The sequence below is a fragment of the Coregonus clupeaformis genome, unplaced genomic scaffold, assembly GCF_020615455.1.
Source record: "Coregonus clupeaformis isolate EN_2021a unplaced genomic scaffold, ASM2061545v1 scaf0182, whole genome shotgun sequence".
NCBI classification, from domain to species: domain Eukaryota; kingdom Metazoa; phylum Chordata; class Actinopteri; order Salmoniformes; family Salmonidae; genus Coregonus; species Coregonus clupeaformis.
Window position 1 is genome coordinate 17,769 of NW_025533637.1, and position 144,179 is coordinate 161,947.

Here is a 144,179-nt window from a genome sequence, read left to right on the forward strand (position 1 = left end):
ATGAGAACCTGTTCTCAACTGGCTTACCTGGTTAAATAAAGGTGAAAAAAAAAATATATATACAGCTCTGTAGCAGTAGCATTAAGCTAGCCTGGTTATATACAGCTCTGTAGCAGGAGCGTCAAGCTAGCCTGGTTATATACAGCTCTGTAGCAGTAGCATTAAGCTAGCCTGGTTATATACAGCTCTGTAGCAGTAGCATCAAGCTAGCCTGGTTATATACAGCTCTGTAACAGTAGCATCAAGCTAGCCTGGTTATATACAGCTCTGTAGCAGGAGCATCAAGCTAGCCTGGTTATATACAGCTCTGTAGCAGGAGCATCAAGCTAGCCTGGTTATATACAGCTCTGAAGCAGTAGCGTTAAGCTAGCCTGGTTATATACAGCTCTGTAGCAGTAGCGTCAAGCTAGCCTGGTTATATACAGCTCTGTAGCAGGAGCGCAAGCTAGCCTGGTTATATACAGCTCTGTAGCAGTAGCGTCAAGCTAGCCTGGTTATATACAGCTCTGTAGCAGTAGCGTCAAGCTAGCCTGGTTATATACAGCTCTGTAGCATCAAGCTAGCCTGGTTATATACAGCTCTGTAGCATCAAGCTAGCCTAGTTATATACAGCTCTGTAGCATCAAGCTAGCCTGGTTATATACAGCTCTGTAGCATCAAGCTAGCCTGGTTATATACAGCTCTGTAGCATCAAGCTAGCCTGGTTATATACAGCTCTGTAGCAGTAGCGTCAAGCTAGCCTGGTTATATACAGATCTGTAGCAGTAGCGTCAAGCTAGCCTGGTTATATACAGCTCTGTAGCAGTAGCGTCAAGCTAGCCTGGTTATATACAGCTCTGTACCAGGAGCGTCAAGCTAGCCTGGTTATATACAGCTCTGTACCAGGAGCGTCAAGCTAGCCTGGTTATATACAGCTCTGTACCAGGAGCGTCAAGCTAGCCTGGTTATATACAGCTCTGTAGCAGTAGCGTCAAGCTAGCCTGGTTATATACAGCTCTGTAGCAGTAGCGTCAAGCTAGCCTGGTTATATACAGCTCTGTAGCATCAAGCTAGCCTGGTTATATACAGCTCTGTAGCAGTAGCGTCAAGCTAGCCTGGTTATATACAGCTCTGTAGCAGGAGCGCAAGCTAGCCTGGTTATATACAGCTCTGTAGCAGTAGCGTCAAGCTAGCCTGGTTATATACAGCTCTGTAGCAGTAGCGTCAAGCTAGCCTGGTTATATACAGCTCTGTAGCATCAAGCTAGCCTGGTTATATACAGCTCTGTAGCATCAAGCTAGCCTGGTTATATACAGCTCTGTAGCATCAAGCTAGCCTGGTTATATACAGCTCTGTAGCAGTAGCGTCAAGCTAGCCTGGTTATATACAGCTCTGTACCAGGAGCGTCAAGCTAGCCTGGTTATATACAGCTCTGTACCAGGAGCGTCAAGCTAGCCTGGTTATATACAGCTCTGTAGCAGGAGCGTCAAGCTAGCCTGGTTATATACAGCTCTGTAGCAGTAGCGTCAAGCTAGCCTGGTTATATACAGCTCTGTAGCAGTCATGTGGATGTGATTAGCTGGTTGACAGGTCATGTGGATGTGAATAGCTGGTTGACAGGTCATGTGGATGTGATTAGCTGGTTGACAGGTCATGTGGATGTGATTAGCTGGTTGACAGGTCATATGATGTGATTAGCTGGTTGACAGGTCATGTGGATGTGATTAGCTGGTTGACAGGTCATGTGGATGTGATTAGCTGGTTGACAGGTCATATGATGTGATTAGCTGGTTGACCGGTCATGTGGATGTGATTAGCTGGTTGACAGGTCATGTGGATGTGATTAGCTGGTTGACAGGTCATGTGGATGTGATTAGCTGGTTGACAGGTCATGTGGATGTGATTAGCTGGTTGACAGGTCATGTGGATGTGATTAGCTGGTTGACAGGTCATGTGGATGTGATTAGCTGGTTGACCGGTCATGTGGATGTGATTAGCTGGTTGACAGGTATGTGGATGTGATTAGCTGGTTGACGGTCAGTGGATGTGATTAGCTGGTTGACGGTCATGTGGATGTGATTAGCTGGTTGACAGGTCATGTGGATGTGATTAGCTGGTTGACAGGTCATGTGGATGTGATTAGCTGGTTGACGCGTCATGGGATCAGTGATGGTCTTATGTGATTAGCTGGTTGACAGGTCGTGTGGATGTGATTAGCTGGTTGACAGGTCATGTGGATGTGATTAGCTGGTTGACAGGTCATGTGGATGTGATTAGCTGGTTGACAGGTCATGTGGATGTGATTAGCTGGTTGACAGGTCATGTGGATGTGATTAGCTGGTTGACAGGTCATGTGGATGTGATTAGCTGGTTGACAGGTCATATGATGTGATTAGCTGGTTGACAGGTCATGTGGATGTGATTAGCTGGTTGACAGGTCATGTGGATGTGATTAATCAATCAATCAATCAATTTTATTTTATATAGCCCTTCTTACATCAGCTAATATCTCGAAGTGCTGTACAGAAACCCAGCCTAACACCCCAAACAGCTTATTCATGCAGGGTGTATAAACACGGTGGCTAGGAAAAACTCCTAGAAAGGCAAAACCCCTAGAAAGAAGCCCAGAGGAACCAGGCTATGAGGGTGGCCCAGTCCTCTTCTGGCTGTACCAAGGTAAGTTATAACAGAACCATGCCAAGATGTTCAAAAATGTTCATAAGTGACAAGCATGGTCAAATATTAATCAGAATAAATCTCAGTTTGGCTTTTCATAGCCGATGTTTAAGTTTTAAAACAGCAGGTCTGGGACAGGTAGGGGTTCCCGTAACCCCAGGCAGACAGTTTAAACTGGTGAATATGCAGCAAGGCCAGGCGGACTGGGGACAGCAAGAGTCACCACCACGGGCGGTGGTCTGGCAGTATGGTCTAGGGGCTCAGGTCTCTCGTTTGCTTTTCTGCGTCGATGCCCAGGTTGAAAACAGCTAGGTCTGGGACAGGAGGGGTTTCGTCCGCAGGCAGAACAGTTGAAACTGGAATAGCAGCAAGGCCAGGCGGACTGGGGACAGAAGGTGTCATCGTGCCCGGTGGTCGGACGTGTGGTCCTAGGGCTCAGGTTCTCAAAACGAGAAATTAGAGAGAGCATACTTAAATTCACACGAAACGCACTAGATAAGACAGGAGAAGTACTCCAGGTATTGCTCAACTAACCCCCAGCTCCCCAACACATAAACTACTGCAGCATAAATACTGGAGGCTGGGACAGGAGCGGTCGGAGACACTGTGGCCCCATCCGAAGAAACCCCGGACAGGAGCCAAACAGGAAAGGATATAACCCACCCACTCCGCCACTTCCAGCCCCGCACCACTAGAGAGATATCCCCAACCACCAACTTACAATCCTGGGAAAAGGCCAGTATAGCCCACAGGGGTCTCCACCACAGCACACAACCAAGGGGGCGCAGCCCGAACAGGAAGATCACGTCAGTAACTCAGCCCACACTCAAGTGGCGCTTACCCCTCCCAGGGGCCCCGGCATGAAAGAGCACCCCGCAAGCCAGTGACTCAGCCCCTGCAACAGGGAGTTAGAGGCAGAGAACCCCAGTGGAGAGGAACCGGCCCAGCAGCAGCAAGGCTGGTTTGCTCCAGCCTTTCATTTCCCCACCTTCACACTCCTGAGCCAGACTACACTCCAATCATATGACCTACTGAAGAATAAGTCTTCAGTAAAGACTTAAAAGGTTGAGACCGAGGAGTCTGCGTCCTCTCACATGGGTGGCAGAGTGTTCCATAAAAATTGAGATCTATAAGAGAAAGCCCTGCCTCCGCTGTTTGCTTAGAAATTCTAGGAAGGACAATTGGAGCTCGTCTTTGTGACCGTGCGTCGTATTGTATGTCGGCAGGGACCAACTCGGAAAGATAGGTAGAACAAGCCCATGTAACCGCTTTATGGTTACAGTAAAACCTTGAAATCAGCCCGCTGCCTTATACTAGAAGCCAGTGTAGGGAAGCTAGCACTGGGAGTAATATGATCAAATTTTACTTGGTTACTAGTCAGATTCCGGGCCGTATTTAGCACTAACTGAAGTTTATTTGGTGCTTTATCGAGTAAACTCGGAAAATAAACATTACGGTAGTCTAACCTAGAAGGTAACAAATGCATAGATTAATTTTTCTGCATCATTTTTGGACTAAAATTTCTGATTTTTGCAATCATTCGTAGATGGGAAAAAGCTGTCCCTAAAACAGTCTTGATATATTCGTCAAAAAGAGATCAGGGTCAGGAGTGCGCCTAGGTCCTTCACAGTTTTTGTTGAGCGACTTTACAACCATCTAGATGTTGTCAAATTTAACAGAAGATCTCTTTGTTTCTTAGGACCTAGAGCCAAGCATCTCTGTTTTGTCGAGTTTAAAAGTAAAAAGTTTTCCAGCCATCCACTTCCTTATGCTCCGAAACACAGGCTTCTACGAGGAGCAATTTTGGGGCTTCACCATGCTTCCCATTGAAATGTTACAGCTGTGTGTCATCAGCCTAGCAGTGAAGATTAACATTATGTTTTGAATAACATCCCAAAGAGGTAAAATATATAGTGAAAACAATAGTGGTCCTAAACGGAACCTTGAGAACACCGAAATGTACAGTTGATTTGTCGGAGGACAGACCATTCACAGAGAAACTGATATCTTTTCCGACAGGTAGGATCTAAGACAGGCCAGAACCATCGCCGTGTAGACCAATTTGGGTTTTCAGTCTCTCCCAAAGAATGTGGTGATCGATGGTGTCAAAGGCAGCACTAAGGTCTAGTAGCACGGGGACAGATGCAGAGCCTAGGTCTGGCGCCATTAAGGTCAATTTTTACCACCTTCACAAGTGCAGTCTCCAGTGCTTGATGGGGTCTTAAAACCAGACTGAAGCATTTCGTATACATTGTTTGTCTTCAGAAAGGCAGTGAGTTGCTGCGCAACAGGTCATATAGATGCAATTGTAAGCTAGTTGACGGGTCATGTAGATGTGATTAGCTGGTTGGCAGGTCGTATGGATGTGATTAGCTGGTTGACAGGTCATGTGGATGTGATTAGCTGGCTGACAGGTCATGTGGATGTGATTAGCTGGTTGACGGGTCATGTGGATGTGATTAGCTGGTTGACAGGTCATGTGGATGCGAGTTAGCTGTTTGACAGGTCATATGATGTGATTAGGTGGTTGACAGTCGTCATGATGTGATTAGTGGTTGGCGGGTCATGTAGATGTGATTCGCTTTGGTTGACGGTCATGTGGGATGCTGGAGTGCTTAGCTGGTGGACCCGGTCGTGTGGAGTGTAATTAGCTGAGTTGACCCGGTCATGTAGATTCGTGATTAGCTGGTGTGGAACCCGGTCATGTGGATGGGTCGCCAGTAGCTGGTTGGGTTCGGTCATGTAGATGTGATTAGCTGATTTGAGGTCATGTGGATGTGGTTAGCTCGGTTGACCGGTCATGTAGATGTGATTAGCTGCGTTGTCAGGTCGCGTGGATGTGATTGCTGGTTGATTCTAGTCGCCAGTAGATGTGATTGCTGGTTGACAGTCATGTGGATGTGATTAAGCTGGTTGACGGGTCATGTGGATATGTGATTAGCTGGTTTGACTAGGTGTGTGGATGCAATTAGCTCGTTTGACAGGTCATGTGGATGTGGTTAGCTGGTTGACAGGTCATGTGGATGTGATTAGCTCGTGTGGCGGTCATATTGATGTGATTAGCTGTTTGACAGGTCTATGGGATTGCTCGGTCGACAGTCATGTGGATGTGATTGCTGAATTTGACTGTCATGTAGATGTGATTAGCTTGGTTTGACTAGGTCATGTAGATGTGGTATGCTGTGATCTGTGATTAATGTAGCTGGTTGACGTCATGTAGATGTGAGGTAGCTTCGGTTTGAGGTCATGTAGATGTAAGTAGCTTTGGTTTAACAGGTCATGTAGATGTAATTAGCTGGGTGGCTAGTCATGTGGATTGCATTCGCTGAATTTGACGGTCATGTAGATGTAATTAGCTGGATTTGACGAGGTCATGTAGATATGATAGCTTCGTTTGACAGGTCATATGATATAATTAGCTGGGTCGACGGGTCATGTAGATGTGAGTCGCTTCGTTGGCGGTCATGTAGATGTAAATTAGCTGATTTGACAAGTCGGTAGATGCCAGTTAGCTCGAATTTGGCCGGTCATGTTAGATGTGATTATGTTTGACGGTCATGTAAATCGCGAATTAGCTGAGTTGACGGTCGTATGAATGTGAGTTAGCTGGTTTGACATGGGTGTAGATGTAATTAGCTGATTTGGCTTAGGTCGTGTGGATGTAATTAGCTGGTTGACTCGTGGATAGATTACTTTGACGATGTAGATGCGATATTAGTGGTTGACGGTCTGTGGTATGTGATTGGCTGGTTTGACAGGTCGTGTGGATGTGATTAGCTGGTTGACAGGTCATGTGGATGTGATTAGCTGGTTGACGAGGTGCAGTGGATGTGATGAGCTGGCTGACAGGTCACTTATGATGTGGTTAGTGGAATTGACGGGTCATATGATGTGATTAGCTGTTTGACAGGTCATGTGGATGTGATTATGCTGAATTTGACAGGTCATGTAGATGTGATTAGCTGAATTTGACAAGTCATGTGGATGCTTTGATTAGCTGGTTGACGTCATAAATTGGTTGACAGTCATGTGGATGTCGGTTAGCTGGTTGACGGGTCATGTGATGTGATTCTGGTTGGTCCTGTGGATGTGATTAGCTGGGTTAACCCGTCATGTAGATGTCATTAGCTGGTTGACTAGTCCATGTGATGTCGGTGGCTTTACAGTCAATATGATCGTTTGTTGAGGTCATGTGGATGTGATTAGCTGGTTGACAGGATGTTTCAGTGGTGTGGAACCCATAATTACCCTATAGGCCACGCTGAGTTCATGTTGTTCTCTAGTTGTCCTTATGATCACAGAGCGTTTGATTCCGATCATTCTGAACACTGCTCTGCCTGTGTCTCGATTACTAAACACCAGCCATTCTCCTGTCCCTCCCCCTCTCTGCCCCACCCCTCCTCTCCCCTCTCCGCCCCACCCCTCCTCTCCCCCTCTCCGCCCCACCCCTCCTCTCCCCCTCTCCGCCCCACCCCTCCCCCTCTCTGCCCCACCCATCCTCTCCCCTTCTCGCCCCACACCTCCCCTCCCCTCCCCCTCCCCAACCCCCTCTCCGCCCCACCCCTCCTCTCCCCTTCTCCGCCCCCACACCTCCCCTCCCTCCTCTCTCCGTCCTACCCCTCCACAGCGAGTTATCAGGCCTGGATGTAGAGTGGGAAATTATCAGACCACTACGTGTCTCCACCCGGCTCCTCCAAGAATGTGTTCCCACCCTCCAGAACCACCATGTCTCCAGGAGCTGCACCGCACCTGCACCTAGCAGAGCACTCAGGCCATGCACAAATACACCACACACACACACACACCCCTAACACACGCACACACACACACACCCCTAACACACACACACACACACACCCCTAACACACGCACACACACACACAACACCCTAACACACGCACACTACACTAACACACGCACCTAACACACCAACACCCCTATACACACAACACATTGGCATAGTTGGTATTAGCAGTACCATCATTCAGTCAATAGTAATTAACCAATCATCTACTGGATCTGCGATATCTATCTACACTCCTCTACTCTGTCTTTGCTTGTCTGTGAAATATATTTTATGTTCAGAGGATTGTTTTCATGCATGTCTTTTTGTTTTGCCTCGTTCCTCTTAAAGGCTTTTCAGGGAGACGAGCCTCCCGCCGTAAAGACCTGTATCTCCTATTTGGAGAAAGTAACATACAAGCGCCATCTAGTGTATCAATAGAAACACAACACTCCAGATAGTATGGTGATATTACAGTAGTATAAAGATAGTTCAATATAGTACATAGATAGGGATAGTATATAGTACAGTAGTATGGTGATATTACAGTAGTATCTGGTGATATTACAGTAGTATGGTGATAGTAGATATAGTACAGAATAGTATGGGATAGTAGATATAGTACAGTAGGATGGGGATAGTAGATATAGTACCAGTAGGATGAGGGATAGTATGATATAGTCAGTAGGATGGGGATAGTAGATAAGTACAGTAGTATGGTGATAGTAGATATAGTACAGTAGAATAGGGATAGTAGATATGTACAGTAGGATGGGAAAATATATACATTAATAGATATACATAGTATGGTGATATTACAGTAGGATGGGGATAGTAGATATAGTACAGTGGGATGAGGATAGTAGATATAGTACAGTAGGATTGGGGATAGTAGATATAGTACAGTAGTATGGTGATAGTAGATGGTACAGATAGGATGGGGATGTAGATATAGTACAGTAGTATGGTAATATTACAGTCAGTATGGATAGTAATATATACAGTAGGATGGGATAGTAATATAGTACAGTAGGATGGATAGTAGATATAGTACAGTAGTATGGTGATAGTAATATAGTACAGTAGATATGGTGATATTACAGTAGGATGGGGATAGCCAAATATAGTACGTAGGATGGGGATAGGAATATGTACAGGATAGGATAGTAGATATAGTACAGTAGGTGGGGATAGTAGATATGTACAGTAGTAGCTGTGATAGTAGATATAGTACAGTAGATATGGTGATATTACAGTAGGATGGGGATAGTAGATATAGTACAGTAGGATGGGGATAGTAGATATAGTACAGTAGGATGGGGATAGTAGATATAGTACAGTAGTATTGGGGATATTACAGTAGGATGAGGGATAGTAGATATAGTACAGTAGGATGGGGATCGTAGATATAGTACAGTGTATGGTGATAGTAATATAGTACATAGGATAGGGTAGTAATATATACAGTATGGGATTTACAGTAGGATGTGATAGTAATATTACAGTAGTATGGTGATATTACAGTAGGATAGGGATAGTAGATATAGTACAGTAGTATGGTGATATTACAGTAGATAGGATAGTAGATATTACAGTAGGATGGATAGTAGATGTACAGAGTATGGTGATAGTAGATATAGTACAGTAGTATGGGGATAGTAATATATACAGTGTATGGGGATATTACAGTAGGATGGGATGAGATACAAGGGTATTTCGTGTGGTAGTAGATATAGTACAGTAGTTGGTGATATTCTGGTGGGGTAGTAGATATAGTACAGTAGATGGGGATAGTAATATAGTACAGTAGTATAGGTGTTCGTAGATATAGTACAGTAGTATGGGGATGTTACAGTGGATGGTGATAGTAGATATAGTACAGTAGTATGGGCGGTATTACAGTAGGATGGGGATAGTAGATATAATACAGGTGGATAGTAGATATAGTACAGTAGTATGGTGATATTGGTACAGTGGGATGGTGATAGTAGATATAGTACAGTAGTATGGTGATATTACGTAGGATGGGTGATAGTAGATATATACAGTAGTATGATGATATTACAGTAGATGGGGATAGTAGATATAGTACAGTAGGATGGGGATAGGAATTGTACAGTAGTATGGGGATAGTAGATATAGTACAGTAGATGGGGATAGTATATATAGTACAGTGTATGTATGTAATATATACAGTAGTATGGTAATATTACAGGTATGGGATGTGGATATAGTACAGTAGGATGGGGATAGCAATATAGTACAGTAGGATTGGGATAGTAGATATAGTACAGTAGTATGGGGATATTCAGAGGATAGGGATTAAATATAAGTACAGTAGGATAGGATAGTAGATATAGTACAGTAGTATGGGATAGTAATATAGTACAGTAGGATGGGGATAGTAGATATAAGTACAGTCAGTATTGGTGATATTACAGTAGGATGGGGATAGTAGATATAGTACAGTAGGATGGGGATAGTAGATATAGTACAGTAGGATGGGGATAGTAGATATAGTACAGTAGTGGGTGATTTCAGTGGTTGGGGATAGTAGATATAGTACAGGGATGGGGATAGTGATATCATTACAGTAGTATGGGATAGAAATATACAGTAGGATGGGGAAGTAGATATAGTAATGATGGGATAGTAGATATAAGTACAGTAGGATGGGGATAGGGATATACAGGAATGGGGATTAGTAAATATTGTATAGAGATAATATATACAGTAGATAGGAATAGTAGATATAGTACAGTAATGGGGATAGTAATATATTACGGTAGATGGGGATAGTAATATAGTACAGTAGATGGATAGTAAATATATACATAGATGGGGATAGTGTATAGTACAGGGATGGAGATATTATGGGGGAGTATATAGTACAGTAGGATGGTGATAGTAGATATAGTACAGTAGTATGGGGATAGTAGAATAGTACATAGTTGGGGATATTACAGTAGATGGGATAGTAGATATATACAGGATGGGGATAGTAGATATAGTACAGTAGTGGTGATATTACAGTAGTATGGGATATTACCGTAGTATGTGATAGTAATATAGTACAGTAGTATGGATAGTAATATAGTACAGTAGTATGGGGATAGTAGATATAGTACAGTAGGATAGGGATATGTAGATATAGTACAGTAGGATAGGGATAGTAGATATAGTACAGTAGTATGGTGATATTACAGTAGTATGGGGATAGTAATATAGTACAGTGGGATAGGGATAGTAAATATAGTACAGTAGTATGGGGATAGTAGATATAAATACAATAGGATAGGGATAGTAGATATAGTACAGTAGTATGGGGTATGATATTACAGTAGTATGGGATAGTAGATATAGTACAGTAGTATGGGATAGTAGATATAGTACAGTAGTATGGGATAGTAATATAGTACAGTAGATGGGGATAGTAATATAGTACAGTAGTATGGGGATCGTAGATATAGTACAGTAGTTGGTGATATTACAGTAGGATGAGGATAGTAGATATAGTACAGTAGGATGGGGATAGTAGATATAGTACAGTAGTATGGGTAGTAGATATAGTACATTAGTATGGGGATAGAAATATACAGTGTATGGTGATATTACAGTAGTATAGGGATAGTAATATAGTACAGTAGTATGGGATATATATATAGTACAGTAGTATAGGGATAGTAAATATAAACAGTAGGATGGTAATATTACAGTAGGATGAGGGATAGTAATATAGTACAGTAGGATGGGGATAGCTAAATATAGTACAGTAGGATGGGGATATAGATATGTACAGTAGATGGATGGAGATATAAATACAGTAGTATGGGATAGGAAATATAGTACAGTAGTAAGAGATAGTAGATATAGTACAGTAGGATGGGGATAAATAGATATAGTACAGTAAATGGTGATATTACAGTAGATAGATAGTAATATAGTACAGTAGTATGGTGATAGTAGATATAGTACAGTAGTATGGGGATAGTAATATAGTGCAGTAGTTGGGGATATTACAGTAGGATGGGGATAGTAGATATAGTACAGTAGGTGATAGTAATATAGTACAGTAGGATGGTGATAGTAATATAGTACAGTGGAAGGGAATAGTAATATAGTACAGTGGGATGGGGATGGTGAGATATAGTACAGTGGGATGGGGATAGTAGATATAGTACAGTAGGATGGGGATAGTAGATATAGTACAGTATGATATTACAGTAGGATGGGGATAGTAGATATAGTACAGTAGGATGGGGATAGTAGATATAGTACAGTAGGATGGTGATATTACAGTAGGATGGGGATAGTAGATATAGTACAGTAGTATGGTGATAGTAGATATAGTACAGTAGTATGGGGATAGTAGATATAGTACAGTAGTATGGGGATATTACAGTAGGATAGGATAGTAAATATAGTACAGTTTAGGATGGTAATATTACAGTAGGATAGGGGATAGTAGATATGTACAGTAGGATGGGGATAGTAATATAGTACAGTAGGATGGTGATATTACAGTGGGATGGGGATAGTAGATATAGTACATAGTATAGGTGATAGTAATATAGTACAGTAGTATGGGGATAGTAATATAGTACAGTAGTATGAGGGATATTACAGTAGGATGGGGATAGTAGATATAGTACAGTGGGATGGTGATATTACAGTGGGATGGAGATAGTAGATATAGTACAGTAGATGAGGGATAGTAGATATAGTACAGTAGATGGTGATATTACAGTAGGATGGGGATAGTAGATATAGTACAGTATATGGTGATAGTAGATATAGTACAGAGTATGGGTAGTAATATATACAGTTATATATTACAGTATGGGGATAGTAAATATGTACAGTAGATGGGGATAGTAATATAACCAGTAATGGTGATAGTAGATATAGTACAGTAGGATGGGGATAGTAATATCGTACCAGTAGTATGGTGATATCACAGTAGGATGGGGATAGTAGATATAGTACAGTAGTATGGGGATAGTAGATATAGTACAGTAGGATGGGGATAGTAGATATAGTACAGTAGGATGGGGATATTACAGTAGATGGGGATAGTAGATATAGTACAGTAGTATGGGGATAGTAGATATAGTACAGTAGTATGGGGATAGTAGATATAGTACAGTAGGATGGGGATAGTAGATATAGTACAGTAGTATGGTGATATTACAGTAGGATGGGGATAGTAGATATAGTACAGTAGGATGGGGATAGTAGATATAGTACAGTAGTATGGGGATATTACAGTAGGATGGGAATAGTAGATATAGTACAGTAGGATGGGGATAGTAGATATAGTACAGTAGTATGGGGATATTACAGTAAGTATGGGGTAGTAGATATAGTACAGTGATGGGAGATAGTAGATATATTACAGTAGGATGGGGATAGTAGATATAGTACAGTAGATGGGGATATTAGATATAGTACAGTAGTATGGTATATTACAGTGGGGATGGGGATAATAAATATAGCTTACAGTAGATGGGATAGTAGATGTAGTACAGTAGGGGGGTAGTAGATATAGTACAGTAGGATGGGGATAGTAGATATAGTACAGTAGGATAGATAGTAATATAGTACATGTATGGATAGTAGATAAGTACAGTAGTAGGGTGATAGTAGATATAGTACAGTAGTATGGATAGTATAGTACAGTAGGATGGGGATAGTAGATATAGTACAGTAGGATGGTGATATTACAGTAGGATGGGGATAGTAGATATAGTACAGTAGGATGGGGATAGTAGATATAGTACAGTACGATGGTGATAGTAGATATAGTACAGTAGGATGGGGATAGTAGATATAGTACATAGATGGGGATAGTAGATATAGTACAGTAGGATGGTGATATTACAGTAGGATGGGGATAGTAGATATAGTACAGTAGGGATGGGGATAGTAGATATAGTACACAGTAAATGGTGATATTACAGTAGGATGGGGATAGTAGATATAGCACAGTAGTATGGTGATAGTAGATATAGTACAGTAGTATGGGGATAGTAGATATAGTACAGTAGTATGGGGATATTACAGTAGGATGGGGATAGTAGATATAGTACAGTAGGATGGGGATAGTAGATATAGTACAGTAGGATGGTGATAGTAGATATAGTACAGTAGGATGGGGATAGTAGATATAGTACAGTAGTATGGGGATAGTAGATATAGTACAGTAGGATGGGGATAGTAGATATAGTACAGTAGTATGGTGATATTACAGTAGGATGGGGATAGTAGATATAGTACAGTAGGATGGGGATAGTAGATATAGTACAGTAGGATGGGGATAGTAGATATAGTACAGTAGTATGGGGATAGTAGATATAGTACAGTAGGATGGTGATAGTAGATATAGTACAGTAGGATGGGGATAGTAGATATAGTACAGTAGTATGGGGATAGTCAGGGTGGGGATAGTAATATAGTACAGTAGAGATGGGGATAGTAGATATAGTACAGTAGTATGGTGATATTACAGTAGTATGGGGATAGTAGATATAGTACAGTAGGATGGGGATAGTAGATATAGTACAGTAGTATGGTGATATTACAGTAGTATGGTGATATTACAGTAGTATGGTGATAGTAGATATAGTACAGTAGTATAGGATGTAGATATGTACGTATATGATGAGATATAGTACAGTAGGATGGGATAGTAATAATACAGTCGGAGGGGGATAGTAGATATAGTACAGTGGTATGGTGATATTACAGTAGTATGGGATAGTAGATATAGTACGTAGTGGGGATAGTAGATATAGTACAGTAGTATGGGGATAGTAGATATAGTACAGTAGGATGGGGATAGTAGATATAGTACAGTAGTTGGTGATATTACAGTAGTATGGGGATAGTATTTACAGTAGTATGGGGATAGTAGATATAGTACAGTAGTATGGGGATAGTAGATATAGTACAGTAGGTGGGGATAGTAGATATAGTACAGTAGTATGGGGATGTAGATATAGTACAGTAGTATGTGATATTACTGTAGGATGGGGATAGTAGATATATACAGTAGATGGGGATAGTAGATATAGTACAGTAGTATGGGGATAGTAGATATAGTACAGTAGTATGGGGATAGTAGATATAGTACAGTAGGTATGGTGATATTACAGTAGTATAGGGATAGTAATATAAGTACAGTATATGGGATAGGTATATATAGTACCAGTAGTATGGGGATAGTGATATATAGACAGTAGTGGGGATATTACATAGGATGAGGGATAGATAGATATAGTACAGTAGGAAGGGATGAGTAGATATAGTACAGTAGGATAGGGATAGTAGATATAGTACAGTAGGATGGGGATAGTAGATATGTACAGTAGTATGGGTATAGATATAGTACAGTAGTATGGGGGATATAGATATAGTACAGTAGGATGGGGATAGTAGATATAGTACAGTGGGATGGTGATATTACAGTAGGATGGGGATAAGTAGATATAGTACAGTAGTATGGTGATAGTAGATATAGTACAGTAGTATAGGGGATAGTAATATAGTTCAGTAGTATAGGATATTACAGTAGGATGGGGATCGTAGATATAGTACAGTAGGATGGGGATAGTAGATATAGTACAGTAGGATGGTGATAGTAGATGTAGTACAGTAGGAAGGGAATAGTAGATATAGTACAGTAGGATGGGGATAGTAGATTAGTACAGTAGATGGATAGTAATATAGTACAGTAGATGGGGATAGTTTAATATATACAGTAGATGGGATATTACAGTAGGATGGGGATAGTAAATATAGTACAGTAGGATGGGGATAGTAATATAGTACAGTAGGATGGTGATATTACAGTAGGATGGATAGTAATATAGTACAGTAGTATGGTGATAGTAATATAGTACAGTAGTATAGGGATAGTAGATATAGTACAGTAGGATGGGGATATTACAGTAGTGGGGATAGTATATGTACAGTAGGATGGGGATATTACATAGGATAGGGGATAGTAGATATAGTACAGTAGGATGGGGATAGTAATATATACAGTAGGATGGTGATATTAAGTAGGTGATAGTAGTTAGTACAGTAGTATGGTGATAGTAATATAGTACAGTAGTATAGATATAGATATGTACAGTAGTATGGGGGATATTACAGTAGGATGGGGATAGCAGATATAGTACAGTAGAATGGTGATATTACAGTAGATGAGGGATACAGATATAGTACAATAGGGTATAATATATACAGTAATGGTGATATTACAGTAGGATGGGATAGTATATAGTACAGTAGTATAGTGATAGTAGATATAGTACAGTAGTATGGGGATAGTAATATAGTACAGTAGTATGGGATATTACAGTAGGATGGATAGAGATATAGTACAGTAATGGGTAGTAATATATACAGTAGGATGGTGATAGTAGATATAGTACAGTAGGATGGGGATAGTAGATATAGTACAGTAGTATGGTGATATCACAGTAGGATGGGGATAGTAGATATAGTACAGTAGTATGGGGATAGTAGATATAGTACAGTAGGATGGGGATAGTAGATATAGTACAGTAGGATGGGGATATTACAGTAGGATGGGGATAGTAGATATAGTACAGTAGTATGGGGATAGTAGATATAGTACAGTAGTATGGGGATAGTAGATATAGTACAGTAGGATGGGGATAGTAGATATAGTACAGTAGTATGGTGATATTACAGTAGGATGGGGATGTAGATATAGTACAATAGGATGGGGAAGTAGATATATAAGTATGGAGATATTACAGTAGGATGGGGATAGTAATATAGTACAGTAGGATGGGGATAGCTAGATATAGTACAGTAGTATGGGGATATTACAGTAGTATAGGGATAGTAGATATAGTACAGTAGATGGGGATAGTATATAGTACAGTAGGATAGATAGTAAATATAGTACAGTAGATGGGGATATTATATAGTACAGTAGTATGGTGATATTACAGTAGGATAGGGATAGTAATATAGTACAGTAGGATAGGGATAGTAATATAGTACAGTAGGATGGGGATAGTAGATATAGTACAGTAGGATGGGGATAGTAGATATAGTACAGTAGGATGGTAGTAGATATAGTACAGTAGTCTGGGGATAGTAATATAGTACAGTAGTAGGGTGATAGTAATATAGTACAGTAGGATGGGGATAGTAGATATAGTACAGTAGGATGGGGATAGTAGATATAGTACAGTAGGATGGTGATATTACAGTAGGATGGGGATAGTAGATATGTACAGTAGGATGGGGATAGTAATATGTACAGTATTCGATGGTGATAGTAGATATAGTACATAGGATGTGTAGATATATACAGTAGGATTGGGATAGTAGATATAGTACAGTAGGATGGTGATATTACAGTAGAGATGTAGTAGATATAGTACAGTAGGATGGGGGTAGTAGATATAGTACAGTAATGGTAATATTACAGTATGGGATAGTAGATATAGCACAGTAGTATGGTGATAGTAGATATAGTACAGTAGTATGGGGATAGTAGATATAGTACAGTATATGGGATATTACAGTAGGATAGAGATAGGAATATAGTACAGTGAGATAGGGATAGTAGATATAGTACAGTAGGATGGTGATAGTAGATATAGTACAGTGGGATGGGGATAGTAGATATAGTACAGTAGTATAGATAGTAAATATAGTACAGTTAGGATGGGGATAGTAATATAGGTACAGTAGTATGTATATTACAGTAGATGGGGATAGTAATATAGTACAGTAGGATGGGGATAGTAGATATAGTACAGTAATAGGGATAGTAGTATAGTACAGTAGTATGGGGATAGTAGATATAGTACAGTAGGATGGTGTAGTAGATATAGTACAGTAGGATGGGGATAGTAGATATAGTACAGTAGTATGGGGATAGTACAGTGGATAGGGGATCGTAGATATAGTACAGTAGGATGGGGATAGTATATATACAGTAGGATGAGGGATAGTAGATATAGTACAGTGGGATGGGGATAGTAGATATAGTACATAGAGGGGATAGTAGATAGTACAGTAGTATGGGAAGTAGATATATACAGTAGGATGGGGATAGTCGATATAGTACAGTAGGATGGTGATATTACAGTAGGATGGGTGATAGTGATATAGTACAGTAGGATAATAGTAGATATAGTACAGTAGTATGGGGATAGTAATATAGTACAGTGGGATGAGGGATATTTACAGTAGGATGGGGATAGTAGATATAGTACAGTAGATGGGAGATAGTAGATATAGTACAGTAGGATGGGGATAGTAGATATGTACATAGGATGAGGATAGTAGATATAGTACAGTGGATGGTGATAGTAGATATAGTACAGTAATGGGATAGTAGATACAGTACAGTGGGATGGTGTATTACAGTAGGATAGAGGGATAGTAGATATAGTACAGTAGGAGGGATAGTAGATATGTACAGTGGGATGGTGATATTACAGTGGATGGGATATAGATATTACAGTATATAGTAATAGTGATATAGTACAGTAGTATGGGGATAGTAGATATTACAGAGTATGGGATATTACAGTAGGATGGGGATAGTAATATAGTACAGTAGGATGGGGATAGTAGATATAGTACAGTATGGTGATCAGTAGATATGTACAGTAGATGGGGATAGTAATATAGTACATAGTATGGGGATAGTAGATATAGTACAGAGATGGGGATAGTAGATATAGTACAGTAGGATGGGGATAGTAGATATAGTACAGTAGGATGGGGATAGTAGATATAGTACAGTAGTGTGGTGATATTACAGTAGGATGGGGATAGTAGATATAGTACAGTAGGATAGGGATAGTAGATATAGTACAGTAGATGGGGATAGTAGATATCGTACAGTAGTATGGGGATAGTAATATAGTACAGTAGGATGGGATAGTAGATATAGTACAGTGGGATGGGGATAGTAATATAGTACAGTAGGATGGGGATAGTAGATATAGTACAGTAGTATGGTGATATTACAGTAGTATAGGGGATAGTAGATATAGTACAGTGATGGGGATAGTAGATATAGTACAGTAGTATGGGGATAGTAGATATAGTACAGTAGGATGGGATAGTCGAGATATAGTGCAGTAGTATGGTGATATTACAGTATATGGGGATAGTAATATGTACAGTAGTATGGGATAGTAGATATAGTACAGTAGTATGGGGATAGTAGATATGTACAGTAGGATGGGGATAGTAATATCAGTACAGTAGTATGAGGATAGTAGATATAGTACAGTAGTATGGTGATATTACAGTAGGATGGGGATAGTAGATATAGTACAGTAGGATGGGGATAGTAGATATAGTACAGTAGTATGGGGATAGTAGATATAGTACAGTAGTATGGGGATAGTAGATATAGTACAGTAGTATGGTGATATTACAGTAGTATGGGGATAGTAGATATAGTACAGTAGTATGGGGATAGTATATATAGTACAGTAGTATGGGGATAGTAGATATAGACAGTAGGATGGTGATATTACAGTAGGATGGGGATAGTCGATATAGTACAGTAGGATGGGGATAGTAGATATAGTACAGTAGGATGGGGATAGTAGATATAGTACAGTAGGATTGGGATAGTAGATATAGTACAGTATATAGGGGAAGTAGATATATACATAGTTGAGGATAGTAGATATAGTACAGTAGGATGGGAGATAGGAGATATAGTACATAGGATGGTGATATTACAGTAGGATGGGGATAGTAGATATAGTACAGTAGTATGGTGATAGTAATATAGTACAGTAGTATGGGGATAGTAGATATAGTACAGTAGTATGGGGATATTACAGTAGGATGGGGATAGTAGATATAGTACAGTAGGATGGGGATAGTAGATATAGTACAGTAGGATGGTGATAGTAGATATAGTACAGTAGGAAGGGAATAGTAGATATAGTACAGTAGGATGGGGATAGTAGATATAGTACAGTAGGATGGGGATAGTAGATATAGTACAGTAGGATGGGGATAGTAGATATAGTACAGTAGGATGGGGATATTACAGTAGGATGGGGATAGTAGATATAGTACAGTAGGATGGGGATAGTAGATATAGTACAGTAGGATGGTGATATTACAGTAGGATGGGGATAGTAGATATAGTACAGTAGTATGGTGATAGTAGATATAGTACAGTAGTATGGGGATAGTAGATATAGTACAGTAGTATGGGGATATTACAGTAGGATGGGGATAGTAGATATAGTACAGTAGGATGGTGATATTACAGTAGGATGGGGATAGTAGATATAGTACAGTAGGATGGGGATAGTAGATATAGTACAGTAGGATGGTGATATTACAGTAGGATGGGGATAGTAGATATAGTACAGTAGTATGGTGATAGTAGATATAGTACAGTAGTATGGGGATAGTAGATATAGTACAGTAGTATGGGGATATTACAGTAGGATGGGGATAGTAGATATAGTACAGTAGGATGGTGATATTACAGTAGGATGGGGATAGTAGATATAGTACAGTAGGATGGGGATAGTAGATATAGTACAGTAGGATGGTGATATTACAGTAGGATGGGGATAGTAGATATAGTACAGTAGTATGGTGATAGTAGATATAGTACAGTAGTATGGGGATAGTAGATATAGTACAGTAGTATGGGGATATTACAGTAGGATGGGGATAGTAGATATAGTACAGTAGGATGGGGATAGTAGATATAGTACGTGGATGGGGATAGTAGATATAGTACAGTAGGATGGGGATAGTAGATATAGTACAGTATGGTGATATCACAGTAGATGGGAGATAGTAGATATAGTACAGTAGTATGGGGATAGTAGATATAGTACAGTAGGATGGTAGTCGTAGGATGTTACATAGGATGGGGATAGTAGATATAGTACAGTAGATGGGGATAGTAGATATAGTACAGTAGTATTGGGGATAGTAGATATAGTACAGTAGGATGGGGATAGTAGATATAGTACAGTGTTGGTGATATTACAGTAGGATAGATAGTAGATATATACAGTGATGGATAGTAATATATACAGTAGTTGGGAGATTTAGTGGGGAATAGTGTATAAATGGTATAATATAGTACAGTAGTATGGGTATTACAGTATATGGATAGTAGATATAGTACAGTAGGATGGGGATAGTAGATATAGTACAGTAGGATGGGGATAGTAGATATAGTACAGTAGGATGGGGATATTAGATATAGTACAGTAGTATGGTGATATTACAGTAGGATGGGGATAGTAGATATAGTACAGTAGGATGGGATAGTAGATATAGTACAGTAGGATGGGGATAGTAGATATAGTACAGTAGGATGGGGATAGTAGATATAGTACAGTAGGATGGGGATAGTAGATATAGTACAGTAGTATGGGGATAGTAGATATAGTACAGTAGTAGGGTGATAGTAGATATAGTACAGTAGTATGGGGATAGTAGATATAGTACAGTAGGATGGGGATAGTAGATATAGTACAGTAGGATGGTGATAACAGTAATGAGATAGTAATATATACAGTAGATGGGATAGTAATATAGTACAGTACGATGGTGATAGTAATATAGTACAGTAGGATGGGGATAGTAGATATAGTACAGTAGGATAGGGGATAGTAATATAGTACAGTAGGATGGTGATATTACAGTAGGATAGGTAGTAGATATATACAGTAGGATGGGGATAGTAATATAGATACAGTAGGATGTGATATTACAGTAGGATGGGGATAGTAGATATAGTTTGATAGTCGATATAGTACAGTAGGATGGGGATAGTAATATATACAGTAGGATGGGTGATATTACAGAGTGGGGATATAATATATACAGTAGGATGGGGATAGTAATATAGTACAGTAGGATGGTAGATATTACAGTAGATGGGGATAGTAGATATAGTACAGTAGTATGGTGTAGTAGATATAACAGTAGTATGAATATAGATATAGTACAGTAGTATGGGGAATTACAGTAGAATGGGGATAGTAGATATAGTACAGTAGGATGGGGATAGTAGATATAGTACAGTAGGATGGTGATAGTAATATAGTACAGTAGGATGGGGATAGTAGATATAGTACAGTAGTAGGGTATCCAGTAGGATGGGGATAGAATATATACAGTAGATGGGGTAGTGATATAGTACAGTAGGATGGGATAGTAGATATAGTACAGTAGGATGTATACAGTAGATGGGGATAGTAGATATGTACAGTAGGATGGGATAGTAGATATGTACAGTGATGGGGGATAGTAGATATAGTACAGTAGGATGGGGATAGTAGATATAGTACAGTAGATGTGATATTACAGTAGATGGGTGTAATATAGTACAGTAGGATGGGGATAGTAGATATAGTACAGTAGTATGGGGATATTACAGTAGGATGGGAATAGTGGTTGTACAGTAGGATGAGGTAGTGATATGTACATAGTATGTGATATCACAGTGGATAAGGGATAGTAAATATGCTACAGTAGGATGGGGATAGTAGATATAGTACAGTAGGATGGGGATAGTAGATATAGTACAGTAGGATGGGGATATTATATAGTACAGGGTAGTATGGTTGATATTACAGTAGGATTGGGGATAGTAGATATAGTACAGTGGATGGGGATAGTAGATATAGTCACAGTAGGATGGGGATAGTAGATTAGTACAGTAGGATGGGGATAGTAGATATAGTACAGTGGATGGGGATAGTAGATATAGTACAGTAGTATGGGAGATAGTAGATATAGTACAGTAGGATGGGGTAGTAGATATAGTACAGTAGGTGGTGATAGTACAGTAGATAGGTGTAATATGTACATGATAGTAGACATAGTACAATAGATAGGGATAGTAGATATAATACAGTAGGTGAGATAGCCAAATATAGTACAGTAGGATGGGATAGTAGATATAGTACAATGAATGGTGATATTACAGGATGGGGATAGTAGATATAGTACAGTAGGATGGGGATAGTAGATATAGTACAGTAGGATGGTGATATTACAGTAGGATGGGGATAGTAGATATAGTACAGTAGTATGGTGATAGTAGATATAGTACAGTAGTATGGGGATAGTAGATATAGTACAGTAGATGATACATAGGATGGGATAGTAGATATAGTACAGTAGGATGGGGATAGTAGATATAGTACAGTAGGATGGTGATAGTAGATATAGTACAGTAGGATGGGGATAGTAGATATAAGTACAGTAGTATGGGGATAGTAGATATAGTACAGTAGGATGGGATAGTAGATATAGTACAGTAGTATGGTGATATTACAGTAGGATGGGGATAGTAGATATAGTACAGTAGGATGGGGATAGTAGATATAGTACAGTAGGATGGGGATAGTAGATATAGTACAGTAGGATGGGGATAGTAGATATAGTACAGTAGGATGGTGATAGTAGATATAGTACAGTAGGATGGGGATAGTAGATATAGTACAGTAGTATGGGGATAGTACAGTAGGATGGGGATAGTAGATATAGTACAGTAGGATGGGGATAGTAGATATAGTACAGTAGGATGGGGATAGTAGATATAGTACAGTAGGATGGGGATAGTAGATAGTACAGTAGGATGGGGAGATAGTAGATATAGTACAGTAGGATGGGGATAGTGATATAGTACAGTAGTATGGGGATAGTAGATATAGTACAGTAGGATGGGGATAGTAGATATAGTACAGTAGGATGGATATTACAGTAGGATGGGATAGTAGATATAGTACAGTAGGATGGGGATAGTGATATAGTACAGTAGGATGGGGATAGTAGATATAGTACAGTAGGATGGGGATAGTAGATATAGTACAGTAGGATGGGGATAGTAGATATAGTACAGTAGTATGGGGATAGTAGATATAGTACAGTAGTAGGGTGATAGTAGATATAGTACAGTAGTATGGGGATAGTAGATATAGTACAGTAGGATGGGGATAGTAGATATAGTACAGTAGGATGGTGATATTACAGTAGGATGGGGATAGTAGATATAGTACAGTAGGATGGGGATAGTAGATATAGTACAGTACGATGGTGATAGTAGATATAGTACAGTAGGATGGGGATAGTAGATATAGTACAGTAGGATGGGGATAGTAGATATAGTACAGTAGGATGGTGATATTACAGTAGGATGGGGATAGTAGATATAGTACAGTAGGATGGGGATAGTAGATATAGTACAGTAGGATGGTGATATTACAGTAGTATGGTGATAGTAGTAGTACATATTGGTGATAGTAGATATAGTACAGTAGTATGGGGATAGTAGATATAGTACAGTAGTATGGGGATATGTACAGTAGGGATGGGGATAGTAGATATAGTACAGTAGGATGGATAGTAGATATAGTACAGTAGGATGGGATAGTAGATATATTACAGTAGGATGGGGATAGTAGATATAGTACAGTAGTATGGGGATAGTAGATATAGTACAGTAGTATGGGGATATTACAGTAGGATGGGGATAGTAGATATAGTACAGTAGGATGGGGATAGTAGATATAGTACAGTAGGATGGTGATAGTAGATATAGTACAGTAGGATGGGGATAGTAGATATAGTACAGTAGTATGGGGATAGTAGATATAGTACAGTAGGATGGGGATAGTAGATATAGTACAGTAGTATGGTGATATTACAGTAGGATGGGGATATAGATATAGTAAGTAGGATGGGGATAGTAGATATAGTACAGTAGGATGGGGATAGTAGATATAGTACAGTAGTATGGGGATAGTAGATATAGTACAGTAGGATGGGGATAGTAGATATAGTACAGTAGGATGGGGATAGTAGATATAGTACAGGATGGGGGATAGTACAGTAGGATGGGGATAGTAGATATAGTACAGTAGGATGGGGATAGTAGATATAGTACAGTAGGATGGGGATAGTAGATATAGTACAGTAGGATGGGGATAGTAGATATAGTACAGTAGGATGGGGATAGTAGATATAGTACAGTAGGATGGGGATAGTAGATATAGTACAGTAGTATGGGGATAGTAGATATAGTACAGTAGGATGGGGATAGTAGATATAGTACAGTAGGATGGTGATATTACAGTAGGATGGGGATAGTAGATATAGTACAGTAGGATGGGGATAGTAGATATAGTACAGTAGTATGGTGATAGTAGATATAGTACAGTAGTATGGGGATAGTAGATATAGTACAGTAGGATGGTGATATTACAGTAGGATGGGGATAGTAGATATAGTACAGTAGGATGGGGATAGTAGATATAGTACAGTAGGATGGGGATAGTAGATATAGTACAGTAGGATGGGGATAGTAGATATAGTACAGTAGGATGGGGATAGTAGATATAGTACAGTAGGATGGGGATAGTAGATATAGTACAGTAGGATGGGGATAGTAGATATAGTACAGTAGGATGGGGATAGTACAGTAGTATGGGGATAGTAGATATAGTACAGTAGTATGGTGATATTACAGTAGGATGGGGATAGTAGATATAGCACAGTAAGATGGGGATAGTAGATATAGTACAGTAGGATGGGGATAGTAGATATAGTACAGTAGGATGGGGATAGTAGATATAGTACAGTAGGATGGGGATAGTAGATATAGTACAGTAGTATGGTGATATTACAGTAGGATGGGGATAGTAGATATAGTACAGTAGGATGGGGATAGTAGATATAGTACAGTAGTATGGGGATATTACAGTAGGATGGGGATAGTAGATATAGTACAGTAGGATGGGGATAGTAGATATAGTACAGTAGGATGGGGATAGTAGATATAGTACAGTAGGATGGGGATAGTAGATATTGTACAGTAGGATGGGGATAGTAGATATAGTACAGTAGGATGGGGATAGTAGATATAGTACAGTAGGATGGGGATAGTAGATATAGTACAGTAGTATGGGGATAGTAGATATAGTACAGTAGGATGGGGATAGTAGATATAGTACAGTAGTATGGTGATAGTAGATATAGTACAGTAGTATGGGGATAGTAGATATAGTACAGTAGGATGGGGATAGTAGATATAGTACAGTAGTATGGGGATAGTACAGTAGGATGGGGATAGTAGATATAGTACAGTAGTATGGTGATAGTAGATATAGTACAGTAGTATGGGGATAGTAGATATAGTACAGTAGGATGGGGATAGTAGATATAGTACAGTAGGATGGTGATATTACAGTAGGATGGGGATAGTAGATATAGTACAGTAGGATGGGGATAGTTGATATAGTACAGTAGTATGGGGATAGTAGATATAGTACAGTAGTATGGTGATATTACAGTAGGATGGGGATAGTAGATATAGTACAGTAGGATGGGGATATTACAGTAGGATGGGGATAGTAGATATAGTACAGTAGGATGGGGATAGTAGATATAGTACAGTAGGATGGGGATAGTAGATATAGTACAGTAGTATGGTGATAGTAGATATAGTACAGTAGGATGGGGATAGTAGATATAGTACAGTAGGATGGGGATATTACAGTAGGATGGGGATAGTAGATATAGTACAGTAGGATGGGGATAGTAGATATAGTACAGTAGGATGGGGATAGTAGATATAGTACAGTAGGATGGGGATATTACAGTAGGATGGGGATAGTAGATATAGTACAGTAGTATGGGGATAGTAGATATAGTACAGTAGGATGGGGATAGTAGATATAGTACAGTAGTATGGTGATAGTAGATATAGTACAGTAGCATGGGGATAGTAGATATAGTACAGTAGGATGGGGATAGTAGATATAGTACAGTAGTATGGTGATAGTAGATATAGTACAGTAGTATGGGGATAGTAGATATAGTACAGTAGGATGGGGATAGTAGATATAGTACAGTAGTATGGGGATAGTACAGTAGGATGGGGATAGTAGATATAGTACAGTAGTATGGTGATAGTAGATATAGTACAGTAGTATGGGGATAGTAGATATAGTACAGTAGGATGGGGATAGTAGATATAGTACAGTAGGATGGTGATATTACAGTAGGATGGGGATAGTAGATATAGTACAGTAGGATGGGGATAGTTGATATAGTACAGTAGGATGGGGATTTTACCCCTGAGGGGCCCCCGTGTTGAGGATCAGCGTGGCAGATGTGTTGTTACCTAACCTTACCACCTGGGGGCGGCCCGTCAGGAAGTCCAGGATCCAGTTGCAGAGGGAGGTGTTTAGTCCCAGGGTCCTTAGCTTAGTGATAAGCTTTGAGAGCACTATGGTGTTGAACGCTGAGCTGTAGTCAATGAATAGCATTCTCACGTATGTGTTCCTCTTGTCCAGGTGGGAAAGGGCAGGGTGGAGTGCAATAGAGATTGCATCATCTGTGGATCTGTTGGGGCGGGATGCAAATTGGAGTGGGTCTAGGGTTTCCAGGATGATGGTGTTGATGTGAGCCATGACCAGCCTTTCAAAGTACTTCATGGCTACAGGTGTGAGTGCTACGGGTCGGTTATCTTAGTGTCCTTGGGCACAGGGACTATGATGGTCTGCTTGAAACATGTTGGTATTACAGACTCAGTCAGGGACATGTTGAAAATGTCAGTGAAGACACTTGCCAGTTGGTCAGCACATGCTCGGAGTACACGTCCTGGTAAGCCGTCTGGCCCTGCGGCCTTGTGAATGTTGACCTGCTTAAAAGTCTTACTCACATTGGCTACGGAGAGCGTGATAACATAGTCATCCGGAACAGCTGGTGCTCTCATGCATGCTTCAGTGTTGCTTGCCTCAAAGCGATCATAGAAGTGATTTAGCTCGTCTGGTAGGCTTGTGTCACTGGGCAGCTCGCGGCTGTGCTTCCCTTTGTAGGTCCTTTGGGAACGTCACCTCCTTACCTTCAGGCTCTGATCAGACCCTGCACTCAAACGAGGGCACTACGTTCATCCACCTCTGGCCTGCTGGCCCCCCTACCTCTACGGAAGCACAGTTCCCACTCAGCTATTCGCTGCTCTGGCACCCCAATGGTGGAACAAGCTCCCCCACGACGCCAGGACAGCAGAGTCTCTGACCACCTTCCGGAGACACTTGAAACCCTACCTCTTTAAGGAACACCTGGAATAGTCTAACAGTAATCCTTCTACACCCCACCCCCTCCCCCAGTGGTGGTTGTCCCACTGGCTATCCTAAGTAGTCCATTGTAGTACGATTCGATCTTAGTCCTGTATTGACTCTTTGCCTGTTTGATGGTTCGTCGGAGGGCATAGTGGGATTTCTTTTTGAGCGTCCGGGTTAGAGTCCCGCTCCTTGAGCGGCAGCTCTACCCTTTAGCTCAGTGCGGATGTTGCTGTAATCCATGGCTTCTGGTTGGGGTATGTATGACGGTCACTGTGGGGGGCGACATCATCGATGCACTTATTGATGAAGCCAGTGTCTGATGTGGTGTACTCCTCAATGCCATCGGAAGAATCCGGGGAACATATTCCAGTCTGTGCTAGCAAAACAGTCCTGTAGCTTAGCATCTGCGTCATCTGACCACTTTTTATTAACGAGTACTGGTGCTTCCTGCTTTAGTTTTGCTTATAAGCAGGAATCAGGAGGATAGAGTTATGGTCAGATTTGCCAAATGGAGGGCGAGGAGAGCTTTGTATGTCGTCTCTGTGTGTGGAGTAAAGGTGGTCTAGAGTTTTTTTCCCTCTGGTTGCACATTTAACATGCTGGTAGAAATGAGGTAGAACGGATTTAAGTTTCCCTGCATTAAAGTCCCCGGCCACTAGGAGCGCTGCCTCTGGATGAGCATTTTCCTGTTTACTTATGGCCTTATACAGCTCATTCAGTGCAATCTTAATGCCAGCATCGGTTTGTGGTGGTAAATAGACAGCTATGAAAAATATAGATGAAAACTCTCTTGGTAAATAGTGTGGTCTACAGCTTATCATGAGATACTCTACCTCAGGTGAGCAAAACCTCGAGACTTCCTTAATATTAGATTTTGTGCACCAGCTGTTGTTTACAAATATACACAGACCGCCACCCCTTGTCTTACCGGAGTCAGCCGTTCTATCCTGCCGATGTCAGCTGTATGTTGTCCATGTCGTCGTTCAGCCACGACTCGGTGAAACATAAGATATTACAGTTTTTAATGTCCCGTTGGTAGGATAACCGTAATCTTAGGTCGTCCAATTTGTTCTCAAATGATTGAACATTGGCTAATAAGATTGATGGAAGAGGCAGATTACTCGCTCGCCGTCGGATCTGTACAAGGCACCCCGACCTACGTCCATGATATCTCTGTCTCTTTCTCATGCGAATGACAGGGATTTGGGACTTTTCGGGTGAATATCCTTTGTGTCCGACTCGTTGAAGAAAAAATCTTCGTCCAATACGAGGTGAGTAATCGCTGTCCTGATATCCAGAAGCTCTTTTTGGTCATTAGAGGCGTTAGCAGAAACATTATGTACAGAATAAATTACAAATAACGTGAAAAAACACACATAATAGTACAATTGGTTAGAGGGCTGTAAAACGGCAGCCATCTTCTCCGGCGCCACTTCTATCATGGCATGGGGATATTCATTGACAGATATGTATTTGTTTAAAATCTTTCACTTGGTTTCATTTCAGAGAGACAATCCTATTTTTTTGCAAAATGATATATCCGCCTCACTCTTAGAGAAATGAGTAGTACTGCTAGGTTTTACAAAGTTAAATGTAACACGTTACTATATTTTTATAAAGAAATGTACAAATGATATGTTGGACATCAATATATATATAAAGAAAAATAATAATATTCAATACAGTAATATAAGCTCTGTATGTAAAACATTTACAGTTTACATTTTAGTCATTTAGCAGATGCTCTTATCCAGAGCGACTTACAATAAGTGCATTCATTTTAAGATTACTAGGTGAGACAACCACATAACAGTCAAATATACAGGACAGAACATTCCATTCCAGATAAGCATTGGATATAGAGCGTTTTGGAACAACAACAAAAAACATCCACACTAAAGTAAATGAATTAAAAATATGAGAACAGTAACATTTTACATAACCATGAAAGTACCTATAATCATTTCTGATGGAAAAAAAACAAATGAGAACATTTGGTGGATATAGCGTTTTGGAAATTCTCTTCATATTGTACGGGCGGCAGGTAGCCTAGTGGTTAAGAGCTTTAGCCCAGTAAGCGAAAGGTCGCTGGTTCGAATCCCCGAGCCGACAAACCTGCTGATGTGCCCTTGAGCAAGGCACTTAACCCTAATTGCTCCTGGATAAGAGCGTCTGCTAAATGACTAAAATGACTTTTTTTTTATGTAAATTGTGTTAATCATGTTTCACTGTTTTCATTGCTGAAAGATGTTACGTGTGTCTGTGTGTCAGATTACCAGCAGAGACAGCGAGCGAGCAGCAGAAGACGCAGAGTGACCATCGCTGTCTCGGTGGCATCCCCTATACCCATGTACCCCTCACCGCACTCTGTCAGGAGGAGACAGCAGAGGGGCCGGAGTCTGACTACGGTAACACAACTTCCAACTTATGGATAACAGACATATACTTACTTATACTTACAGACATTCTCTATGATAAAACCTCCAGGGCCACAGCATGTTGAGTCGTCAGTGTATCTGTTTGCTAGTTGACCATGGTGGTCTGATGACACATGTTCCATCCTCACACAGGGACTCCTGGCAAATCAAATGTTATTTGTCACATGCAATACAACAGGTGTAGACCTTACCGTGAAATGCTTACTTACAAGCCCTTAACAACAATGCAGTTTAAAAAATATTTACAAAATAAACTAAAGTAAAAAAAAGTAACACAATAAAATGACAATAACGAGGCTATATACAGGGGGTACCGGTACCGAGTCAATGTGCGGGGTACAGGTTAGTCCAGGTAATATGTACATGTGTCACTTCAAGTTTTCTTCTCCTTTCTTTGGTTCTCCATCTATGTCCTCTGTAGCTCAGCTGGTAGATCACGGCGCTTGTAACGCCAGGGTAGTGGGTTCGATCCCCGGGACCACCCATACACAAAAATGTATGCACGCATGACTGTAAGTCGCTTTGGATAAAAGCGTCTGCAAAATGGCATATTATTATTATTATATTATTATTATATTATTATTATTATTATATTATTATTATTATGTGTCTGTGGTAATAACATCGTAACCTTATTATTTTTCCTCATTTTGTTACGTTACAGCCTTATTCTAAAATGGATTAAATAGTTTTTTTCCCTCATCAATCTACACACAATACCACATAATGACAAAGCAAAAACAGTTTTTTTTTTTTTTTTAATTTGCAAAAAGAATCACACAAAAAACATATGACATTTACATAAGTATTCAGACCCTTTACTCAGTATTTTGTTGAAGCACCTTTGGCAGCGATCACAGCCTCAAGTCTTCTTGGGTATGACGCTACAAGCTTGGCACACCTGTATTTGGGGAGTTTCTCCCATTCTTCTCTGCAGATCCTCTCAAGCTCTTTCAGGTTGGATGGGGAGCGTTACTGCACAGCTATTTTCAGGTCTCTCCAGAGATGTTCGATCGGGTTCAAGTCCGGGCTCTGGCTGGGCCACTCAAGGACATTCAGAGACTTGTCCCGAAGCCACTCCTGCTTTGTCTTGGCTGTGTGCTTAGGGTCATTGTCCTGTTGGAAGGTGAACCTTCGCCCCAGTCTGAGTTCCTGAGTGCTCTGGAGCAGGTTTTCATCAAGGATCTCTCTGTACTTTGCTCCTGACTAGTCTCCCAGTCCCTGCCGCTGAAAAACATCCCATTTTACATTACATTTTAGTCATTTAGCAGACACTCTTATCCAGAGCGACTTACAGTTAGTGAGTAGTGCATACATGCTATTTTTTCATTTTTATTTTTTTATACTGGACCCCCGTGGGAATCGAACCCACAACCCTGGCGTTGCAAACGCCATGCTCTACATCCCACAGCATGATGCTGCCACCACCATGCTTCACCGTAGGGATGGTGCCAGGTTTCCTCCAGACGTAATGCTTGGCATTCAGGCCAAAGAGTTCAATCTTGGTTTAATCAGACCAGAGAATCTTGTTTCTCATGGTCTGACAGTCTTTAGGTGCCTTTTTGGCAAACTCCAAGCGGGCTGTCGTGTGCCTTTTACTGAGGAGTGGCTTCCGTCTGGCCACTCTACCATAAAGACGTGATTGGTGGAGTGCTGCAGAGATGGTTGTCCTTCTGGAAGGTTCTCCCATCTCCACAGAGGAACTCTGGAGCTCTGTCAGAGTGACCATCGGGTTCTTGGTCACCTCCCCGACCAAGGCCCTTCTCCCCCGATTGCTCAGTTTGGCCGGGCGGCCAGCTCTAGAAGAGTCTTGGTGGTTCCAAACTTCTTCCATTTAAAAATGATGGAGGCCACTGTGTTCTTGGGGACCTTCAATACTGCAGAAATGTTTTGGTACCCTTCCCCAGATCTGTGCCTCGACACAATCCTGTCTCGGAGCTCTACGGACAATTCCTTCGACCTCATGACTTGGTTTTTGCTCTGACATGCACTGTCAACTGTGGACCTTATAGACAGGTGTGTGCCTTTCCAAATCATGTCCAATCAATTGAATTTACCACAGGTGGACTCCAATCAAGTTGTAGAAACATCTCAAGGTTGATCAATGGAAACAGGATGCACCTGAGCTCAATTTCGAGTCTCATAGAAAAAGGTCTGAATACTTATGTAAATAAGGTATTTTTGTTTTTTATCTTAATACATTTGCAAAAAATTCTAAAAACCTGTTTTCGCTTTGCCATTATGGGGCATTGTGTGTAGATTGATGGAAAAACATAATTTAATACATTTTAGAATAAGTCTGTAACGTAACAAAATGTGGAAAAAGTAAAGGGGTCTGAATACTTTCTGAATGCACTGTAAATGTGTGGTCCACTCATCAGTTATTGTGAAAATATGTGTTTGTTCACAAAACACACAAAAAGGTTGCATCAGTTTTTCATTTTTCATTTCCAGATGCACCTGTCTGCATGTGTCAATTCAAATTAATTTATACTACTTAATCCTGAAATGCAGCATTTCTTTGTTCATTTCCATTGAGATGCATGTGAATGATGAAATATTCCTGTATTTCTGTGCCATGTATGTTTCTCCTCTTCATCAGCAGGGGAAACCAGATCAGCAGTTAGAACAGACCAAGATAAACAGGAAGAATAAGGGTTACCAATGTGTTCCTTGGGTTTGAACTCTGCATCCTGTTCAGTTTCTCCTCAGTCATTCATGGATCTGGGAAGCGTCTCAATAATCCTTCATCTTGCAGGTGATCAGAGGTCCTGGGTTCCTGGGCCGTTCTGTCTGCTCTGTAATGTAACTCGTTTATTTAGCTCTCTTTCAGGACATAAACAAACACCTGGTGACTCTCTCTCCTCTATCTAGCTGCTCTCTCTCCCTCTATCTAGCTGCTCTCTCTCCCTCTATCTAGCTGCTCTCTCTCCCTCTATCTAGCTGCTCTCTCTCCCTCTATCTAGCTGCTCTCTCTCCCTCTATCTAGCTGCTCTCTCTCCCTCTATCTAGCTGCTCTCTCACCCTCTGTCTAGCTGTTCTCTCTCCCTCTATCTAGCTGCTCTCTCTCCCTCTATCTAGCTGCTCTCTCTCCCTCTATCTAGCTGCTCTCTCACCCTCTATCTAGCTGCTCTCTCTCCCTCTATCTAGCTGCTCTCTCTCCCTCTATCTAGCTGCTCTCTCTCCCTCTATCTAGCTGCTCTCTCTCCCTCTATCTAGCTGCTCTCTCTCCCTCTGTCTAGCTGCTCTCTCTCCCTCTATCTAGCTGCTCTCTCTCCCTCTATCTAACTGCTCTCTCTCTCTCTATCTAGCTGCTCTCTCTCCCTCTATCTAACTGCTCTCTCTCTCTCTATCTAGCTGCTCTCTCTCCCTCTATCTAGCTGCTCTCTCTCCCTCTATCTAACTGCTCTCTCTCTCTCTATCTAGCTGCTCTCTCTCCCTCTGTCTAGCTGCTCTCTCTCCCTCTATCTAGCTGCTCTCTCTCCCTCTATCTAGCTGCTCTCTCTCCCTCTGTCTAGCTGTTCTCTCTCCCTCTATCTAGCTGCTCTCTCTCCCTCTATCTAGCTGCTCTCTCTCCCTCTATCTAGCTGCTCTCTCTCCCTCTATCTAGCTGCTCTCTCTCCCTCTATCTAGCTGCTCTCTCTCTCCCTCTATCTAGCTGCTCTCTCTCCCTCTATCTAGCTGCTCTCTCTCCCTCTATCTAGCTGCTCTCTCTCCCTCTATCTAGCTGCTCTCTCTCCCTCTATCTAGCTGCTCTCTCTCCCTCTATCTAGCTGCTCTCTCTCCCTCTATCTAGCTGCTCTCTCTCCCTCTATCTAGCTGCTCTCTCTCCCTCTATCTAGCTGCTCTCTCTCCCTCTATCTAGCTGCTCTCTCACCCTCTATCTAGCTGCTCTCTCACCCCTATCTAGCTGCTCTCTCTCCCTCTATCTAGCTGCTCTCTCACCCTCTATCTAGCTGCTCTCTCTCCCTCTATCTAGCTGCTCTCTCTCCCTCTATCTAGCTGCTCTCTCACCCTCTATCTAGCTGCTCTCTCTCCCTCTATCTAGCTGCTCTCTCTCCCTCTATCTAGCTGCTCTCTCTCCCTCTATCTAGCTGCTCTCTCTCCCTCTATCTAGCTGCTCTCTCTCCCTCTATCTAGCTGCTCTCTCTCCCTCTATCTAGCTGCTCTCTCTCCCTCTATCTAGCTGCTCTCTCTCCCTCTATCTAGCTGCTCTCTCTCCCTCTATCTAGCTGCTCTCCATCCTGCACCATGATTCTGAGTTTTCCTTTATGTCTCCATTTTCTGGTGTATTGTGGCTCAATAACCCTTCTGAGTCTGAATCATTTCTATTTCATCATTTGTTCATTGTGTTATCCTTTTGTTTTTGCCTTTGATGTTGTAGTTTGACAGCCCCGCCCCCCGTTCCTCCTCCCCCACCGAATGTTGCCACTTCTCTCCCTGGAGCAGAAAGGTATCTCTCCTCGCCTCCTCTCTCCTCTCTCCTCGCCTCCTCTATCCTCTCCTCTCATCTCTCAGGGCTTTATTGGCATGGGAAACATATGTTAACGTTGCCAAAGCAAGTGAAGTAGATAGTAAACAAAAGTGAAATAAACAATACAAATCTCTCTCTGCCTCTCTGCCTCTCTGCCTCTCTGTCTCTGCCGCTCTGTCTGTCTCTGTCTCTCTGTCTGTCTCTGTCTCTCTGTCTGTCTCTGTCTCTCTGTCTGTCTCTGTCTCTGCCTCTCTGTCTGTCTCTGCCTCTCTGAAACAAACCCTTTACTTCTGGTATCCAAGCTGAAACAAACCTTTTACTTCTTTCTGGTATCCAAGCTGAAACAAACCCTCTACATGTGGTCTCCAAGCTGAAACAAACACTATTTCTGAATGAATGAATCTGGTTAAAGAGCTCTTACCTTCAGATCTTAACAGAGAGGTACATGTGGGTTCAACTGGTTCCCACCCTCCTCTACCCTCCTCCATGTTAAAGTAGCGCTCTCCTCTCTGTGTGTCAGTTCCCAGCAGACTGGAGAGGCCACAAAAGGAACCGTCTCCTTGGAAACATCACGCAAATAGTAAAACAAATCAAAGAGAACATTTACAGCTGATTTGGAGAGGGAGAGAGGAGAGAGGAGGGAGAGAGAGAGAGAGAGAGAGAGAGAGAGAGAGAGAGAGAGAATCTAAAATACAGTGACCCCCTCATCATTACCAAGCTGCGCAATCAAACCTCTTTTACTGACACACTGAAGCCTCAGAACATCCAATCAATTAGAATAAACCAAATTACAACACAGTCAAAACAAAACCTATTGGGAAACACAAGCACAAAGCAAAATGCAGTGCTATCTGGCCCTAAATCGACAGTAGACCGTGGCTAACTATTTGACCATGGTTACTGATCAAAACCTTGACAAAGTACAGGCTCAGAGAGCACAGCCTTGCCATTGAGAAGGGTAGACACAGGAAAACCTGCCCCCCTGTAGAGGAAAGGCTGTGCCACTACTGCACCACAGCAGAACCTGAGACAGAGCTGCATTTCCTGACAAAATGTCAAAAATATAAAACTATTAGAGAGAGTCATTTCCCCAAATATGAAACCCTTATTCAAGGTTTCAAAGACCTCTCTGATGAGGATAGGCTACCCGTCCTGTTGGGGGAGGACTCAGGCTACCCGTCCTGTTGGGGGAGGACACAGGCTACCCGTCCTGTTGGGGGAGGACTCAGGCTACCCGTCCTGTTGGGGGAGGACTCAGGCTACCCGTCCTGTTGGGGGAGGACTCAGGCTACCCGTCCTGTTGGGGGAGGACACAGGCTACCCGTCCTGTTGGGGAGGACTCAGGCTACCCGTCCTGTTGGGGGAGGTCTCAGGCTACCCGTCCTGTTGGGGGAGGACACAGGCTACCCCGTCCTGTTGGGGGGAGGACTCAGGCTACCCGTCCTGTTGGGGGAGGCCGCAGGCTCCCCCGTCCTGTTGGGGGAGGACACAGGCTACCCGTCCTGTTGGGGGAGGACTCAGGCTACCCGTCCTGTTGGGGGAGGTCTCCGGCTCCCCGTCCTGTTGGGGGAGGACTCAGGCTACCCGTCCTGTTGGGGGAGGACTCAGGCTACCCGTCCTGTTGGGGGAGGACGCAGAGAGCTGTGGGTTGGCAGGATAGGCTACCCGTCCTGTTGGGGGAGGACTCAGAGAGCTGTGGGTTGGCAGGATAGGCTACCCGTCCTGTTGGGGGAGGACACAGGCTACCCGTCCTGTTGGGGGAGGACTCAGGCTAGCCGTCCTGTTGGGGGAGGACACAGAGAGCTGTGGGTTGGCAGGATAGGCTGCCTGTCCTGTTGGGGGAGGACACAGAGAGCTGTGGGTTGGCAGGATAGGCTACCCGTCCTGTTGGGGGAGGACACAGAGAGCTGTGGGTTGGCAGGATAGGCTACCCGTCCTGTTGGGGGAGGACACAGAGAGCTGTGGGTTGGCAGGATAGGCTGCCTGTCCTGTTGGGGGAGGACACAGAGAGCTGTGGGTTGGCAGGATAGGCTACCCGTCCTGTTGGGAGAGGACACAGAGAGCTGTGGGTTGGCAGAGATAGGCTACCCGTCCTGTTGGGGGGAGGACACAGAGAGCTGTGGGTTGGCAGGATAGGCTGCCTGTCCTGTTGGGGGAGGACACAGAGAGCTGTGGGTTGGCAGGATAGGCTACCCGTCCTGTTGGGGGAGGACACAGAGAGCTGTGGGTTGGCAGGATAGGCTACCCGTCCTGTTGGGGGAGGACACAGAGAGCTGTGGTTGGCAGAGCAATACATTGCTGCCTGCCATAAGATGAGGGACAGTGTCTGACAGACCAACCAACCTGCACATGTCCTCTATATTGTTATTGTTCAATGTATGGTTATTTTGACCCTTGATTATTGTTGTTACTGTTGTCCCGTTGACAATTGTAAATCTCCAAAGTAAGCTTTGTCAATATGTACATTGTTACGTCTTGCCAATAAAGCAAATTGAATTGAATTGAGAGACGGAGAGGCAGACAGGGGCGCAGGGGCAGACAGGGGCAGACAGGGGCAGACAGGGGCGCAGGGGCAGACAGGGGCGCAGGGGCAGACAGGAGGCCAGGGGGCAGACAGGGGCAGCAGAGGCAGACAGGGGCAGACAGGGGCAGACAGGGGCAGAGGCAGACAGGGGCAGACAGGGGCGCAGGGGCAGACAGGGGCAGACAGGGGCAGACAGGGGCAGACAGGGGCGGGCAGGGGCGCGCAGGGGCAGACAGGGGCGCAGGGGCAGACAGGGGCAAACAGGGGCGCAGGGGCAGACAGGGGGCAGACAGGGGCGCAGGGGGCGAGACAGGGGCATAGGGGCAGACAGGGGCAGACAGGGGCAGATAGGGGCAGACAGGGGCAGACAGGGGCAGACAGGGGCAGACAGGGACGCAGGGGCAGACGGGCGCAGGGGCAGACAGGGGCAGACAGGGGCGCAGAGGCAGACAGGGGCAGACAGGGGCGCAGGGGCAGACAGGGGCAGACAGGGGCGCAGGGCAGACAGGGGCAGACAGGGGCAGACAGGGGCAGACAGGGGCGCAGGGGCAGACAGGGGCGCAGGGGCAGACAGGGGCAGACAGGGGCGCAGGGGCAGACAGGGGCAGACAGGGGCAGACAGGGGCAGACAGGGGCAGACAGGGGCAGACAGGGGCGACAGGGGCAGACAGGGGCAGACAGGGGCAGACAGGGGCAGACAGGGGCAGACAGGGGGCAGACAGGGCGCAGGGGCAGACAGGGGCAGAGAGGGGCAGAGAGGGGCAGAGAGGGGCAGACAGGGGCAGACAGGGGGCAGCAGACAGGGGCAGACAGGGGCGAGCAGGGAGCAGACAGGGCGCAGGGGCAGACAGGGGCAGACAGGGGCAGACAGGGGCAGACAGGGGCAGACAGGGGCAGACAGAGGCGCAGGGGCAGACAGGGGCAGACAGGGGGCAGACAGGGGCAGACAGGGGCAGACAGGGGCAGACAGGGGCAGACAGGGGCGCAGGGGCAGACAGGGGCGCAGGGGCAGACAGGGGCAGACAGGGGCAGACAGGGGCGCAGGGGCAGACAGGGGCAGACAGGGGCAGACAGGGCGCAGGGGCAGACAGGGCGCAGGGGCAGACAGGGGCAGACAGGGGCAGACAGGGGCGCAGGGGCAGACAGGGGCAGACAGGGGCGCACAGGGGCAGACAGGGGCAGACAGGGGCAGACAGGGGCAGAGAGGGGCAGACAGGGGCGCAGGGGCAGACAGGGGCGCAGGGGCAGACAGGCAGAGAGGCAGAGACAATTCAAATCAAATTGTATTTGCCACATGCGCCAAATACAACAGGTTTAGAGCTTACAATGAAATGCTGACTTACAAGCCCTTAACCAACAATGCAGTTTAAAGAAAATAATAAGTGTTAAGTAAAAAATGGATGAGTAAAAAATAACAAATGATTAAAGAGCAGCAATAAAATAAAATAACAGTAGGGAGGCTATATACAGGGGGTACCGGTACAGAGTCAATGGGATATAACAGTAGGGAGGCTATATACAGGGGGTACCGGTACAGAGTCAATGGGAAATAGCAGTAGGGAGGTTATATACAGGGGGGTACCGGTACAGAGTCAATGGGAAATAACAGTAGGGAGGCTATATACAGGGGTGTACCGGTACAGAGTCAATGGGAAATAACAGCAGGGAGGTTATATACAGGGGGTACCGGTACAGAGTCAATGTGCGGGGGCACAGGTTAGTCAAGTTAATTGAGGTAATATGTGGTTAGAGTTAAAGTGACTATGCATAGATAATAAACAGAGAGTAGCAGCAGCGTAAAAGAGGGGGGGGGGGAATGCAAATAGTCTGGGTAGCCATGATTAGCTGTTCAGGAGTCTTATGGCTTGGGGGTAGAAGCTGTTAAGAAGCTTTTTGGACCTATACTTGGCGCTCCGGTACCGCTTGCCGTAGCAGAGAGAACAGTCTATGACTAGGGTGGCTGGAGTCTTTGACAATTTTTAGAGCCTTCCTCTGACACCGCCTGGTATAGAGATCCTGGATGGCAGGAAGCTTGGCCCCAGTGATGTACTGGGCCGTACGCACTACCCTCTGTAGTGCCTTGCGGTCTGAGGCCGAGCAGTTGCCATACCAGGCACTGATGCAACCAGTCAGGATGCTCTCGATGGTGCAGCAGTTGAACTCTGTAGGATCTGAGGACCCATGCCAAATCTTTTCAGTCTCCTGAGGGAATAGGCTTTGTCGTGCCCTCTTCACGACTGTCTTGGTATGTTTGGACCATGATAGTTTGTTGGTGATGTGGACACCAAGGAACTTGAAGCTCTCAACCTGTTCCACTACAGCCCCGTCGATGAGAACGGGGGCGTGCTCAGTCCTCTTTTTTTCTCTGTAGTCCACAATCATCTCCTTTGTCTTGATCATGTGGAGGGAGAGGTTGTTATCCTGGCACCACACGGCCAGGTCTCCAACCTCCTCCCTATAGGTTGTCTCATCATTGTCGGTGATCGGGCCTACCACTGTTGTGCCGTCGGCAAACTTAATGATGGTGTTGGAGTCGTGCTTGGTCATGCAGTCATGGGTGAACAGGGAGTACAGGAGGGGACTGAGCACGCACCCCTGAGGGGCCCCCGTGTTGAGGATCAGCGTGGCAGATGTGTTGTTACCTACCCTTACCACCTGGGGGCGGCCCGTCAGGAAGTCCAGGATCCAGTTGCAGAGGGAGGTGTTTAGTCCCAGGGTCCTTAGCTTAGTGATGAGCTTTGAGGGCACTATGGTGTTGAACGCTGTTTACAGTTGAGTTGCCCTGGTTGTGTCAGTATACACTAACCTTAAAGAGCAACTGCCCCTAAAAAACAACTTCTCATTTAGAAAACAGCCTATGTGGCATTTATATAAGTCAAACATTTATTCTGCTGTCAAAATTGACTACAAAGTGTAAAAAGGATAATTTTGGTCATAGTCAGTCTAGTCCAAAACAGAGTTTTTTAAGACTAGTGGTCGTGATGTAAATGAAGGTTGGATATAAGGGAGTAAAACGTTTTGAGAAGAATTGAAGCCGAAAAAGACAGGAAATTCAAAAGCTAATTTGATTTACAGTCGAGGTCAAATGTTTGATGTGTGTGTGTGTGTGTCTGTATGTGCGTGTGTCTGTGGTGTGTGTCTGTGGTGTGTGTGTGTCTGTATGTGTGTGTGTGTCTGTGGTGTGTACAGTCGTGGTCAAAGGTTTTGAGAATGACAAGTATTGGTCTTTACAAAGTTCGCTGCTTCAGTGTTATGAGATATTTGTCAGATGTTACTATGGTATACTGAAGTATAATTACAAACATTCCATAAGTGTCAAATGCTTTTATTGACAATTACATTACGTTTATGCAAAGAGTCAATATTTGCAGTGTTGACCCTTCTTTTTCAAGTCCTCTGCAATCCGCCCTGGCATGCTGTCAATTAACTTCTGGGCCACATCCTGACTGATGGCAGCCCATTCTGGCATAATCAATGCTTGGAGTTTGTTAGAATTTTTGGGGTTTTGTTTGTCCTCCCGCTTCTTGAGGATCGACCACAAGTTCTCAATGGGATTAAGGTCTGGGGAGTTTCCTGGCCATGGACCCAAAATGTCGATGTTTTGTTCCCCGAGCCACTTAGTTATCACTTTTGCCTTATGGCAAGGTGCTCCATCATGCTGGAAAAGGCATTGTTCATCACCAAGCTGTTCTTGGATGGTTGGGAGAAGTTGCTATCGGAGGATGTGTTGGTACCATTCTTTATTCATGGCTGTGTTCTTAGGCAAAATTGTGAGTGAGCCCACTCCCTTGGCTGAGAAGCAACCCCACACATGAATGGTCTCAGGATGCTTTACCATCCTTGTGGGTCGGCTAAGGAGTATTGGTGTCTCAGGGGTCTTTGGCCTGGTTTGCTAACTACCTCTCTCAAAGAGTGCAGTGTATAAAGTCAGAACATCTGCTGTCTCAGCCACTGCCTGTCACCAAGGGAGTACCCCAAGGCTCCATCCTAGGCCCCACGCTCTTCTCAACTTACATCAACAACACAGCTCAGGCAGTAGGAAGCTCTCTCATCCATTTATATGCAGATGATACAGGCTTATACTCAGCTGGCCCCTCTCCCGATTTTGTGTTAAACGCTCTACAACAAACCTTTCTTAGTGTCCAACAAGCTTTCTCTGCCCTTAACCTTGTTCTGAACACCTCCAAAACAAAGGTCATGTGGTTTGGTAAGAAGAATGCCCCTCCCTCTCCCCACCGGTGTGATTACTACCTCTGAGGGTTTAGAGCTTGAGGTAGTCACCTCATACAAGTCCTTGGGAGTACGGCTAGACGGTATCCTTCTCTCAGCACATATCAAAGCTGCAGGCTAAGGTTAAATCTAGACTTGGTTTCCTCTATCGTAATCGCTCCTCTTTCACCCCAGCTGCCAAACTAACCCTGATTCAGATGACCATCCTACCCATGCTAGACTACGGAGACGTAATTTATAGATCAGCAGGTAAGGGTGCTCTCAAGCGGCTAGATGTTCTTTACCATTCGGCCATCAGATTTGCCACCAATGCTCTTTACAGGACACATCACTGCACTCTATACTCCTCTGTAAACTGGTCAAATCAAATTGTATTTGTCACATGCACACGTTTAGCAGATGTTATAGCGAAATGCTTATGCTTCTAGTTCCGACGTGCAGTAATATCTAACAAGTAATATCTAACAATTTCACAACATATTCCCAATACACACAAATCTAGTAAGGAATGGAATTTAAGAATATATACATATATGGACAAGTAATGACAGAGCGGCATGGACTAAGATACAGTAGAATATTATAGAATAGAATGCAGTATATACATATGAGATGAGTAGTGCAAGATATGGAAACATTATTAAAGTGACTAGTGTTCCATTTCTTAAAGTGGCCAGTGATTTCAATAGGCAGCAGCAGCCTCTAATGTGCTAGTGATGGCTATTTAACAGTCTGATGGCCTTGAGATAGAAGCTGTTTTTCAGTCTCTTGGTCCCAGCTTTGATGCACCTGTACTGACCTCGCCTTCTGGATGATAGCAGGGTGAACAGGCAGTGGCTCGGATGGTTGATGTCGTTGATGATCTTTTTGGCTTTCCTGTGACATCGGGTGCTGTAGGTGTCTTGGAGGGCAGGTAGTTAGTTTCCCCCGGTAATGCGTTCGGCAGACCGCACTACCCTCTGGAGAGCCCTGCGGTTGTGGGCGGTGCAGTTGCCGTACCAGGTGGTGATACAGCCCGACAGGATGCTCTCAATTGTGCATCTGTAAAAGTTTGTGAGGGTTTTAGGTGCCAAGCCTAAATTGAGAGCATCCTGTCGGGCTGTATCACCGCCTGGTACGGCAACTGCACCGCCCGCAACCGCAGGGCTCACCAGAGGGTGGTCTCTGTATATCTGTCGCAAGATCCACTGGTTGATGCTTATTTATAAAACCATCTTAGGCCTCACTCCCCCCTATCTGAGATACCTACTGCAGCCCTCATCCTCCACATACAACACCCGTTCAGCCAGTCACATTCTGTTAAAGGTCCCCAAAGCACATACTTATTTTCCACCATAATTTGCAAATAAATTCATTAAAAATCCTACAATGTGATTTTCTGGATTTCTTTTTCTCAATTTGTCTGTCATAGTTGACGTATACCTATGATGAAAATTACAGGCCTCTCTCATCTTTTTAAGTGGGAGAACTTGCACAATTGGTGGCTGACTAAATACTTTTTTCCCCCACTGTATATGTCTATTATTACTTTGATCGTCGGTATTAGCTACTCTTTGGCCATATTCACCTACTGGACCTCCTTAGCACAAACAAGAATATGAAACAAAGATGATTCACTTTATTTTAAATGACGACATAATGGTGGAGGAATCACACATTGTTAAATGTGGTAGCAGCAAGATGTCTGTTTACCTCCATCAGTCCAATCACCAAAGACTGCTAGAGGGAGAGAGGTTACAAGAGGAAAGGGTGGAGGGACTAGACTGCTATAGTAGAGGGAGAGAGGTTACAAGGGGAAAGGGTGGAGGGACTAGACTGCTATAGTAGAGGGAGAGAGGTTACAAGAGGAAAGGGTGGAGGGACTAGACTGCTATGGTAGAGGGGAGAGAGGTTACAAGAGGAAAGGGTGGAGACAGACTGCTATAGTAGAGGGAGAGAGGTTACAAGAGGAAAGGGTGGAGGGACTAGACTGCTATAGTAGAGGGAGAGAGGTTACAAGAGGAAAGGGTGGAGGGACTAGACTGCTATAGTAGAGGGAGAGAGGTTACAAGAGGAAAGGGTGGAGGGACTAGACTGCTATAGTAGAGGGAGAGAGGTTACAAGAGGAAAGGGTGGAGGGACTAGACTGCTATAGTAGAGGGAGAGAGGTTACAAGAGGAAAGGGTGGAGGGACTAGACTGCTATAGTAGAGGGAGAGAGGTTACAAGAGGAAAGGGTGGAGGGACTAGACTGCTATAGTAGAGGGAGAGAGGTTACAAGAGGAAAGGGTGGAGGGACTAGACTGCTATAGTAGAGGGAGAGAGGTTACAAGAGGAAAGGGTGGAGGGACTAGACTGCTATAGTAGAGGGAGAGAGGTTACAATAGGAAAGGGTGGAGGGACTGCTATAGTAGAGGGAGAGAGGTTACAAGAGGAAAGGGTGGAGGGACTGCTATAGCAGAGGGAGAGAGGTTACAAGAGGAAAGGGTGGAGGGACTAGACTGCTATAGTAGAGGGAGAGAGGTTACAAGAGGAAAGGGTGGAGGGACTAGACTGCTATAGTAGAGGGAGAGAGGTTACAAGAGGAAAGGGTGGAGGGACTAGACTGCTATAGTAGAGGGAGAGAGGTTACAAGAGGAAAGGGTGGAGGGACTAGACTGCTATAGTAGAGGGAGAGAGGTTACAAGAGGAAAGGGTGGAGGGACTAGACTGCTATAGTAGAGGGAGAGAGGTTACAAGAGGAAAGGGTGGAGGGACTAGACTGCTATAGTAGAGGGAGAGAGGTTACAAGAGGAAAGGGTGGAGGGACTAGACTGCTATAGTAGAGGGAGAGAGGTTACAATAGGAAAGGGTGGAGAGACTGCTATAGTAGAGGGAGAGAGGTTACAAGAGGAAAGGGTGGAGGGACTAGACTGCTATAGCAGAGGGAGAGAGGTTACAAGAGGAAAGGGTGGAGGGACTAGACTGCTATAGTAGAGGGAGAGAGGTTACAATAGGAAAGGGTGGAGAGACTAGACTGCTATAGTAGAGGGGAGAGAGGTTACAAGAGGAAAGGGTGGAGGGACTAGACTGCTATAGTAGAGGGAGAGAGGTTACAAGAGGAAAGGGTGGAGGGACTAGACTGCTATAGTAGAGTGAGAGAGTTTACAAGAGGAAAGGGTGGAGGGACTAGACTGCTATAGTAGAGGGAGAGAGGTTACAAGAGGAAAGGGTGGAGGGACTAGACTGCTATAGTAGAGGGAGAGAGGTTACAAGAGGAAAGGGTGGAGGGACTAGACTGCTATAGTAGAGGGAGAGAGAGGTTACAAGAGGAAAGGGTGGAGGGACTGCTATAGTAGAGGGAGAGAGGTTACAAGAGGAAAGGGTGGAGGGACTAGACTGCTATAGTAGAGGGAGAGAGGTTACAAGAGGAAAGGGTGGAGGGACTAGACTGCTATAGTAGAGGGAGAGAGTTTACAAGAGGAAAGGGTGGAGGGACTAGACTGCTATAGTAGAGGGAGAGAGGTTACAAGAGGAAAGGGTGGAGGGACTAGACTGCTATGGTAGAGGGAGAGAGGTTACAAGAGGAAAGGGTGGAGGGACTAGACTGCTATAGTAGAGGGAGAGAGGTTACAAGAGGAAAGGGTGGAGGGACTAGACTGCTATAGTAGAGGGAGAGAGGTTACAAGAGGAAAGGGTGGAGGGACTAGACTGCTATAGTAGAGGGAGAGAGGTTACAAGAGGAAAGGGTGGAGGGACTAGACTGCTATAGTAGAGGGAGAGAGGTTACAAGAGGAAAGGGTGGAGGGACTAGACTGCTATAGTAGAGGGAGAGAGGTTACAAGAGGAAAGGGTGGAGGGACTAGACTGCTATAGTAGAGGGAGAGAGGTTACAAGAGGAAAGGGTGGAGGGACTAGACTGCTATAGTAGAGGGAGAGAGGTTACAAGAGGAAAGGGTGGAGGGACTAGACTGCTATAGTAGAGGGAGAGAGGTTACAAGAGGAAAGGGTGGAGGGACTAGACTGCTATAGTAGAGGGAGAGAGGTTACAAGAGGAAAGGGTGGAGGGACTAGACTGCTATAGTAGAGGGAGAGAGTTTACAAGAGGAAAGGGTGGAGGGACTAGACTGCTATAGTAGAGGGAGAGAGTTACAAGAGGAAAGGGTGGAGGGACTAGACTGCTATAGTAGAGGGAGAGAGGTTACAAGAGGAAAGGGTGGAGGGACTAGACTGCTATAGTAGAGGGAGAGAGGTTACAAGAGGAAAGGGTGGAGGGACTGCTATGGTAGAGGGAGAGAGGTTACAAGAGGAAAGGGTGGAGGGACTAGACTGCTATGGTAGAGGGAGAGAGGTTACAAGAGGAAAGGGTGGAGGGACTAGACTGCTATGGTAGAGGGAGAGAGGTTACAAGAGGAAAGGGTGGAGGGACTAGACTGCTATAGTAGAGGGAGAGAGGTTACAAGAGGAAAGGGTGGAGGGACTAGACTGCTATGGTAGAGGGAGAGAGGTTACAAGAGGAAAGGGTGGAGGGACTAGACTGCTATAGTAAAGGGAGAGAGGTTACAAGAGGAAAGGGTGGAGGGACTAGACTGCTATAGTAGAGGGAGAGAGGTTACAAGAGGAAAGGGTGGAGGGACTAGACTGCTATAGTAGAGGGAGAGAGGTTACAAGAGGAAAGGGTGGAGGGACTAGACTGCTATAGTAGAGGGAGAGAGGTTACAAGAGGAAAGGGTGGAGGGACTAGACTGCTATAGTAGAGGGAGAGAGGTTACAAGAGGAAAGGGTGGAGGGACTAGACTGCTATAGTAGAGGGAGAGAGGTTACAAGAGGAAAGGGTGGAGGGACTAGACTGCTATAGTAGAGGGAGAGAGGTTACAAGAGGAAAGGGTGGAGGGACTAGACTGCTATAGTAGAGGGAGAGAGGTTACAAGAGGAAAGGGTGGAGGGACTAGACTGCTATAGTAGAGGGAGAGAGGTTACAAGAGGAAAGGGTGGAGGGACTAGACTGCTATAGTAGAGGGAGAGAGGTTACAAGAGGAAAGGGTGGAGGGACTAGACTGCTATGGTAGAGGGAGAGAGGTTACAAGAGGAAAGGGTGGAGGGACTAGACTGCTATAGTAGAGGGAGAGAGGTTACAAGAGGAAAGGGTGGAGGGACTAGACTGCTATGGTAGAGGGAGAGAGGTTACAAGAGGAAAGGGTGGAGGGACTAGACTGCTATAGTAGAGGGAGAGAGGTTACAAGAGGAAAGGGTGGAGGGACTAGACTGCTATAGTAGAGGGAGAGAGGTTACAAGAGGAAAGGGTGGAGGTAGACTGCTATAGTAGAGGGAGAGAGGTTACAAGAGGAAAGGGTGGAGGGACTAGACTGCTATAGTAGAGGGAGAGAGGTTACAAGAGGAAAGGGTGGAGGGACTAGACTGCTATAGTAGAGGGAGAGAGGTTACAAGAGGAAAGGGTGGAGGGACTAGACTGCTATAGTAGAGGGAGAGAGGTTACAAGAGGAAAGGGTGGAGGGACTAGACTGCTATAGTAGAGGGAGAGAGGTTACAAGAGGAAAGGGTGGAGGGACTAGACTGCTATAGTAGAGGGAGAGAGGTTACAAGAGGAAAGGGTGGAGGGACTAGACTGCTATAGTAGAGGGAGAGAGGTTACAAGAGGAAAGGGTGGAGGGACTAGACTGCTATAGTAGAGGGAGAGAGGTTACAAGAGGAAAGGGTGGAGGGACTAGACTGCTATAGTAGAGGGGAGAGAGGTTACAAGAGGAAAGGGTGGAGGGACTAGACTGCTATGGTAGAGGGAGAGAGGTTACAAGAGGAAAGGGTGGAGGGACTAGACTGCTATAGTAGAGGGAGAGAGGTTACAAGAGGAAAGGGTGGAGGGACTAGACTGCTATGGTAGAGGGAGAGAGGTTACAAGAGGAAAGGGTGGAGGGACTGGACTGCTATGGTAGAGGGAGAGAGGTTACAAGAGGAAAGGGTGGAGGGACTAGACTGCTATAGTAGAGGGAGAGAGGTTACAAGAGGAAAGGGTGGAGGGACTAGACTGCTATAGTAGAGGGAGAGAGGTTACAAGAGGAAAGGGTGGAGGGACTAGACTGCTATAGTAGAGGGAGAGAGGTTACAAGAGGAAAGGGTGGAGGGACTAGACTGCTATAGTAGAGGGAGAGAGGTTACAAGAGGAAAGGGTGGAGGGACTAGACTGCTATAGTAGAGGGAGAGAGGTTACAAGAGGAAAGGGTGGAGGGACTAGACTGCTATAGTAGAGGGAGAGAGGTTACAAGAGGAAAGGGTGGAGGGACTAGACTGCTATAGTAGAGGGAGAGAGGTTACAATAGGAAAGGGTGGAGAGGGGGGAGGACTGCTATAGCAGAGGGAGAGAGGTTACAAGAGGATAGGGTGGAGAGACTGCTATGGTAGAGGGAGAGAGGTTACAAGAGGAAAGGGTGGAGGGTGAGGGACTGCTATAGCAGAGGGAGAGAGGTTACAAGAGGAAAGGGTGGAGAGACTGCTATAGTAGAGGGAGAGAGGTTACAAGAGGAAAGGGTGGAGGGACTAGACTGCTATAGTAGAGGGAGAGAGGTTACAAGAGGAAAGGGTGGAGGGACTAGACTGCTATAGTAGAGGGAGAGAGGTTACAAGAGGAAAGGGTGGAGGGACTAGACTGCTATAGTAGAGGGAGAGAGGTTACAAGAGGAAAGGGTGGAGGGACTAGACTGCTATAGTAGAGGGAGAGAGGTTACAAGAGGAAAGGGTGGAGGGACTAGACTGCTATAGTAGAGGGAGAGAGGTTACAAGAGGAAAGGGTGGAGGGACTAGACTGCTATAGTAGAGGGAGAGAGGTTACAAAGAGGAAAGGGTGGAGGGACTAGACTGCTATAGTAGAGGGAGAGAGGTTACAAGAGGAAAGGGTGGAGGGACTAGACTGCTATAGTAGAGGGAGAGAGGTTACAAGAGGAAAGGGGTGGAGGGACTAGACTGCTATAGTAGAGGGAGAGAGGTTACAAGAGGAAAGGGTGGAGGGACTAGACTGCTATAGTAGAGGGAGAGAGGTTACAAGAGGAAAGGGTGGAGGGACTAGACTGCTATAGTAGAGGAGAGAGAGGTTACAAGAGGAAAGGGTGGAGGGACTAGACTGCTATAGTAGAGGGAGAGAGGTTACAAGAGGAAAGGGTGGAGGGACTAGACTGCTATAGTAGAGGGAGAGAGGTTACAAGAGGAAAGGGTGGAGGGACTAGACTGCTATAGTAGAGGGAGAGAGGTTACAAGAGGAAAGGGTGGAGGGACTAGACTGCTATAGTAGAGGGAGAGAGGTTACAAGAGGAAAGGGTGGAGGGACTAGACTGCTATAGTAGAGGGAGAGAGGTTACAAGAGGAAAGGGTGGAGGGACTAGACTGCTATAGTAGAGGGAGAGAGGTTACAAGAGGAAAGGGTGGAGGGACTAGACTGCTATAGTAGAGGGAGAGAGGTTACAAGAGGAAAGGGTGGAGGGACTAGACTGCTATAGTAGAGGGAGAGAGGTTACAAGAGGAAAGGGTGGAGGGACTAGACTGCTATAGTAGAGGGAGAGAGGTTACAAGAGGAAAGGGTGGGGGACTAGACTGCATAGTAGAGGGAGAGAGGTTACGAGAGGAAAGGGTGGAGGGACTAGACTGCTATGGTAGAGGGAGAGAGGTTACAAGAGGAAAGGGTGGAGGGACTAGACTGCTATATGGTAGAGGGAGAGAGGTTACAAGAGGGAAAGGGGTGGAGGGACTAGACTGCTATAGTAGAGGGAGAGAGGTTACAAGAGGAAAGGGTGGAGGGACTAGACTGCTATGGTAGAGGGAGAGAGGTTACAAGAGGAAAGGGGTGGAGGGACTAGACTGCTATAGTAAAGGGAGAGAGGTTACAAGAGGAAAGGGTGGAGGGACTAGACTGCTATAGTAGAGGGAGAGAGGTTACAAGAGGAAAGGGTGGAGGGACTAGACTGCTATAGTAGAGGGAGAGAGGTTACAAGAGGAAAGGGTGGAGGGACTAGACTGCTATAGTAGAGGGAGAGAGGTTACAAGAGGAAAGGGTGGAGGGACTAGACTGCTATAGTAGAGGGAGAGAGGTTACAAGAGGAAAGGGGTGGAGGGACTAGACTGCTATAGTAGAGGGAGAGAGGTTACAAGAGGAAAGGGTGGAGGGACTAGACTGCTATAGTAGAGGGAGAGAGGTTACAAGAGGAAAGGGTGGAGGGACTAGACTGCTATAGTAGAGGGAGAGAGGTTACAAGAGGAAAGGGTGGAGGGACTAGACTGCTATAGTAGAGGGAGAGAGGTTACAAGAGGAAAGGGTGGAGGGACTAGACTGCTATAGTAGAGGGAGAGAGGTTACAAGAGGAAAGGGTGGAGGGACTAGACTGCTATGGTAGAGGGAGAGAGGTTACAAGAGGAAAGGGTGGAGGGACTAGACTGCTATAGTAGAGGGAGAGAGGTTACAAGAGGAAAGGGTGGAGGGACTAGACTGCTATGGTAGAGGGAGAGAGGTTACAAGAGGAAAGGGTGGAGGGACTAGACTGCTATAGTAGAGGGAGAGAGGTTACAAGAGGAAAGGGTGGAGGGACTAGACTGCTATAGTAGAGGGAGAGAGGTTACAAGAGGAAAGGGTGGAGGGACTAGACTGCTATAGTAGAGGGAGAGAGGTTACAAGAGGAAAGGGTGGAGGGACTAGACTGCTATAGTAGAGGGAGAGAGGTTACAAGAGGAAAGGGTGGAGGGACTAGACTGCTATAGTAGAGGGAGAGAGGTTACAAGAGGAAAGGGTGGAGGGACTAGACTGCTATAGTAGAGGGAGAGAGGTTACAAGAGGAAAGGGTGGAGGGACTAGACTGCTATAGTAGAGGGAGAGAGGTTACAAGAGGAAAGGGTGGAGGGACTAGACTGCTATAGTAGAGGGAGAGAGGTTACAAGAGGAAAGGGTGGAGGACTAGACTGCTATAGTAGAGGGAGAGAGGTTACAAGAGGAAAGGGTGGAGGGACTAGACTGCTATAGTAGAGGAGAGAGAGGTTACAAGAGGAAAGGGTGGAGGCGACTGCTATAGTAGAGGGAGAGAGGTTACAAGAGGAAAGGGTGGAGGGACTAGACTGCTATAGTAGAGGGAGAGAGGTTACAAGAGGAAAGGGTGGAGGGACTAGACTGCTATAGTAGAGGGAGAGAGGTTACAAGAGGAAAGGGTGGAGGGACTAGACTGCTATAGTAGAGGGAGAGAGGTTACAAGAGGAAAGGGGTGGAGGGACTAGACTGCTATAGTAGAGGGAGAGAGGTTACAAGAGGAAAGGGTGGAGGGACTAGACTGCTATAGTAGAGGGAGAGAGGTTACAAGAGGAAAGGGTGAAAGGGTGGAGGGACTAGACTGCTATAGTAGAGGGAGAGAGGTTACAATAGGAAAGGGTGGAGAGACTGCTATAGTAGAGGGAGAGAGGTTACAAGAGGAAAGGGTGGAAAGGGTGGAGGGACTGCTATAGCAGAGGGAGAGAGGTTACAAGAGGAAAGGGTGGAGAGACTGCTATGGTAGAGGGAGAGAGGTTACAAGAGGAAAGGGTGGAGGGACTAGACTGCTATAGTAGAGGGAGAGAGGTTACAAGAGGAAAGGGTGGAGGGACTAGACTGCTATAGTAGAGGGAGAGAGGTTACAAGAGGAAAGGGTGGAGGGACTAGACTGCTATAGTAGAGGGAGAGAGGTTACAAGAGGAAAGGGTGGAGGGACTAGACTGCTATAGTAGAGGGGAGAGAGGTTACAAGAGGAAAGGGTGGAGGGACTAGACTGCTATAGTAGAGGGAGAGAGGTTACAAGAGGAAAGGGTGGAGGGACTAGACTGCTATAGTAGAGGGAGAGAGGTTACAAGAGGAAAGGGTGGAGGGACTAGACTGCTATAGTAGAGGGAGAGAGGTTACAAGAGGAAAGGGTGGAGGGACTAGACTGCTATAGTAGAGGGAGAGAGGTTACAAGAGGAAAGGGTGGAGGGACTAGACTGCTATAGTAGAGGGAGAGAGGTTACAAGAGGAAAGGGTGGAGGGACTAGACTGCTATAGTAGAGGGAGAGAGGTTACAAGAGGAAAGGGTGGAGGGACTAGACTGGGCTATAGTAGAGGGAGAGAGGTTACAAGAGGAAAGGGTGGAGGGACTAGACTGCTATAGTAGAGGGAGAGAGGTTACAAGAGGAAAGGGTGGAGGGACTAGACTGCTATGGTAGAGGGAGAGAGGTTACAAGAGGAAAGGGTGGAGGGACTAGACTGCTATAGTAGAGGGAGAGAGGTTACAAGAGGAAAGGGTGGAGGGACTAGACTGCTATGGTAGAGGGAGAGAGGTTACAAGAGGAAAGGGTGGAGGGACTAGACTGCTATAGTAGAGGGAGAGAGGTTACAAGAGGAAAGGGTGGAGGGACTAGACTGCTATAGTAGAGGGAGAGAGGTTACAAGAGGAAAGGGTGGAGGGACTAGACTGCTATAGTAGAGGGAGAGAGGTTACAATAGGAAAGGGTGGAGAGACTGCTATAGTAGAGGGAGAGAGGTTACAAGAGGAAAGGGTGGAGGGACTAGACTGCTATAGTAGAGGGAGAGAGGTTACAAGAGGAAAGGGTGGAGGGACTAGACTGCTATAGTAGAGGGAGAGAGGTTACAAGAGGAAAGGGTGGAGAGACTGCTATAGTAGAGGGAGAGAGGTTACAAGAGGAAAGGGGTGGAGGGACTAGACTGCTATGGTAGAGGGAGAGAGGTTACAAGAGGAAAGGGTGGAGGGACTAGACTGCTATAGTAGAGGGAGAGAGGTTACAAGAGGAAAGGGTGGAGAGACTGCTATAGTAGAGGGAGAGAGGTTACAAGAGGAAAAGGTGGAGGGACTAGACTGCTATAGTAGAGGGAGAGAGGTTACAAGAGGAAAGGGTGGAGGGACTAGACTGCTATAGTAGAGGGAGAGAGGTTACAAGAGGAAACGGTGGAGGGACTAGACTGCTATAGTAGAGGGAGAGAGGTTACAAGAGGAAAGGGTGGAGGGACTAGACTGCTATAGTAGAGGGAGAGAGGTTACAAGAGGAAAGGGTGGAGGGACTGCTATAGTAGAGGGAGAGAGGTTACAAGAGGAAAGGGGTGGAGGGACTAGACTGCTATAGTAGAGGGAGAGAGGTTACAAGAGGAAAGGGTGGAGGGACTAGACTGCTATAGTAGAGGGAGAGAGGTTACAATAGGAAAGGGTGGAGAGACTGCTATAGTAGAGGGAGAGAGGTTACAAGAGGAAAGGGTGGAAAGGGTGGAGGGACTGCTATAGCAGAGGGAGAGAGGTTACAAGAGGAAAGGGTGGAGGGACTAGACTGCTATGGTAGAGGGAGAGAGAGGTTACAAGAGGAAAGGGTGGAGGGACTAGACTGCTATAGTAGAGGGAGAGAGGTTACAAGAGGAAAGGGTGGAGGGACTAGACTGCTATAGTAGAGGGAGAGAGGTTACAAGAGGAAAGGGTGGAGGGACTAGACTACTATAGTAGAGGGAGAGAGGTTACAAGAGGAAAGGGTGGAGGGACTAGACTGCTATAGTAGAGGGAGAGAGGTTACAAGAGGAAAGGGTGGAGGGACTAGACTGCTATAGTAGAGGGAGAGGGGTTACAAGGGGAAAGGGTGGAGAGACTGCTATAGTAGAGGGAGAGAGGTTACAAGAGGAAAGAGGTGGAGGGACTAGACTGCTATAGTAGAGGGAGAGAGGTTACAATAGGAAAGGGTGGAGGGACTGGACTGCTATAGTAGAGGGAGAGAGGTTACAAGAGGAAAGGGTGGAGGGACTAGACTGCTATAGTAGAGGGAGAGAGGTTACAAGAGGAAAGGGTGGAGGGAGTAGACTGCTATAGTAGAGGGAGAGAGGTTACAAGAGGAAAGGGGTGGAGGGACTAGACTGCTATAGTAGAGGGAGAGAGGTTACAATAGGAAAGGGTGGAGAGACTGCTATAGTAGAGGGAGAGAGGTTACAAGAGGAAAGGGTGGAGGGACTAGACTGCTATAGTAGAGGGGAGAGAGGTTACAAGAGGAAAGGGTGGAGGGACTAGACTGCTATAGTAGAGGGAGAGAGGTTACAAGAGGAAAGGGTGGAGGGACTAGACTGCTATAGTAGAGGGAGAGAGGTTACAATAGGAAAGGGTGGAGGGACTAGACTGCTATAGTAGAGGGAGAGAGGTTACAAGAGGAAAGGGTGGAGGGACTAGACTGCTATAGTAGAGGGAGAGAGGTTACAAGAGGAAAGGGGTGGAGGGAGTAGACTGCTATAGTAGAGGGAGAGAGGTTACAAGAGGAAAGGGTGGAGGGACTAGACTGCTATAGTAGAGGGAGAGAGGTTACAAGAGGAAAGGGTGGAGGGACTAGACTGCTATAGTAGAGGGAGAGAGGTTACAAGAGGAAAGGGTGGAGGGACTAGACTGCTATAGTAGAGGGAGAGAGGTTACAATAGGGAAAGGGTGGAGGGACTGCTATAGTAGAGGGAGAGAGGTTACAAGAGGAAAGGGTGGAGGGACTAGACTGCTATAGTAGAGGGAGAGAGAGGTTACAATAGGAAAGGGTGGAGAGACTAGGTGAAGGTCCAGATCTCCTGGAGAGTTACCCTCCTGCAGCTTATCAACCAGCTAGTTATTAGAACCAGGTGCACTAGATTAGGGTTGGAGAAAACCTACAAGACGGGAACTCTCCAGGAGAGACCTGTATCAGATCATGCTGGATCTAGTGTCAAGTCTGTTGATTCCATCTTCTTCTGGTCATCCTCATCGTGGTACTCCAGCCCTCTGGGGCCTGATTGGGTCATCCTCATCGTGGTACTCCAGTCCTCTGGGGCCTGATTGGGTCATCCTCATCGTGGTACTCCAGCCCTCTGGGGCCTGATTGGGTCATCCTCATCGTGGTACTCCAGTCCTCTGGGGCCTGATTGGGTCATCCTCATCGTGGTACTCCAGTCCTCTGGGGCCTGATTGGGTCATCCTCATTCGTGGTACTCCAGCCCTCTGGGGCCTGATTGGGTCATCCTCATCGTGGTACTCCAGCCCTCTGGGGCCTGATTGGGTCATCCTCATCGTAGTACTCCAGTCCTCTGGGGCCTGATTGGGTCATCCTCATCGTGGTACTCCAGTCCTCTGGGGCCTGATTGGGTCATCCTCATCGTGGTACTCCAGTCCTCTGGGGCCTGATTGGGTCATCCTCATCGTGGTACTCCAGTCCTCTGGGGCCTGATTGGATCATCCTCATCGTGGTACTCCAGCCCTCTGGGGCCTGATTGGGTCATCCTCATCGTGGTACTCCAGTCCTCTGGGGCCTGATTGGGTCATCCTCATCGTGGTACTCCAGTCCTCTGGGGCCTGATTGGGTCATCCTCATCGTGGTACTCCAGTCCTCTGGGGCCTGATTGGGTCATCCTCATCGTGGTACTCCAGCCCTCTGGGGCCTGATTGGGTCATCCTCATCGTGGTACTACAGCCCTCTGGGGCCTGATTGGGTCATCCTCATCGTGGTACTCCAGTCCTCTGGGGCCTGATTGGTGTCACACTTCTCCACCAGCCCCAGCTAACACTGAGAACTAGAGTTTCCCATCTCCATGACAGACTGTCACCATGATCACCTGAAAAACAGAAATAGTGTCACAATTACTTTGTTTGCAAACTGTAGCAACACTGAAACTTTAAAAAAAACTAGCAATGCTCTCATATCTTACTTACATGCTTGTGGTCGGCAAATAAAGCAAACAGGTACACGTAACAAACATCCATTGAAGGATAGTCAGTGTGTTCACAGAGTTGGATCATGTCTACATACAGTAGCCAGGGAGAGGTGAGGTGGGGAATGGGATTAGTCCAGATAGAACAGTGTTTCTGGGGACCCAAAGGGGAGAACATGTTTGTCTTTACCCCAGCACTACACAGCCAATTAAAATGATCAACTTATCATCAAGTGTTGATGATTTGAATCAGGTGTGTAGTGCTAATGCAAAAACAGTATATCTTCCTCCATTGTCCCTGTCCCACACTGGGCTCCAACCAGTGATCCCCTGCTCCCTGTCCCACACTGGGCTCCAACCAGTGATCCCCTGCTCGCAAACACACGACTGTCCTCCTTGACAACTTACCAACTGTTTGAGCCACCCAAAAGGAACCAATTGGATGGCTCCATCTGGCTCCAATTGGATGGCTCCAATTGGATGGCTCCATCAGGCTCCAATTGGATGGCTCCATCTGGCTCCAATTGGATGGCTTCATCTGCGACATTTCGAGCTAGCTGTGGAGTGAGCATGTTCTGAACTCTGTTACACTAAAACATGATCACATATAAACATGTATGTCTGTGAATCCTCCGGTGACCCACCTGCCCTCGGCACAACTCCTCTCTCTCTTGGACCATGGTACTGTACCTGTACTCCTCAGTCTTCAAATCAAAATAAAATGTTATTGGTCGCATACACATATTTAGCAGATGTTATCACAGGTGCAGCGAAATGCTCCAACAGTGCAGTAACAGCTAACATTATTTTTTTTTTTACTGTTTCTCTTTGTCATTATGGGGTATGGTGTGTAGATTGAGGAAAACATTATATTTAATCCATTTTAGGAAAATGATGTAATGTAACAAAATGTGACCGACTGGCTCGATTCGGTCTTACGTAGCAAAAACATTTTTTATACATTGGATAAAAGTAGAGACTCAGAGCTAGAAAATGGTATATCATACACTACAGTTGAGGAACAATGGGAAAGTAATTCTGCTTTTAAAGTTGATAAACTTGTAACCCCACTTTTGAGAAAATAGCCCTTGAATGTTTTGGTACCTACATGAGAGCTCTTCTTTGTCTACACCCATTCAGCTTCGTTCACACCCTCTTAAAAGCTTTAGCCCCACCCATCTCTTTAAGGATTCACATGTGAGGCCATGTGCTAAACAGAGTGAGGCCATGTACTAAACAACAAAAGATTTCAAGACTAAAGGCTGGTTTATACTACGGGTGTGTTTGTAAATTTAATCTGGAGTGCCAGATTTAATCAGGAGTGCGCTCTGGGCGTTCGTAAACTCAGAGCGTTTCGCTCTCGGAACGTTCAGAGCGCACACTTGACGCTCTGGCCGAAAAGTAGGGTTGATCCAAGCGTTCTGACCTCACATTGGATGGGTTGATTAGGATCCAAACCTTCAGGTTACAAGAGGAAAGGGTGGAGGGACTAGACTGCAGTAGGGTTGATCCAAGCGTTCTGACCTCCCATTGGATGGGTTGATTAGGATCCAAACCTTCAGGTTACAAGAGGAAAGGGTGGAGGGACTAGACTGCTATAGTAACCTTAACCCTAACCCCTAGCCTAGCTGTTGTTAGCCACCTAGCTAACGTTAGTGTTAGCCACCTAGCTGACGTTAGTGTTAGCCACCTAGCTAACGTTAGTGTTAGCCACCTAGCTAACGTTAGTGTTAGCCACCTAGCTAACGTTCGTGTTAGCCACCTAGCTAACGTTAGTGTTAGCCACCTAGCTAACGTTAGCGACAACAAATTGAGTTCGTAACACATCATACACTCCCATTCAAAGTTTTGGGCTCACTTAGAAATGTCCTTGTTTTCCATGAAAACATACATGAAATGAGTTTGAATAGGAAATATAGCAAAATGCATAGGAAATGTAGTCATTGACAAGGTTAGAAATAATGATTTTTAATTGAAATAATAATTGTGTCCTTCAAAAAGTATTTGATCCCCTGCTGATTTTGTACGTTTGCCCACTGACAAAGACATGATCAGTCTATAATTTTAATGGTATGTTTATTTGAACAGTGAGTGACAGAATAACAACAACAAAATGCAGAAAAACGCATGTCAAAAATGTTATAAATTGATGAGGGAAATAAGTATTTGACCCCTCTGCAAAACATGACTTAGTACTTGGTGGCAAAACCCTTGTTGGCAATCACAGAGGTCAGACGTTTCTTGTAGTTGGCCACCAGGTTTGCACACATCTCAGGAGGGATTTTGTTCCACTCCTCTTTGTAGATCTTCTCCAAGTCATTAAGGTTTCGAGGCTGACGTTTGGCAACTCGAACCTTCAGCTCCCTGCACAGATTTTCTATGGGATTAAGGTCTGGAGACTGGCTAGGCCACTCCAGGACCTTAATGTGCTTCTTCTTGAGCCACTCCTTTGTTGCCTTGGCCGTGTGTTTTGGGTCATTGTCATGCTGGAATACCCATCCACGACCCGTTTTCAATGCCCTGGCTTAGGGAAGGAGGTTCTCACCCAAGATTTGACTGTACATGGCCCCGTCCATCATCCCTTTGATGCGGTGAAGTTGTCCTGTCCCCTTAGCAGAAAAACACCCCCAAAGCATAATGTTTCCACCTCCATGTTTGACGGTGGGGATGGTGTTCTTGGGGTCATAGGCAGCATTCCTCCTCCTCCAAACACGGTGAGTTGAGTTGATGCCAAAGAGCTCCATTTTGGTCTCATCTGACCACAACACTTTCATCCAGTCCTCTGAATCATTCAGATGTTCATTGGCAAACTTCAGACAGACCTGTATATGTGCTTTCTTGAGCAGGGGGACCTTGCGTGCGCTGCAGGATTTCAGTCCTTCACGGCGTAGTGTGTTACCAATTGTTTTCTTGGTGACAATTGTCCCAGCTGCTTTGAAATAATTGACAAGATCCTCCCGTGTAGTTCTGGGCTGATTCCTCACTGTTCTCATGATCATTGCAACTCCACGAGGTGAGATCTTGCATGGAGCCCCAGGCCGAGGGAGATTGACAGTTCTTTTGTGTTTCTTCCATTTGCGAATAATCGCACCAACTGTTGTCACCTTCTCACCAAGCTGCTTGGCGATGGTCTTGTAGCCCATTCCAGCCTTGTGTAGGTCTACAATCTTGTCCCTGACATCCTTGGAGAGCTCTTTGGTCTTGGCCATGGTGGAGAGTTTGGAATCTGATTGATTGCTTCTGTGGACAGATGTCTTTTATACAGGTAACAAACTGAGATTAGGAGCACTCCCTTTAAGAGTGTGCTCCTAATCTCAGTTCGTTACCTGTATAAAAGACACCTGGGAGCCAGAAATCTTTCTGTTTTAGAGGGGGTCAAATACTTATTTCCCTCATTAAAATGCAAATCAATTTATAACATTTTTGACATGAGTTTTTCTGGATTTTTTTGTTATTCTGTCTCTCACTGTTCAAATAAACCTACCATTAAAATTATAGACTGATCATTTCTTTGTCAGTGGGCAAACATACAAAATCAGCAGGGGATCAAATACTTTTTTCCCTCCCTGTATATCAGTTACATACAGTACATCTATCCCTCTTGATACCTTTTCCTGTAGTGTTCTGTCTGTCTGACGATCCTCTGACTGTGGAGGAACTGTCTTCCAATGCCAGACCTAAATGTGTTGTGCATCACATGAAGCTCAATTAATGTGTTTGTGTGTTATGGTTCTCTGTCTCAGGTTTTGGCCCTGCATGAAGTAAAAATGTTTTATAGATAGTTGAAATGTTGTCTTTGTGCATGTTGTATGATACTACTAACTGTGATAATGTTTTTATTCAATCACTATATGGACCAATGAAAATAACCCTAACCCTCTGCATGTAACTCTGCTGTAACCCAGCTATAGTAACCTTAACATAACCCTAATCAACCCCTGACCCTAATCTTCAACCCCTGACCCTAACCTTCAACCCCTGACCCTAACCTTCAACCCCTGACCCTAACCGTCAACCACTGACCCTAACCGTCAACCCCTGACCCTAACCGTCAACCCCTGACCCTAACCGTCAACCCCTGACCCTAATCTTCAACCCCTGACCCTAAACTTCAACCCCTGACCCTAACCTTCAACCCCTGACCCTAACCTTCAACCCCTGACCCTAACCTTCAACCCCTGACCCTAACCTTCAACCCCTGACCCTAACCTTCAACCACTGACCCTAACCTTCAACCCCTGACCCTAACCTTCAACCACTGACCCTAACCTTCAACCACTGACCCTAACCTTCAACCACTGACCCTAACCTTCAACCCCTGACCCTAACCGTCAACCCCTGACCCTAACCTTCAACCCCTGACCCTAACCTTCAACCCTTGACCCTAACCGTCAACCCCTGACCCTAACCTTCAACCACTGACCCTAACCTTCAACCACTGACCCTAACCGTCAACCCCTGACCCTAATCAACACCTGACCCTAACCTTCAACCCCTGACCCTAACCTTCAACCACTGACCCTAACCTTCAACCACTGACCCTAACCTTCAACCACTGACCCTAATCAACCCCTGACCCTAATCAACCCCTGACCCTAACCTTCAACCCCTGACCCTAACCTTCAACCCCTGACCCTAACCTTCAACCTTCAACCCCTGACCCTAACCTTTAACCCCTGACCCTAACCGTCAACCCCTGACCCTAACTGTCAACCCCTGACCCTAACCTTCAACCCCTGACCCTAACCGTCAACCCCTGACCCTAACCTTCAACCTCTGACCCTAACCTTCAACCCCTGACCCTAACCGTAACCACCACTTACTGTCTCTCTGTTCCAGGCTGGTACTCCCTCTGACCCTGAGCGTCTTGGCCAACGACCCCGGCACCCTGTCCCTAACGTTCCCTCCACGCTGGACAAGCAGACTAACTGGTCCAGAGTTCTCCCACTGCCCACACCTCAGGAGAGGATGAAGAGAGACTCACAAGTCATCACATCCTGCGTCATCCCAATTAACGTCACAGGTAAATACCATGCAGCTTCTTAACCCTGTGAATGCATCCAACATGGTACTCTACCTTTGACCAGGGCCCACTTGACCTGTGTGTTGTTTTCAGAGGTCTTGTCAGAGTCATTACCGCATGTCAGAGTCATTACCGCATGTCAGAGTCATTACCGCATGTCAGAGTCATTACCGCATGTCAGAGTCATTACCGCATGTCAGAGGCATGAAACAGGTGGCATAGCCTCCACTCTAAAATGCGATGTGGTTCGATGCGAACACTGCCATGTTGCCTCCACTGTTTGGAGGCTGAGTGGATGAAGTGGTTCGATGAGAACACTGCCATGTTGCCTGTTGAGTGGATGAAGGTGAGTGAGTAGCCTAGTAAAGGAGACATGTGAAGTGATTGTTTGACAATCAGATGAAAACATCATGACTGGTTGTGTTCATGCCACAATAAAAGGTAATACATTTTTTACAGTTAAATGACAAATCTTTACGACTAGGCCCACAGAGATCCTGTTGAATTAATGGGGATTCTATATGGAATTATATGATTAGGCCCATAAAAAGATTTGGTGCACGTGCAGCATATAGGAGGTCCGTAGTGGAAGGAAGTGAATTCTACTTTCATCCCTGGTTATACTGTCTCCACCTGTCACCATACTGTATTATAGCATCACTACCCCTGGTTATACTGTCTCCACATGTCTCCACCTGTCACCATACTGTATTATAGCATCACTACCCCTGGTTATACTGTCTGTTACTGTCTCCACCTGTCACCATACTGTATTATAGCACCACTACCCCTGGTTATACTGTCTCCACCTGTCACCATACTGTATTATAGCACCACTACCCCTGGTTATACTGTCTGTTACTGTCTCCACCTGTCACCATACTGTATTATAGCATCACTACCCCTGGTTATACTGTCTCCACCTGTCACCATACTGTATTATAGCATCACTACCCCTGGTTATACTGTCTCCACCTGTCACCATACTGTATTATAGCACCACTACCCCTGGTTATACTGTCTCCACCTGTCACCATACTGTATTATAGCATCACTACCCCTGGTTATACTGTCTCCACCTGTCACCATACTGTATTATAGCATCACTACCCCTGGTTATACTGTCTCCACCTGTCACCATACTGTATTATAGCATCACTACCCCTGGTTATACTGTCTCCACCTGTCACCATACTGTATTATAGCATCACTACCCCTGGTTATACTGTCTCCACCTGTCACCATACTGTGTTATAGCATCACTACCCCTGGTTATACTGTCTCCACCTGTCACCATACTGTATTATAGCATCACTACCCCCTGGTTATACTGTCTGTTACTGTCTCCACCTGTCACCATACTGTATTATAGCACCACTACCCCTGGTTATACTGTCTCCACCTGTCACCATACTGTATTATAGCATCACTACCCCCTGGTTATACTGTCTCCACCTGTCACCATACTGTGTTATAGCATCACTACCCCTGGTTATACTGTCTCCACCTGTCACCATACTGTATTATAGCATCACTACCCCTGGTTATACTGTCTCCACCTGTCACCATACTGTATTATAGCATCACTACCCCTGGTTATACTGTCTCCACCTGTCACCATACTGTATTATAGCATCACTACCACTGGTTATACTGTCTCCACCTGTCACCATACTGTATTATAGCATCACTACCCCTGGTTATACTGTCTCCACCTGTCACCATACTGTGTTATAGCATCACTACCCCTGGTTATACTGTCTCCACCTGTCACCATACTGTATTATAGCATCACTACCCCTGGTTATACTGTCTCCACCTGTCACCATACTGTATTATAGCATCACTACCCCTGGTTATACTGTCTGTTACTGTCTCCACCTGTCACCATACTGTATTATAGCATCACTACCCCTGGTTATACTGTCTCCACCTGTCACCATACTGTATTATAGCATCACTACCCCTGGTTATACTGTCTGTTACTGTCTCCACCTGTCACCATACTGTATTATAGCACCACTACCCCTGGTTATACTGTCTCCACCTGTCACCATACTGTATTATAGCATCACTACCCCTGGTTATACTGTCTCCACCTGTCACCATACTGTATTATAGCATCACTACCCCTGGTTATACTGTCTCCACCTGTCACCATACTGTATTATAGCATCACTACCCCTGGTTATACTGTCTCCACCTGTCACCATACTGTATTATAGCATCACTACCCCTGGTTATACTGTCTCCACCTGTCACCATACTGTATTATAGCATCACTACCCCTGGTTATACTGTCTCCACCTGTCACCATACTGTATTATAGCATCACTACCACTGGTTATACTGTCTCCACCTGTCACCATACTGTATTATAGCACCACTACCCCTGGTTATACTGTCTCCACCTGTCACCATACTGTATTATAGCATCACTACCCCTGGTTATACTGTCTCCACCTGTCACCATACTGTGTTATAGCATCACTACCCCTGGTTATACTGTCTCCACCTGTCACCATACTGTATTATAGCATCACTACCCCTGGTTATACTGTCTCCACCTGTCACCATACTGTATTATAGCATCACTACCCCTGGTTATACTGTCTCCACCTGTCACCATACTGTATTATAGCATCACTACCCCTGGTTATACTGTCTGTTACTGTCTCCACCTGTCACCATACTGTATTATAGCACCACTACCCCTGGTTATACTGTCTCCACCTGTCACCATACTGTATTATAGCATCACTACCCCTGGTTATACTGTCTCCACCTGTCACCATACTGTATTATAGCATCACTACCCCTGGTTATACTGTCTGTTACTGTCTCCACCTGTCACCATACTGTATTATAGCACCACTACCCCTGGTTATACTGTCTCCACCTGTCACCATACTGTATTATAGCATTACTACCCCTGGTTATACTGTCTCCACCTGTCACCATACTGTATTATAGCATCACTACCCCTGGTTATACTGTCTGTTACTGTCTCCACCTGTCACCATACTGTATTATAGCACCACTACCCCTGGTTATACTGTCTCCACCTGTCACCATACTGTATTATAGCATCACCCCCCCTGGGTATACTGTCTGTTACTGTCTCCACCTGTCACCATACTGTATTATAGCATCACTACCCCTGGTTATACTGTCTCCACCTGTCACCATACTGTATTATAGCACCACTACCCCTGGTTATACTGTCTCCACCTGTCACCATACTGTATTATAGCACCACTACCCCTGGTTATACTGTCTCCACCTGTCACCATACTGTATTATAGCACCACTACCCCTGGTTATACTGTCTCCACCTGTCACAATACTGTATTATAGCATCACTACCCCTGGTTATACTGTCTGTTACTGTCTCCACCTGTCACCATACTGTATTATAGCACCACTACCCCCCTGGTTATACTGTCTCCACCTGTCACCATACTGTATTATAGCATCACTACCCCTGGTTATACTGTCTGTTACTGTCTCCACCTGTCACCATACTGTATTATAGCACCACTACCCCTGGTTATACTGTCTCCACCTGTCACCATACTGTATTATAGCATCACTACCCCTGGTTATACTGTCTGTTACTGTCTCCACCTGTCACCATACTGTATTATAGCATCACTACCCCTGGTTATACTGTCTCCACCTGTCTCCACCTGTCACCATACTGTATTATAGCACCACTACCCCTGGTTATACTGTCTCCACCTGTCACCATACTGTATTATAGCATCACTACCCTTGGTTATACTGTCTCCACCTGTCACCATACTGTATTATAGCATCACTACCCCTGGTTATACTGTCTCCACCTGTCACCATACTGTATTATAGCATCACTATCTGCAGCACTCCACCAATCAGACCTTTATGGTAGAGTGGCAAGACGGAAGCCGCTCCTAAAGATTCTCAGACCATGAGAAACAAGATTCTCTGGTCTAATGAAACCAAGATTGAACTTTTTGGCCTGAATGCCAAGTGTCACGTCTGGAGGAAACCTGGCACCATCCCTACGGTGAAGCATGGTGGTGGCAGCATCAAATTGTGGGGATGTTTTTCAGCAGCAGGGACTGGGAGACTAGTCAGGATCGAGGCAAAGTTGAACGGAACAAAGTACAGAGAGATCCTTGATGAAAACCTGCTCCAGACTGCTCAGGACCTCCAACTGGGGCAAAGGTTCACCTTCCAACAGGACAACAACCCTAAGCACACAGCCATGACAATGCAGGAGTGGCTTCGGGACAAGTCTCTGAATGTCCTTGAGTGGCCCAGCCAGAGCCCAGACTTGAACCCGATCGACAATCTCTGGAGAAACCTGAAAATAACTGTGCAGTGACGCTCCCCATCCAACCTGACAGAGCTTGAGAGGATCTGCAGAGAAGAATGGGAGAAACTCCCCAAATACAGGTGTGCCAAGCTTGTAGCATCATACCCAAGAAGACTTGAGGCTGTAATCGCTGCCAAAGGTGCTTCAACAAAGTACTGAGGAAAGGGTCTGAATATTTATATAAAGTATTTCAAGGAATAAGTTAGTCCTGAATATTTCTAAAACTAAAAGCATTGTATTTGGGTCAAATCATTCACTAAACCCTAAACCTCAACTACATGTCGTAATGAATAATGTGGAAATTGAGGAGACTAAACTGCTTGGAGTAACCCTGGATTGTAGACTGTCATGGTCAAAGCATATTGATACAACAGTAGCTAAGATGGGGAGAAGTCTGTCCATAATAAAGCTCTGCTCTGCCTTAACAACACTATCAACAAGGCAGGTCCTACAGGCCGTAGTTTTGTTGCACCTGGACTACTGTTCAGTAGTGTGGTCAGGTGCCACAAAGAGGGACTTGGGAAAATTGCAATTGGCTTAGAATAGGGCAGCACGGCTGGCCTTTAGATGTACACAGAGCACTAACATTAATAATATGCATGTCAATCTCTCCTGGAAGAGAGATTTACTTCATCACTACTTGTTTTTGTAAGAGGTGTTGACAAGCTGAATGTACCGAGCTGTCTGTTTAAACTACTATCAAACAGCTCAGACACCCATGCATACCCCACAAGACATGCCACCAGAGGTCTCTTCACAGTCCCCAAGTCCAGAACAGACTATGGGAGGTGCACAGTACTACATAGAGCCATGACTACATGGAACTCTATTCCACATCAGGTAACTGATGCAAGATAAAAAAAAACAGGTAAAAAATACATCTTATGGAACAACAGGGACTGTGAAGAGACACACACAAGGGTATAGATACATGCATACGCACACATTGTGATATTGTTGTATGGTGGTATTAAACATTTGGCAGCAGCTAATGGGGATCCCTAATAAACACAGAGCTGATAGTTCTCTAACAGGCTTTGACTTGTTTCTTTATATTTAACTTCAATGATTTATATCCATGCAGCTTCTGAGCAACAAAGCAGGAAATACAGTTGAAGTGGGAAGTTTACAAACACTTAGGTTGGAGTCATTAAAACTTGTTTTTCAACCACTTCACACATTTATTTTTAACAAACTATAGTTTTGGCAAGTCGGTTAGGACATCTACTTTGTGCAAGTAATTTTTCCAATAATTGTTTACAGAAGTTTACATACACTAAGTTGACTGTGCCTTTAAACAGCTTGGAAAATACCAGAAAATGATGTCATGGCTTTAGAAGCTTCTGATAGGCTAATTGACATCATCTGAGTCAATTGGAGGTGTACCTGTGGATGTATTTCAAGGCCTACCTTCAAACTCAGTGCCTCTTTGCTTGACATCATGGGAAAATCAAAAGAAATCAGCCAAGACTTCAGGAAAAAAAACAGAAACCTCCACAAGTTTGGTTCATCCTTGGGAGGAATTTCCAAACGCCTGAAGGTACCACGTTCATCTGTACAAAGAATAGTACGCAAGTATAAACACCATGGGACCACGCAGCCGTCATACCGCTCAGGAAGGACACGCGTTCTGTCTCCTAGAGATGAACGTACTTTGGTGCGAAAAGTGCAAATCAATCCCAGAACAACAGCAAAGGACCTTGTGAAGATGCTGGAGGAAACGGGTACAAAAGTATCTATATCCATAGTAAAATGAGTCCTATATCGACATAACCTGAAAGGCCACTCAGCAAGGAAGAAGCCACTGCTCCAAAACCGCCATAAAAAAGCCAGACTACGGTTTGCAACTGCACATGGGGACAAATATCGTACTTTTTGGAGAAATGTCCTCTGGTCTGATGAAACAAAAATAGAACTGTTTGGCCACAATGACCATCGTTATGTTTGGAGGAAAAAGGGGGTTGCTTGCAAGCCGAAGAACACCATCCCAACCGTGAAGCACGGGGGTGGCAGCATCATGCTGTGGGGCTGCTTTGCTGCAGGAGTGACTGGTGCACTTCACAAAATAGATGGCATCATGAGGAAGGAAAATTACGTGGATATATTGAAGCAACATCTCAAGACATCAGTCAGGAAGTTAAAGCTTGGTCGCAAATGGATCTTCCAAATGGACAATGACCCCAAGCATACTTCCAAAGTTGTGGCAAAATGGTTTAAGGGCAACAAAGTCAAGGTATTGGAGTGGCCATCACAAAGCCCTGACCTCAATCCTATAGAACATTTGTGGGCAGAACTGAAAAAGCATGTGCGAGCAAGGAGGCCTACAAACCTGACTCAGTTACACCAGCTCTGTCAGGAGGAATGGGCCAAAATTCACCCAACTTATTGCGGGAAGCTTGTGGAAGGCTACCCGAAACGTTTGACCCAAGTTAAACAATTTAAAGGCAATGCTACCAAATACTAATTGAGTGTATGTAAACTTCTGACCTACTGGGAATGTGATGAAAGAAATAAAAGCTGAAATAAATCATTCTCTCTACTATTATTCTGACATTTCACATTCTTAAAATAAAGTGATGATCCTAACTGACCTAAGACAGAGAATTGTTATTAGGATTAAATGTCAGGAATTGTGAAAAACTGAGTTTAAATGTATTTGGCTCAGGTGTATGTAAATTTACGACTTCAACTGTACATGCACAGCAAAACACAATGATAGACGTTGTCCCTCAGAATGATGTTACAATGGGCAAGTTATGGTTAACAGCAGCCAGGGCCTTCTGGCTGTCTGAATTGGTCTGTTTGTGCCAGTGAGGGTAGAGGCAAGATACTGCTTCATGAATGCCAATTAGTCCCATTAGAATGGTTAAAAGGCCTGTTGAGATTTATTTACTGCGAGTTGCGTAGCGTCTCAGAGATCTGGAGCCAACAGGGCTGAGGCAGAGTGTTGAGGCAGAAACTGAACAGCAAAGAGCTGTAATAATGTGGAGCTGAAAGAGCAGTCTCTAGTCACATGATAGTCATGAAGTAGAGAGAGAGAGAGAGAGAGAGAAACAGCACAACTAGACACAGGGAGACACAGGGAGACACAGGGAGACACAGGGAGACACAGAGACAGGGAGACAGGGAGACAGGGAGACAGGGAGACAGGGAGACACGGAGACAGGGAGACACAGGGAGACACAGGGAGACACAGGGAGACACAGGGAGACAGGGAGACAGGGAGACAGGGACAGGAGACAGGAGACAGGAGACAGGGAGACAGGGCGACAGGGAGACAGGGAGACAGGGAGACAGGGAGACACGGAGACACGGAGACACGGAGACAGGGAGACAGGGAGACACGGAGACAGGGAGACAGGGAGACAGGGAGACACGGAGACAGGGAGAAGGGAGACACGGAGACAGGGAGACACGGAGACAGGGAGACAGGGAGACAGGGAGACACGGAGACAGGGAGACACGGAGACAGGGAGACAGGGAGACAGGGAGACAGGGAGACAGGGAGACAGGGAGACAGGGAGACAGGGAGACAGGGAGACAGGGAGACAGGGAGACAGGGAGACAGGGAGACACGGAGACACGGAGACAGGGAGACACGGAGACAGGAGACAGGGAGACAGGGAGACACGGAGACAGGGAGACAGGGAGACAGGGAGACAGGGAGACACGGAGACAGGGAGACAGGGAGACACGGAGACAGGGAGACAGGGAGACAGGGAGACAGGGAGACAGGGAGACACGGAGACAGGGAGACAGGGAGACACGGAGACAGGGAGACACGGAGACAGGGAGACAGGGAGACAGGGAGACAGGGAGACAGGGAGACACGGAGACAGGGGCGACAGGGAGACAGGGCGAAGGGCGCAGGGAGACAGGGAGACACGGAGACAGGGAGACACGGAGACAGGGAGACACGGAGACAGAGAGTGCACAGAGACACAGAGAGAGACATGGATACACAGAGAGAGACAGAGACACATGATACTGTATACTGTAAAATGTGGTCAGTGTTTTTAGTTGTTGCAATATCATCTTACTTTAACCTGGTTATAATTTACCATCCTATGTTTTCTGTTCTATTTGTAAACTATATATTCCCTGTGATAAGTAGTTATAAACATCAAAGCTTGTGAGTGGTCAAGTATCTTACCTGTACTTCCACTATTTGAGAAGTGCAGCTTCGCTGTAGATGGCAGCTTCACTGTAGATGGCAGCTTCACTATAGATGGCAGCTTCGCTGTAGATGGCAGCTTCACTATAGATGGCAGCTTCGCTGTAGATGGCAGCTTCACTATAGATGGCAGCTTCACTATAGATGGCAGCTTCACTATAGATGGCAGCTTCACTATAGATGGCAGTAACATGAATCTATTGAATCTATTTTCTGGGTGACCTAAATATTGACTGGCTTTCATCAAGCTGCCCACTCAAGAAAAATATTCAAACTGTAGCTAGTGCCTGCAACCTGGTTCAGGTTATCAGTCAACCTACCAGGGTATTTATAAACAGCACAGGAATGAAATCATCCACATGTATTGATCATATCTTTACTAATGCTGCAGAAATCTGCTCTAAAGCAGTATCCAGATCCATTGGATGTAGTGATCACAATATAGAAGCCATATCTAGGAAAACCAAAGTTCCAAAGGCTGGGCCTAATATAGCGTATAAGAGGTCATACAATACGTTTTGTAGTGATTCTTTTATTGAAGATCTACAGTATTCAGACCCCTTGACCTTTTCCACATTTTGTTACGTTACAGGCTTATTCTCAAATTGATTAAATTGTTTTTTCCCCCTCATCAATCTACACACAATACTCCATAATAAGAAAGCGAAAATAGGTTTTATAACTTTTTGCAAATGTATTCCAATTATAACATTTACATAAGTATTTAGACCCTTTACTCAGTACTTTGTTGAAGCACCTTTGGCAGTGATTACAGCCCCGAGTCTTCTTGGGTATGACGCTACAAGCTTGGCCCACCTGTATTTGGGGAGTTTCTCCCATTCTTCTCTGCTGATCCTCTCAAGCTCTGTCAGGTTGGATGGGGAGCATCGCTGCACAGCTATTTTCTCCAGAGATGTTCGATCGGGTTCAAGTCCGGGCTCTGGCTGGGCTACTCAAGGACATTGAGATTTGTTCTGAAGCCACTTCTGCATTGTCTTGGCTGTGTGCTTAGGGTTTTTGTCCTTTTGGAAGATGAACCTTCGTCCCAGTCTGAGGTCCTGAGCGCTCTGGAGCAGGTTTTTGTTCAATCTTGGTGTCATCAGACCAGAGAATCTTGTTTCTCATGGTCTGAGAGTCATTAGGTGCCGTTTGGCAAACTCCAAGTGGGCTGTCATGGCCACTCTACCATAAAGGCCTGATTGGTGGAGTGCTGTAGAGATGGTTGTCCTTCTGGAAGGTTCTCCCATCTCCACAGAGGAACTCTAGAGCTCTGTTAGAGTGACCATCGGGTTCTTGGTCACCTCCCTGACCAAGGCCCTTCTCCCCCGATAGCTCAGTTTGGCTGGGTGGCCAACTCTAGGAAGAGTCTTGGTGGTTCCAATCTTCTTCCATTTAAGAATGATGGAGGCCACTGTGTTCTTGGGGACCTTCAATGCTGCAGAAATGTTTTGGTACCCTTCTCCAGATCTTTGCCTTGATGATAATGGCGCCGGAGAAGATGGCTGCCGTTTTACAGCCCTCTAACCAATTGTACTATAATGTGTGTTTTTCCGCGTTATTTGTAATTTATTTTGTACATAATGTTTCTGCCATCGTCTCTTATAACCAAAAAGAGCTTCTGGATATCAGGACAGCGATTACTCACCTCGTATTGGACGAAGATTTTTTTCTTCAACGAGGCGGCTGCAAAGGATATCCTACGGACACCAGACAAGGCCCAAATCCCTGTCATTCGCATGAGGAAGAGACGGAGATATCGTGGACGTAGATCGGGGTGCCTTGTAAGGATCCGACGGCGAGCAAGTAAACTGCCTCTTCCATCAATCCTATTAGCCAATCTTCAATCATTTGAGAATAAATTGGATGACCTAAGATTACGGTTATCCTACCAACGGGACATTAAAAACTGTAATATCTTATGTTTCACCGAGTCGTGGCTGAACGAAGACATGGACAACATACAGCTAGCGGGCTATACGCTACATCGGCAGGATAGAACGGCTGACTCCGGTAAGACAAGGAGTGGCGGTCTGTGTATATTTGTAAACAACAGCTGGTGCACAAAATCAAATACTAAGGAAGTCTCTAAGTTTTGCTCGCCTGAGGTAGAGTATCTCATGATAAGCTGTAGACCACACTATTTACCAAGAGAGTTTTCATCTATATTTTTCATAGCTGTCTATTTACCACAACAAACCAATGCTGGCATTAAGATTGCACTGAATGAGCTGTATAAGGCCATAAGTCAACAGGAAGACGCTCATCCAGAGGCAGCGCTCCTAGTGGCCGGGGACTTTAATGCAGGGAAACTTAAATCCATTCTACCTAATTTCTACCAGCATATTAAATGTGCAACCAGAGGGAAAGAAAACTCTAGACCACCTTTACTCCACACACAGAGGCGCATACAAAGCTCTCCCTCGCCCTCCATTTGGCAAATCTGACCATAACTCTATCCTCCTGATTCCTGCTTATAAGCAAAAACTAAAGCAGGAAGCACCATTGACTCGGTTAATAAAAAAAGTGGTCAGATGACGCAGATGCTAAGCTACAAGACTGTTTTGCTAGCACAGACTGGAATATGTTCCGGGATTCTTCCGATGGCATTGAGGAGTACACCACATCAGTCACTGGCTTCATCAATAAGTGCATCGATGATGTCGTCCCCACAGTGACCGTACGTACATACCCCAACCAGAAGCCATGGATTACAGGAAACATCCACACTGAGCTAAAGGGTAGAGCTGCCTCTTTCAAGGAGCGGGACTCTAACCCGGATGCTTATAAGAAATCCCGCTATGCCCTCCGACGAACCATCAAACAGGCAAAGAGTCAATACAGGACTAAGATTGAATCGTACTACACCTGCTCTGACGCTCGTCGGATGTGGCAGGGCTTGAAAACTATTACAGACTACAAAGGGAAGCACAGCCGCGAGCTGCCCAGTGACACAAGCCTACCAGACGAGCTAAATCACTTCTATGCTCGCTTTGAGGCAAGCAACAGTGAAGCATGCATGAGAGCACCAGCTGTTCCGGATGACTATGTGATCACGCTCTCCGTAGCCGATGTGAGTAAGACTTTTAAGCAGGTCAACATTCACAATACCGCCCCAACAGATCCACAGATGATGCAATCTCTATTGCACTCCACACTGCCCTTTCCCACCTGGACAAGAGGTACACCTACGTGAGAATGCTATTCATTGACTACAGCTCAGCATTCAACACCATGGTGCCCTCCAAGCTCATCATTAAGCTCGAGGCCCTGGGTCTGAACCCCGCCCCCCAGGTGGTGAATGTAGGAAACAACATCTCCACTTCGCTGATCCTCAACACTGGGGCCCCACAAGGGTGCGTGCTCAGCCCCCTCCTGTACTCCCTGTTCACCCATGACTGCGTGGCCAAGCACGCCTCCAACTCAATTATCAAGTTTGCAGACGACACAACAGTAGTAGGCTTGATTACCAACAATGACGAGACCGCCTACAGGGAGGAGGTGAGGGCTCTGGGAGTGTGGTGCCAGGAAAATAACCTCTCACTCAACGTCAACAAAACAAAGGAGATGATCGTGGACTTCAGGAAACAGCAGAGGGTGCACCCCCCTATCCACATCGACGGGACCGCAGTGGAGAAGGTGGCACGCTTGAAGTTCCTTGGCGTACACATCACCGACAAACTGAAATGGTTCAGCCACGCAGACAGTGTGGTGAAGAAGGCGCAACTGAGCTTCTTCAACCTCAGGAGGCTGAAGAAATGTGGCTTATCACCTAAAACCCTCACAAACTTTTACAGATGCACAATTGAGAGCATCCTGTCGGGCTGTATCACCGCCTGGTACGGCAACTGCACCGCCTGCAACCGCAGGGCTCACCAGAGGGTGGTGCGGTCTGCCGAACGCATCACCGGGGGCAAACTACCCGCCCTCCAAGACACATACAGCACCCGGTGTCACAGGAAGGCCAAAAAGATCATCAAGGACATCAACCACCCGAGCCACTGCCTGTTCACCCGCTATCGTCAGAAGGCGAGGTCGTACAGAGTGCATCAAAGCTGGGACCGAGAGACTGAAAAAACAGCTTCTATCTCAAGGCCATCAGACTGTTAAATAGCCATCACTAGCACATTAGAGGCTGCTGCTGCCTATTGAAATCACTGGCCACTTTAAGAAATGGAACACTAGTCACTTTAATAATGTTTCCATATCTTGGACTACTCATCTCATATGTATATACTGCATTCTATTTTATAATATTCTACTGTATCTTAGTCCATACCGCTCTGTCATTGCTTGTCCATATATGTATATATTCTTAAATCCCATTCCTTACTTTTTTGTGTGTATTGGGTATGTGTTGTGAAATTGTTAGATATTACTGCACTGTCGGAGCTAAAAGCACAAGCATTTCACTACACCCGCTATAACATCTGCTAAACACGTGTATGTGACAAATAACATTTGATTTGATTTGATTTGAGATTGCAGTAACATTCATCTATAAATTGCAGTAACAATTATATTCTATAGATTGCAGTAACATGAATCTATAGATGGCAGTTGCATTACTCTATGGATGACAGTAGTGTTAATCTATTGGTGGCAGTAACATAATTATATTCTATAGATGACAGTAACATTAATCTATAGATGACAGTAACATGAATCTATAGATGACAGTAACATGAATCTATAGATGACAGTTGCATTAATCTATGGATGACAGTAGTGTTAATCTATTGGTGGCAGAAACATAATTATATTCTATAGATGACAGTAACATGAATCTATAGATGACAGTAACATGAATCTATAGATGACAGTAACATGAATCTATAGATGACAGTAACATGAATATATAGATGACAGTAACATGAATATATAGATGACAGTAACATTAATATATAGATGACAGTAACGTGAATCTATAGATGACAGTAACGTGAATCTATGGATGACAGTAACATGAATCTATAGATGACAGTAACATTAATCTATAGATGACAGTAACATTAATCTATAGATGACAGTAACGTTAATCTATAGATGACAGTAACATGAATCTATAGATGACAGTAACATGAATCTATGGATGACAGTAACATTAATCTATAGATGACAGTAATGTGAATCTATGGATGACAGTAACATTAATCTATAGATGACAGTAACATTAATCTATAGATGACAGTAACGTTAATCTATAGATGACAGTAACATGAATCTATAGATGACAGTAACATTAATCTATAGATGACAGTAACATTAATCTATAGATGACAGTAACGTTAATCTATAGATGACAGTAACATTAATCTATAGATGACAGTAACATGAATATATGGATGACAGTAACATTAATCTATAGATGACAGTAATGTGAATCTATGGATGACAGTAACATTAATCTATAGATGACAGTAACATTAATCTATAGATGACAGTAACGTTAATCTATAGATGACAGTAACATGAATCTATAGATGACAGTAACATGAATCTATAGATGACAGTAACATTAATCTATAGATGACAGTAACGTTAATCTATAGATGACAGTAACATTAATCTATAGATGACAGTAACATGAATATATAGATGACAGTAACATTAATCTATAGATGACAGTAACATGAATATATAGATGACAGTAACATGAATCTATAGATGACAGTAACATGAATCTATAGATGACAGTAACATGAATCTATAGATGACAGTAACATGAATCTATAGATGACAGTAACATGAATATATAGATGACAGTAACATGAATCTATAGATGACAGTAACATGAATCTATAGAAGACAGTAACATGAATATATAGAAGACAGTAACATGAATATATAGATTGCAGTAACATGAATCTATATTTTCCTGTTGATAGATAGATTGCAGTAACATGAATCTATATTTTCCTGTTGATAGATAGATTGCAGTAACATGAATCTATATTTTCCTGTTGATAGATAGATTGCAGTAACATGAATCTATATTTTCCTGTTGATAGATAGATTGCAGTAACATGAATCTATATTTTCCTGTTGATAGATAAATCGATACATCTCTGCTTGCTTCAGTGTGAGAAAAAGAGGAGAGGGCTTTGCTGCTTTGCTGCCGTCACTAATATATAAAGGTTTCTCACGTCTTGTGTCTCTGCTCTTTTCTGCAGGGGTTCAGTTCCACAGAGACGCTAGTGTGCGCTGCTCGCTAGTCCACTCTCAGTCCGTACTTCAGAGGAGGAGGAAGCTGAGGAGACGGAAGACTGTCATCGGGATTCCTAGAAGAGTTCAGCAGGACCTAGGTATGACTAATTTCAGCCCTAACCTTGAACCCTACCACCTCTCCTGTTTATAGACCTAGGTATGACTAATTTCAGCCCTAACCTTGAACCCTACCACCTTTCCTGTTTATAGACCTAGGTATGACTAATTTCAGCCCTAACCTTGAACCCTACCACCTCTCCTGTTTATAGACCTAGGTATGACTAATTTCAGCCCTAACATTGAACCCTACCACCTCTCCTGTTTATAGACCTAGGTATGACTCATTTCAGCCCTAACCTTGAACCCTACCACCTCTCCTGTTTATAGACCTAGGTATGACTAATTTCAGCCCTAACCTTGAACCCTACCACCTCTCCTGTTTATAGACCTAGGTATGACTCATTTCAGCCCTAACCTTGAACCCTACCACCTCTCCTGTTTATAGACCTAGGTATGACTCATTTCAGCCCTAACCTTGAACCCTACCACCTCTCCTGTTTATAGACCTAGGTATGACTCATTTCAGCCCTAACCTTGAACCCTAACATTTTACATTTACATTTCAGTCATTAGCAGATGCTGTTTTCCAGAGCGACTTACAGTTAGTGCATTCGTCTTAAAATAGCTACATATCAACCACATATCAACCACATATCAACCACATATCAACCACATATCACAGTCAGATAGTAAGTACATGTTTCCTCTAAATAGTTATCAGCAAAGTCGGGGGTGGGGAGGGAGGGGCTGCTGTGTCAAGTACAAGTGTTGGTTCAGGATCATTATAATTATTTATTTATTTTCGGGTGAGGAGGGGAATTATTTGAGATACTATTTGAAGAGGCGGGGTTTCAGGTGCTTTATGAAGATGGCCAGGGACTCTGCTGTTCTAGCGTCAGGGGGAAGCTGGTTCCACCATTGGGGTGCCAGGACAGAGAAGAGCTTGGACTGGGCTGAGTGGGAGCTGCCCTCTCATAGGGGTGGGAGGGCCAAGAGACCAGAGGTGGCAGAACGGAGTGCTCTGGTTGGGGTGTAGGGTTGGAGCATAGCCTGGAGATAGGGAGGGCAGTTCCTCTTGCTGTTCCGTTGGTAAGCACCATGGTGTTGTAGTGGATGTGAGCTTCGACTGGAAGCCAGTGGAGTGGGCGGAGGAGCGGGGTGACATGAGAGAACTTGGGAAGGTTGAACACCAGGCAGGCTGCAGCGTTCTGGATAAGTTACAGGGGTTTGATGGCACAAGCGGGGAGCCCAGCCAACAGAGAGTTGCAGCAGTCAAGATGGGAGAGGACAAGTGCTTGGATTAGGACCTGTGCCGCATCCTGTGTGAGGTAGGGTCGTACTCTACAGATGTTGTAGATCATGAACCTGCAGGAGAGAGTCACTGCTTTGATGTTTGCAGAGATCGACAGGGTGTTGTCCAGGGTCACGCCAAGGTTCTTTGAACCCTGGGAGGGCGACACTGTGGAGTTGTCAACCGTGATGAAGAGGTCTTTAAGTGGGCAGGCCTTCCCGGGGAGGAAGAGCAGTTCCGTCTTGATGAGGTTGAGGTGGTGGGCCGACATCCAAGCTGAGCTATCTGCCAGGCACGCAGAGATGCGTGTCGCCACCTGGGTGTCAGAAGGGGGGGAAGGAGAAAAGTAGTTGAGTGTCATCCGCATAGCAATGATAGGAGAGACCAGGTGAGGATATGACAGAGCCGAGTGACTTGGTGTATAGAGAGAAGAGGAGAGGGCCTAGAACCGAGCCCTGGGGGACACCAGTAGTGAGAGTACGTGGTGCAGACACAGATCCTCTCCACGTCACCTGGTAGGAGCGGCCTGCCAGGATAGGATGCAATCCAAGAGTGTGCAGAGCCTGAGACACCCAGCCCTGAGAGGGTGGAGAGGAGGATCAGCCATGAGAGGGTGGAGAGGAGGATCAGCCCTGAGAGGGTGGAGAGGAGGATCAGCCCTGAGAGGGTGGAGAGGAGGATCAGCCCTGAGAGGGTGGAGAGGAGGATCAGCCCTGAGAGGGTGGAGAGGAGGATCAGCCATGAGAGGATGGAGAGGAGGATCAGCCCTGAGAGGGTGGAGAGGAGGATCAGCCCTGAGAGGGTGGAGAGGAGGATCAGCCCTGAGAGGGTGGAGAGGAGGATCAGCCCTGAGAGGGTGGAGAGGAGGATCTGATGGTTCACAGTGTCGAAGGCAGCGGATAGATGTAGGAGGATGAGAACAGAGGAGAGAGAGTCAGCTTTGGCAGTGAGGAGAGCCTCCGTGACACAGAGAAGAGCAGTCTCGGTTGAGTGACTCGTCTTGAACCCTGACTGGTTAGGGTCAAGAAGATCATTCTAAGAGGAATAACAAGAAAGTTGATCAGAGACAGCACACTCAAGTGATTTGGAAAGAAAATAACACCTCTTCTGTTTATAGACCTAGGTGCAGTATGTTTAACCCTAACCCTGTTTATAGACCTAGGTGCAGTATGTTTAACCCTAACCCTGTTTATAGACCTAGGTACACTACCGGTCAAACGTTTTAGAACACCTACTCATTCAAGGGTTTTTCTTAATTTTTACTATTTTCTACATTGTAGAATATTAGTGAAGACTTCAAAACTATGACATAACACATATGGAATCATGTAGTAACCAAAAAAGTGTTAATCAAATCAAAATATATTTTATATTTGAGATTCTTCAAATATCCACCCTTTGCCTTGATGACAGCTTTGCACACCCTTGGCATTCTCTCAACCAGCTTCATGAGGTAGTCACCTGGAATGCATTTCAATTAACAGGTGTGCCTTCTTAAAAGTTAATTTGTGGAATGTTTTTGAGCCAATCAGTTGTGTTGTGACAAGGTAGGGGGAGTATAAAGAAGATAGCCCTATTTGGTAAAAGACCAAGTATTTTAAACAATGAATAAACCGCAACATATCAGCTAAAGCGATTGAATTCACAAATGCATTTGACTGTTTGTAATATTGGCTGTACTAGAGACTTTAAAACCTTTTTTGTTAGAACAGACTATATGGGATTGATTATAATTTGTTTGTAAATTATTATAGTATTTGATGTGCTGTTTATACTGTTAGAAGTTTAGCTTGATTAAATAGATTAATATTATGGGGTTTCTATTCCAAGACAAACGAAAATGTATTTTACAGTAGCCCATGTAGGCCTCAGGGTTTCCGTTAGGAACATATGGCGCTGTACAACGTGACCGGTCGGGAGTAGGACTAGGTTACTAAGTGACCGGTCAGGAGTAGGACTAGGTTACTAAGTGACCAGTCGGGAGTAGGACTAGGTTACTAAGTGACCGGTCAGGAGTAGGACTAGGTTACTAAGTGACCAGTCAGGAGTAGGACTAGGTTACTAAGTGACCAGTCAGGAGTAGGACTAGGTTACTAAGTGACCAGTCGGGAGTAGGACTAGGTTACTAAGTGACCGGTCAGGAGTAGGACTAGGTTACTAAGTGACCAGTCGGGAGTAGGACTAGGTTACTAAGTGACCGGTCAGGAGTAGGACTAGGTTACTAAGTGACCAGTCAGGAGTAGGACTAGGTTACTAAGTGACCAGTCGGGAGTAGGTCTAGGTTACTAAGTGACCGGTCGGGAGTAGGACTAGGTTACTAAGTGACCGGTCGGGAGTAGGACTAGGTTACTAAGTGACCGGTCGGGAGTAGGACTAGGTTACTAAGTGACCGGTCGGGGAGTAGGACTAGGTTACTAAGTGACCGGTCAGGAGTAGGACTAGGTTACTAAGTGACCGGTCGGGAGTAGGACTAGGTTACTAAGTGACCGGTCGGAGTAGGACTAGGTTACTAAGTGACCGGTCGGGAGTAGGACTAGGTTACCTAAGTGACCAGTCGGGGAGTAGGACTAGGTTACTAAGTGACCGGTCAGGAGTAGGACTAGGTTACTAAGTGACCAGTCGGGAGTAGGACTAGGTTACTAAGTGACCGGTCGGGAGTAGGGACTAGGTTACTAAGTGACCGGTCAGGAGTAGGACTAGGTTACTAAGTGACCGGTCAGGGAGTAGGACTAGGTTACTAAGTGACCGGTCGGGAGTAGGACTAGGTTACTAAGTGACCGGTCGGGAGTGAGACTAGGTTACTAAGTGACCGGTCAGGAGTAGGACTAGGTTACTAAGTGACCGGTCAGGAGTAGGACTAGGTTACTAAGTGACCGGTCAGGAGTAGGACTAGGTTACTAAGTGACCGGTCAGGAGTAGGACTAGGTTACTAAGTGACCAGTCGGGAGTAGGACTAGGTTACTAAGTGACCAGTCGGGAGTAGGACTAGGTTACTAAGTGACCGGTCGGGAGTAGGACTAGGTTACTAAGTGACCGGTCGGGAGTAGGACTAGGTTACTAAGTGACCAGTCGGGAGTAGGACTAGGTTACTAAGTGACCAGTCAGGAGTAGGACTAGGTTACTAAGTGACCAGTCAGGACTAGGTTACTAAGTGACCAGTCGGGAGTAGGTCTAGGTTACTAAGTGACCGGTCGGGAGTAGGACTAGGTTACTAAGTGACCAGTCAGGAGTAGGACTAGGTTACTAAGTGACCGGTCAGGACTAGGTTACTAAGTGACCAGTCAGGAGTAGGACTAGGTTACTAAGTGACCGGTCAGGAGTAGGACTAGGTTACTAAGTGACCAGTCGGGAGTAGGTCTAGGTTACTAAGTGACCGGTCGGGAGTAGGACTAGGTTACTAAGTGACCGGTCAGGAGTAGGACTAGGTTACTAAGTGACCGGTCGGGAGTAGGACTAGGTTACTAAGTGACCAGTCGGGAGTAGGACTAGGTTACTAAGTGACCGGTCGGGAGTAGGACTAGGTTACTAAGTGACCAGTCGGGAGTAGGACTAGGTTACTAAGTGACCGGTCAGGAGTAGGACTAGGTTACTAAGTGACCAGTCGGGAGTAGGACTAGGTTACTAAGTGACCGGTCAGGAGTAGGACTAGGTTACTAAGTGACCGGTCAGGAGTATGACTAGGTTACTAAGTGACCAGTCGGGAGTAGGACTAGGTTACTAAGTGACCAGTCGGGAGTAGGACTAGGTTACTAAGTGACCAGTCGGGACTAGGACTAGGTTACTAAGTGACCGGTCGGGAGTAGGACTAGGTTACTAAGTGACCGGTCGGGAGTAGGACTAGGTTACTAAGTGACCAGTCGGGAGTAGGTCTAGGTTACTAAGTGACTGGTCGGGAGTAGGACTAGGTTACTAAGTGACCAGTCAGGAGTAGGACTAGGTTACTAAGTGACCAGTCAGGAGTAGGACTAGGTTACTAAGTGACTGGTCAGGAGTAGGACTAGGTTACTAAGTGACCGGTCAGGAGTAGGACTAGGTTACTAAGTGACCGGTCGGGAGTAGGACTAGGTTACTAAGTGACCGGTCAGGAGTAGGACTAGGTTACTAAGTGACCGGTCGGGAGTAGGACTAGGTTACTAAGTGACCGGTCGGGAGTAGGACTAGGTTACTAAGTGACCGGTCAGGAGTAGGACTAGGTTACTAAGTGACTGGTCAGGAGTAGGACTAGGTTACTAAGTGACCGGTCAGGAGTAGGACTAGGTTACTAAGTGACCAGTCAGGAGTAGGACTAGGTTACTAAGTGACCAGTCGGGAGTAGGACTAGGTTACTAAGTGACCGGTCAGGAGTAGGACTAGGTTACTAAGTGACCAGTCAGGAGTAGGACTAGGTTACTAAGTGACCAGTCGGGAGTAGGACTAGGTTACTAAGTGACCGGTCAGGAGTAGGACTAGGTTACTAAGTGACCGGTCGGAAGTAGGACTAGGTTACTAAGTGACCAGTCAGGAGTAGGACTAGGTTACTAAGTGACCAGTCGGGAGTAGGACTAGGTTACTAAGTGACCGGTCAGGAGTAGGACTAGGTTACTAAGTGACTGGTCGGGAGTAGGACTAGGTTACTAAGTGACCAGTCGGGAGTAGGACTAGGTTACTAAGTGACCGGTCAGGAGTAGGACTAGGTTACTAAGTGACCAGTCGGGAGTAGGACTAGGTTACTAAGTGACCGGTCGGGAGTAGGACTAGGTTACTAAGTGACCGGTCAGGAGTAGGACTAGGGTTACTAAGTGACCGGTCGGGAGTAGGCTAGGTTACTACGGTCAGTGACCGGGTCGGGAGTAGGACTAGGTTACTAAGTGACCGGTCGGGAGTAGGACTAGGTTACTAAGTGACTAGAGTGGACTCGGTAGTGAGGGGAGTAGGACTAGGTTACTAAGTGACCGGTCAGGAGTAGGACTAGGTTACTAAGTGACCGGTCGGGAGTAGGACTAGGTTACTAAGTGACCAGTCGGGAGTAGGACTAGGTTACTAAGTGACCGGTCGGGAGTAGGACTAGGTTACTAAGTGACCAGTCGGGAGTAGGACTAGGTTACTAAGTGACCAGTCGGGAGTAGGACTAGGTTACTAAGTGACCAGTCGGGAGTAGGACTAGGTTACTAAGTGACCGGTCAGGAGTAGGACTAGGTTACTAAGTGACCGGTCGGGAGTAGGACTAGGTTACTAAGTGACCGGTCAGGAGTAGGACTAGGTTACTAAGTGACCAGTCGGGAGTAGGACTAGGTTACTAAGTGACCAGTCGGGAGTAGGACTAGGTTACTAAGTGACCAGTCGGGAGTAGGACTAGGTTACTAAGTGACCGGTCAGGAGTAGGACTAGGTTACTAAGTGACCGGTCAGGAGTAGGACTAGGTTACTAAGTGACCGGTCAGGACTAAGTTACTAAGTGACCAGTCGGGAGTAGGACTAGGTTACTAAGTGACCGGTCAGGAGTAGGACTAGGTTACTAAGTGACCGGTCAGGAGTAGGTTACTAAGTGACCAGTCAGGAGTAGGACTAGGTTACTAAGTGACCGGTCAGGACTAGGTTACTAAGTGACCAGTCGGGAGTAGGACTAGGTTACTAAGTGACCGGTCAGGAGTAGGACTAGGTTACTAAGTGACCGGTCAGGACTAGGTTACTAAGTGACCAGTCAGGAGTAGGACTAGGTTACTAAGTGACCGGTCAGGACTAGGTTACTAAGTGACCAGTCAGGAGTAGGACTAGGTTACTAAGGGACCGGTCAGGAGTAGGACTAGTTACTAAGTGACCGGTCAGGAGTAGGACTAGGTTACTAAGTGACCGATCAGGAGTAGGACTAGGTTACTAAGTGACCAGTCAGGACTAGGTTACTAAGTGACCAGTCGGGAGTAGGACTAGGTTACTAAGTGACCAGTCGGGAGTAGGACTAGGTTACTAAGTGACTGGTCGGGAGTAGGACTAGGTTACTAAGTGACCAGTCGGGAGTAGGACTAGGTTACTAAGTGACCGGTCAGGGAGTAGGACTAGGTTACTAAGTGACCGGTCGGGAGTAGGGACTAGGTTACTAAGTGACCAGTCAGGGAGTAGGACTAGGTTACTAAGTGACCGGTCAGGGAGTAGGACTAGGTTACTAAGTGACCGGTCAGGAGTAGGACTAGGTTACTAAGTGACCAGTCAGGAGTAGGACTAGGTTACTAAGTGACCGGTCGGGGAGTAGGACTAGGTTACTAAGTGACCAGTCGGGAGTAGGACTAGGTTACTAAGTGACCGGTCAGGAGTAGGACTAGGTTACTAAGTGACCAGTCAGGACTAGGTTACTAAGTGACCGGTCAGGAGTAGGACTAGGTTACTAAGTGACCAGTCGGGAGTAGGACTAGGTTACTAAGTGACCGGTCAGGAGTAGGACTAGGTTACTAAGTGACCGGTCAGGAGTAGGACTAGGTTACTAAGTGACCGGTCAGGAGTAGGACTAGGTTACTAAGTGACTGGTCGGGAGTAGGACTAGGTTACTAAGTGACCGGTCAGGACTAGGTTACTAAGTGACCGGTCAGGAGTAGGACTAGGTTACTAAGTGACCAGTCAGGAGTAGGACTAGGTTACTAAGTGACCGGTCAGGAGTAGGACTAGGTTACTAAGTGACCAGTCAGGAGTAGGACTAGGTTACTAAGTGACCAGTCAGGAGTAGGACTAGGTTACTAAGTGACCGGTCAGGAGTAGGACTAGGTTACTAAGTGACCAGTCGGGAGTAGGACTAGGTTACTAAGTGACCGGTCAGGAGTAGGACTAGGTTACTAAGTGACCAGTCAGGAGTAGGACTAGGTTACTAAGTGACCGGTCAGGACTAAGTTACTAAGTGACCAGTCGGGAGTAGGACTAGGTTACTAAGTGACCGGTCAGGAGTAGGACTAGGTTACTAAGTGACCGGTCAGGAGTAGGTTACTAAGTGACCAGTCAGGAGTAGGACTAGGTTACTAAGTGACCGGTCAGGACTAGGTTACTAAGTGACCAGTCGGGAGTAGGACTAGGTTACTAAGTGACCGGTCAGGAGTAGGACTAGGTTACTAAGTGACCGGTCAGGACTAGGTTACTAAGTGACCAGTCAGGAGTAGGACTAGGTTACTAAGTGACCGGTCAGGACTAGGTTACTAAGTGACCAGTCAGGAGTAGGACTAGGTTACTAAGTGACCGGTCAGGAGTAGGACTAGTTACTAAGTGACCGGTCAGGAGTAGGACTAGGTTACTAAGTGACCGGTCAGGAGTAGGACTAGGTTACTAAGTGACCAGTCAGGACTAGGTTACTAAGTGACCAGTCGGGAGTAGGACTAGGTTACTAAGTGACCAGTCGGGAGTAGGACTAGGTTACTAAGTGACTGGTCGGGAGTAGGACTAGGTTACTAAGTGACCAGTCGGGAGTAGGACTAGGTTACTAAGTGACCGGTCAGGAGTAGGACTAGGTTACTAAGTGACCGGTCGGGAGTAGGACTAGGTTACTAAGTGACCAGTCAGGAGTAGGACTAGGTTACTAAGTGACCAGTCAGGAGTAGGACTAGGTTACTAAGTGACCGGTCAGGAGTAGGACTAGGTTACTAAGTGACCAGTCAGGAGTAGGACTAGGTTACTAAGTGACCAGTCGGGAGTAGGACTAGGTTACTAAGTGACCAGTCGGGAGTAGGACTAGGTTACTAAGTGACCGGTCAGGAGTAGGACTAGGTTACTAAGTGACCAGTCAGGACTAGGTTACTAAGTGACCGGTCAGGAGTAGGACTAGGTTACTAATTGACCAGTCGGGAGTAGGACTAGGTTACTAAGTGACCAGTCAGGAGTAGGACTAGGTTACTAAGTGACCGGTCAGGAGTAGGACTAGGTTACTAAGTGACCGGTCAGGAGTAGGACTAGGTTACTAAGTGACTGGTCGGGAGTAGGACTAGGTTACTAAGTGACCGGTCAGGACTAGGTTACTAAGTGACCGGTCGGGAGTAGGACTAGGTTACTAAGTGACCAGTCAGGAGTAGGACTAGGTTACTAAGTGACCAGTCAGGAGTAGGACTAGGTTACTAAGTGACCGGTCAGGAGTAGGACTAGGTTACTAAGTGACCAGTCGGGAGTAGGACTAGGTTACTAAGTGACCAGTCGGGACTAGGTTACTAAGCGACCGGTCGGGAGTAGGACTAGGTTACTAAGTGACCGGTCAGGAGTAGGACTAGGTTACTAAGTGACCGGTCAGGAGTAGGACTAGGTTACTAAGTGACCGGTCAGGAGTAGGACTAGGTTACTAAGTGACCAGTCAGGAGTAGGACTAGGTTACTAAGTGACCGGTCAGGAGTAGGACTAGGTTACTAAGTGACCGGTCAGGAGTAGGACTAGGTTACTAAGTGACCAGTCAGGAGTAGGACTAGGTTACTAAGTGACCAGTCGGGAGTAGGACTAGGTTACTAAGTGACCAGTCTGGAGTAGGACTAGGTTACTAAGTGACCAGTCGGGAGTAGGACTAGGTTACTAAGTGACCAGTCAGGAGTAGGACTAGGTTACTAAGTGACCAGTCAGGAGTAGGACTAGGTTACTAAGTGACCAGTCGGGACTAGGACTAGGTTACTAAGTGACCGGTCGGGAGTAGGACTAGGTTACTAAGTGACCGGTCGGGAGTAGGACTAGGTTACTAAGTGACCGGTCGGGGAGTAGGACTAGGTTACTAAGTGACTGGTCAGGGAGTAGGACTAGGTTACTAAGTGACCAGTCGGGGAGTAGGACTAGGTTACTAAGTGACCGGTCAGGAGTAGGACTAGGTTACTAAGTGACCGGTCAGGGAGTAGGACTAGGTTACTAAGTGACCGGTCAGGGAGTAGGACTAGGTTACTAAGTGACCGGTCAGGAGTAGGACTAGGTTACTAAGTGACCGGTCAGGAGTAGGACTAGGTTACTAAGTGACCGGTCAGGAGTAGGACTAGGTTACTAAGTGACCGGTCGGAGTAGGACTAGGTTACTAAGTGACCGGTCAGGAGTAGGACTAGGTTACTAAGTGACCAGTCAGGGAGTAGGACTAGGTTACTAAGTGACCAGTCGGGAGTAGGACTAGGTTACTAAGTGACCGGTCAGGAGTAGGACTAGGTTACTAAGTGACCGGTCAGGAGTAGGACTAGGTTACTAAGTGACCGGTCGGGAGTAGGACTAGGTTACTAAGTGACCGGTCGGGAGTAGGACTAGGTTACTAAGTGACCGGTCAGGAGTAGGACTAGGTTACTAAGTGACCAGTCGGGGAGTAGGACTAGGTTACTAAGTGACCGGTCAGGGAGTAGGACTAGGTTACTAAGTGACCGGTCAGGAGTAGGACTAGGTTACTAAGTGACCGGTCGGGAGTAGGACTAGGTTACTAAGTGACCGGTCGGGGAGTAGGACTAGGTTACTAAGTGACCAGTCGGGAGTAGGACTAGGTTACTAAGTGACCGGTCGGGAGTAGGACTAGGTTACTAAGTGACCGGTCGGGAGTAGGACTAGGTTACTAAGTGACCAGTCGGGGAGTAGGACTAGGTTACTAAGTGACTGGTCGGGAGTAGGACTAGGTTACTAAGTGACCGGTCAGGAGTAGGACTAGGTTACTAAGTGACCGGTCAGGAGTAGGACTAGGTTACTAAGTGACCGGTCAGGGAGTAGGACTAGGTTACTAAGTGACCGGTCAGGGAGTAGGACTAGGTTACTAAGTGACCGGTCAGGGAGTAGGACTAGGTTACTAAGTGACCGGTCGGGAGTAGGACTAGGTTACTAAGTGACCGGTCAGGGAGTAGGACTAGGTTACTAAGTGACCGGTCAGGAGTAGGACTAGGTTACTAAGTGACCGGTCGGAGTAGGACTAGGTTACTAAGTGACCGGTCAGGGAGTAGGACTAGGTTACTAAGTGACCGGTCGGGAGTAGGACTAGGTTACTAAGTGACCGGTCGGGAGTAGGACTAGGTTACTAAGTGACCGGTCGGGAGTAGGACTAGGTTACTAAGTGACCGGTCAGGGAGTAGGACTAGGTTACTAAGTGACCGGTCGAGGAGTAGGACTAGGTTACTAAGTGACCGGTCAGGAGTAGGACTAGGTTACTAAGTGACCGGTCAGGAGTAGGACTAGGTTACTAAGTGACCAGTCGGGAGTAGGACTAGGTTACTAAGTGACCGGTCGGGAGTAGGACTAGGTTACTAAGTGACCGGTCGGGAGTAGGACTAGGTTACTAAGTGACCAGTCGGGAGTAGGACTAGGTTACTAAGTGACCGGTCGGGAGTAGGACTAGGTTACTAAGTGACCAGTCAGGAGTAGGACTAGGTTACTAAGTGACCAGTCAGGAGTAGGACTAGGTTACTAAGTGACTGGTCAGGAGTAGGACTAGGTTACTAAGTGACCGGTCAGGGAGTAGGACTAGGTTACTAAGTGACCGGTCGGGGAGTAGGACTAGGTTACTAAGTGACCGGTCAGGGAGTAGGACTAGGTTACTAAGTGACCGGTCGGGAGTAGGACTAGGTTACTAAGTGACCGGTCAGGAGTAGGACTAGGTTACTAAGTGACCGGTCAGGAGTAGGACTAGGTTACTAAGTGACCGGTCAGGGAGTAGGACTAGGTTACTAAGTGACCGGTCAGGAGTAGGACTAGGTTACTAAGTGACCGGTCAGGAGTAGGACTAGGTTACTAAGTGACCAGTCGGGAGTAGGACTAGGTTACTAAGTGACCGGTCAGGAGTAGGACTAGGTTACTAAGTGACCAGTCAGGAGTAGGACTAGGTTACTAAGTGACCGGTCAGGAGTAGGACTAGGTTACTAAGTGACCGGTCGGGAGTAGGACTAGGTTACTAAGTGACCAGTCAGGAGTAGGACTAGGTTACTAAGTGACCAGTCGGGAGTAGGACTAGGTTACTAAGTGACCGGTCAGGAGTAGGACTAGGTTACTAAGTGACCGGTCGGGAGTAGGACTAGGTTACTAAGTGACCGGTCGGGAGTAGGACTAGGTTACTAAGTGACCGGTCAGGAGTAGGACTAGGTTACTAAGTGACCAGTCGGGAGTAGGGACTAGGTTACTAAGTGACCGGTCAGGGAGTAGGACTAGGTTACTAAGTGACCAGTCAGGGAGTAGGACTAGGTTACTAAGTGACCAGTCGGGAGTAGGACTAGGTTACTAAGTGACCGGTCGGGGAGTAGGACTAGGTTACTAAGTGACCAGTCGGGAGTAGGACTAGGTTACTAAGTGACCGGTCGGGAGTAGGACTAGGTTACTAAGTGACCGGTCGGGAGTAGGACTAGGTTACTAAGTGACCGGTCGGGAGTAGGACTAGGTTACTAAGTGACCGGTCAGGAGTAGGACTAGGTTACTAAGTGACCAGTCGGGAGTAGGACTAGGTTACTAAGTGACCAGTCGGGAGTAGGACTAGGTTACTAAGTGACCGGTCGGGAGTAGGACTAGGTTACTAAGTGACCAGTCGGGAGTAGGACTAGGTTACTAAGTGACCAGTCGGGAGTAGGACTAGGTTACTAAGTGACCGGTCGGGAGTAGGACTAGGTTACTAAGTGACCGGTCAGGAGTAGGACTAGGTTACTAAGTGACCGGTCGGGAGTAGGACTAGGTTACTAAGTGACCGGTCAGGAGTAGGACTAGGTTACTAAGTGACCAGTCGGGAGTAGGACTAGGTTACTAAGTGACCGGTCGGGAGTAGGACTAGGTTACTAAGTGACCAGTCGGGAGTAGGACTAGGTTACTAAGTGACCAGTCGGGAGTAGGACTAGGTTACTAAGTGACCGGTCAGGAGTAGGACTAGGTTACTAAGTGACCGGTCAGGAGTAGGACTAGGTTACTAAGTGACCGGTCAGGACTAAGTTACTAAGTGACCAGTCGGGAGTAGGACTAGGTTACTAAGTGACCGGTCAAGGAGTAGGACTAGGTTACTAAGTGACCGGTCAGACTAGGTTACTAAGTGACCAGTCAGGAGTAGGACTAGGTTACTAAGTGACCGGTCAGGAGTAGGACTAGGTTACTAAGTGACCAGTCGGGAGTAGGACTAGGTTACTAAGTGACCGGTCAGGAGTAGGACTAGGTTACTAAGTGACCGGTCGAGTAGGACTAGGTTACTAAGTGACCAGTCAGGAGTAGGACTAGGTTACTAAGTGACCGGTCGGGAGTAGGACTAGGTTACTAAGTGACCAGTCAGGGAGTAGGACTAGGTTACTAAGTGACCGGTCAGGAGTAGGACTAGGTTACTAAGTGACCGGTCAGGAGTAGGACTAGGTTACTAAGTGACCGGTCAGGAGTAGGACTAGGTTACTAAGTGACCAGTCAGGAGTAGGACTAGGTTACTAAGTGACCGGTCGGGAGTAGGACTAGGTTACTAAGTGACCGGTCGGGAGTAGGACTAGGTTACTAAGTGACTGGTCGGGAGTAGGACTAGGTTACTAAGTGACCAGTCGGGAGTAGGACTAGGTTACTAAGTGACCGGTCAGGGAGTAGGACTAGGTTACTAAGTGACCGGTCGGGAGTAGGACTAGGTTACTAAGTGACCAGTCGGGAGTAGGACTAGGTTACTAAGTGACCGGTCAGGGAGTAGGACTAGGTTACTAAGTGACCGGTCGGGAGTAGGACTAGGTTACTAAGTGACCAGTCAGGAGTAGGACTAGGTTACTAAGTGACCAGTCGGGGAGTAGGACTAGGTTACTAAGTGACCAGTCGGGGAGTAGGACTAGGTTACTAAGTGACCAGTCGGGGAGTAGGACTAGGTTACTAAGTGACCGGTCAGGGAGTAGGACTAGGTTACTAAGTGACCAGTCGAGGACTAGGTTACTAAGTGACCGGTCAGGGAGTAGGACTAGGTTACTAAGTGACCAGTCGGGAGTAGGACTAGGTTACTAAGTGACCAGTCAGGGAGTAGGACTAGGTTACTAAGTGACCGGTCAGGAGTAGGACTAGGTTACTAAGTGACCGGTCAGGAGTAGGACTAGGTTACTAAGTGACCGGTCGGGAGTAGGACTAGGTTACTAAGTGACCGGTCGGGGAGGACTAGGTTACTAAGTGACCGGTCGGGAGTAGGACTAGGTTACTAAGTGACCAGTCGGGAGTAGGACTAGGTTACTAAGTGACCGGTCAGGGAGTAGGACTAGGTTACTAAGTGACCAGTCAGGAGTAGGACTAGGTTACTAAGTGACCGGTCAGGGAGTAGGACTAGGTTACTAAGTGACCGGTCAGGAGTAGGACTAGGTTACTAAGTGACCAGTCGGGAGTAGGACTAGGTTACTAAGTGACCGGTCAGGAGTAGGACTAGGTTACTAAGTGACCGGTCAGGAGTAGGACTAGGTTACTAAGTGACCAGTCAGTAGGACTAGGTTACTAAGTGACCGGTCGGGAGTAGGACTAGGTTACTAAGTGACCGGTCAGGAGTAGGACTAGGTTACTAAGTGACCAGTCAGGGAGTAGGACTAGGTTACTAAGTGACCGGTCAGGGAGTAGGACTAGGTTACTAAGTGACCGGTCGGGAGTAGGACTAGGTTACTAAGTGACCGGTCGGGAGTAGGACTAGGTTACTAAGTGACCGGTCAGGGAGTAGGACTAGGTTACTAAGTGACCAGTCGGGAGTAGGACTAGGTTACTAAGTGACCGGTCAGGAGTAGGACTAGGTTACTAAGTGACCGGTCAGGGAGTAGGACTAGGTTACTAAGTGACCGGTCGGGAGTAGGACTAGGTTACTAAGTGACCAGTCGGGAGTAGGACTAGGTTACTAAGTGACCAGTCGGGGAGTAGGACTAGGTTACTAAGTGACCGGTCGGGAGTAGGACTAGGTTACTAAGTGACCGGTCGGGAGTAGGACTAGGTTACTAAGTGACCGGTCAGGAGTAGGACTAGGTTACTAAGTGACCGGTCGGAAGGACTAGGTTACTAAGTGACCAGTCGGGAGTAGGACTAGGTTACTAAGTGACCGGTCAGGGAGTAGGACTAGGTTACTAAGTGACCGGTCGGGAGTAGACTAGGTTACTAAGTGACCAGTCAGGAGTAGGACTAGGTTACTAAGTGACCGGTCGGGAGTAGGACTAGGTTACTAAGTGACCAGTCGGGGAGTAGGACTAGGTTACTAAGTGACCGGTCAGGAGTAGGACTAGGTTACTAAGTGACCGGTCAGGAGAGGACTAGGTTACTAAGTGACCGGTCAGGAGTAGGACTAGGTTACTAAGTGACCGGTCGGGAGTAGGACTAGGTTACTAAGTGACCGGTCAGGGAGTAGGACTAGGTTACTAAGTGACCGGTCAGGGAGTAGGACTAGGTTACTAAGTGACCGGTCAGGAGTAGGACTAGGTTACTAAGTGACCGGTCAGGGAGTAGGACTAGGTTACTAAGTGACCAGTCGGAAGGACTAGGTTACTAAGTGACCAGTCGGGAGTAGGACTAGGTTACTAAGTGACCAGTCGGGAGTAGGACTAGGTTACTAAGTGACTGGTCGGGAGTAGGACTAGGTTACTAAGTGACCAGTCGGGAGTAGGACTAGGTTACTAAGTGACCGGTCAGGAGTAGGACTAGGTTACTAAGTGACCGGTCGGGAGTAGGACTAGGTTACTAAGTGACCGGTCAGGGAGTAGGACTAGGTTACTAAGTGACCGGTCAGGGAGTAGGACTAGGTTACTAAGTGACCGGTCAGGGAGTAGGACTAGGTTACTAAGTGACCAGTCAGGGAGTAGGACTAGGTTACTAAGTGACCAGTCGGGGAGTAGGACTACGTTACTAAGTGACCAGTCGGGAGTAGGACTAGGTTACTAAGTGACCAGTCGGGAGTAGGACTAGGTTACTAAGTGACCGGTCAGGAGTAGGACTAGGTTACTAAGTGACCAGTCGGGGGTAGGACTAGGCTACTAAGTGACCGGTCAGGGAGTAGGACTAGGTTACTAATTGACCGGTCGGGAGTAGGACTAGGTTACTAAGTGACCGGTCAGGAGTAGGACTAGGTTACTAAGTGACCGGTCAGGAGTAGGACTAGGTTACTAAGTGACCGGTCGGGAGTAGGACTAGGTTACTAAGTGACCGGTCGGGAGTAGGACTAGGTTACTAAGTGACCGGTCGGAGAGGACTAGGTTACTAAGTGACCGGTCAGGGAGTAGGACTAGGTTACTAAGTGACCAGTCGGGAGTAGGACTAGGTTACTAAGTGACCGGTCAGGAGTAGGACTAGGTTACTAAGTGACCAGTCGGGAGTAGGACTAGGTTACTAAGTGACCAGTCAGGAGTAGGACTAGGTTACTAAGTGACCGGTCAGGAGTAGGACTAGGTTACTAAGTGACCGGTCAGGGAGTAGGACTAGGTTACTAAGTGACCGGTCAGGAGTAGGACTAGGTTACTAAGTGACCAGTCGGAGTAGGACTAGGTTACTAAGTGACCGGTCAGGAGAGGACTAGGTTACTAAGTGACCGGTCAGGGAGTAGGACTAGGTTACTAAGTGACCGGTCGGAGTAGGACTAGGTTACTAAGTGACCAGTCAGGGAGTAGGACTAGGTTACTAAGTGACCGGTCAGGAGTAGGACTAGGTTACTAAGTGACCAGTCGGGAGTAGGACTAGGTTACTAAGTGACCGGTCAGGAGTAGGACTAGGTTACTAAGTGACCGGTCAGGAGTAGGACTAGGTTACTAAGTGACCAGTCGGGAGTAGGACTAGGTTACTAAGTGACCGGTCAGAGTAGGACTAGGTTACTAAGTGACCGGTCAGGAGTAGGACTAGGTTACTAAGTGACCAGTCGGGAGTAGGACTAGGTTACTAAGTGACCAGTCGGGAGTAGGACTAGGTTACTAAGTGACCGGTCGGGAGTAGGACTAGGTTACTAAGTGACCAGTCGGGAGTAGGACTAGGTTACTAAGTGACCGGTCAGGAGTAGGACTAGGTTACTAAGTGACCGGTCAGGGAGTAGGACTAGGTTACTAAGTGACCAGTCAGGAGTAGGACTAGGTTACTAAGTGACCAGTCAGGGAGTAGGACTAGGTTACTAAGTGACCAGTCGGGAGTAGGACTAGGTTACTAAGTGACCGGTCGGGAGTAGGACTAGGTTACTAAGTGACCGGTCGGGAGTAGGACTAGGTTACTAAGTGACCGGTCGGGAGTAGGACTAGGTTACTAAGTGACCAGTCAGGAGTAGGACTAGGTTACTAAGTGACCGGTCAGGAGTAGGACTAGGTTACTAAGTGACCAGTCAGGGAGTAGGACTAGGTTACTAAGTGACCGGTCAGGGAGTAGGACTAGGTTACTAAGTGACCGGTCGGGAGTAGGACTAGGTTACTAAGTGACCGGTCAGGAGTAGGACCAGGTTACTAAGTGACCGGTCAGGAGTAGGACTAGGTTACTAAGTGACCGGTCAGGAGTAGGACTAGGTTACTAAGTGACCGGTCAGGGAGTAGGACTAGGTTACTAAGTGACCGGTCAGGAGTAGGACTAGGTTACTAAGTGACCGGTCAGGAGTAGGACTAGGTTACTAAGTGACCGGTCAGGAGTAGGACTAGGTTACTAAGTGACCAGTCGGGAGTAGGACTAGGTTACTAAGTGACCGGTCAGGAGTAGGACTAGGTTACTAAGTGACCGGTCGGGAGTAGGACTAGGTTACTAAGTGACCGGTCGGGAGTAGGACTAGGTTACTAAGTGACCGGTCAGGAGTAGGACTAGGTTACTAAGTGACCAGTCGGGAGTAGGACTAGGTTACTAAGTGACCGGTCAGGAGTAGGACTAGGTTACTAAGTGACCAGTCGGGAGTAGGACTAGGTTACTAAGTGACCAGTCGGGAGTAGGACTAGGTTACTAAGTGACCAGTCAGGGAGAGGACTAGGTTACTAAGCGACCGGTCGGGAGTAGGACTAGGTTACTAAGTGACCGGTCGGGAGTAGGACTAGGTTACTAAGTGACCGGTCGGGAGTAGGACTAGGTTACTAAGTGACCAGTCGGGAGTAGGACTAGGTTACTAAGTGACCGGTCAGGAGTAGGACTAGGTTACTAAGTGACCGGTCAGGAGTAGGACTAGGTTACTAAGTGACCGGTCAGGAGTAGGACTAGGTTACTAAGTGACCGGTCAGGACTAGGTTACTAAGTGACCGGTCAGGAGTAGGACTAGGTTACTAAGTGACCGGTCGGGAGTAGGACTAGGTTACTAAGTGACCAGTCGGGAGTAGGACTAGGTTACTAAGTGACCAGTCGGGAGTAGGACTAGGTTACTAAGTGACCGGTCGGGAGTAGGACTAGGTTACTAAGTGACCGGTCAGGAGTAGGACTAGGTTACTAAGTGACCGGTCAGGAGTAGGACTAGGTTACTAAGTGACCGGTCGGGAGTAGGACTAGGTTACTAAGTGACCGGTCGGGAGTAGGACTAGGTTACTAAGTGACCGGTCAGGAGTAGGACTAGGTTACTAAGTGACCAGTCAGGGAGTAGGACTAGGTTACTAAGTGACCGGTCAGGAGTAGGACTAGGTTACTAAGTGACCGGTCAGGACTAGGTTACTAAGTGACCGGTCAGGAGTAGGACTAGGTTACTAAGTGACCAGTCAGGAGTAGGACTAGGTTACTAAGTGACCAGTCAGGAGTAGGACTAGGTTACTAAGTGACCAGTCAGGAGTAGGACTAGGTTACTAAGTGACCAGTCAGGAGTAGGACTAGGTTACTAAGTGACCAGTCAGGAGTAGGACTAGGTTACTAAGTGACCAGTCGGGACTAGGTTACTAAGTGACTGGTCAGGAGTAGGACTAGGTTACTAAGTGACCAGTCAGGAGTAGGACTAGGTTACTAAGTGACCGGTCGGGAGTAGGACTAGGTTACTAAGTGACCGGTCAGGAGTAGGACTAGGTTACTAAGTGACCGGTCAGGAGTAGGACTAGGTTACTAAGTGACCGGTCAGGAGTAGGACTAGGTTACTAAGTGACCGGTCGGGAGTAGGACTAGGTTACTAAGTGACCAGTCAGGAGTAGGACTAGGTTACTAAGTGACCAGTCAGGAGTAGGACTAGGTTACTAAGTGACCAGTCGGGAGTAGGACTAGGTTACTAAGTGACCGGTTGGGAGTAGGACTAGGTTACTAAGTGACCAGTCGGGACTAGGTTACTAAGTGACTGGTCAGGAGTAGGACTAGGTTACTAAGTGACCAGTCAGGAGTAGGACTAGGTTACTAAGTGACCGGTCGGGAGTAGGACTAGGTTACTAAGTGACCGGTCAGGAGTAGGACTAGGTTACTAAGTGACCGGTCAGGAGTAGGACTAGGTTACTAAGTGACCGGTCGGGAGTAGGACTAGGTTACTAAGTGACCAGTCGGGAGTAGGACTAGGTTACTAAGTGACCAGTCAGGAGTAGGACTAGGTTACTAAGTGACCAGTCAGGAGTAGGACTAGGTTACTAAGTGACCGGTCAGGACTAGGTTACTAAGTGACCAGTCGGGAGTAGGACTAGGTTACTAAGTGACCAGTCGGGAGTAGGACTAGGTTACTAAGTGACTGAGTGAAGAGCAAAATAATCCTAATATTTCCACACCCTAATTGTAGGCTAACCAACTAACTAATACCAAAACAGAGATAAAAATCTGACCAGTCCCCATGCTTGTCTCAAAGCAGCACGAAACGGTGCTGAAATAGTTGACCTACATTGCTTCAAATCCTAGTATAACAATTTGATGACTTTGGGTGTTTCATTAAGCAACAATTTGATGCCTTCAATTGCATTAGCCTTCTTTATGCCAATGTGTCTGTCATTCAGTGATATTTATTCCCATAGTAATTCATAATGGATCCATCCAGATGTGGTTATAAAACAGTGCATGTGGTGGGCTATGCAAAGAGATGGGTGAAGAGACATGCCTCGCAAACATCCATTAGTACAATTAAAGTCCCTAAACTCAGCCAGAGTCTATTGTCCTGCTGATAGCCCACCAAGGGTGGATGGCTTCTTTTGTATTCCAATGTATTGGAAAGGCTGCTAAACCATTTCCACCTTGCCCACAGCGTTGTTAAACCATTTCCACCTTGCCCACAGCGTTGTTAAACCATTTCCACCTTGCCCACAGCGTTGTTAAACCATTTCCACCTTGCCCACAGCGTTGTTAAACCATTTCCACCTTGCCCACAGCGTTGTTAAACCATTTCCACCTTGCCCACAGCGTTGTTAAACCATTTCCACCTTGCCCACAGCGTTGTTAAACCATTTCCACCTGGCCCACAGCGTTGTTAAACCATTTCCACCTGGCCCACAGCGTTGTTAAACCATTTCCACCTGGCCCACAGCGTTGTTGAGTACTAACAGTACAGGGCCCTTTCACTCCATTCTCTGTCTGAATCTCTAGCAATACCACCAGATTATTATCTCTATTGTTGTCATCTATTCGCTAACATTCCACAAGTAAATGTAATAAACAGTCCATCATTACTTTAAGACGTGAAGGTCAGTCAATACAGAAATTGTCAAGAACTAAAGTTTCTTCAAGTGCAGTCGCAAAAACCGCTATGATGAAACTGGCTCTCATGAGGACCGCCAAAGGAATGGAAGACCCAGAGTTACCTCTGCTGCAGAGGATAAGTTCATTAGAGTTACCAGCCACAGAAATTGCAGCCCAAATAAATGCTTCACAGAGTTCAAGTAACAGACACATCTCAACATCAACTGTTCAGAGGAGACTGTGTGAATCAGTCCTTCAAAGTCGAATTGCTGCAAAGAAACCGCTGCTAAAGGACACCAATAAGAAGAAGAGACCTGCTTGGACCAAGAAACACGAGCAATGGACATTAGACCGGTGGAAATGTGTCCTTTGGTCTGGAGTCCAAATTGGAGATTTTTGGTTCCAACCGGCATGTCTTTGTGAGACGCGGTGTGGGTGATTTGTGAGACGCGGTGTGGGTGAACGGATGATCTCCGCATGTGTATTTCCCACCGTAAAGCATGGAGGAGGAGGTGTTATGGTGTGGGGGTGCTTTTCTGGTGACACTGTCTGTGATTTATTCAGAATTCAATGCACACTTAACCAGCATGGCTACCACAGCATTCCACAGTGATATGCCATCCCATCTGGCTAGTGGGACTATCATTTGTTTTTCAACAGGACAATGACCCAACACACCTCCAAGCTGTGTAAGGGCTATTTGACCAAGAAGGAGAGTGATGGAGTGCTGCATCAGATGACCTGGCAAATCCACAATCCCCTGACCTCAACCCAATTGAGATGGTTTGGGATGAGTTGGACCGCAGAGTGAAGGAAAAGCAGCCAACAAGTGCTCAGCATATTTTACATTTACATTTTAGTCATTTAGCAGACGCTCTTATCCAGAGCGACTTACAGTTAATGAATACATATATATATTTTTTTTCATACTGGTCCCCTGTGGGAATTGAACCCACAACCCTGGCGTTGCAAACGCCATGCTCTATCAACTGAGCTACATCCCTGCCGGCCATTCCCTCCCCTACCCTGGACAACGCTAGGCCAATTGTGCGCTGCCCATGAGCTTGCCCATGCATATGTGGGAACTCCTTCAAGACTGTTGGAAAAGAATTCCAGGTGAAGCTGGTTGAGAGAATGCCAAGAGTGTGCAAAGCTGTCATCAAGGCAAAGGGTGGCTATTTGAAGAATCTATCATCTAAAATATGTTTTGATTTGTTTAACACTTTTTTGGTTACTACATGATTCCATATGTGTTATTTCAGAGTTTTGATGTCTTCACTATTATTCTACAATGTAAAAAATTATAAAAAATAAAGAAAAACCCTTGAATGAGTAGGTGTGTCCAAACTTTTGACTGGTAGTTTATATTTTAAGAATATAATGGAATATAACATAACATTTTCGTTTCTCAGAGTGCGCGCGGGACAGAGGAAGATCAATTCTTACACTATTGTTCTAAATTCAATCACTATCTTTCTTCATCCTCATCATTCAGTTCATTACAATTAATGTTTAATGCCAGAAATACAGTGCCTTGCAAAAGTATTCATCCCCCTTGGTGTTTTTCCTATTTTATTGCATTACAACCTGTAATTTAAATGGATTTCTATTTGGATTTCATGTAATGGACATACACAAAATAGTCGAAATTGGTGAAGTGAAATGAAAAAAAAAAACTTGTTTCAAAAAAATAATAATAATACATAACGTAAAAGTGGTGCGTGCATATGTATTTTTTTTATTTTTTTTTTTCACCTTTATTTAACCAGGTAAACCAGTTGAGAACAAGTTCTCATTTACAACTGCGACCTGGCCAAGATAAAGCAAAGCAGTGCGATAAAAACAACAACACAGAGTTACATATGGGGTAAAACAAAACAAAGTCAAAAATACAACAGAAATAAATATATATACAGTGTGTGCAAATGTAGCAAGTTATAGAGGTAAGGCAATAAATAGGCTATAGTGCAAAGTAATTACAATTAGTATTAACACTGGAATGATAGATGTGCAAGAGATGATGTGCAAATAGAGATACTGGGGTACAAATGAGCAAAATAAATAACAATATAGGGATGAGGTAGTTGGGCGGGCTAATTTCAGATGGGCTGTGTACAGGTGCAGTGATCGGTAAGGTGCTCTGACAACTGATGCTTAAAGTTAGTGAGGGAGATAAGTGTCTCCAGCTTCAGAGATTTTTGCTATTTTTTCCAGTCATTGGCAGCAGAGAACTGGAAGGAATGGCGGCCAAAGGAGGTGTTGGCTTTGGGGATGACCAGTGAGATATACCTGCTGGAGCGCATACTACGGGTGGGTGTTGCTATGGTGACCAATGAGCTAAGATAAGGCGGGGATTTGCCTAGCAGTGATTTATAGATGGCCTGGAGCCAGTGGGTTTGGCGACGAATATGTAGTGAGGATCAGCCAACAAGAGCGTACAGGTCACAGTGGTGGGTAGTATATGGGGCTTTGGAGACAAAATGGATGGCACTGTGATAGACTACATCCAATTTGCTGAGTAGAGTGTTGGAGGCTATTTTGTAAATGACATCGCCGAAGTCAAGGATCGGTAGGATAGTCAGTTTTACGAGGGCATGTTTGGCAGCATGAGTGAAGGAGGCTTTGTTGCGAAATAGGAAACCGATTCTAGATTTAACTTTGGATTGGAGATTCTTAATGTGAGTCTGGAAGGAGAGTTTACAGTCTAACCAGACACCTAGATATTTGTAGTTGTCCACATACTCTAGGTCAGACCCGTCGAGAGTAGTGATTCTAGTCGGGTGGGCGGGTGCAAGCAGCGTTCGATTTAAGAGCATGCATTTAGTTTTACTAGTGTTTAAGAGCAGTTGGAGGCTACTGAAGGAGTGTTGTATGGCATTGAAGCTCGTTTGGAGGTTTGTTAACACAGTGTCCAATGAAGGGCCAGATGTATACAAAATGGTGTCGTCTGCGTAGAGGTGGATCTGAGAGTCACCAGCAGCAAGAGCGACATCATTTACATACACAGAGAAAAGAGTCGGCCCAAGAATTGAACCCTGTGGCACCCCCATAGAGACTGCCAGAGGTCCAGACAACAGGCCCTCCGATTTGACACATTGAACTCTATCTGAGAAGTAGTTGGTGAACCAGGCGAGGATATGTATTCACCCCCTTTGCTATGAAGCCCCTAAATAAGATCTGGTGCAACCAATTACCTTCAGAAGTCACATAATTAGTTAAATAAAGTCCACCTCTGTGCAATCTAAGTGTCACATGATCTGTCACATGATCTCAGTATACACTACCGTTCAAAAGTTTGGGGTCACTTAGAAATGTCCTTGTTTTCGAAAGAAAAACGATTTTTTTGTCCATTAAAATAACATCAAATTGATCAGAAATGCAGTGTAGACATTGTTAATGTTGTAAATGGCTATTGTAGCTTAAAACGGCTGATTATTAATGGAATATCTACATAGACGTAAAGAGGCCCATTATCAGCAACCATCAGTCCTGTGTTCCAATGGCACGTTGTGTTTGCTAATCAAAGTTGATCATTTTAAAAGGCTAATTGATCATTAGAAAAACATTTTGCAATTATGTTAGCACAGCTGAAAAGAAACTGAAGATCTCGTACAACGCTGTGTACTACTCCCTTCACAGAACAGCGCAAACTGGCTCTAACCAGAATAGAAAGAGGAGTGGGAGGCCCCGGTGCACAACTGAGCAAGAGGACAAATACATTAGTGTTTAGTTTGAGAAACAGACGCCTCATAGGTCCTCAACTGGCAGCTTCATTAAATAGTACCCACAAAACACCAGGACATTCAGAGACTTGTCCCGAAGCCACTCCTGCGTTGTCTTGGCTGTGTGCTTAGGGTCGTTGTCCTATTGGAAGGTGAACCTTCGCCCCAGTCTGAGGTCCTGAGCGCTCTGGAGCAGGTTTTCATCAAGTATCTCTCTGTACTTTGCTCCGTTCATCTTTCCCTCGATCCTGACTAGTCTCCCAGTCCCTGCCACTGAACAACATCCCCACAGCATGATGCTGCCACCACCATGCTTCACCGTAGGGATGGTGCCAGGTTTCTTCCAGATATGACACTTGGCATTCAGGCCAAAGAGTTCAATCTTGGTTTCATCAGACCAGAAAATCTTGTTTCTCATGGTCTGAGAGTCTTTAGGTGCCTTTTGGCAAACTCCAAGCGTGCTGTCATGTGCCTTTTACTGAGGAGTGGCTTCTGTCTGGCCACTCTTCCGTAAAGGCCTGATTGGTGGAGTGCTTTAGTGATGGTTGTCCTTCTGGAAGGTTCTCCCATCTCCGCAGAGGAACTCTGGAGCTCTGTCAGAGTGACCATTTGGGTTCTTGGTCACCTCCCTGACCAAGGCCCTTCTCCCCCGATTGCTTAGTTTGGCCGGGCGGCCAGCTCTAGGAAGAGTCTTGGTGGTTCCAAACTTCTTCCATTTAAGAATAATGGAGGCCACTGTGTTTTTGGGGACCTTCAATGCTGCAGAAATGTTTTGGTACCCTTCCCCAGATCTGTCCTCGACACAATCCTGTCTCGAAGCTCTACGGACAATTCCTTCGACCTCATGGCTTGGTTTTTGCTCTGACATGCACTGTCAACTATTGGACCTTATATAGACAGGTGTGTGCCTTTCCAAATCATGTCCAATCAATTGAATTTACCACAGGTGGACTCCAATCAAGTTGTAGAAACATCTCAAGGATGATCAATGGAAACAGGATGCACCTTAGATCAATTTCGAGTCTTATAGCAAAGGGTCTGAATACTTATGTACTTATGTAAATATAGTATTTATTTTGTAAAAATTGTAATACATTTGCACATTATGGGGTATTGTGTGTAGATTGATGAGTAAAACATTTAATGTAATCCATTTTAAATAAGGCTGTAACGTAACAAAATGTGGAAAAAGGGAAGCAGTATGAATACTTTCCGAATGCACTGTATATACAAAGTATGTGGACACAGTTCAAATTAGTGGATTTGACTATTTCAGCCGTTGTTGACAGGTGTATAAAATTGAGCACACAGCCATGCAATCTCCATAGACAAACATTGGCAGTAGAATGGCCTTACTGAAGAGCTCAGTGACTTTCAATGTGGTACTGTCATAGGATGCGTAGCGCATACAAATCTTCTGTCCTCGGTTGCAACACTCACTACCAAGTTCCAAACTGCCACTGGAAGCAACGTCAGCACAATAACTGTTCATCGGGAGCTTCATGAAATGGGTTTCCATGGCCGAGCAGCCGCACACAAGCCTAAGATCACCATGCACAATGCCAAGCGTCGGCTGGAGTTGTGTAAAGCTTGCCGCCATTGGACTCTGGAGCAGTGGAAACTCATTCTCTGGAGTGATGATTCACGTTTCACTACATTTACATTTACGTCATTTAGCAGACGCTCTTATCCAAAACGACTTACAAATTGGTGCATTCACCTTATAGCCAGTGGGATAACCACTTTACAATGTTTTTTTGTTTTTTTTGGGGGGGTGGGTGGGTGGGTAGAAGGATTACTTTATCCTATCCCAGGTATTCCTTAAAGAGGTGGCGTTTCAAATGTCTCCGGAAGGTGGTGAGTGACTCCGCTGTCCTGGCGTCGTGAGGGAGCTTGTTCCACCATTGGGGTGCCAGAGCAGCGAACAGTTTTGACTGGGCTGAGCGGGAACTATGCTTCCGCAGAGGTAGGGGAGCCAGCAGGCCAGAGGTGGATGAACGCAATGCCCTCGTTTGGGTGTAGGGACTGATCAGAGCCTGAAGGTACGGAGGTGCCGTTCCCCTCACAGCTCCGTAGGCAAGCACCATGGTCTTGTAGCAGATGCGAGCTTCAACTGGAAGCCAGTGGAGTGTGCGGAGGAGCGGGGTGACGTGAGAGAACTTGGGAAGGTTGAACACCAGACGGGCTGCGGCATTCTGGATGAGTTGTTGGGGTTTAATGGCACAGGCAGGGAGCCCAGCCAACAGCGAGTTGCAGTAATCCAGACGGGAGATGACAAGTGCCTGGATTAGGACCTGTGCCACTTCCTGTGTAAGGCAGGGTCGTACTCTCCGAATGTTGTAGAGCATGAACCTACAGGATCGGGTCACCGCCTTGATGTTAGCGGAGAACGACAGGGTGTTGTCCAGGGTCACGCCAAGGCTCTTCGCACTCTGGGAGGAGGACACAACGGAGTTGTCAACCGTGATGGTGAGATCATGGAACAGGCAGTCCTTCCCCGGGAGGAAGAGCAGCTCCGTCTTGCCAAGGTTCAGCTTGAGGTGGTGATCCGTCATCCATACTGATATGTCTGCCAGAGATGCGATTCGCCACCTGGTTATCAGAAGGGGGAAAGGAGAAGATTAGTTGTGTGTCGTCTGCTGGTATCTGGCAGTCTGACGGACGAATCTGGGTTTGGCGGATACCAGGAGAACGCTACCTGCCCGAATGCATAGTGCCAACTGGAAAGTTTGGTGGAGGAGGAATAATGGTCTGGGGCTGTTTTTCATGGTTCGGGCTAGGCTTCTTAGTTCTAGTGAAGGGAAATCATAACGCTACAGCATACAATGACATTCTAGACGATTCTGTGCTTACAACTTTGTGGCAACAGTTTGGGGAAGGCCCTTTCCTGTTTCAGCATGACAAAGCCCCCGTGCACAAAGCGAGGTCCATACAGAAATGGTTTGTCTATCGGTGTGGAAGAACTTGACTGGCTTGCACAGAGCCCTGACCTCAACCCCATCGAACACCTTTAAGATTAATTGGAACGCCGACTGCGAGCCAGGCCTAATCACCCAACATCAGTGCCAGACCTCACTAATGCTCTTGTGGCTGAATGGAAGCAAGTCCCCACAGCAATGTTCCAACATCTAGTGGAAAGCCTTCCCAGAAGAGTGGAGGCTGTTATAGCAGCAAAGGGGGACCAACTCCATATTAATGGCCATGGTTTTGGAATGAGATGTTCGACTAGCAGGTGTCCACATACTGTTGTCATGTAGTGTATGTAGGTAGTGTATATGTCAAATGGTTAAGGGAATACCAGATACATATATTCCCATATAGGTTTAAAACATTCTCACACCTATCTTTTTAAACTTAAACAGATTACTCAAACTTCTGATATTAAAGTTTAAACATTGAGGTAAACACTAATTCTCAGGCACTATTTAAAAGAAAGAAAAATACAAATAAAAAGCTGATTCCGATTCAGAAGGGGTCTATGTAGAACCTTCATGCCTTCCAAATAATCATCAGAACCCTTTCTTCCAAATAATCATCAGAACCCTTTCTTCCAAATAATCATCAGAACCCTTTCTTCCAAATAATCATCAGAACCCTTTCTTCCAAATAATCATCAGAACCCTTTCTTCCAAATAATCATCAGAACCCTTTCTTCCAAATAATCATCAGAACCCTTTCTTCCAAATAATCATCAGAACCCTTTCTTCCAAATAATCATCAGAACCCTTTCTTCCAAATAATCATCAGAACCCTTTCTTCCAAATAATCATCAGAACCCTTTCTTTCAAATAATCATCAGAACCCTTTCTTCCAAATAATCATCAGAACCCTTTCTTCCAAATAATCATCAGAACGGTTCTGAGGATGTTAAAGGTTCTAGGCAGAACCCTTTGCCTTAGAACGAACCCTCGTCTTCCAAAAATGGGTTATTAAGATGAAATCAGTTGTCGGTAAAACTCTATCCCTCCACAAAAAAACCTTTTGGAACCATTTTTTCTAATAGTGCACAGTGAAACATGATTCATCTCTGTCTTAAGAATGACAATGTGTTTCCTCCTGTGTCTAACTCTGACCCTGTGTATCTCCTCCTGTGTCTAACTCTAACCTTAACCCTATCCCCCTGTGTCTAACTCTGACCCTGACCTTGTCCTCATGTGTTTGACTCTGACCTTGACCCTCTCCTCCTGTGTCTAACTCTGACCCTGTGTCGAACTCTGACCCTGACCCTCTCCTCCTGTGTCGAACTCTGACCCTGACCCTCTCCTCCTGTGTCTAACCCTGACCCTGTCTTCCTGTGTCTAACTCTGACCCTGTGTCGAACTCTGACCCTGACCCTCTCCTCCTGTGTCTGACCCTGAACCCCTCCTCCTGTGTCTTACGCTGACCCTGTGTCTAACTCTGACCCTGACCCTCTCCTCCTGTGTCGAACTCTGACCCTGACCCTCTCCTCCTGTGTCTAACCCTGACCCTGTCTTCCTGTGTCTAACTCTGACCCTGTGTCGAACTCTGACCCTGACCCTCTCCTCCTGTGTCTGACCCTGAACCCCTCCTCCTGTGTCTTACGCTGACCCTGTGTCTAACTCTGACCCTGACCCTCTCCTCCTGTGTCTAACTCTGACCCTGACCCTCTCCTCCTGTGTCTAACTCTGACCCTGTGTGTCTCCTCCTGTGTCTAACTCTGACCCTGTGTGTCTCCTCCTGTGTCTAACTCTGACCCTGACCCTCTCCTCCTGTGTCTAACTCTGACCCTGACCCTCTCCTCCTGTGTCTAACTCTGACCCTGTGTGTCTCCTCCTGTGTCTAACTCTGACCCTGTGTGTCTCCTCCTGTGTCTAACTCTGACCCTGTCCCTCTCCTCCTCCAGACTCTGATGAGTCTCCGAGCTCCAGGGAGCGGACAGTGGTTCTCCGATGCAACGCTGCGCTCTGTAGCGAGGACCTGTGCAGTCGTCTGAACACCAAGAAGGACTCCGGCTGCCAGACTGAAGACTTCCTGGTCTGCGCTCCGTCCCGCCGGAGGGTCCAGTCCCAGTGGGGTCAGGAGGGGGTCAGCTCCGCCCCCGTCCCTCTGTCCCTCTCCACCGGGAACATCTCCTCTCTACCAGACCCCTCGGAGCGCAACGACGCCATGTTCTCCTCTTCGCTGGGGGTACGCCTGCGGTCACACAGCCAGCCAAGGGAGGGGAGGAGACTGATGGATGAGGTTCACCACCACAGGGAGAAGGGGGAGGAGCTGTCTCCCTCAGAGACTGAGGACTTCCTGTCTGGGCCGGGGGAGCTGAAGGAGGAGGGGGAGGAGAGTACCGATGACCAGGCCCAGCCGGACCACCCTCTGGCCAGCCTGAAGTACCAGCAGCACCCTGGCAGCCCCTGGATGGAGAGGGGCCGCTCCCGCCTCCCCCGGAAGGTTGACATGGGGAGCTGTGAGATGTCCTCCAGCTCAGACACCTTCTCCAGTCCGCTCCACTCTACCTCCACCAGGGGAGTGCTGGGGTGTCAGATGGACCATAAAGACGACCACCAGTCTTCTAGTGGGAACTGGAGCGGCAGCAGCTCAACATGCCCCTCCCATACCTCCGAGACCCTCCCCCCAGCCACCTCCCCCCAGCTCACTGGCTCCTCCCACTGTGACTCGGAGCTGTCGCTGAACACCGCCCCCCATGCTACAGATGACCCCACCCTCATCCTGGACCCGTACCAGACCGACCGGCAGCTGGATGATGCAGGGGTCAGCACGGCTAGCGACGGGGAGTGGAGTTACCCACACCCTGACCACCCCAGCCCCAGGCCCCATGACCTCAGCCCTGAGCGCTCCAGAGAGGGGGAGGGGAGTCTGGGCTGCCCAAGCTTTTCCAGCATGGCTACCTGTGAGAGCTTCACTACAGACAAGCCTCCTTCTGAGAAGGCTGACACTGTATCATACTACTCCATAGACACTGAGGGTTACTACACCTCCATGCACTTTGACTGTGGTCTGAAAGGGAGCAAGAGCTTCATGTATAACTACTCTGCCTCTGACTGTGGCCAGGAGCACATGACTCTGGGGAGACGCTGTCTGACGTTGAGGAAACCCAAGGCCAAGCCCTCTGCCCCCAGGCGCAGCTCCTCACTAAGGAAGATCAGCGGGGGGGGGGACGCTCCTGACGACAGCGAACCAAAGACCCCCAGCGGGCAGCAGAGAAAGTGGTGTTCCAGAGAGAGGAGGTTACAGCTGGACCTGGAGGGCTCCCTGGGCCGCACTGACCCCCCTGACCCTGACCCTGCTCTGAACCATCTGGAGGACCCTGTTCTGGGAGGGGAGGGGGGGTCAGGGTTGGAGCAAGACCCCCTGGAGGCCCTGGAGACCTGGCGGAGGGAGGACACCGAGGAGATGCCCGGCTCCGGCCTGTTTGGTTCCTCTGACAGAGGCTCCTATAAAGATGAGGGCGCTGTCCAGTCAGACTATGCAGATCTCTGGCTTGTGAATGACTTGAAGTCCAACACCGACCCCTACCGCTCCCTGTCTAACTCCTCCACCGCTACCGGTACTACTGTTATAGAATGTATAAAGTCTCAGAGTTCAGAGTCCCAGACCTCCCAATCAGGCTCCAGAGCCACCACCCCCTCACTGCCATCAGTAGAAGACTTCAAGATGTCCTCCTTGCCCTCAGTAGAAGGTGACTTCAAGATGTCCTCTCCAGAGAGGCTGGCCGGCTTAGTGTCGCCATCTAGTGGCTACTCCAGCCAATCAGAAACCCCCACCTCCTCCTTCCCCTCCGGCTTCTTCCCTAGTCCCCTGTCACCCACCAATCAGAAGAGGAAGCCCAAGATTCCAGAGAGGAAGTCATCTCTGTCCGTCACCTCCACCAGAGATCTGGAGCTGCCAGTCATCCCCCCCAGCCACCAGGACCTCAGTGCCCTTCACAGCCCTAACCCTACCAACCCTAACCCTACCCCTACCAACCCTAACCCTACCCCTACCAACCCTAACCCTACCAACCCTACCCCTACCAACCCTAACCCTACCCCTACCAACCCTCCTCCAGTCTCTACCAAGCCCCCAGGCCACAGGAACCAGCTCTACCTCCTGCAACAAAGCAAGCAGAAGGCAGCAGCATCGGCCAGGGCTGAGGCCAGTCCAGCAACCGAGACCTCCAGCAGTCTTCCCATGACCATCACCCCCACCGTGCTGCGCTCAGTCCAGCTGAGGTCTGTGGGGAAGCAAGGAGAGGGGAGCCCTGACCGGCCCGGCCCAGATGTTGCCACCAGACCCAAGTGTCCCACTGTGAACATCAGCCCCCCTTCCAGCAGCAGGTCCCCTGAGTCTACAGCCAGGAAGCCTCCAGCCTACAACTCCCAGGTTCCCCCCTCTCAACAGTACTGTGAGTCACTGTTGAGCCCCAGCGAAGGCCCTGTCACTAAGGACTCAGCAGGTCACAGTAGTGTGAGGTACAGACAGGACAGACACCCTACTGAACCCCAGTGGAGTGCCACTGCCTTCAGAAACCCAGGAGACCACACACTGGCAGACCAGGAGACACTGGCAGACCAGGAGACACTACCAGACCAGGAGAGACTACCAGACCAGGAGAGACTACCAGACCAGGAGACACTGGCAGACCAGGAGACACTGGCAGACCAGGAGAGACTACCAGACCAGGAGACACTACCAGACCAGGAGAGACTACCAGACCAGGAGACACTGGCAAAAGAGGACCATACCATCAGAGACCAAGACCAGCCCCTCCTATACCAAGACCAGCCCCTCCTATACCAAGACCAGCCCCTCTTAGACCAAGACCAGCCCCTCCTAGACCAAGACCAGCCCCTCCTAGACCAAGACCAGCCCCTCCTAGACCAAGACCAGCCCCTCCTAGACCAAGACCAGCCACTTACAGACCAGCAGTCCCTGCTAGACCAGGAGGTCTGCCAGAGGGGGGCTGAGGCCACAGGGGTGACCCCAGGTCAGGAGGTAGAGGAACAGGAAGCTCTATTCCCTGGGAGCAACAGCAGTCTGGAGGCAGAACAGTACCGACCACAACCACCTGAACCATCTAAACTACAGAGAGCTGAAGACCCTTCAATGTGTCCTGCTCAGCACATCTTAGCCACAACAACAGACAGTCTAGACAAAGTGCCTGTTATAAGTGATCAGTCGGAAACAATCAGCGATGCGGCTGGCAGAGAAGAGGAGTGTAAGTCATCAGGAGTTCCAACCGTTAGTGCCTCTCAGGAGGACACTATACTAGTAGAGGAAGGGTCCACCCCAGAGACTACCCCAGACACAGAGACTACCCCACACACCCCAGACAGAGACTACCCCACACACAGACTACCCAACACACCCCAGACAGAGAGACTACCCCAGAGACTACCCCACACACAGACTACCCAACACACCCCAGACACAGAGACTACCCCACACACCCCAGACAGAGACTACCCCACACACAGACTACCCAACACACCCCAGACACAGAGACTACCCCACACACCCCAGACAGAGACTACCCCACACACAGACTACCCAACACACCCCAGACACAGAGACTACCCCACACACCCCTGACACAGAGACCACGCCAGACACCCTAGACAGAGACTACCCCAGACACAGAGACTACCCAAGACTACCCAAACACAGAGACTACCCCAGACACAGAGACTACCCCAGACACAGAGACTACCCCAGACACAGAGACTACCCCAGACACAGAGACTACCCCAGACACAGAGACTACCCTAGACACAGAGACTATCCCAGACACTACCCCAGACACAGACTACCCCAGACACAGACTACCCCAAACACAGACTACCCCAGACACAGAGACTACCCCAGACAAAGAGACTATCCCAGACAGAGACTACCCCAGACACAGAGACAACCCCAGACACAGAGACTACCCCAGACACAGAGACTACCCAAGACTACCCAAACACAGAGACTACCCCAGACACAGAGACTACCCCAGACACAGAGACTACCCCAGACAAAGAGACTATCCCAGACAGAGACTACCCTAGACACAGAGACAACCCCAGACACAGAGACACTACCCTAGACAGACTACCCCAGACACAGAGACCACCCCAGACACAGAGACCACCCCAGACACTACCCCAGACACAGAGACTACCCCAGACACAGACTACCCCAGACACAGAGACACTACCCCAGACACAGAGACACTACCCCAGACAAAGAGACTATCCCAGACAGAGACTACCCCAGACACAGAGACAACCCCAGACACAGAGACACTACCCTAGACAGACTACCTCAGACACAGAGACTACCCCAGACACAGAGACTACCCCAGACACAGAGACCACCCCAGACACAGAGACCACCCCAGACACAGAGACCACCCCAGACACAGAGACACTACCCCAGACACTACCCCAGACACAGAGACTACCCCAGAGACCACCCCAGACACAGAGACCACCCCAGACACAGAGACCACCCCAGACACAGAGACACTACCCCAGACACAGAGACACTACCCCAGACACAGACACCACCCCAGACACTACCCCAGACACAGAGACCACCCCAGACACAGAGACCACCCCAGACAGAGACACCACCCCAGACACTACCCCAGACACAGAGACACCACCCCAGACACTACCCCAGACACAGAGACACCACCCCAGACACTACCCCAGACACAGAGACACCACCCCAGACACTACCCCAGACACAGAGACACCACCCCAGACACTACCCCAGACACAGAGACACCACCCCAGACACTACCCCAGACACAGAGACACTACCCCAGACACTACCCCAGACACAGAGACTACCCCAGACACAGAGACCACCCCAGACACAGAGACACTACCCCAGACACAGACACCACGCCAGACACTACCCCAGACACAGAGACCACCCCAGACACAGAGACCACCCCAGACACAGAGACACCACCCCAGACACTACCCCAGACACAGAGACACCACCCCAGACACTACCCCAGACACAGAGACACCACCCCAGACACTACCCCCAGACACAGAGACACCACCCCAGACACTACCCCAGACACAGAGACACCACCCCAGACACTACCCCAGACACAGAGACACCACCCCAGACACTACCCCAGACACAGAGACACCACCCCAGACACTACCCCAGACACAGAGACACCACCCCAGACACTACCCCAGACACAGAGACACCACCCCAGACACTACCCCAGACACAGAGACACCACCCCAGACACTACCCCAGACACAGAGACACTACCCCAGACACTACCCCAGACACAGAGCAGGGCTACTGCAGTAAAGGACAGCCGTTGTCATTTACTAGAAGACAGGAAATCCTTTTTTAAATAGTCTAGACGCTAGCCTAAATTAAGGATTGCCTTTAAACCAATCAAGCTTTGTCTTGTACATGAATCCAGCCCACCCCTGTTTTCCAGATTCCAGACCCAGTGACAACTCTATCTTTCCTCTAAGTGAGGAGACCAAGGCTGAGGGTGATGTCTTTCTGTCGCCCACCAAGGCACGTACTACAGAGGAGCTGTTTACCATGATACACAGGTGGGTTTCTGCTGATAGTTTGATTTGTCACAAAGCTAACAACCTTGTTTTGCCAGAAAGAAACACGGCTGCTCTAACTTTTACAAATGTAACCCTGTTACCCAGTCCTAACTATAACCCTAACTACTGTTCTGTTATCTATAACCCTAACTACTGTTCTGTTATCTATAACCCTAACTACTGTTCTGTTATCTATAACCCTAACTACTGTTCTGTTATCTATAACCCTAACTACTGTTCTGTTATCTATAACCCTAACTACTGTTCTGTTATCTATAACCCTAACTACTGTTCTGTTATCTATAACCCTAACTACTGTTCTGTTATCTATAACCCTAACTACTGTTCTGTTATCTATAACCCTAACTACTGTTCTGTTATCTATAACCCTAACTACTGTTCTGTTATCTATAACCCTAACTACTGTTCTGTTATCTATAACCCTAACTACTGTTCTGTTATCTATAACCCTAACTACTGTTCTGTTATCTATAACCCTAACTACTGTTCTGTTATCTATAACCCTAACTGCTGTTCTGTTATCTATAACCCTAACTACTGTTCTGTTATCTATAACCCTAACTACTGTTCTGTTATCTATAACCCTAAGTACTGTTCTGTTATCTATAACCCTAACTACTGTTCTGTTATCTATAACCCTAACTACTGTTCTGTTATCTATAACCCTAACTACTGTTCTGTTATCTATAACCCTAACTACTGTTCTGTTATCTATAACCCTAACTACTGTTCTGTTATCTATAACCCTAACTACTGTTCTGTTATCTATAACCCTAACTGCTGTTCTGTTATCTATAACCCTAACTACTGTTCTGTTATCTATAACCCTAACTACTGTTCTGTTATCTATAACCCTAACTACTGTTCTGTTATCTATAACCCTAACTACTGTTCTGTTATCTATAACCCTAACTACTGTTCTGTTATCTATAACCCTAACTACTGTTCTGTTATCTATAACCCTAACTACTGTTCTGTTATCTATAACCCTAACTACTGTTCTGTTATCTATAACCCTAACTACTGTTCTGTTATCTATAACCCTAACTACTGTTCTGTTATCTATAACCCTAACTACTGTTCTGTTATCTATAACCCTAACTACTGTTCTGTTATCTATAACCCTAACTACTGTTCTGTTATCTATAACCCTAACTACTGTTCTGTTATCTATAACCCTAACTACTGTTCTGTTATCTATAACCCTAACTACTGTTCTGGTATCTATAACCCTAACTACTGTTCTGTTATCTATAACCCTAACTACTGTTCTGTTATCTATAACCCTAACTACTGTTCTGTTATCTATAACCCTAACTACTGTTCTGTTATCTATAACCCTAACTACTGTTCTGTTATCTATAACCCTAACTACTGTTCTGATATCTATAACCCTAACTACTGTTCTGTTATCTATAACCCTAACTACTGTTCTGTTATCTATAACCCTAACTACTGTTCTGTTATCTATAACCCTAACCACTGTTCTGTTATCTATAACCCTAACTACTGTTCTGTTATCTATAACCCTAACTACTGTTCTGTTATCTATAACCCTAACTACTGTTCTGTTATCTATAACCCTAACTACTGTTCTGTTATCTATAACCCTAACTACTGTTCTGTTATCTATAACCCTAACTACTGTTCTGTTATCTATAACCCTAACTACTGTTCTGTTATCTATAACCCTAACTACTGTTCTGTTATCTATAACCCTAACTACTGTTCTGTTATCTATAACCCTAACTACTGTCCTGTTATCTATAACCTTAACTACTGTCCTGTTATCTATAACCCTAACTACTGTCCTGTTATCTATAACCCTAACTACTGTTATGTTATCTATAACCCTAACTACTCTTCTGTTATCTATAACCCTAACTACTCTTCTGTTATCTATAACCCTAACTACTGTTCTGTTATCTATAACCCTAACTACTGTTCTGTTATCTATAACCCTAACTACTGTTCTGTTATCTATAACCCTAACTACTGTTCTGGTATCTATAACCCTAACTACTGTTCTGTTATCTATAACCCTAACTACTGTTCTGTTATCTATAACCCTAACTACTGTTCTGTTATCTATAACCCTAACTACTGTTCTGTTATCTATAACCCTAACCACTGTTCTGGTATCTATAACCCTAACTACTGTTCTGTTATCTATAACCCTAACTACTGTTCTGTTATCTATAACCCTAACTACTGTTCTGTTATCTATAACCCTAACTACTGTTCTGTTATCTATAACCCTAACTACTGTTCTGTTATCTATAACCCTAACTACTGTTCTGTTATCTATAACCCTAACTACTGTTCTGTTATCTATAACCCTAACTACTGTTCTGGTATCTATAACCCTAACTACTGTTCTGTTATCTATAACCCTAACTACTGTTCTGTTATCTATAACCCTAACTACTGTTCTGTTATCTATAACCCTAACTACTGTTCTGTTATCTATAACCCTAACTACTGTTCTGTTATCTATAACCCTAACTACTGTCCTGTTATCTATAACCCTAACTGCTGTTCTGTTATCTATAACCCTAACTACTGTTCTGTTATCTATAACCCTAACTACTGTTCTGTTATCTATAACCCTAACTACTGTTCTGTTATCTATAACCCTAACTACTGTTCTGTTATCTATAACCCTAACTACTGTTCTGTTATCTATAACCCTAACTACTGTTCTGTTATCTATAACCCTAACTACTGTCCTGTTATCTATAACCCTAACTGCTGTTCTGTTATCTATAACCCTAACCGCTGTTCTGGTATCTATAACCCTAACTACTGTTCTGTTATCTATAACCCTAACTACTGTTCTGTTATCTATAACCCTAACTACTGTTCTGTTATCTATAACCCTAACTACTGTTCTGTTATCTATAACCCTAACTACTGTTCTGTTATCTATAACCCTAACTGCTGTTCTGATATCAATAACCCTAACTACTGTTCTGATATCAATAACCCTAACTACTGTTCTGTTATCTATAACCCTAACTACTGTTCTGTTATCTATAACCCTAACTACTGTTCTGTTATCTATAACCCTAACTACTGTTCTGTTATCTATAACCCTAACTACTGTTCTGGTATCTATAACCCTAACTACTGTTCTGTTATCTATAACCCTAACCACTGTTCTGTTACACCCAGACCTAACCACTGTTCCACTGTCCTTCATAGATCCAGGAGGAAAGTTTTAGGTAGGAAGGACTCTGGAGAGTTAAATGCCCGGAGCCGTCTGTGTGCTGCATCTGGGAGCACCTCACCTTGTACCCCCGTCAACCCACCTGGCAACACTGTGACCTCTCTGGTGACCCCCAGCACCCCGACTTGCCCCCAGAAGGCCCCAGGACCCATCTACCGCAGTCTGAAGAAGTCCTCCACCTCCAACGAGGAGTTCAAACTACTGCTCCTGAAGAAAGGCAGCCGCTCAGACTCCAGCTACCGCATGTCGGCCACAGAGATCCTGAAGAGCCCCATCGGCCACAAGTCCCCTGGAGACCACCTGCCCACGCTGGAGGAGCCCCTCTCCCCTCCGCCAGGCACGGAGAAGCTCCCCAGCCCCTTCACAGAGGGCTTGTCTCCTAAAGGCCTGTCCCCTGCAGCCTCCTTCAGACAGAGCCGGTCCCGCGTCCCTCCGCCAGCCACCAGCAGCCACTACAGCATCCGCAGCAGACACCACCCGGCCCCCATGCAGGCCATCTCAGAGGGCGAGACGGAGAACTCAGATAGGAGCCCCTCCTCACAGGGATCCTCCTAACATACAGCACCTTTGTGTAAAACCGACAGAGGAACATCTTAAGGTTTTCCATTAGACTAGATAGTAGAGAGCAACTGGACCAGAATGACTTAGAACATTTGAACTGTGGCTAATTGTTTCTAATACAGTATGTATATCTGTTTTTAGCTTTTTGTATTGAAGGAAAACAGAGAGACTTAAGAAACAGAAATGTGGTAAACTTCTATAGCTATGTTCTGTTGTACTTTAGCAGAAGACATCACCTCTACCTGAGGAATGATTTTCTCATGAAATAAAGAAATGCTTTTTAAACTGTTAGGAAAGTAAACAGGAATATGTACTGTGCTATATCAAGGCTGTTTTTATATCAAGGCAACCTTGTGTTGTAACTCTACAGAAAAGACATGGGTATCTTCCATTGTAACCCTTAACCCTTAACCCTTAAATGATATTGCTGGAAAATGCCACATGTATAGAATTTATCAATATAATGAGATTTACAGTATAATATATTCACATTTCACCAATGCTGTAAAAGTTGTGAAATACCTTTATAGAGTACCTCCGTATGAGTCATAATACCCATAAAACCTGGCGGTCAAACAAGGAAATGGTTCCAATCGTTTTTCCACCATTCATTTTTCCCATAGGGGATTTTAAACACTTAAATAAGGGCTGTGTTTCGTGTAGGCCAATGGCAGTCAGTGCCATTTATTATGAGCATGGCCTTATTTCTATTACAGCATGTTGGATGACTGTCATTCATATTCCATCCACCCAGTTCAATGTAACAGCGATAGGTTTAGGCTACTACATGATACTCTAATGTTCCCTTTACCCATCATGAGGTTGCTACAACCTAGCCTATGAATAAAAGTTTACAACGTAGGTGCACACAGGTCAAGAGATACATTTGAGATGACAGTGACACGTTCAATACCGCCTTGCACACACTTACCTGGATCTAGCTGATCTAGGGTGTAATCATTAGTCCAAAAGTTGCAAACGAGAGTTTCTATTGGACAAATTCAGGTATTTTTTTATCCCTGTTTCGTTTGCTTCCATTTAAGAAAAGTTTTTCAACAAAATTGGCCGAATGAATACACCCCTGATCACGCATAAACACAGTTCACTTTCATAGCAGCCACGTTGTATTCATTCTAGCATCTATGCACTCTCCTCCTCTCACCTCTTCCCTTTGTTTGTGGACTTCAATGAACAACACATCAGCTGTATGTGACCAGGTGAAAAAACCTTTCCAAGCCAAACCATGTCATAACCGCTACACAGTCTACACCGTTGTCATCATATTAGCTAAAGTAACGTCCTAGTCAACGTAGATAATAGAACTAATGTGTTAGTAAACCCTCTATAATCATGCAGTAACATTACAGTGTACAGTCAGTAAGCAGTTACACCAGCGGCCCCGGTGGCAATAAATTAATAAAACCAAAAGCTTACCTTGACTTGGAAGAGTTCCAGTGTTGTGTTGGATAGTCATAGCCAGCTGGCTAACATAGCATCCCTTTGTTTGAGCCGGGTGTTTGAGTAACTAAACTAGGCAGCTGCATTTGCTAGCTAAGTAAGTGAAACTGAAAGTGGAAAAAAATGACTCTCTCTTACTTCTCCTTCATTTTGGAATAAATTAATTTGTTCAAAACTGTTCAACTATTGTCTTTCTCTCTCTTTGAGTCAACTACTCACCACATATTATGCACTGCAGTGCTAGCTAGCTGTAGCTTATGCTTTCAGTACTAGATTCATTCTCTGATCCTTTGATTGGGTGGACAACATGTCAGTTCATGCTGCAAGAGCTCTGAAGTTGTCATAATTACTGTGTAAGTCTATATAAGGGGGTGAGAACCATGAGCCTCCTAGGTTTTATATTGAAGTCAATGTACCCAGAGGAGGACGGAAGCTAGCTGTCCTCCGGCTACACCATGGTGCTACCCTACAGAGTGCTGTTGAGGCTACTGTAGACCTTCATTGCAAAACAGTGTGTTTTATTCAATTATTTGGTGACATTAATATATTTCAGATAGTTTTATCTAAAAAGGATATCTTTCAATGTTTTACCATTTTTATATTTCTGAAATTCACTGAGGAGGATGGTCCTCCCCTTCCTCCTCTGAGGATCCTGCACTGGTGTAGACTTACCCTGGCATGACGTTTTGATAACCGTGTAAATCTCTTTAGGATTAGGTGACTTTCATCAATATATTCACCTGTATTTACACCCACAAAATGAAATGCTAATTACAATAGCTGCTAATGTGGCTATCATAAAGAACTACAAATGCCTTGATGATCTGGACGAGACAGCCGAATCGAGGCAAAGGTAAGAATCTCTGGATTAACTATCTAATGTTAGCTAAATGTAGTTTTGAACTGACTTGTGCAAGTTTTAAATTGACACAATACCTGTCAGCAAAGGTCTCAGCTAGAGGTGACATGCAGGAGCTTGCAGGGATTTGTAGTTTTGCATGATGTCTACTTTGATGCGGATTAGCGTTTTCTAATCTGAGAGTAATTGATAAAAGTCACCTTGTCCTAGAGAGATTTACACGGTTATCAAAACGTCACCCCAGGGTAAGACTACACAAAACACAGCCCTTATTTTAAGTGTTTCTAAAATCCCCTATGGGAAAAATGAATGGTGGAAAAACTACCATTTCCCTGTTTGACCGCTAGGATTTCTGGGTATTATGACACTGCCACAGTGGGGCTCTATTAACAGGCTATGGTACATGATGTCTTGCTTTTTAATAAATATGATTCCTCTCTACTATAAATGTGATAAATAGTAGCCTAGTCCACATTTCCTCTGGTTCAATAGTAGCCTAGTCCACATTTCCTCTGGTTCAATAGTAGCCTAGTCCACATTTCCTCTGGTTCAATAGTAGCCTAGTCCACATTTCCTCTGGTTCAATAGTAGCCTAGTCCACATTTCCTCTGGTTCAATAGTAGCCTAGTCCACATTTCCTCTGGTTCAATAGTAGCCTAGTCCACATTTCCTCTGGTTCAATAGTAGCCTAGTCCACATTTCCTCTGGTTCAATAGTAGCCTAGTCCACATTTCCTCTGGTTCAACAGAAGACAGCACTGTAGTGCCACGTTACATATACTGAGTGAACAAAACATCAGGAACACCTTCCTAATATTGACTTGCACCAATATAAGATTTTGAAGATTTTTACTAAACAAACGAATTAGGAAATAATTGAATAACAAAATACCAACCACTCAAAGATGAATGAGGACTGACACTGTGCAAGGAAGAGCAGGAGAAACGTGGTCAAGGTATCTAGTAGCTATAGCTTAGTGTTCTATAGTAGCTGTTGTCCTTAACGACGGCTGGAGAGCAGCTTGGTGTTCTATAGTAGCTATTGTCCTTAACGACGGCTGGAGAGCAGCTTGGTGTTCTATAGTAGCTATTGTCCTTAACGAGGGCTGGAGAGCAGCTTGGTGTTCTATAGTAGCTATTGTCCTTAACGAGGGCTGGAGAGCAGCTTGGTGTTCTATAGTAGCTATTGTCCTTAACGAGGGCTGGAGAGCAGCTTAGTGTTCTATAGTAGCTGTTGTCCTTAACGACGGCTGGAGAGCAGCTTGGTGTTCTATAGTAGCTATTGTCCTTAACGACGGCTGGAGAGCAGCTTGGTGTTCTATAGTAGCTGTTGTCCTTAACGAGGGCTGGAGAGCAGCTTGGTGTTCTATAGTAGCTATTGTCCTTAACGAGGGCTGGAGAGCAGCTTGGTGTTCTATAGTAGCTATTGTCCTTAACGAGGGCTGGAGAGCAGCTTGGTGTTCTATAGTAGCTATTGTCCTTAACGAGGGCTGGAGAGCAGCTTGGTGTTCTATAGTAGCTATTGTCCTTAACGACGGCTGGAGAGCAGCTTGGTGTTCTATAGTAGCTATTGTCCTTAACGAGGGCTGGTGAGCAGCTTAGTGTTCTATAGTAGCTGTTGTCCTTAACGAGGGCTGGAGAGCAGCTTGGTGTTCTATAGTAGCTGTTGTCCTTAACGAGGGCTGGAGAGCAGCTTGGTGTTCTATAGTAGCTGTTGTCTTTAACGAGGGGTGGAGAGCAGCTTGGTGTTCTACAGTAGCTATTGTCCTTAACGAGGGCTGGTGAGCAGCTTAGTGTTCTATAGTAGCTGTTGTCCTTAACGAGGGCTGGAGAGCAGCTTGGTGTTCTATAGTAGCTGTTGTCCTTAACGAGGGCTGGAGAGCAGCTTGGTGTTCTATAGTAGCTGTTGTCTTTAACGAGGGGTGGAGAGCAGCTTGGTGTTCTACAGTAGCTGTTGTCCTTAACGAGGGCTGGAGAGCAGCTTGGTGTTCTATAGTAGCTGCTGTCCTTAACGAGGGCTGGAGAGCAGCTTAGTGTTCTATAGTAGCTGTTGTCCTTAACGAGGGCTGGAGAGCAGCTTGGTGTTCTACAGTAGCTGTTGTCCTTAACGAGGGCTGGAGAGCAGCTTGGTGTTCTATAGTAGCTGCTGTCCTTAACGAGGGCTGGAGAGCAGCTTAGTGTTCTATAGTAGCTGTTGTCCTTAACGAGGGCTGGAGAGCAGCTTGGTGTTCTACAGTAGCTGTTGTCCTTAACGAGGGCTGGAGAGCAGCTTGGTGTTCTATAGTAGCTGCTGTCCTTAACGAGGGCTGGAGAGCAGCTTAGTGTTCTATAGTAGCTGCTGTCCTTAACGAGGGCTGGAGAGCAGCTTAGTGTGGACTGTTCATATTCTCTCATCATAGTACATCTTTATTAAACAGCTTTAAAAATACTACACATTTATTAAACAGCATTTATAAAATCAATTATGGAATTTACATTCATATTATTTGAAAGAATATGAGATTTTCAATCGATTTAACATAACTCTAGAGACTTGAATGATGGCACTTGATAACTAACTTGACAATCTGTTGAAGTTGGGTGATGAGGAGCAGGCAGCCAGATGGGATTGTGGGACATATGTGAGATCAGGGTTTAGGGTGAGGTCAGGGGTTAGGAGTCGTGGAGGTGGAGCTGTGCAGTAGGAGATGAGTTGGACATTTAATGTGGTTCAGGTTGTTTGTGGTTTGTTGAGTTTGATGTGCATTATGAAGTGTTGAAAACAATAAAGTGTTTAAGTGGAACAGAATGGAAAATAGTGTGTAAGGTTAACCCTTCCTGTGTGTAAGGTTATTAACCCTTCCTGTGTGTAAGGTTAACCCTTCCTGTGTGTAAGGTTAACCCTTCCTGTGTGTAAGGTTAACCCTTCCTGTGTGTAAGGTTATTAACCCTTCCTGTGTGTAAGGTTATTAACCCTTCCTGTGTGTAAGGTTATTAACCCTTCCTGTGTGTAAGGTTAACCCTTCCTGTGTGTAAGGTTATTAACCCTTCCTGTGGTTCCTTCCTGTGTGTAAGGTTATTAACCCTTCCTGTGTGTAAGGTTATTAACCCTTCCTGTGTGTAATGTTATTAACCCTTCCTGTGTGTAAGGTTATTAACCCTTCCTGTGTGTAAGGTTATTAACCCATCCTGTGTGTAATGTTATTAACCCTTCCTGTGTGTAAGGTTATTAACCCTTCCTGTGTGTAAGGTTATTAACCCTTCCTGTGTGTAAGGATTAACCCTTCCTGTGTGTAAGGTTATTAACCCTTCCTGTGTGTAAGGTAACCCTTCCGTGTGTAAGGTTAACCCTTCCTGTGTGTAAGGTTATTAACCCTTCCTGTGTGTAAGGTTATTAACCCTTCCTGTGTGTAAGGTTAACCCTTCCTGTGTGTAAGGTTATTAACCCTTCCTGTGTGTAAGGTTAACCCTTCCTGTGTGTAAGGTTATTAACCCTTCCTGTGTGTAAGGTTATTAACCCTTCCTGTGTGTAAGGTTATTAACCCTTCCTGTGTGTAATGTTATTAACCCTTCCTGTGTGTAAGGTTATTAACCCTTCCTGTGTGTAAGGTTATTAACCCTTCCTGTGTGTAAGGTTAACCCTTCCTGTGTGTAAGGTTAACCCTTCCTGTGTGTAAGGTTATTAACCCTTCCTGTGTGTAAGGTTATTAACCCTTCCTGTGTGTAAGGTTATTAACCCTTCCTGTGTGTAAGGTTAACCCTTCCTGTGTGTAAGGTTATTAACCCTTCCTGTGTGTAAGGTTATTAACCCTTCCTGTGTGTAAGGTTATTAACCCTTCCTGTGTGTAAGGTTATTAACCCTTCCTGTGTGTAAGGTTATTAACCCTTCCTGTGTGTAAGGTTATTAACCCTTCCTGTGTGTAAGGTTAACCCTTCCTGTGTGTAAGGTTATTAACCCTTCCTGTGTGTAAGGTTATTAACCCTTCCTGTGTGTAAGGTTATTAACCCTTCCTGTGTGTAAGGTTATTAACCCTTCCTGTGTGTAAGGTTATTAACCCTTCCTGTGTGTAAGGTTATTAACCCTTCCTGTGTGTAAGGTTAACCCTTCCTGTGTGTAAGGTTATTAACCCTTCCTGTGTGTAAGGTTAACCCTTCCTGTGTGTAAGGTTATTAACCCTTCCTGTGTGTAAGGTTATTAACCCTTCCTGTGTGTAAGGTTAACCCTTCCTGTGTGTAAGGTTAACCCTTCCTGTGTGTAAGGTTATTAACCCTTCCTGTGTGTAAGGTTAACCCTTCCTGTGTGTAAGGTTATTAACCCTTCCTGTGTGTAAGGTTATTAACCCTTCCTGTGTGTAAGGTTATTAACCCTTCCTGTGTGTAAGGTTAACCCTTCCTGTGTGTAAGGTTAACCCTTCCTGTGTGTAAGGTTAACCCTTCCTGTGTGTAAGGTTAACCCTTCCTGTGTGTAAGGTTATTAGCCCTTCCTGTGTGTAAGGTTATTAACCCTTCCTGTGTGTAAGGTTATTAGCCCTTCCTGTGTGTAAGGTTATTAGCCCTTCCTGTAGGGCTGAACGATTAATTGCATTCGCGATAATATCGCGATTTGACTGAACGCGATTTTCTAATCGCAACGTGCGCGATTTGAGGTGGTCACGTGACGCGACTTTTCATGCTGTCCAGCGCAATGGCCTCTTGCTCGACGGAACAGTCAGAAACTGACACAGCTGATACTTTAATATCGAAGAGGAACAGCACGTCGGTGGTGTGGAACTATTTTGGTTTTAAAAAAGAAGATGCTGAGCAGCATCAGGTGTTGTGCAGAGCATGCCGTGCTCCGATTGCTACTTCACGGGGTAACACTACAAACCTGTTTCAGCACTTAAAAAAATACCACAAATCAATGCATGACAGTTGTATGACCAAAATGCCGAGCATCAGTGCGCGAGACAAGCCAAATACCTCAAGACAGGGATCACTGACAGAAATGTTCGAAAGTGTCACTCCGTATGAACGTAATTCAAAACGGCACGGAGAAATCACTCGGACAATAACCGAGTTCATAGCCAAAGATATGATGCCTCTCAGCACGGTGACCAAGCCTGGGTTCATGGCATTAATACATACGCTTGATAAACGTTACAGTATACCCTCCCGCACATACTTCAGTCAGACTGCCATACCGGAGCTGTACAAAAAGTGCAAAGAGAAAGTCGCCGCGGAACTTAAAACGGTGGAGTTTTTTGCTAGCACTACTGATATGTGGTCAAGCCGCACAGCTGAGCCGTACCAGAGTCTTACAGTCCATTTTATTGATGAAGATTTCAACCTCCGAGCTCGCTGCCTACAAACTACCTACTTCCCAGACGATCACACAGGGGAAAATATTGCAGCCGGCCTGAGAGAAGGGGCTTGTCAGCTGGGATCTCCACGAGGAGAATCACGTCTGCATCACGACGGACAACGCGTCGAATATGGTGCTTGCTGCGCGGCTTAATGAATGGACGAGGCTCCAATGTTTTGGCCACAGATTACATCTTGCCATTGGTAAGTTATCGTGTGTGTGTGTGTGTGTGTGTGTGTGTGTGTGTGTGTGTGTGTGTGTGTGTGTGTGTGTGTGTGTGTGTGTGTGTGTGTGTGTGTGTGTGTGTGTGTGTGTGAGTGCGAGAGAGAGAGATGCGTCGATTAGTAAAGCTGAATATACAAATATATATAAATGATATTATATAAATCGGATGGGATTAAATAAATTCATACTTCCACTCCTTTTCTAATATGTAAATTCATTTTACTTGCTTATATCATATGTCTGTCTGTGGTGGAATGCCCACCTGCATTTTTTTCTTTTCTTGTTTTTGTTTTTTACATGTTTTTTTAGTGTTTATGAGAGAGAGAGAGAGAGAAAGAGAGAGAGAATTGACATGCAAATAAAGACCCTTTGAATTGAGAGAGAGAGAGAGGATGTGTTGTGGATGTGTGTATTTCAGAATTACAGCTAATTTGAGTGTGTAATAGTGAGAGCCTTGTATCAAAACTCAAATTGTGTGTAATACACTACTTTTTATTTCTTTTAGAAAATGCACTCAAAGATGACAGAGTGTCAAGGGCAACAGCACTGTGCAGGAAGCTGGTGGGGCACTTTTCCCACAGTTGGAAGAAGAAAGCAGCCCTGACGGAGGCACAGAGAGAGCTCAAACTCCCTGAGCACAACCTCATAACGGAGTGCCCAACAAGATGGGGTTCTAAAGAAATGATGATTGCCAGAGTGCTTGAACAGGCCAAAGCCATTTCTCAGGTATTGTCTGGAGATCGATATGCACGCTCCCTTATCCCAACCTGGCAGGATATTGACGTGTTGGAGTCGATTCACAAGGCACTGCATCCTCTACTGGAGTTTACTGATGCTCTTTCTGGAGAGGAGTATGTAAGCATCTCCTACCTCAAGCCAGTTCTCCACCTTTTTGCCACATCAGTCCTGGCTGAAGATGCTGAGGACACTGACCTGACTAAATCAATAAAAACCAAAGTCCTAGCATACCTCAATAACAAATATGGAGACCCAAACATCCAGGAGCTTTTGGATGTTGCCTGTTTCCTGGACCCTAGGTTCAAAATACAGTACATCAGTACAGACAACATCCCTGCTATCAAGACTCGTCTGAAGACAGAGATAGTAGACTTGGCACAACGTACATATCATTGGGTAAATAATTATGTATTTCACAAAAACAAAAATTTTCTGTAAAATCTAACTGGAAAACTAATGGCTGTTGTTTTCATCTAATAGGAGAAGAGGTCTCGTACTGAAACTGTTCAGATGCCTCAAAGTGCACAGTCCTTGGGGGAAAAGACGAAGAGGTCTCTTGGCAGTTTTTTCAAGACCAGTTCAGCCTCTCCTTCTTTGCCTGTAAATCTTGAAGATGTCGCAGAGGCAGAGATAAACAATTACCTGATGACTCCTACCATTGATGGAGAAGATGATCCATTGGCTTGGTGGAGGGTGCACAAGATCAGCTACCCACAGTTGTGCACCATGGCACGCAAGTATCTTTGTGTACCTGCACAGCGCTCCCCTCAGAGCGTCTTTTTTAGCACAGGAGGGAATATTGTGACTTGCACTCGCTCATCCTTGAAGCCAGAAAAAGTCAATATTCTGGTTTTCTTAGCAAAAAACCTGTGAGCCACTGAGAACAGAACTGTTGGATAAGTATGGCTGGCAGTGCCATACTCGTAGTGAACTTTAGTCTGTGTGGTGTGTTATTGTTGTGTACTTGAGATAAGTGAGGCTCATCTATTTTATATTATAATATTCAAATCGTTTATAAAAATAGTTTGTCTAAATTAAAAGTGCATTTCTCATTTTTTATTTATAACTTTATTTACTTTGATTTTACAAAATATTTTCAAAGCAAATTCCTTGTTTCAGTTGTGTGAAATGTTACTGACTTGGGAGCAGTAAGATACATACAATTTAAAATTATTTTTTTCTTAAGACTGTACCTTTTGCACACAGTGTTTACAAAGTTCATGCCTTTGTTTAAATTATTTAAATGCACAGTGGCAAAGCCACAGATGTTTCTGTAATGAGCAGTTCAATAAAAATGTCATTTATTTCAAGTCATACATGTTTGAATTTAATTCTAACAAATAGACCCAGCCTATGGGAAAGAACATTTCACACTAAATGTATATACTATTGTGTTGGTCATATTTAAATCATTCATTATGTTTTGTAGGGGAAAAAGGATAAATAAATTAAATCGCATATTAAATCGCAATCGCAATATTGGGGGCAAAAAATCGCAATTAGATTATTTTCCAAAATCGTTCAGCCTTACCTTCCTGTGTGTAAGGTTAACCCTTCCTGTGTGTAAGGTTATTAACCCTTCCTGTGTGTACGGTTATTAACCCTTCCTGTGTGTACGGTTATTAACCCTTCCTGTGTGTAAGGTTAACCCTTCCTGTGTGTAAGGTTATTAGCCCTTCCTGTGTGTAAGGTTAACCCTTCCTGTGTGTAAGGTTATTAACCCTTCCTGTGTGTACGGTTATTAACCCTTCCTGTGTGTAAGGTTAACCCTTCCTGTGTGTAAGGTTATTAGCCCTTCCTGTGTGTAAGGTTAACCCTTCCTGTGTGTAAGGTTATTAACCCTTCCTGTGTGTACGGTTATTAACCCTTCCTGTGTGTACGGTTATTAACCCTTCCTGTGTGTAAGGTTAACCCTTCCTGTGTGTAAGGTTATTAGCCCTTCCTGTGTGTAAGGTTAACCCTTCCTGTGTGTAAGGTTATTAACCCTTCCTGTGTGTACGGTTATTAACCCTTCCTGTGTGTAAGGTTATTAACCCTTCCTGTGTGTAAGGTTAACCCTTCCTGTGTGTAAGGTTATTAACCCTTCCCTGTGTAGGTATTAACCCTTCCTGTGTGTAAGGTTAACCCTTCCTGTGTGTAAGGTTAACCCTTCCTGTGTGTAAGGTTAACCCTTCCTGTGTGTAAGGTTATTAGCCCTTCCTGTGTGTAAGGTTATTAACCCTTCCTGTGTGTAAGGTTATTAACCCTTCCTGTGTGTAAGGTTAACCCTTCCTGTGTGTAAGGTTAACCCTTCCTGTGTGTAAGGTTATTAACCCTTCCTGTGTGTAAGGTTAACCCTTCCTGTGTGTAAGGTTATTAACCCTTCCTGTGTGTAAGGTTATTAGCCCTTCCTGTGTGTAAGGTTAACCCTTCCTGTGTGTAAGGTTAACCCTTCCTGTGTGTAAGGTTATTAACCCTTCCTGTGTGTAAGGTTATTAACCCTTCCTGTGTGTAAGGTTATTAGCCCTTCCTGTGTGTAAGGTTAACCCTTCCTGTGTGTAAGGTTAACCCTTCCTGTGTGTAAGGTTAACCCTTCCTGTGTGTAAGGTTATTAACCCTTCCTGTGTGTAAGGTTATTAACCCTTCCTGTGTGTAAGGTTATTAGCCCTTCCTGTGTGTAAGGTTAACCCTTCCTGTGTGTAAGGTTAACCCTTCCTGTGTGTAAGGTTAACCCTTCCTGTGTGTAAGGTTATTAACCCTTCCTGTGTGTAAGGTTATTAACCCTTCCTGTGTGTAAGGTTATTAGCCCTTCCTGTGTGTAAGGTTATTAACCCTTCCTGTGTGTAAGGTTAACCCTTCCTGTGTGTAAGGTTATTAACCCTTCCTGTGTGTAAGGTTATTAACCCTTCCTGTGTGTAAGGTTATTAACCCTTCCTGTGTGTAAGGTTATTAGCCCTTCCTGTGTGTAAGGTTAACCCTTCCTGTGTGTAAGGTTATTAACCCTTCCTGTGTGTAAGGTTATTAACCCTTCCTGTGTGTAAGGTTATTAACCCTTCCTGTGTGTAAGGTTTTTAACCCTTCCTGTGTGTAAGGTTATTAACCCTTCCTGTGTGTAAGGTTATTAACCCTTCCTGTGTGTAAGGTTAACCCTTCCTGTGTGTAAGGTTAACCCTTCCTGTGTGTAAGGTTAACCCTTCCTGTGTGTAAGGTTATTAACCCTTCCTGTGTGTAAGGTTATTAACCCTTCCTGTGTGTAAGGTTAACCCTTCCTGTGTGTAAGGTTATTAACCCTTCCTGTGTGTAAGGTTAACCCTTCCTGTGTGTAAGGTTATTAACCCTTCCTGTGTGTAAGGTTATTAGCCCTTCCTGTGTGTAAGGTTAACCCTTCCTGTGTGTAAGGTTAACCCTTCCTGTGTGTAAGGTTATTAACCCTTCCTGTGTGTAAGGTTATTAACCCTTCCTGTGTGTAAGGTTATTAACCCTTCCTGTGTGTAAGGTTATTAACCCTTCCTGTGTGTAAGGTTATTAACCCTTCCTGTGTGTAAGGTTATTAGCCCTTCCTGTGTGTAAGGTTAACCCTTCCTGTGTGTAAGGTTAACCCTTCCTGTGTGTAAGGTTATTAACCCTTCCTGTGTGTAAGGTTATTAACCCTTCCTGTGTGTAAGGTTATTAGCCCTTCCTGTGTGTAAGGTTAACCCTTCCTGTGTGTAAGGTTAACCCTTCCTGTGTGTAAGGTTAACCCTTCCTGTGTGTAAGGTTATTAACCCTTCCTGTGTGTAAGGTTATTAACCCTTCCTGTGTGTAAGGTTATTAGCCCTTCCTGTGTGTAAGGTTAACCCTTCCTGTGTGTAAGGTTAACCCTTCCTGTGTGTAAGGTTATTAACCCTTCCTGTGTGTAAGGTTATTAACCCTTCCTGTGTGTAAGGTTATTAGCCCTTCCTGTGTGTAAGGTTATTAACCCTTCCTGTGTGTAAGGTTAACCCTTCCTGTGTGTAAGGTTATTAACCCTTCCTGTGTGTAAGGTTATTAACCCTTCCTGTGTGTAAGGTTATTAACCCTTCCTGTGTGTAAGGTTATTAGCCCTTCCTGTGTGTAAGGTTAACCCTTCCTGTGTGTAAGGTTATTAACCCTTCCTGTGTGTAAGGTTATTAACCCTTCCTGTGTGTAAGGTTATTAACCCTTCCTGTGTGTAAGGTTTTTAACCCTTCCTGTGTGTAAGGTTATTAACCCTTCCTGTGTGTAAGGTTATTAACCCTTCCTGTGTGTAAGGTTAACCCTTCCTGTGTGTAAGGTTAACCCTTCCTGTGTGTAAGGTTAACCCTTCCTGTGTGTAAGGTTATTAACCCTTCCTGTGTGTAAGGGTTATTAACCCTTCCTGTGTGTAAGGTTAACCCTTCCTGTGTGTAAGGTTATTAACCCTTCCTGTGTGTAAGGTTAACCCTTCCTGTGTGTAAGGTTATTAACCCTTCCTGTGTGTAAGGTTATTAGCCCTTCCTGTGTGTAAGGTTAACCCTTCCTGTGTGTAAGGTTAACCCTTCCTGTGTGTAAGGTTATTAACCCTTCCTGTGTGTAAGGTTATTAACCCTTCCTGTGTGTAAGGTTATTAACCCTTCATGTGTGTAAGGTTATTAACCCTTCCTGTGTGTAAGGTTATTAACCCTTCCTGTGTGTAAGGTTATTAACCCTTCCTGTGTGTAAGGTTATTAACCCTTCCTGTGTGTAATGTTATTAACCCTTCCTGTGTGTAAGGTTATTAACCCTTCCTGTGTGTACGGTTATTAACCCTTCCTGTGTGTAAGGTTATTAACCCTTCCTGTGTGTAAGGTTATTAACCCTTCCTGTGTGTAAGGTTATTAACCCTTCCTGTGTGTAAGGTTATTAACCCTTCCTGTGTGTAAGGTTATTAACCCTTCCTGTGTGTAATGTTATTAACCCTTCCTGTGTGTAAGGTTAACCCTTCCTGTGTGTAAGGTTATTAACCCTTCCTGTGTGTAAGGTTATTAACCCTTCCTGTGTGTAAGGTTAACCCTTCCTGTGTGTAAGGTTATTAACCCTTCCTGTGTGTAAGGTTATGAACCCTTCCTGTGTGTAAGGTTAACCCTTCCTGTGTGTAAGGTTATGAACCCTTCCTGTGTGTAATGTTAACCCTTCCTGTGTGTAAGGTTATTAACCCTTCCTGTTTGTAAGGTTATTAACCCTTCCTGTGTGTAAGGTTATTAACCCTTCCTGTGTGTAAGGTTATTAACCCTTCCTGTGTGTAAGGTTATTAACCCTTCCTGTGTGTAAGGTTATTAACCCTTCCTGTGTGTAATGTTATTAACCCTTCCTGTGTGTAAGGTTATTAACCCTTCTTGTGTGTACGGTTATTAACCCTTCCTGTGTGTAAGGTTATTAACCCTTCCTGTGTGTAAGGTTATTAACCCTTCCTGTGTGTAAGGTTATTAACCCTTCCTGTGTGTAAGGTTATTAACCCTTCCTGTGTGTAAGGTTAACCCTTCCTGTGTGTAAGGTTATTAACCCTTCCTGTGTGTAAGGTTATTAACCCTTCCTGTGTGTAAGGTTATTAACCCTTCCTGTGTGTAAGGTTATTAACCCTTCCTGTGTGTAAGGTTATTAACCCTTCCTGTGTGTAAGGTTATTAACCCTTCCTGTGTGTAAGGTTATTAACCCTTCCTGTGTGTAAGGTTATTAACCCTTCCTGTGTGTAAGGTTATTAACCCTTCCTGTGTGTAAGGTTATTAACCCTTCCTGTGTGTAAGGTTATTAACCCTTCCTGTGTGTAAGGTTATTAACCCTTCCTGTGTGTAAGGTTAACCCTTCCTGTGTGTAAGGTTAACCCTTCCTGTGTGTAAGGTTAACCCTTCCTGTGTGTAAGGTTATTAACCCTTCCTGTGTGTAAGGTTATTAACCCTTCCTGTGTGTAAGGTTAACCCTTCCTGTGTGTAAGGTTATTAACCCTTCCTGTGTGTAAGGTTATTAACCCTTCCTGTGTGTAAGGTTATTAACCCTTCCTGTGTGTAAGAGGCATTAAGAGTGTGTGATACGTCTTGGCAGCTTCTAAGCAGCTGTGTCTGTAAGTGATGAAGTGACATCTGTAACAGAGGTTAGGGTTAGATGGTATGTTACATCTGTAACAGAGGTTAGGGTTAGATGGTATGTTATATCTGTAACAGAGGTTAGGGTTAGATGGTATGTTACATCTGTAACAGAGGTTAGGGTTAGATGTTATGTTACATCTGTAACAGAGGTTAGGGTTAGATGGTATGTTACATCTGTAACAGAGGTTAGGGTTAGATGGTATGTTACATCTGTAACAGAGGTTAGGGTTAGATGGTATGTTACATCTGTAACAGAGGTTAGGGTTAGATGTTATGTTACATCTGTAACAGAGGTTAGGGTTAGATGTTATGTTACATCTGTAACAGTGGTTAGGGTTAGATGTTATGTTACATCTGTAACAGAGGTTAGGGTTAGATGTTATGTTACATCTGTAACAGAGGTTAGGGTTAGATGTTATGTTACATCTGTAACAGAGGTTAGGGTTAGATGGTATGTTACATGTGTAACAGAGGTTAGGGTTAGATGGTATGTTACATGTGTAACAGAGGTTAGGGTTAGATGGTATGTTACATGTGTAACAGAGGTTAGGGTTAGATGGTATGTTACATGTGTAACAGAGGTAGCTGGTGCATGGAGGTGAGTACCGACTGACCTGGGTGTGATACTGGGCAGATTCAATGGCGAGGCCGATAAGCAAGAGGGAAGATTCAGAGAACATTTGCTGCTAACACGTCACTGAATCCTTCATCTCAATCTAACCCCTTTTGAAAGAAGGGTTGTTTTTCATGGAGAAAATGTCTAAATTTAGATGTTAGTAAATAGAGGAAATTCTGAGGCCATAAAATCAAACCGGGAACCTGATTAATCGCTTACATCTATGGCTAAACTGAATCAATAAATCTTTTGACGAAATTATAAACAACTCAACCACTAGTAAGACCCATTATGTAAACCTAAAGCATGAGATGTTATTATTTTTCAGTGTCTATGAAGCCATATTCCTCCGAGGGAGTCCTCTAAACCCTTAGCTTCACTCTCAACTTGTAACTACATTTTGGTCGAGTTTTGACTATTGGACGAGTTAAGTAAGCTCAGACAACAGAAACATAAAGCTGTTTTATAAATGAGGATATAAAGTTCTGCAACAACGCCAGGCTTTTATTACAGATGTTCTAATAATCAGGCTAATGATTCTGTGAACTATCATTCCAACATTTAAAAATATAATGTAGATAAAGTGGGGTTGGTGAAGTTATGTATTTTGCTGTACCTGAAGTTATTAATATAGGATTTCCTTGTTTTGATAACCCTCCAGGGTTCCTACTTTAGGAAGGGGGCACACATCTGATGTTTCTGCCAAAGCATATAGATCAAATCAAATCAAATCAAATCAAATTTTATTGGTCACATGTGCTGAATACAACAGGTGCAGACATTACAGTGAAATGCTTACTTACAGCCCTTAACCAACAGTGCATTTATTTTAAACAAAAAAGTAAGAATAAAACAACAACAAAAAAGTGTTGAGAAAAAAAGAGCAGAAGTAAAAATAAAGTGACAGTAGGGAGGCTATATATACAATAGAATAAAGTGACAGTAGGGAGGCTATATATACAGGGGGTACCGTTGCATAGTCAATGTGCGGGGGGCACCGGCTAGTTGAGGTAGTTGAGGTAATATGTACATGTGGGTAGAGTTAAAGTGACTATGCATAAATACTTAACAGAGTAGCAGCAGCGTAAAAAGTATGGGGTGGGGGGGGCAGTGCAAATAGTCCGGGTAGCCATGATTAGCTGTTCCAGGAGTCTTATGGCTTGGGGGTAGAAGCTGTTGAGAAGTCTTTTGGACCTAGACTTGGCACTCCGGTACCGCTTGCCGTGCGGTAGCAGAGAGAACAGTCTATGACTAGGGTGACTGGAGTCTTTGACAATTTTGAGGGCCTTCCTCTGACACCGCCTGGTATAGAGGTCCTGGATGGCAGGGAGCTTTGCCCCTGTGATGTACTGGGCCGTACGCACTACCCTCTGTAGTGCCTTGCGGTCAGAGGCCAAGCAGTTGCCATACCAGGCGGTGATGCAACCAGTCAGGATGCTCTCGATGGTGCAGCTGTAGAATTTTTTGAGGATCTGAGGACCCATGCCAAATCTTTTTAGTCTCCTGAGGGGAATAGGCTTTGTCGTGCCCTCTTCACGACTGTCTTGGTGTGTTTGGACCATGATAGTTCGTTGGTGATGTGGACACCAAGGAACTTGAAGCTCTCAACCTGTTCCACTACAGCCCGTCGATGAGAATGGGGGGCGTGCTCAGTCCTCTTTTTTTTCCTGTAGTCCACAATCATCTCCTTTGTCTTGGTCACGTTGAGGGAGAGGTTGTTGTCCTGGCACCACACGGCCAGATCTCTGACCTCCTCCCTATAGGCTGTCTCATCGTTGTCGGTGATCAGGCCTACCACTGTTGTGTCGTCGGCAAACTTAATGATGGTGTTGGAGTCGTGCCTGGCCATGCAGTCATGGGTGAACAGAGAGTACAGGAGGGGACTGAGCACGCACCCCTGAGGGGGCCCCGTGTTGAGGATCAGTGTGGCAGATGTGTTGTTACCTACCCTTACCACCTGGGGCGGCCCGTCAGGAAGTCCAGGATCCAGTTGCAGAGGGAGATGTTTAGTCCCAGGATCCTTAGCTTAGTGATGAGCTTTGAGGGCACTATGGTGTTGAATGCTGAGCTGTAGTCAATGAATAGCATTCTCACGTAGGTGTTCCTCTTGTCCAGGTGGGAAAGGGCAGTGTGGAGTGCGATAGAGATTGCATCATCTGTGGATCTGTTGGGGCGGTATGCAAATTGGAGTGGGTCTAGGGTTTCTGGGATTATGCTGTTGATGTGAGCCATGACCAGTCTTTCAAAGCACTTCATGGCTACAGACGTCAGTGCCACGGGTCGGTAGTCATTTAGGCAGGTTATCTTAGAGTTATTGGGCACGGGGACTATGGTGGTCTGCTTGAAACATGTTGGTATTACAGACTCAGTCAGGGACATGTTGAAAATGTCAGTGAAGACACTTGCCAGTTGGTCAGCACATGCTCGGAGTACACGTCCTGGTAATCCGTCTGGCCCTGCGGCCTTGTGAATGTTGACCTGCTTAAAAGTCTTACTCACATCGGCTACGGAGAGCGTGATCACATAGTCGTCCGGAACAGCTGGTGCTCTCATGCATGCTTCAGTGTTGCTTGCCTCAAGCGAGCATAGAAGTGGTTTAGCTCGTCTGGTAGGCTTGTGTCACTGGGCAGCTCGCGGCTGTGCTTCCCTTTGTAGTCTGTAATAGTTTTCAAGCCCTGCCACATCCGACGAGCGTCAGAGCCAGTGTAGTATGATTCAATCTTAGACCTGTATTGACTCTTTGCCTGTTTGATGGTTCGTCGGAGGTCATAGCGGGATTTCTTATAAGCGTCCGGGTTAGAGTCCCGTTCCTTGAAAGCGGCAGCTCTACCCTTTAGCTCAGTGCGGATGTTTCCTGTAATCCATGGCTTCTGGTTGGGGTATGTACGTCACGGTCACTGTGGGGACGACATCATCGATGCACTTATTGATGAAGCCAGTGACTGATGTGGTGTACTCCTCAATGCTGTCTGAAGAATCCCGGGAACATGTTCCAGTCTGTGCTAGCAAAACAGTCCTGTAGCTTAGCATCTGCGTCATCTGACCACTTTTTTATTAGCCGAATCACTGGTGCTTCCTGCTTCAGTTTTTGCTTATAAGCAGGAATCAGGAGGATAGAGTTATGGTCAGATTTGCCAAATGGAGGGCGAGGGAGAGCTTTGTATGCGTCTCTGTGTGTGGAGTAAAGGTGGTCTAGAGTTTTTTCCCCTCTGGTTGCACATTTAACATGCTGGTAGAAATTAGGTAGAACGGATTTAAGTTTCCCTGCATTAAAGTCCCCTGCTACTAGGAGCGCTGCATCTGGATGAGCATTTTCCTGTTGATTAATGGCCTTGTACAACTCATTCAGTGCAATCTTAATGCCAGCATTGGTTTGTGGTGGTAAATAGACAGCTATGAAAAATATAGATGAAAACTCTCTTGGTAAATAGTGTGGTCTGCAGCTTATCATAAGATACTCTACCTCAGGCGAGCAAAACCTTGAGACTTCCTTAGTATTTGATTTGGTGCACCAGCTGTTGTTTACAAATATACAGAGACCGCCACCCCTCGTCTTACCCGAGTCTGCCGTTCTGTCCTGCCGATGTAGCGTATAGCCTGCTAGCTGAATGTTATCATTGTCGTCGTTCAGCCACGACTCCGTGAAACATAAGATATTACAGTTTTTAATGTCCCGTTGGTAGGATAACCGTAATCTTAAATCGTCCATTTTATTCTCCAAAGCTTGAACGTTGGCTAATAGGATTGATGGGAGAGGCAGTTTACTCGTTCGCCGTCGGATCTTACAAGGCACCCCGACCCCACGTCCACGATATCTCCGTCTCTTCCTCACGCGAATGACGGGGATCTGGGCCTTGTCGGGAGTCTGTAGAATATCCTTCGCGAACGCCTCGTTGAAGAAAAAGTGTTCGTCCAACGCGAGGTGAGTAATCGCTGTCCTGATATCCAGAAGCTCTCTTTGGTTATAAGAGACGATGGCAGAAACATTATGTACAAAATAAATTACAAATAACGCGGAAAAACACACATAATAGTACAATTGGTTAGAGGGCTGTAAAACGGCAGCCATCTTCTTCCGGCGCTGTTCTAGACAGATGTCGAACATTCAACTGTTCTTTTGGTTTTCTTGAAATCAATTATTTTAAAAACATACAATGAAATAGTGTGAAAGTGTAATTGTTTTGGTACTAGATGCTGAAAGCTTCAAGTCAAAGGATTTGCATCAGTTTTGTATTGTTTTTTTGTAAAAATGTGTAAATACAATGCCTTTTTTAATTGTTGCAAGGGTGGTTAAATTGTTTCTTTTGTAAAATCTTTTCAAAGTTTACATTAATACCAAGTCTTCGTATATTTTTTTGCTGTGAAACACTGTCTTGTATTTATTTTGTAGTAAACACCTTCAGTCAGGACAACTGTTTACAGAGAAGAGAAGAAGCCAATAAGTGTGACAGCTTGTCCCTGTCTGTGTCTCTGTATCACTATCTGCTGGCTGTAGAGTCTCCATGTCTCTGTGTCTCCATCTGCTGGCTGTAGAGTCTCCATGTCTCTGTTTATCCATCTGCTGGCTGTAGAGCTCCATGTCTCTCTATATCCATCTGCTTGCTGTAGAGTCTCCATGTCTCTCTGTCTCCATCTGCTGGCTGTAGAGCTCCATGTCTCTCTATATCCATCTGCTGGCTGTAGAGCTCCATGTCTCTCTATATCCATCTGCTTGCTGTAGAGTCTCCATGTCTCTGTGGTTCCATCTGCTTGCTGTAGAGTCTCCATGTCTCTGTGTCTCCATCTGCTGGCTGTAGAGTCTCCATGTCTCTCTATATCCATCTGCTTGCTGTAGAGTCTCCATGTCTCTGTGTCTCCATCTGCTGGCTGTAGAGTCTCCATGTCTCTGTATTGCCATCTGCTGGCTGTAGAGTCTCCATGTCTCTGTATTGCCATCTGCTGGCTGTAGAGTCTCCATCTGCTGGCTGTAGAATCTCCATGTCTCTGTATTACTATCTGCTGGCTGTAGAGTCTCCATGTCTCTGTATTGCCATCTGCTGGCTGTAGAGTCTCCATCTGCTGGCTGTAGAATCTCCATGTCTCTGTATTACTATCTGCTGGCTGTAGAGTCTCCATGTCTCTGTCTCCATCTGCTGGGTGTAGAGTCTCCATGTCTCTGTATATCCATCTGCTGGGTGTAGAGTCTCCATGTCTTTGTATATCCATCTGCTGGCTGTAGCGTATCTGTGTCTCCATCTGCTGGCTGTAGAGTTCTACAGACAAATTACTTAGTCTTGGTAACCAAAACCATCTAGCTGCTCTCGTTAAACTGCACACTACATGACCGAAAGTATGTGGACACCTGCTCGTCGAACATCTCAATCCAAAATCATGGCCATTAATATGGAGTTGGTCCCCCCTTTGCTGCTATAACAGCCTCCACTCTTCTGGGAAGGCTTTCCACTAGATGTTGGAACATTGCTGCGGGGACTTGCTTCCATTCAGCCACAAGAGCATTAGTGAGGTCTGGCACTGATGTTGGGTGATTAGGCCTGGCTCGCAGTCGGCGTTCTAGTTCATCCCATATGTCTTTGATGGGCTTGAGGTCAGGGCTCTGTGCAGGCCGGTCAAGTTCTTCCACACTGATCTTGACAAACCATTTCTGTATGGACCTCGCTTTGTGCACATGGCATTGTCAAGCTGAAACAGGAAAGGTCCTTCCCCAAACTGTTTTCACAAAGTTGGAAGCACAGAATCGTCTAGAACGTCATTGTGTACTGTAGCGTTAAGTTTTCCCTTCACTAGCCAGGACCATGAAAAACAGCCCCACACCATTATTCCTCCTCCACCAAACTTTACAGTTGGCACTATGCATTCGGGCAGGTAGAATTCTCCTGGCATCCGCCAAACCCAGATTTGTCCATCGGACTGCCAGATCCTGAAGCGTGATTCATCACTCCAGAGAACGCGTTTCCACTGCTCCAGAGTCCAATGGCGGTGAGCTTTACACCACTCCAGCCGACGCTTGGCATTGCGCATGGTGATCTTAGGCTTGTGTGTGGCTGCTCGGCCATGGAAACCCATTTCATGAATCTCCCGACAAACAGTTATTGTGCTGATGTTGCTTCCAGAGGGTGTTTGGAACTCGGTAGTGAGTGTTGCATCCGAGGACAGAAGATTTTATGCTATGCGCTATGTGCTTCAGCACTCGGCGGCCCCGTGCTGTGAGCTTGTGTGGCCTACCACTTTGCGGCTGAGCCGTTGCTGCTCCTAGATGTTTCCACTTCACAATAGCAGCACTTACAGTTGACCGAGGCAGCTCTAGCAGGGCAGAAATTGGACAAACTGACTTGAAGGAAAGGTGGCATCCTATGACGGTGCCACGTTGAAACTCACTGAGCTCTTCAGTAAGGCCATTCTACTGCTAATGTTTGTCTATGGAGATTGCATGGCGGTGTGCTCAATTGTATATACCTGTCAGCAACAGGTGTGGCTGAAATAGCCAAATCCACTAATTTCAACGGGTGTCCAAATACTTTTGTAAAGTATATATTTACATTTTAGTAATTTAGCAGACGCTCTTATCCAGAGCGACTTACAGTTAGTGAGTGAATACATTATTATTATTATATGGTGCATATTGTTATTAGTATAATTATTAGAATGATAATTATGTCTAGGGGTCTGAGGCCTGGCTGAGTGATGTGTAACCTGTATGAATGATAATTATGTCTAGGGGTCTGAGGCCTGGCTGAGTGATGTGTAACCTGTATGAATGATAATTATGTCTAGGGGTCTGAGGCCTGGCTGAGTGATGTGTAACCGGTATGAATGTGTGCATTAACATGTCAGCAGGCTGGTGTTGAATGGATGAAAATATCAGTTAGAAATGTAGAAAGAGAGGAGATCTAATAGGCTACTTTGAAGCAAGGTAAGACATGCCTCATAATATGGATTAAAATGTTCAGGTTTCAAACGATGAAGTATATATTTTCTAAATGCATACCCTAACCCTAACCCTAACCCTAACCCTAAATGCATACTGCCTGTAGCTCATTGCAAAGTGGTGAAGTATATATTTTCTAAATGCATACCCTAACCCTAACCCTAAATGCATACTGCCTGTAGCTCATTGCAAAGTGATGCAGTATATATTTTCTAAATGCATACTGCCTGTAGCTCATTGCAAAGTGATGCAGTATATATTTTCTAAATGCATACTGCCTGTAGCTCATTGCAAAGTGATGCAGTATATATTTTCTAAATGCATACTGCCTGTAGCTCATTGCAAAGTGATGAAGTATATATTTTCTAAATGCATACCCTAACCCTAACCCTAACCCTAACCCTAAATGCATACTGCCTGTAGCTCATTGCAAAGTGGTGCAGTATATATTTTCTAAATGCTAACCCTAACCCTAACCCTAAATGCATACTGCCTGTAGCTCATTGCAAAGTGATGCAGTATATATTTTCTAAATGCTAACCCTAACCCTAACCCTAAATGCATACTGCCTGTAGCTCATTGCAAAGTGGTGATACGCTGATGAAACCTTCCTTACGTTGCCTTTTGATGAGCAAAAACACACAAATATTGACCACACAACTACTGAACCACACAACTACTGACCACAACCACACAGCTACTGACAACAATTACTGACTACAACCACACAGTTACTGACCACACAACTACTGAACCACACAACTACTGAACCACACAACTACTGACCACAACCACACAGCTACTGACTACAATTACTGACCACAACCACACAGCTACTGATCACAATTACTGGCAACAATTACTGACCACAACCACACAACTACTGACAACAATTACTGACTACAACCACACAGTTACTGATCACAATTACTGACAACAATTACTGACCACAACCACACAACTACTGACAACAATTACTGACCACAACCACACAGCTACTGATCACAATTACTGACAACAATTACTGACCACAACCACACAACTACTGACAACAATTACTGACCACAACCACACAGCTACTGACTACAATTACTGACAACAATTACTGACCACAACCACACAACTACTGACAACAATTACTGACCACAACCACACAGCTACTGATCACAATTACTGGCAACAATTACTGACTACAACCACACAGCTACTGATCACAATTACTGACCACAACCACACAACTACTGACAACAATTACTGACCACAACCACACAGCTACTGACTACAATTACTGACAACAATTACTGACCACAACCACACAACTACTGACAACAATTACTGACCACAACCACACAGCTACTGATCACAATTACTGGCAACAATTACTGACTACAACCACACAGTTACTGATCACAATTACTGGCAACAATTACTGACTACAACCACACAGCTACTGATCACAATTACTGACAACAATTACTGACCACAACCACACAGCTACTGATCACAATTACTGACCACAACCACACAACTACTGACAACAATTACTGACAACAATTACTGACCACAACCACACAGCTACTGACTACAACCACACAGTTACTGATCACAATTACTGGCAACAATTACTGACTACAACCACACAGCTACTGATCACAATTACTGACAACAATTACTGACCACAACCACACAACTACTGACAACAACCACACAACTACTGACTACAATTACTGACCACAACCACACAGCTACTGACTACAATTACTGACCACAACCACACAGCTACTGACCACAACCACACAACTACTGACTACAATTACTGACCACAACCACACAGCTACTGACCACAACCACACAGCTACTGATCACAATTACTGACAACAATTACTGACCACAACCACACAGCTACTGATCACAATTACTGACAACAATTACTGACCACAACCACACAACTACTGACCACAACCACACAGCTACTGACTACAATTACTGACCACAACCACACAGCTACTGATCACAATTACTGATCACAACCACACAGCTACTGATCACAATTACTGACAACAATTACTGACCACAACCACACAGCTACTGATCACAATTACTGATCACAATTACACAGCTGCTGACCACAACCACACAGCTACTGACCACAATTACTGACAACAATTACTGACCACAACCACACAATTACTGACCACAACCACACAGTTACTGATCACAATTACTGACAACAATTACTGACTACAACCACACAGCTACTGATCACAATTACTGACAACAATTACTGACCACAACCACACAACTACTGACAACAATTACTGACCACAACCACACAGCTACTGACCACAACCACACAACTACTGACTACAACCACACAGTTACTGATCACAATTACTGGCAACAATTACTGACTACAACCACACAGCTACTGATCACAATTACTGACAACAATTACTGACCACAACCACACAACTACTGACTACAATTACTGACCACAACCACACAGCTACTGATCACAATTACTGACCACAACCACACAGCTACTGATCACAATTACTGACAACAATTACTGACCACAACCACACAACTACTGACCACAACCACACAGCTACTGACTACAATTACTGACCACAACCACACAGGTACCGACTACAATTACTGACCACAACCACACAGCTACTGACTACAATTACTGACCACAACCACACAGCTACTGATCACAACCACACAGCTACTGATCACAATTACTGACAACAATTACTGACCACAACCACACAGCTACTGACTACAATTACTGACCACAACCACACAGCTACTGACTACAATTACTGACCACAACCACACAGCTACTGACTACAATTACTGACCACAACCACACAGCTACTGGTCACAATTACTGACCACAACCACACAGCTACTGACTACAATTACTGACCACAACCACACAGCTACTGATCACAATTACTGACAACAACCACACAGCTACTGACTACAATTACTGACCACAACCACACAGCTACTGATCACAATTACTGATCACAACCACACAGCTACTGATCACAATTACTGACCACAACCACACAGCTACTGACTACAATTACTGACCACAACCACACAGCTACTGATCACAATTACTGGCAACAATTACTGACTACAACCACACAGCTACTGATCACAATTACTGACAACAATTACTGACCACAACCACACAACTACTGACTACAATTACTGACAACAATTACTGACCACAACCACACAACTACTGACCACAACCACACAGCTACTGACTACAATTACTGACCACAACCACACAGCTACTGACTACAATTACTGACCACAACCACACAGCTACTGACTACAATTACTGACCACAACCACACAGCTACTGATCACAATTACTGATCACAACCACACAGCTACTGATCACAATTACTGACAACAATTACTGACCACAACCACACAGCTACTGACTACAATTACTGACCACAACCACACAGCTACTGACTACAATTACTGACCACAACCACACAGCTACTGACTACAATTACTGACCACAACCACACAGCTACTGATCACAATTACTGACCACAACCACACAGCTACTGACTACAATTACTGACCACAACCACACAGCTACTGATCACAATTACTGACCACAACCACACAGCTACTGACTACAATTACTGACCACAACCACACAGCTACTGATCACAATTACTGATCACAACCACACAGCTACTGATCACAATTACTGACAACAATTACTGACCACAACCACACAGCTACTGATCACAATTACTGATCACAATTACACAGCTGCTGACCACAACCACACAGCTACTGACCACAATTACTGACAACAATTACTGACTACAACCACACAGCTACTGATCACAATTACTGACAACAATTACTGACCACAACCACACAGCTACTGATCACAATTACTGATCACAATTACACAGCTGCTGACCACAACCACACAGCTACTGACCACAATTACTGACAACAATTACTGACCACAACCACACAATTACTGACCACAACCACACAGCTACTGATCACAACTACTGATCACAGCTACTGACCACAATTACTGACAACAATTACTGACCACAACCACACAATTACTGACCACAACCACACAATTACTGACCACAACCACACAATTACTGACCACAACCACACAATTACTGACCACAACCGCACAATTACTGACCAAAACCACACAACTACTGACCACACAGCTACTAACCACAATTACTGACCACATATAATATAATATTTATAATGCATGTGTATTTATAACACTTGGATAATGAACTTCTTTCAATAAAGCTTTTCACATTCTCTACTGGTTGAAATTACGTGTCTACTGCACCTGTTCTGTGTCCTCAGATCAGGGCAGATGAATGAAATGAGATGGTGAGAAGAAGCTGTTTTAGAGTCTTTACAGGATGCATAGAAAGTGTAGTGTACTGTTCAAAAATAATAATAATCTGGTTCTGTATATATGAATTAGAAATCAGCCTGTAACTAGTTAAATCATGTGTTCTAGTCTGTTGCAGAGTTACAAAGTGTACCATTGATGTCCCAGGACCAGGATTGGTAAACACTGTTGACGTGTATAATTGTATTACATACATGGAGACACAGCATCATTCAAAGACTGGAGTTTGATACTCCTGGTATTGGATATGACTGAAAAAAATGTCTCACAGACATTCATACCTGAACAGCACCTTTATTTGCCAAGGTAGAGTACATGATCAGTGAATATATTCAATGTACAGGCTACAATGTGGGGATCTCATGCTTGGTAATAACTACATGTAGATACGACTTCCATCCTTGGCACAATAAAGTGATATTTTATTCTACTCAATCCATAGGCTTCATTGATGTCATTCAGAGTGTCTTGAAGTCAATACAACCGGCTATGAAAGCTGAGGTTCATAGCTAGCGTTATAATATTGCCATGTAACAGTCATGAGTGTAACAGTCATTTTCTGCAATTTCTTGGGGATTAATTTTTATTTTGTCTCCAGTTAAGAACAAATTCTTATTTACAATGACGGCCTACACCGGCCAAACCCGGACGACGCTGGGCCAATTGTGCGCCGCCCTATGGGACTCCCAATCACGTCCGGTTGTGAAACAGCCTGGAATCGAACTGGGGTCTGTAGTGACGCCTCAAGCACTGAGATGCAGTGCCTTAGACTGCTGCGCTTAACTGGTGGAAGCAATTAAAACCACTATTCTGATGTAATATTCATACCAAAGGTTTAAGGGTCCATGATCGGCTACATTGCTAGATACACATCCATATGAATACAGGTATTTTTATCCTCCACTACACAATAAGCAAGAAAAGAGTTAGCTAGCTACGTTACTTCAGCTGCATTGCATGTGTGGTGTCCGAACAACGATGCTGCGATGCTGTGTTGATAAGGAATCCGCTGACACTGTACTTTGATTATAAAGGTTTATTATATCAAAGATTTCAGCATCAATTTACAGACTCTGCAGAATCTGGAGAGCAACGAAACCAATCCCAAATATGATCACTCTCCCATTCTTTTGTTAAAACATGGTATATATATCCTATGCTTTATGTAACATAAGGTGGCGTGATTTGAATAGACCAGTCCCTGGCCTCCACATAGCCGAATCTCCTCTGTTTTAGGGGGCCCCTATAGTAACACTTTCCAGATGTTTCAGCAAAGCAGAGTAAAGTTCATCTAACCCCCAATATGAAAACCTCAGCCAAAGCTATAGAAGTTCAGATACTACACATGGCACATTTCAGCAAGGCAAGCTTTCAAAATTGTACATTCAATTTGCAGTAAATGCTTTAGGTAGCTAGATTCTTTACATTCACTGTTTCACAAGATGACAGCCTGGTTTGCTGGTTTTCTCAGGAGTCCCTTAAACATTAAACAACACGAATTACAATTTCATACTCATGTCAAAACGCCAATAAACTAACTAGCTAGCTGGCTAATGTTAGCTAGTCAGCAAGCTTGCTAAATAGAGATTTTCGTAATTTAACTTTATGACAAAACAATATACATAATCAATTGTCTCTACATTAACTAACATATTCCTCTCAACCGTACATTTTTTGCATGATTCGTTATGCCGTTATAATTACTTACACCTGCTTCCATCCTAGTATTTTTGTCAGCCATCTTTGCTGAAGAAAGTCTCCAGCGTTGGGTCACTGTCACATCTCCTCCGGCGCTCTGATTCGCCGGTCTACTGAGCCACCGGTCTGAGAGCACCACCTCGGCAACACCGGAATGGAAACCCAACGCACCCTAATCACCTCCAGCGCACCTGCACCTCATCATCTCATCACCACCCCTATTTAGCCCTGGACTGTTCTGGATGATGTTGTGTGTGATTGTTTAGCTTCGTGTCGTTTACTCTATCTTTGTTATTTCTCATTGTCATTGTTTAGTAAACCTTGACCTTGTTAATTCCTGCGTCTGCGTCCTGCCTCTTCGTATACTCAGTACTCGTCACAGAATCACACACCAAACGAAAATGGATGCAGCAGGAGTTTCCCAGTGCCTGGACCAGCATCAGCAGCAGCTTGCCCAGCTGAACGCCGCCATGCAGGAAGTGCTCCAAACGCTGCATAAACTGAGCAGCGCTCCGGTTCCACCTCAGGGAGCGGCGAGTGCACCCAATCCATCTGTTCCCGTGCTATCACACACTCCTGCGGGAACCCTCGCCCTACCGGAGCGCTATGACGGTAAAACTACTAAATATAGCGGCTTTCTGCTACAGGTTTCCCTTTATCTGGTGCGTCAGCCTGGGGCATATCCATCTGACCAAGCCAGGATAGCGCTGGTGATTTCGCTTCTTAAAGGAAAGGCGCTGGATTGGGCCACGTCAGTCTGGGAAGGAGAGGAGGCTGCGGCGCTTCCCTACCCCACCTTCCTCGCTCGGTTCAGGGCGGTGTTTGATCATCCCACGGAGGGAAAGGACGGGGGTGAGCGTCTCCTCCAGCTACAGCAGAGAGAGGGGCCCGCATCCGAGTACGCTCTGAGCTTTCGCACGGTGGCGGCGTCTTCCGGCTGGAATGAGCCTGCTCTGCACACGGCCTTCAGGAGAGGCTTACGGGAGGACATCAAGACGGAACTCGTATTTTCTAAATGTATTTACTTACTTGAATAGGTTCTCCCAGCCATGTGGACGATTGGAAACAGGGCAGCAAAGTTTGGTTGTTACCAGATCGGTTTAGAGCATATTACTATTTACCTGTGAATAACCAGACCTTCATACAAACTTGCTATGCTGAATTCTTGACGCACAGTCGAACGTGCTGCTATATGCTGCCAAATGCTGCCAGCACGCCCACAAGCGAGCCACTCTGGGCGGCTGAAGCCGTGTGCTAGTGTACACAGGGCATTTAGAATCAGAGGCATGTTTGTTCTAAATAATACATTTCTATCTGAACGTTGGATGTTGTGTCCATCCTCCTGTTGAGCCCTGGGACCCGCCTGGCCCTAACTATGTGGCGCACAATAATGATTAGCCACAACAGTGGAATTTTCGGTTCACCTTCAAAATAAATGTCCCTCATTGAAAGTGATGCAAATGGAAACAAATAGTGGAATCATTCCATATATTTGGACTAGATAATGCTAAACAAGGAGAGGGTGAGGAATGGAGGAGGAAGGAAGAAATGTTGAAGGAACGTTATTACATAATTTAAGATGAAGATAACTGTCACGCCCTGACATAGAGTTCGCTAGTTGGTTTGGTCAGGGTGTGAGTATCTATGTAATGTGTATATCTATGTGTACATTCTATGTTATTATAGATCTATGTTGGCCGGGTGTGGTTCCCAATCAGAGGCAGCTGTCATTCGTTGTCTCTGATTGGGGATCATACTTAGGTAGCCATTTTGCCTACCTATGTTGTGGGATCTTGACTCTTGTTTGGCTTGTTTGTGTGTAGCCATTGTGAGCTTCACGTTACGTTGCTTTTGTTGTTTTGTCGTGTGTTAACTTAGTGAATAAACATGTATGCATTCCACGCTGCACCTTGGTCCAATCCTGTACTCAACGAACGTGACAGAAGATCCCACCAGCAACGGACCAAGCAGCGTGGCCAGGAGGAGCAAACACCCTGGACACAGCGGGAAGCAACATTGGTAGATGTCCTCCTCGGTTGGGGGAAAATTACCGAGGAGGAAGCCGTCCGTTACGGTGAGGTAATGGAGGAGGGCTGGAGTCCGGATCAAGGGCGACGTCAACGGTGCCGACGATGAATGAAGCCCGAGAGACAGCCCCAATAAATGTTTTGGGGTGGGCACACGGGGTGGTCGACGAAGCAGCAGGAGGCCGTGAAAGGCCTGACTGTAGAGGAGGAGGCCGCTAAGGTAGAGGTCCTCCAAGACCTGCGGATCAGCAGTATGAGAGAGGAGGCCACCACATTACGGGGGCTGTTAGAGAAGTGGGAGCAGGAGATCTCCCT

At 45.3% G+C, this 144,179-nt stretch overlaps 2 protein-coding genes across 2 annotated transcripts in view; both read left to right on the plus strand.

Annotated features, from left to right (window-relative positions):
- Nucleotides 1-29,869: 29,869 nt before the first annotated feature.
- On the plus strand, nucleotides 29,870-114,230 carry LOC121556044 (Nance-Horan syndrome protein-like). Its single transcript, XM_045214017.1, has 7 exons — nucleotides 29,870-29,981; nucleotides 34,396-34,464; nucleotides 59,738-59,921; nucleotides 74,626-74,757; nucleotides 103,988-107,296; nucleotides 109,541-109,661; nucleotides 112,887-114,230. Exons 1-7 carry the CDS (start codon nucleotides 29,922-29,924, stop codon nucleotides 113,464-113,466), a joined length of 4,455 nt encoding a protein of 1,484 aa, XP_045069952.1. The 5' UTR covers nucleotides 29,870-29,921; the 3' UTR covers nucleotides 113,467-114,230.
- Nucleotides 114,231-121,178: 6,948 nt separating this feature from the next.
- Nucleotides 121,179-144,179, plus strand: part of LOC123484003 (E3 SUMO-protein ligase ZBED1-like) — a 39,295-nt gene continuing 16,294 nt past the window's right edge. The window contains exons 1-3 of the mRNA XM_045214018.1: nucleotides 121,179-121,311; nucleotides 121,839-122,467; nucleotides 122,552-122,845. Of these exons, the coding sequence (XP_045069953.1) occupies nucleotides 121,239-121,311; nucleotides 121,839-122,467; nucleotides 122,552-122,845 (996 nt within the window). The 5' untranslated portion in view covers nucleotides 121,179-121,238. The remainder of the gene's footprint in view (nucleotides 121,312-121,838; nucleotides 122,468-122,551; nucleotides 122,846-144,179) is intronic.

Bases quoted from the DNA above. Each gene is read 5' to 3' on its own strand.
- LOC121556044 (XM_045214017.1), top strand. From the start codon at position 29,922: ATGTACCCCTCACCGCACTCTGTCAGGAGGAGACAGCAGAGGGGCCGG. The intron at 29,982-34,395 runs GTAACACAACTT...TTGATGTTGTAG, and splicing joins GGGGCCGGAGTCTGACTACG to TTTGACAGCCCCGCCCCCCG. The intron at 107,297-109,540 runs GTAAGTCATCAG...CCTGTTTTCCAG, and splicing joins GGCTGGCAGAGAAGAGGAGT to ATTCCAGACCCAGTGACAAC.